Source organism: Lissotriton helveticus, chromosome 8, assembly GCF_964261635.1.
Source record: "Lissotriton helveticus chromosome 8, aLisHel1.1, whole genome shotgun sequence".
Taxonomy (NCBI): Eukaryota; Metazoa; Chordata; class Amphibia; order Caudata; family Salamandridae; genus Lissotriton; species Lissotriton helveticus.
In genome coordinates this window covers 1,600,023,026-1,600,144,921 of record NC_136069.1, presented here as the reverse complement: position 1 = coordinate 1,600,144,921, position 121,896 = coordinate 1,600,023,026, and the positions used below count along the sequence as shown (strand labels likewise).

Below are 121,896 nucleotides of genomic sequence, written 5' to 3'. Positions count from 1 at the left end.
AATATGAACTATGTTAGTTCTATTAGATTGCTGGTAGAAACCATTTGATTATGAGTCTTAGATTACTGCGAATATCCACATTCGATTAGGATTTGTTTGTTTAAATAATTGCTACGTTACTTTAAACCATTGCAATGCAAGTTATACATGATATAAATACACAAATACATGATGTGCATAAAATTAGTAACTCTAAAATTAGATCTTTACACTCAAATTTAAAATTATCGAGTGGTAAGAAAGAAGGTGGAAATCAGTGCTTTAGTAAACAGGAGCTGCTATTTTAACAGATCAGTTGTTATCAAGTAGGTCAGTGTCAATGTTTAGTTTCAAGCGTATTTATGGCTCTTGGATTTTCTTCGAGGAAATTTGGTTCAAGAATAAACAGCTCCGCTCCAGTTTTGCCTTGGTGGAGGGTCATATTGTTCCTCAGGAGTGATGTAACCATTTAGAAAGCAGTCTATGTCGGCAGCACTGAACAAATTATGATTTTTGTAATCTTTGCTCCGCCTTTAGCAAAAATTTGACAAAGCAGCAGTTTAGCTGGGGGTCCCCTGGAACGAAACCGGCTAGAATTGCCTGCCTTCTTGTTCGAATTCCCTTTTGGTTAAATGCCCAGATTATTAGTTGTTTACTTTCTGTCTGAATTCGATTAGCATGCTACTAGAAACTAAAAGGCAATTCTAATATTTAATTCCACTGTTTATTAGACTTTTACAAAAGTACATACTTAAAAACATATCACAGATTTTTCAATAAAAATTTGCATAGAAATCTCAAACTCCTGAAACACACAACTCCATGCATCTTTTTGTATATACACACTGTTTAAAGAACTCAGCTGGATTGAGATATAAAATCACACTTAATAAACCATTCATTCTATATGAAATCATCACTTCTTATCACAGAAAGCTACTGAAGAGAGACCCACATAAATGTATTTTTTCTAATGTGATATTAACTAGAGAATCAAGTAAGGGTTTGAAGCCCCATGGACGTGCACACCAGAAAATAATCACTTGGGGGACTCTATTAGATCTCTGCAAGTGAGCAATATACTAATTCTAGCAAAAAGGACATTATGTCTATTTGTGAAAGCATTCTAGCATTTCAGATTTGGATAAGAAAGGAATTGAAACTCATTTTATTAATTTTCAGTCTCCATGAGACCTTGATGTCTGTCTGAGATATGTCTTGGAAGAATTAAAAAACGAACAGGTTCATCTTGCGGGTTGCGGTTCATGGGACAGATTTGAGCACTTGGCGGATGACACTGAAAGTCTATAGTCTGTTTTTGTGTGGGTTTACAAACTGACACCACGTTTTATGGATGAAATACAAAAACACCCATTATTTCAAGAGTACAGCTTTCCTTGGACACATCAAAATATAGCAGAAAAAAAAAATAATTTAGAAAAATACATTTCATTGCAAACTATAAGACTAACAAAAGGGTTAGAGATTAACATGATTGCTTGTACATTGTGTATACAATGCAATATAATCTTATTGTCAAATCTTTAAAGTAAATCAAGTTCAAATGGCCACAAAGGTTACACTGACCGAGAGCAAACAAGCTTGTGAAGGAACACTTAAGGAAAAGTAGTAAACCTCTGCTGTAGTTTGTTTTTGGCTTTTAGCAGGGCCTGACATGGGAGAAAATGCTGCATCGAGGTGACCGAGGCGCTATATCACCAATCATTAAGGGCGTGCAGAAGAAGCGAGCGCCTGAGGATGTCTCTGGGATTTTCATGCAGAGCCTTTAGAAATTGAAATCTTGCTTGAGAGTATGAATGTTGATAAGTTCTCAAGTCCAAGGCAGATCATCCAAAAGTGTTTACAACCACAACAAACCACCACAAGAAGAGGACTGTCTGCAGAGCTGAAGAAAGGTTTCTTGAGCTTGGCGCTAGAAGGGAAGAAAAGAAAATTGCATTACATTGAGAGAGCACAGTCCTTATCTGAGTTTTGGGTATATTAAATGAATGAAAAAGTACAAAAAGAGATGTCTAGCATTTACACAAAATATGATAATCGTAAAAAGTCACCTGTTGGTATTGCTTTGATCATAAGCATGATTTTTGTCCTACAACTTCAGTGATATTGCCACTGTGGTTTCTGGGACAAATCTTCCAGGTCAAACCCAAGAAATACCAGTTCACTTGCAGAAATTGATACTACTGATTCCCATAAATAATTCTCCATAACATGAAGGAATGTGGGGAAATAATTTGGAATCCCATGGTAATACCACAACCTGGAATCACTGATGTACTGATGTACCTGGTATTGGTAATTACCACCCACAAATACAGAAGCACTTGAAATGCAGTGCTAAGTCTGAAACAGATTTAGCTGTGCTATAATGATCCCAGCTGTCATCTTGCTGAAATCACAGGAGTGCAAACATCTCAAGACTCAAGAAGCAAATTACCATTGTGAATGTGGATTCTCTACTACCCAGATGCACTTAATTAAAAGGTTAAGCACGGCTTTTTAAAGCACATTTCTCTCAAAATGCTGGCTTCACTTAAGAGTCTCAGTTAAGTTTTTGAAAAATAATTTCTAATATTCAATGCCTTTAACTATGGAAGTCATTCTACTTTTTAGGAAGTCTAAATACTTCTATGCCTGACATTTTGGGGCTAAATGACTTCCTCAATAGAAAAGTCAGCTTTTCTGCTGCCTATTTGTCATTTACTTTTGAATGAAACCATGCAATATGCAAGTGGCCAGATGCAATGTTGTCAGAGCTGCAATCCCTTCGTCTAAGTAAAATAAGCCTTGACAAAATAAATTTTCTAAATGTAATTGCTCACATTGCACAAGTAGCTTTTGCTGCTGAAGAGTACTTCTTATTCAATGCCAGGTAAAGCAATGGCTAAAGTTGGCTGACTCTGTGCCCCATGCTGAATAAAGTGGTGAACGTAAGCAAACTGTGATTGACACTACAGCAGACCAATGGATGAAGAGGACAGACTGAAAGCCCTGTATAGAAGTATGTCTGGAATGTATTTTAGTAAAAGCAAAAAGTCTTGGCTAATGTCAGACCCAAAAAAGCGAAAATCACTTTTTAAACATCAAATTAAATATCTAAATATCATGATTGTACTGTCCACCCCTAAAATCCTTATAATAAAATTAAAAGAGAATATATTAACTATTTTTTTAAACTAATTATCTTCAACACATTATTGTCACCATTTGAATTATGAAAGCTGTATTTTTAAAATGTACATTTTATTTTGTGTTTTCTACACTTTTATGATCTTGATAATTTTAAGTATTGAATAAAGTGATTTGACTGACTGACTGATTATTGTACTCATGGTTGATTGCGATTGATTAGAACTTCTGAATTTAAATTGAATTTGTTACCTAAGTTGTAATATATTTATATTTTACAATGTGTAAGCAAATGTATGTAAAAGAGTTCAATACCACTATATTGAGTAAAACTACAGTGTGTAGCTCACATCGCCGCCACTACATCATTGCACAATACTTCATCTTGGGAGGACCCTGCTGACTGCCATTCTTTATTCTTGTATTTACTTTAATAATTGAAGGTACCAGTATGCTATTTTTAACTAATCAAACCTTTACTCCTATTGATATTACTTACATTTAATGATTTATTGTTCCATGATGTAGTGCCCTAAAATGTCAGTGCTCAGCGTTGTCGAATGTCACTACATTAAATGAAACTGCATTGTGGGCCACTGCATTGTGGGGCATTATATCATTTTAGGTCGAGACACCTTCGACTCCAAGCTTTATTTTTTATTTAATTATTGAAGCTATCACCACCCTATCATCAATGATTTAATCCTCACCATAACTTATTGCTTTTAGGCTCCTGGACACCTAGGGGCCCATTACGATGTCGGGCGGATTGCCTCCGCCAGGCTGGCGGTAGCCACCGCCGGCCTGGCGGAGGCAATCCGCCCGACATCCACACTAGTTTCCCCCCCCCGCCATATTAGTATGGCGGGGGGACCTCGGCGGACGGAAAGACTGTCCGCCGCTTTTCCGCCCCGGTAACCTTGCGGCCGGGGCAGAAAAGGCATAATATGGTAGCGGTGTCTATCAGACAACGCCAGCCATATTATGATGTGCATTTTTCAATGCCTTTCCGTGGCATGCGGAGAATCCCTGCGGGGGCCCGTTGCGGGCCCCCAGGGACTCCGGGGGGTGGGGGGTGCACATGGGGGGTACCTAAGGTACCCCCCAGCAGTTCCATGCACAGCATGGCAAGCACCGTGCGGTGCCTGCCATGCTGTGCATGGAAGTGCACAGCATGCTTTCCTGCCATTGTGGCGGGCGATGCTGAGTGCACCGCCCGCCACAATGGTAGGACTGCGGGATGCGCCTGCCACTGTGACGGGCGCATCCTAATGCTGGTGATGGGACCCCCGCCCTTACGGCAGCCAGTCCCTATTACCACGAGGATGGTGGGCAGGCAAAGTCCGCCCGCCATCCTAATGACCCCCCCAAGCTTGCCACTTGCCTTTAGGCTCCAGTTCCTGTTTGTTCCAGACTGATGCAGTGACACCGCAGCTGCCCACATTTTCCTGCTGCAGTTTTCCCAACCACCCACCCTAGGACCTACCTTATCAGATGCACCACTGACGTGACAAAGGCACACCAAATGTCAGCCTGACTGTGCCCGTCCGTGAAGGGACTGCGCCAAGCACTATGACCCCTGACCTTCCCCCTCCCGAAGATACACGATCACTGAGCTCTTAACTCTCGACCACGGAAGCTGCAATAAACACTGCTGCAACACACAACCTACACTCCACCGTGGGAACTTTCACCTGCACCCTCTGCCACTTCACATGCCACTGTACACACACCAGCCCCACTCCAAACACACCACAAACACCACCTAAGCAAAAATACAAACTTGCGTGCACCCACTTTGCATGTTTCCACTGAACTATGCGTCCCCATCGCCACCATCGCACCCAACATCATCTACCTCACTGAGACCTATCTCAACCCCACATCCGCCTCAGACATTGCCACAGCGATTCCCGATGGATATAAAATTGCTCATTAGGACTGCACCAACAGCTGGAAGGAGGAACAGCCATCATCCACAAAGAGCACATACAGTGTACCACCACCGATAACACCACCACCCCAATGGAACATCTCAACTTCAAGATCCACACAGCCGACAAGACAACAATCAGAGGCACCCTCGCATACCATTCAGACACTCCAGCTTCTGCCATCACATACTTCATTGCGCCTCTAGCCTTAGACTCTGAGGACTACATTATCACAGCGACCGAAATTTCCACATCCACAACTCCAGCGATAAAAACACCAAACACCTACTGGACAGTGTGAGCAGCCTTGGACTGACCAAGATCATCCACGACTCTATACACACTGCAGGACACACGCTGGACCCAATCTTTACCTCCAGCAATCGAGTAGACGACAGCCATGTCACAGAACTCCCCTGGACCGATTAATCCATCTTCCACTTCAGTATCTCCAGCCTCCGCATCGCCACCCCCTAGATAATCAATGCCTCCCATCCGAGCTGGAACAAAATGTCAGAGGCCAGCTGGGGGAATGTCCTCAACACCTCCAACCCTGCTACCACCACAAACCTCGACCAGGGAGTAAAAAACTTCAATGCCTGAATCACCAATTGTGCAAACAGCATCATCCCCATCAAGAGCAACATCCAGAGAAAATCCTCCAAAAAGGCCAGCTGGTTCTCCCAAAAAACAGTGAAACAGAACAGCAAACAGTTGGAGAGGGGATGGCATGCCAGTAAGGACACCACCAACAGGGCAGGCTTTCCTCAACCTTCACCACTGCCTGCTGGGGGCAACAAAGAAGACAGCCCTCGTGCACGCTTAAAAACCAGCACCAACAACACCGAGGATCTTCTGAACATTGTTAAGGAATTCTCCAACCTGGCTGCCAGCAAAAACAACATCCTACCCTCACACGAGCTGTACAACAACCTCGCCCACTTTTTCCACAACATGATCACAACCATATACAGAACCTTCGAACATCAACCCACACCTACAGACTTCCTCGACAGGTACGCCACAACTGTAACCAACATATACTACACACTGACAGCCTGGAACCTCCTCTACATCCAAGACACCACCTCCACCATGAAATCCATCCACTTGGGAACTCCCACAGACCTATACCCGTACCACATCTTCAACTTTGGAAACCAAAGATTGGCCAGGAACTCACCACCCTACTCAACACCTCTATCACCACCGCTACATTTACCGACACCTGGAAACATGCTGAAGTCTGACACCTACTTTAAAAACCCTCTGCCGACCCCAGCAAACTCAAATACTAAGAGCAATCTCCCTGCTCACATTTCCAGTGAAGGTACTGGAAAAGATCATCCACAATCAACTCATGGTACACCTGGAGCAGAACCAGCTACTGGATGCCTCCCAATCTGTCTTCCGCAGCAATCACAGCTCCGAAACTGCTCTGATCACAGCCACCAAAGACATCTGAACTCTCCTTGACTGAAGAGAAATAGCAGCTTAGATCCTCCTCGTCCTCTCAGCAGCCTTCAACACTGTATCCCACTACACGCTGATTGAAAGACTCCACCACATCTGTATCTGAGGGGATGCGCTCTGATGGATCACCTCCTTCCACAACTGAAGAACTCAGAGGATCCACCACCCACTGTTTCACCTCTGAACCCAAGGAGATTGCCTTTGGTGTCCCCCAGGGCTCACCCCTCAGCCTCACGCTCTTTGATGCATTTACGAGCCCGCTGGCCAACATAATCAGACCCCACAACTCAACATAATTTTGGAGGGCAGATGACAATCAACGCATCCTCTTGCTCACCGACGACCCCACTACCACCAGAACCAACTTCCACAGATGCATGACAAGCGTCACCGAATGGATGAAGAACAACTACCTGCAGCTGACCACAGACAAGACAGAAATATTGATCTTTGTCATAGCAGCAGCACAAGAAACTACTCTTGGCGGCCATCAGACCTAGGACCCGCACCCACTCCCTCCGACCATGCCAGAAACCTCAGAATCATCGTCTACAACTAACCTCACCAGGAAATCCCAAGACAACGCCGTCTCCTTCGCCTGCTTCCTCACTGTGCGCATGCTACATGAGTTCTTCAATTGGCTACCCTACACACGAGATGCACTGTGACACAGACCATCACCACCAGTCGACTGGACTACAACAATGCCCTCTACAGAGACTTCAGACCATACAGAACCCTGCAGCCAGACTCAATATCAGCCTTCCCCGACAAACCCACATCACACACCACCTCAGGCAAATTCACTGTCTCCCTGTACAAAAGAGATGCCAATTCAAAGTGCTGATCCATGCACACTGCTCTACAAAAACAAGGACCCACATACAATAACTACCGCCCTAACTTCCACCAACCGTCGAGAAGACTACCCTCCACCTCCCTTTTGCTTGCCCGTACTCCTCGCATCTACTGAAGGAAAAGTGGAGGATGCTCCTTCTCCCACATCACAGCAAAGACCTTGAAAAGCCTGACCACCTCCTCTTGACCAACCTCTTGACCATCACTGCACTTCCAAAATTTCGAATGGCCCTCAAGACCTGGGTGTTTGATTAAGCCTCTGGGACCTGCAAATGCCAGGATACCCTATTGGGTGATTAGACACACTTAATAAATCCTGACTGTTTCATTGACAATTTTATTTTCCTCAATATAGTGGTGGCAATTTAGTGCCAGTGCTCTCTGCAGGAGGCGTTCCCTCATTTGCATGGAGGCGTGCCCCATGCAAATGAGGGAATCCCTTTGCCTCTGTGCCTGCACCGTATTACAGACACGACCATGGAGGTAAAGAAGCCCTCGGGAGGTGCTCTGAGAGTGCGCCATCTAAAAGGTGGCACACTATCAGTGCGCCCCCTGATGGGGGGAAAAAGGGGTCCTATGAACCTTCCAGACATCTCTTGCAGGCAGGTGCAGTCACTGACTGCGAATGTAGCACATTACAACGCGTGCTTTTACCACGAGGTAGGTAACAACGCGGTTGTTAAAATGACCGCGTTGTTACCACGCGTGGCACTACATCGCAAGTCGTTTCAACGACGCGCTAGGGTGGCACCTTGGACTTGGGAATATGATAAATTACTATTCCTACTCCAGTTAGCGCAACCAGGGAAGGTGTGGGATTTAAAATCTAACACATTCCCTGGTGTTGCACGTCGCCTAGCGCAAGTCGTTGAAACGTCTTGCGATGTAATGCCACGCGTGGTAACACACGGTCATTGTAACAACCGTGTTATTACCTACCTGCGTGGTACTGACAGCTTTGTAAATGCTATTTCCCCTGACTGCACCCGCCTGCAGGGGAATCTCTAATCCCCTTTAAAAGTGCAGGTGGCTTGCCGCCTGCACTGTGAAAACACGGAGCGGCTGTAAAGCAGCCGCTCTGTTTTTCACAGGAATGCGCTGGCCTCAGGGCAGCACGAGTTTACGCCTACCCTGGGGGCAGCACATTCATGGTAACAGGGCACATTTTCACTGTTTGCTCCTTTTTAAAGGTGCACATGGCACAAACAATGAAATTGTGCAGTTACCCTAATAGGGCCATAGTCAGAACAGAAGCTTCTGTATACAAGAAATAGTGGTAATGACATTCAGCTTAAAAGGCATTTCAAACATTGTGAATACCTCAATCATCCTTGAGGGTGATCTAGCATCTGCTGAACATGGCAGACTTCTGAAAGAAAGCCTCAAGTGCACCTGATACACAACACATTCTCCACTGAAATTTACAGGCATCACAAGTGGAGCCTAAGATCATGTGCTTTGCACGTAGGACCAGAAGAAGGGTACATCTTCCTTCATCAATTTTAGTTTTTCATGTTGACCAGCAAGGAGTTTATGATTCGCTTCAGGTTGTGCCCTGACCAGGATAAGGTTCACAAAGGACCTACAAGGCAGTTGTTATTTGGCAAATTGTGGCTCTAGTAGAAGTCAGATCAATTGATGACTACCTAATTTTATGGGTTATACTGCTACCACTCAGACAAGTCAATGAGGGATTACCAATCTAACACTCAGATAGTCTTTGTATTTCAAGGTCTCCAGATCTTTTCAGTACTCTTAAGACACTTCCATGTGCAGCAATCTAAGGGAACTTGCAAAAAAAAGCACCCCGAGATAAAAAGCACCCTAGATACCACTTGATGCCACATTGCACCCTGTGTATATGTCAATATGAAAGTTGTTCTGATAGAGTGCAGGGGTAGGGATACGGAAGGTCCTCCACACCTTAACTGACACTGCACTATAGTGTCTGCCTCTATCAGCACACAATGTTGTTAGCCCATGACTCGAACAGGGTTGGGGTACAGATCTGCCAGTACCACTTTTTAGGGTACTGTACGGGTGGTCACATATGTACTTCACTGAGGTCCTGACCATCACCAAAAAGTGTAGGTAGATTCATTTCTGGTCCTGAGTAATTGCCATCAATAGATAACAGGCAAGAAACATGTTGACCTAGTACACCAGCACATTTTCCCACATACCTTAGAGTGGGAGGGCGGGTTCTTCTAGTTTTAACCAGGGTAGTGACCACAATTCAAAAATGTAAGTGGATCACTAATCCCTGTTTTAATTCACACTCATACACAGTATCACCACCTACACCTTTATCATACACTAGGGCCATCACACGCACTGCACCCAACGGCTTTAAGGAATAAAGATCTCCGCCAGGTAGGCCCAGTCACGGGTGCCTGATTGGGTATTGCAGTGCCGACCCGAGTAGGAGCAGACCCAATGATGAAGCAAGACACCTGCTTGTTGGGTATGTGAGGGTCTCTTTCTGAAAGGAGGAATCCCTTCTCCTGTCCTTGTGAATATCCACACACGAGGGTTCACTGGCGAGATCACTTACCTCCACCTGCATTACTTATTAGGACCTGCATACCTCTTTTGTTTACACTTTGTAAAAGATTGTCAGAAAAGATGAAGTTGATCAATCGAGATTAGAGTAGGAGGTAACCAGAGTCGGGGTTAACCCAGGCAAGGTGTTTAGCAATCATCTATACATTCCAATGGAACTCATCACCAGTGTGGCCACTGAATGTATTTTTAAAGGGGCACTACCTTTTCCAATTTCACCACTGCCGCTCACGAAATTGCATAATTTCAGATAGGTGATTGGGATACAACCCATGAGCAGCCACTTTGACCTGTGGCAAGTTTGCAGCATTTCAATGCTTTTGTGAATCTAATTTACACAGCAGTGTAATATTTCACTCTTGAAAATCCCATGGTCTCAGGGGTGCTTCCGAATACATCGGTCTTAGCTCGTGCTGTATATAGAATGAGAGAGGCTAAGAGAGAGAGATTGAGAGAGAGAGAGAGAGAGAGAGAGAGAAGACATAGAGAGACAGAATGCAAGAGACAGAAATAGAAGCTGGAAGTACAAAAAGACCACAATGAAAAATGAGAGACTGAAAGCTAGTTAAAAGGGAAGACATGAAGAGAAATGGACAGAGAGAAAGAGGAATCGTGTGAATAGAAGGCCCTGAGTAGGAGGCAGAAACATGAGCGAAAGGAAGATGGAAATCAGATATCCTTGTGGGTGTTGGTGGTCAGAAATGCACACATACTATTGGGTGGTGCTTGTTAGATATGTTCTATTCATGTCTGAATACAATCATAAAAATTAGAAGAAAATAAACTTACCAGAGTCAAAAAGGCATTTGAGCGATTTACATTGTTTTTCTGTAACAAAAATAAAAGTATGAATTAATTACTTAATTTGAAGGCTAGGGAAAATAGAAAAGTCCTTAGAACAAGGTTTTCGGGTTTTTGAATTATGGTCCATTACTGTGGGCATGCTCCTTTTGAATGAAAACAATAAATTTATTCTGTACAAGAACTATGTCATTTCAATTCTACCAGCTTCTAATAGTGTCAGTAACAAAGATTATTTTGTTACTCCACCCTCTGTTAATCTAAGCCCCTGTGGGCATCCAGCACACACTTGAACATGCCCATATCTGTCAAGAAGATGCCTCAACTTTGTGGCAAATACCTTATTCAAGTCCGAATCACTATCAACAATGTACCCTAGTTTTTTTTTCAATATAAAATGGCACTGGTCCATTTTATGCAATAGCTAACCCCATGCCTCATTCGCATTTTATACAATTAAAAACAATGAATTATCTGCCCAAGGCATCTGAAGCTCACAAAACATGCTGAAATAGTGCATATATCTTGAAGATCCTTAAACCTGTTTCACACTTTTCTGCCCAATTGTGTGTTTTTCTTCATTTTTGTAGGTCTGCCTTGCTTGAAGAACTCAGTAACTTATTACACTAGTTCGGTAATTGGTTTGAAGACATTATATTATTCAGCTGCATACACTAATGCAAGAACAGTGCAGGACAAAGAAAGTCATGTGTTTCATCACTTCTGCCCAGTGAATAAGTTTCCAGTGTAGTTCTTAGAGGACCTCTTCTCTGCAATATATACCAATGAGATACCACTACCACTGCCTCCAACTGTGCCGCCACCCACACCAACACTACCAATATTGATATCACAGATACCATCAATTGTGACACCACCATCACTAGCACCATACCACCCCAATTGGTACTACCACTCCCAATACATTTACCAGTGACACCAACCATCTGGCCCATTTTACTTTAAATGAGGAGGGGACCCAGGATTTGCACATCCTTTGCATCAGAACTGCTTAAAATGACACAAGTGAAAGGATAAAATAGGAGGGTATACAAGCATTGCTCACAATGAAGGTCCTTAAATGAGAAGACAAAGAAGTCTAATAGAAATCCCAAGAATTTGTTTGACTCGGACACAGATGAGGTTAGTGGTGAAGGCTGCAAGGGATTCCAGCTTGGAGAAATCTACTGAGGTGGGGTGCCACCCTATGAGAACACCCTGTCATTAAACCCTTCTCTTGAATCTTTCAGTTTGGTATCAATATAGTAACTATCTGAAATGTGGCATATCTATTGACTGCACATCTCTGAGAGGATTGGACGGCTATCATACTCCTGGCTTTAGACAGGCCAATAGGGCTGCGGCTGCTGTCTCCAAGTTGGATGCTTATTTTTTCACCGCAGCCGGGACATCCTAAGAAGTGATGAGGGTTCCGCCCACTATACTTGAAAAGTGTTCACGTACTCCAACATCACAGTGGACCTGATCCATGGAGGCTGTAGAGCATCCATTTGCAGATGAGGTCATTAGATAGACTACAGTTATAAGAAAGTACTTAGCTTGATGGAGGGTCCAGGGAATACTACTACCTACTTCTTCCCCACCACATTTGCGACACCTGCTTTTGTGACCCTGCACCACTTCAGTAGAGGACCTACTAGATTGTTCTTCTTTGGCACAGGATATAACGTAAGGTGAAGGAGAAGCCTTTTTCCTCATTCGTCTACAGACAAGGACTGGCCATCCATTTTGGTGAGGTTCTTCAGAGACATTCAGATTCCGTGTTTGAGACTTTGCAAGTTGTTCTCCAGTCCCTAAGACTGCCTCCATGGCACTCAGTTATTATTACAGGGGGGGCATATTTAGAACACACCATTCTGTTTGGTATCTACACCCTCTATATCTCTATTGAACCTCAGAATGCCCACCGGAAGAGTCCCCTTGCTTCTTCCTCATTTCCCATCTTCTCGGCCTCTCATTAGCTGTGGATTTTGTCAGCTTGGGTGTTTGTCAGGTCTATCCTGGCCTGCAATCTGCAATATGTCTGGACCCCCAGCTCACCCTGACTGCACCGTCTATGTTGAGTTTGGAACCAGGCTGATCCTCACCCCAGACATGATACAGTGATTAAGGTCACTGAATAATAGCTCTCTTTTACTCATACTTTAGGACCCTGATTAATTCACCGTACTTCCCTTTGATTTGGAACCAACAATTATTTCTGTTTGCTTAGAAGATATTCTTTATTAAGCACTACATAAAAATTGGACAATTTTATTTACATTACTGTTCTAGTTGAAAGGCAGGGTCTTCCTACAGGTGAGCGTAAAGCCACTTAGGAGGTGAGTAATGTATCCCTATGGCTAAAAGTAGAAAGCCATTTTCCTATTGCAAGCCCTACACGTTCACAGGGTGAGCAACTACAAATTAGCTATTTCCTATGCACTAAACCCATTTTGTGATTCAGTAGGCATTTAAATCTCATATCGCTCAGCTAGGCAAACAACCAACAAATGTGTGCAAACAGGTCAAACATGTCATTGTGGCACAGAGCGAAAAGGTTATTTGGAATTACAGGAATGCCCCCTGCATGGCAAACAGGCTGATACCTGCCATAAGTGACCCACATGCATATGATATCTGATACTCTGACTTTCGATGGCCTAGCTCACATGTTAATCCTGCATGCATGCTGAGGCCTAGGCCTCTCGTTTGACTCTGAGTTCCAGATCCTGGTTCTGATACATGACGCAAGCCCTCAAGCCCACATAGGACCACTGCCCGTGTCCTAGGCATGTCCTAGACATTAAGCTTAGGTGGCAATGTACTCTTTCTATAATTCCTGCACAAACCTTTTTCTTTGTTTCAGTCGGAATGCATACTTGTGTAAAGGACCGCCAGTATAAGGATCCATATGTGTGTGTATGCGTGCATGTGTGCGTGTGTGTGTGTTTATCAGTGTATTGCCTGTAGTACTGAGCTAAAAGGTGGAACCTTAGACAATGAAGTGTGTGAGTGTGGAACCAGAGCAGCCTTTAGAAATTGGTGACCCTGTGGCAGGGATTGCTGATTGCTCCTTTCTAAGCATGGCCATTTAGGTAAAGGCGAAGGAATGGGTGTAACTCAGCAGATTCTGTTCTTAGAGAGGAGGATGCTAAAAGGCAGGGCCTGCACGTTTGTCTCACCCTGAGTGCTACTTCAGGAAGGCTGATAACAGCCGGGTGTAGGAGTTTCACAATCAATTGTGCTCATTTTTTAGGTAGTCTTGCCTGGAGTTAGCATCGTCACTAACTGCTCTGGGTGCCAGCATCTTTTATAACGACTGTATCTGAGCTGAAGAAAGAACATGAAATATGACAAGGAACCACCCCAAACCAACTCCTTGGCATGACAGTGGAATCAACATCCCAGGTCTGAGAAGAATGTATTAAAGTGGGACTCACACTACCCCACTTGGGTTCTCTTCCAAGGTATTCAGGATAAAGGAAGGGAGTGATCTGCAGAGAACTTGAAGGAGTGCTGAGATCAAGGGCTGGTGTCAGGTTGATGCCTAGTCTCCCTGGCGAGGGGACATCACCTGAGGGTCATCCATCTTGTTGGAAGAGCTGTGGGTTCGCGTGTGTCCAGGGAGTCTACCTGACCTGCAGAGAAGGTGGAGGCCTGTGTCTGAAAACGAAGGAGCTGACTGCTCAAGGAAGGAGAAACACAGCTGCTGAGGGAGTCATCTTGAAATCACAGAAAGGTGTGAAGGGAGGTTTATTTTAAATGTTCGCGATAAACCTGAGACCACTAATACTGAGGTTTTTTTGCATTTATTCTGCTTAGTTTAGAGATTTCAAAAAAATATTCATAAATCAATTGGACATGTTTTTTAAAAGGAAACACCACATTAGTAAATTACACAATTGCAACAAATGTGTATGTGGGATTTAGAACAATTTCTTTTGTGAGACAATATACACAACACATACATAATACCAAACGTTATTTGTGACAAAAAAATATACAACTAAGTTTCATTTCAGGCTGGCACACATAATTTATCGATTTTTGCCTTGTGAGCATTGGTTTGCTGTATATATTTTTGTCACAAATAACGTTTGGTATTATGTATGTGTTGTATATATTGTACAAGCCTTCCTTGTTTACATGAGGAAGTCATGTTAGCATTATGGGTAGCCAGTACGCTCCTCTAAAAACACAAAGTATCAACATACTAGGCTGGAGATAGCCACAGATCCTATCCTAACGTACTGTAAGGACACTTCACATGAAGGATTGCACGGTGGTTGAGAACCCTGGGGTGCAGTAATTGATTGTTTTTGAACCTTTTGGTTGCTCTAGTGTGGTGTCTCCTGCATCCTCAGTTGAGGTAAAGTTGTCCTCCTTGGAGCGTAGAGATTTTATAATAAGTTGCATCCTCTGGTTTCAGGAACTAATACTTTGGTAAAACCATTTGTTTACCACATTGTTGTCTATTCCACAGGTCAGCATCTTGAACTACCACACTGGACTGGGGATTATTTATATAAAAAAACAACACAGGACATGGGTACTGGTTCTAAATCCACGTGTTTCCCACTCTTTCTTGGGAGAAATATTGGGCCCGAGTCTGCATATATTTATCACCTTCAAGCAGATGATAAAGGTGCGTGTAGACTTTTAAGAGACCAAGGGGAGGGGTGAGGGAGAACAAATTAGGTGATGGGGGAGAGATTTCTGCCTCAAAACCATGACGTTTTAGAGACCATGCAGGACTGGACACAGCAGCTGCCCACAGCCCCTGAAGCTCTGCTCATAGGTCTGAATCATGTAGTTTGATGACCTGGTCATTTTAGCCGGGGTACACAGGAAATTTAAGTTGGTCCAGGGGAGATACACTTGTAATGAGGGACATAACCTAGATTTGAGTTCACAGGAAATTCCCATTTGATGTGATTTGAAGAGTTCAAGTTACTGCACCATGATATGGATAGGATATTGTAGACAAGCTTTTCTCATGTCCTCAGTTTTATCATTCGACTCCTTGCATTTGGATCAGGACAGAGGCGCAGCCATTATTAACTAGTCTGATTTAGTTGCACAATGACCCTAGCGCTGGGTTTCCAATGCACCCCAATTATGGGTGTCTTCTACTAGCACATCAGTTGGGGGTGGGGACTTTCTGCTGTGTATTAGATCCCATGGTTCCCTTGCTGCAACACTGGAACATACCCTAGTTGACGCTTGCATGCCCAGCACCAGCCTGGGCTATAGGCCAATCGGGCAGTGTCAGAAGGGCTGGTCAGACAGGGCAATGTATAGGGTGTTTTCTGGATGTTTGTGGGCCTGCTCTCTGGTCTGGTGGGTCAGTATTTATGTTTGGTTTCTCTGATATCACCAAAAACATTGCCTGCAGCAAGCACAAATGCATGCAGTCTCCCATACCATGCACAACACGTATAGAGCTTGTCTTCACAATTTCCAAACTGGAGTTATTTTAAAATGTGGATTACTGTTTTTAACTAATTATCTAATTTGAATTTTTTTTTTAATTTTAAATTATTTATAAAGCGCGCGTTCACCGAAACGGTTCCATGGCGCTATGCAGAATCAAGTCCTTGGAGACAGAGATGACAAAGATGACAGGGAGGGACTAATGATAAGTTATTGGGGGAAGGCTTTGGAAAATAAAAAGGTTTTTAAAGCCTTTCTAAACTGTGAATATTGGGTAGTACATCTGGGGTGGGCAGGCAAGGAGTTCCAGAGGGTAGGGGCAAGGGTGGAAAATTTGGAGCCTCCCCATTTTTTTCTGCGAAATCGGGGGACGGTCAGCAGATGTTGGGAGGAGGAGCGAAGATCCCTGGTGGGGGCATAGAGTTTGATCTCCGACGAGATAAACGCGGGGGCTAAGCCTAGCTGGGCCTGGAAGGCGAGGCAGCCTACCTTAAATTGGGAGCGTTCCTGGATGGGGAGCCAGTGTAGGGATTTCAAAAGGGGAGTAACGTGATGGAATTTAGAGAGGTTGTAAACCAGGCGGGCAGCTTGGTTCTGAACCAGCTGCAGTCGTCGTACGTTGTAAGCAGGCATGCCGTGGTAGAGGGCATTGATATAATCCAATCGAGAGTCGACCATAGCCAGGGTAATCAGTTTAAGGGCAGTGAAGGAAAAGAACCGGGAGACCCTACGGATGGTGCGGAGAGACAGGAAGGAGGAGGAAACCACCGAGCTCATCTGGGAGTGCAAAGTGAGTTGGTCATTGAGTTTGATACCAAGGGTTTTAACAGAGAGGGAGGGGGAGGGGGGGACCCAAGGGAAGGGGGCCAAAAGAGGGGGGACCAGGGACTGGAGGAACCACCTGTCAAGACCAGCTCGGTTTTATCTGGGTTTAGTTTCAGATGGTTGTGGTTCATCCAGTCCCGGATAAAAAGCATAGTAGATAGGAAATTAGATTTAGAGTCAGGGGAGTGAGAGAGGGAACAAATTAGCTGGAGGTCATCCGCATAGTTGTATACGGATACCTCCATTTGCTGAAGTGCGAAAATGAGGGGGGCTATATACAAGTTAAATAATAAAGGAGAGAGGGAGGACCCTTGAGGAACCCCGCATAGCAGCTTTCGGGGTTCGGCAGAGAAGTCTCCCAGGCGGACTGCTTGAGTGCGGCCATTTAGAAAGGAAGGCATCCAGACCAAGGCTGTGCCGCCGATCCCCGCTGCCCCGACACGGGAAAGTAGGATGGAGTGGTCCACCGTGTCAAAGGCGGCGGAAAGATCGAGAAGCACCAAGGCCTGGGAGATGTTCGTGTCTAATCCCTCTCTAAGATTGTCAAGTACCGAGAGTACAACTGACTCGGTGGAATGACCCGGGCGAAAGCCGGCCTGGCGAGGAGCTAAGATACGGTTTTCTTCCACGTAGGTGGTAAGTACTCTAGTAACATGTCGCTCCAAGACTTTCCCTAAGAAGGGAAGCAGGGATATAGGGCGGTAGTTAGCGGAGACAGAGGGGTCTGCACCAGGTTTCTTGAGAATGGGTTGGATTATCGCGGTTTTGAGGGCGGGAGTGACCCCGCCCTGGGACAAGGAACAGTTGAGGAAGGTGAGCGGAGGCAGGGGACAAAACGTGAAGATGTGACGAAGAACAAGGGCAGGACATGGGTCAAGCGGAGACCCAGATTTTACCAGAGGCAAGAGGGAGAGAAAAGATTCCTAATAAGAGCCACTTCTAATTTGGTGCCCAGGACTATTTTCTGTCCTAGTCTGAATCAGTGCATGCCTGCGTTCATGTTGCTACATTCAGGCTCTACCATTTATTTTTAAATACCACTGTTGCTATTTTAAGAAACTACCGTTGTGCTAGTCATGTGATGCTTGTGGGAAATCCTGAGCTCTAGAGCCTTGCATCCCTTGACACTAACAAGTATTATGCTGCAGCTGACACATTTCAGACTAGAAGCCAAGTGTTTACATCTGCAGGGCAGCAGTCTAGACTACAAGTAACACCTCTCCCTTCCTCAGTCAGTCAAGTTTACAGGTGGTAGGTGGAAGGGGGATATGTGGAGGGGCAGATGTGCCTAGCTAGCCCTTTAGTTTCAAACAGAACTCTCCAGCATGAGTCCAGGAGAGACAGATCCAGGACAGATGATAAGGATAGATAATATACATGTGCATACACTAAGGGCCTGATTACAAGCGGGCCAGATAATTCCAACCCCTGTGCAATCCCCTGGTTTGTGTGGGGATCAGAATTGTTAATTGTGTGGAGTTCACTGCACAGGATAATTACCAGGTACAATAAAGGCCGCACTCCTGCAATGTTCCCCGTGTATGGATTAGGAGGCCGAACCTGGTGAAATAAAGCAAGTAAAATGCCCAGCAAATAAGGGACATGCAGATTTTATTGCAAAAGAGGCTTAATCCACATATTATGCCCCATTGTGAAGGGCTAAACTCATAGGCCCTCATTATGAGCGTCCCAGTTAATTGCAATAAGTGCTGTAACTCCTGCTATTGCACATACCATAATTATGGGTTTTGTGATAAATATCGGCGAGCCAAACCTGTCTATATTTATTGGGGGGAAAACGCCTCGAATTTTCCAGAAAATGCAGATTTTGGAGCAGTTACCCAAAATTCAGCTTGTTAATCCCCAACTTCTTAATTGGCCTGTATTATCATTAAGTCTCCCTGTTTTCCATTTTTTACTGATTTTACAGATAAATACACGGAAAAACATTTATTTTCTTGTCTGTATTTTTTTTAATGTGGATAAAAACAGAAATTTGATTCTTTTTTGAGTGATTCTAAATGATGTCATTCATGACTGCTAGGCAGCTGTGCATGTTGACAGGTAAGAGGTTAAAAAAAAAAGAACGGAATTTTAGTACAGAGGCTTAAACAGCAGTAGATATGCACAACCTTAATGCTAAAATGTTTATATTTTCCAATTAGTGCATTGATTTATCATCTGTAGGTGTTCATATCATTGAATTGCTCAAGCATGAGTGCACATTTATTAGTTAGATAAATGAGGAAATATACTAGTTTAAACTTTTTTCACAAAACCCAAAATAAATATGAATAAATACAGATAACATTAGTAAAAAATAAATAAGGATAAATACAGACGGAAATGTAAAAAAATAAATACCATAAAACTGAGAGCCCTAATTATCACACCGTTTACAGGCCATTCATAATAAGAGTCATAATAGGCAATAATTATCGTACTGAATAGTTTGTGTGTGGTAATGAGCTCCTACTGATCAAGAGAACACTTTACCAGGAACTAATTTAAAACGGAACTGTCATGATTTATCATGAGAATCTGGCAATGATCCAGCCCCCTCGACCTACACTGTACACCCGTGATGAAGAACAGCGACTCTGTCTCAGCCACCCTTTTGTTTAAACACAGACAGGTACATATTAGTAAGAAGGTTGGATGCGTACCATTTCGTGCTGCAAGTAAAATGTGGTCCCCTGTATCCGACTTGTGCTTTATCGTGGTTGGCCTAAATTTGTGACTTTGAACCAGCCCAGCGCAACCATATAAAAGTGAGCTGCGCTTTGTGCTTTTGGGCTCTATTTTCACCTGAAACTTTAAAAATTCATAGCTCTAGTTCCACGTATTCGATTTTTGGTATTTTATGTCATCTTATTTATTAAAATGTACTCTATTTTTCTAAATTGTTTGGGGTTTTACTTGTTTAGAAGTTTCACTTTACCACTGTTTGAGTGCTGCAACAATACTTTACACAGTGCCTTTAAGTTAAACCTGACAGCATTTGTGCCAAAGCTACGTGAGTGTTAAGCACATGAATACATAGTGACTTTAGTGGTTTCCCCTGACAAGGATTGTGTTTATTAATTGAGTGGGGCCCCATCCCACTCAACTTAAAACCCAATTTCTTACAACGGTGTTCATATTGGATTACATATTTTGTATTTCATTTCTGTAGAGAAGTTCTTTCACTATGATTACAGTCTGCTTCATTTAAAAGCAATTTATAAGCAATTTCACTGGTTGAGCTCAGTGACTTAAAAGATTGCTGCTTAGATCTGTGTGTGACCTGCATGCCACATGTTCCAATCATAAAAGTTTGAGTCGGTTGAATGAAACATAGCAAACTTTGATAGCACTATGTGGAAAACAGCATAAAGGGAATAGATGGTAAGTTCGTCTTTGCAAAGATCAAGTAATGAATATTACCATATAAGGCAGAGCTCGCTATCCACTCAACAGAATTATTTCTGCAGTTTTATGTAGCAAATAACAGAACATAAGATGACAGAGCACTTTATGCACACAACGTAAACAGGTGTGATTTGAAAATACAGCAAAGTACACTTTCCGGTGTGGCTTGACAACACACAGCTGACTGCGAGAGCTATTGTCACACACTCTTTACAATACAAAGAGTGGGCGTTGACTCCGCCCAGTTCATGGTATTGGATGCTTGGTGTATCATTCCACTTCAAAGGGAGTGCGTGCATTGAAATGCATGAAGGACTGCTTTGCATTAGAAGAGTATAATTAGTCATTAAACATTAAATTAGTTAGCTCATAAAAAGTATAAGTTACAGAATGCAATCTTTTTTTTTCCAGTGCAGCAGGCTTTCTCAATGATTTAATGGACTTACAATGCAAGCCAAGCCTATTGGCTTTGCCAATGCTTGTTTCCCTTAGAGAGAAAGCTTGTAGGACAACATGGATGTAAAGGAGAAGCAAATGAGAGTAGAATAGTAAAATCCAGACACATTTATTTAGATTTCCGCAATTAATATATATGAGGTAAATCTATAATGATTTTCAGAGGAGTTTTTTACATTTTGGTTCATCATTCTATTTTGGGTTTTATGTGTTTACTTATTACACACTCTCAGTTAGACAAAAGGTTTGACTTACCTTTGGCAAACTCACAGTTGTAGTTGCTGGACTTTTCCATCGATTGTAGGCGGATGATATTCTTGTCGTTGTCTTTGGTGAAATTGGTCACTTTGAACTTTTCGAATGGTGGGATGAGTACCTCCTCTTCCTCAGGAAAGAAGGAGAAATTCCTTACGCTGACCCCATAACAGGTCTCGATAGTGAAGATGGTATCCTTCCCAAACTGCAGGGCATTTTCACTATTTAAGGACGAAGATGTAAACTGGCCAAAGCGTATGGGTCTCTGTCCCACAGATTTAAACCGAACACCTTTAATGCCTCTGTAGACTATATGGCACTTTGGGGTGTCATACTCATCGAGCACGCGGAGGGCGTTTGTCAGGAAATAGTGCAAGGCTTTAAATTTAAAGTTCCTTAGATAGTATTCTCTGGAACGGCCAGCTTCCCTCACAGCGGCATTGAAGACTTTATGCAGAGGCCCGTTGATGGTGTAGGCCAGGATAGCAATGGCGTATTCATCTTTGAAACCTGGGGGCTTCACAGTATATCGCTTCCTGTCCTCCCACTCTTCTTTTGCTGTGTCCCAAGCAGAGGCAAAGTCTTTGTTTGTCTTGTACTCAAGCTGGAACAGCTGGGGGATCTCCGCTTCCATGACCTTCCCACAACCCTTGTACTGGTCATCGTAGGCGATGAGAGCCATGTCGAGGGTAGACTCCTGAGAGGAGAAGACATCTCTTCTGATGACGTGAACACTTTGGACCTGGGGGGGCAAGGAAGTATCTTTTTGAGGTGACTATGAGGTGAACCAACACAACACAATACAATAGCAAACACATTTCTACGAGTATTCCTACTGATCATATTCCTGGTCACGCTAGTATCCAGTAACCAGGTATTAACTACCGTGTGATCACTTCTGTAAACTGTCGTAGTCGCACCACTGCTATCCAGGCTTGGGTTTGTCCTTCAGTCGTTTTGTGTGAGGTTTTCTGCTCTCCATTGTAACTGCGGATCATATTTAGGGCACTTATTAGTGTCTCCAATTATCCTGATAGAGCAGTAATATGAGATCAGTACCACATTGAGTTAAAGGTTTCCATGCTTCAACTGGTGGCAAGAAGGGGATATTATTTTTGCCTATAAGTGATTCCCAATCTCTATGTTTATCGTGGTAAGAATGGCTCCCGCCTGATTGGCCCCTGAGCATGGGCGGATTTAAGATTGACCGAAAATTAGCTGAAGCTGATTTTCTTAACGACCACGAGTGTTTAGTGAGCATCACTTATTTTAAATGTTCAGCATTCAGCCAGAGAACCCTGGAAGGTTCTACTGGAGATGACCCTGGTCCCTTGAGTTGTCAATATTTGCCCTTGTATCAGTAATTTCTATCAGCCCCTTCATTGTAAAAAAAACACTGAGTCTAATCTGGGATTTACAGATTGTTTTTCTTATACTTGGCAATTACTTTTCCTGGCAACTTTGATATCATCTTCAGGGGAGTCCAAGTGCCTCTAAGGCTAACCATCTCCATTTGCGTACTAACGGCCCCTTCCCAAGAACCCACTGTAATCTTGATGAAGTCGGTGATAGGAGTTAAGATGTTCAAACCAGGGATTACAACTACTGGAAGAAGTCAAAACCTATGGATGAAACTCTAGAGGAAAACATTCGAGAATCATTGAGAAAACACCAGTTCCTGTATATTGTTCACTAAAATATGTAAAGAGAAATGCTTTTGCCCTGTACTAAGTTACCAATGTAGCTGGTATTGGTATCTCCAGGCGGAAGGATATCAGGCTGAAACCTACCTCCACCGGATGTATGACATTACAACGCATGCTTTTACATCGCATGCCTTTACAACGTAAGTATTACAACGCAGTCCATTACAACACATAGTGCTTTGGAGTGCTGGATAGTGAATAGTTTAATTTACTATTCCAACTCCAGTCCCCGTGGACACTAGGGAAGGTTATTGGATAGTAAATTAACCTATTCTCTATCCTATAGCGCCCCCCAGAGCAATGCGTTGTAATAGTTTGCGTTGTAATGGTTGCGTTGTAAAGGCTCTGCGATGTAAAAGTTGCGTTGTAAAGGTTGTTTACCATCTCCACCCATAGTAGCTAAACACATAATCCTAATTAATGAAAGAGTACATACAAGTGTGAATAGACTTGCATAGACTAAGTATGTAAAGAAATAACCTGTAGGTATCTGGGGAAATTAAGAAGATCTTATCTTTGAGTTTTCTTTCTGAAGGCTAAGTGGCTGGTCTTGGTACATGGGTTGTCATGGAGAGTGTTTTGCATTTGAGGTCAAACTACTATGAAGCATCTGTACTTTCTCAGCCATATACTGTTTTGGACAACCAGAGTAGATGTGTGTGCTTTATATTGGTGTTGAGGTGAGTCCCATAGCTCCATGGATGCATCTGCTGCTGGGGTAGAACTCTATGAATGTGACTCGCAGTGAGGTTTCCTGAGACCATTTGTTTCCTGACGCTACAGGAGTAGCTCACCGTCTAATCTTTGCTCCAGCCACCGGGGAAGAGGATTCACACCACCTGCGTGGCCGCAGAGGAGGCGCGAGGCGCGGCTCCGGGACTGCGAGGCTCAGCGTTAGTCACATCAGCTGTTGCCTCTTCCCGTGGAGCCGTGCCCCCTCCCAGTGCCCCGCCCCCATCAGAACTGCTCTTAACCTCTCGCGGCCCCGCTACGCGGGTGCCGCTCGCAGTGAGGTTTCCTGAGACCATTTGTTTCCTGACGCTACAGGAGTAGCTCACCGTCTAATCTTTGCTCCAGCCACCGGGGAAGAGGATTCACACCACCTGCGTGGCCGCAGAGGAGGCGCGAGGCGCGAGGCGCGGCTCCGGGACTGCGAGGCTCAGCGTTAGTCACATCAGCTGTTGCCTCTTCCCGTGGAGCCGCGCCCCCTCCCAGTGCCCCGCCCCCTTTCAACGCACAGCCTTCAAAACCAGGACTACTAACGCGCATCGCGGGACGCGCGCGGGGCGAAGCCCGGGCCAAGGGCGGGCCCGTTGTTGCCCGTTAGTGCCCGGTAGAGACCGGACCGGGCCACCCCTCGTTCATCTTTGAACCCGCATTCAGGTATTTACCATGCCACCAAAAACAAGGAGTTCCACTAAGCCCAAATCCAAACACGCACAAGAAGTAGCTCAAGTAACAGGCCCCATCGATTTATTCATCTCACGGGTCAACGAGACAATAAATCAGAGTATAGCCCTGATGGAAAAGAGAGTATCACTTGATCTCATGAGTGCTAACGCGAAGCGCTCCTCTCTAGGCGCTATTGCAAATGCCACCACCCCGATTCATCTAAACACACAAAATTGCTCTCTCCCGATGTCTCTGTCAGTACCAGACACAAACTCAGTTCCGTCGGTAGTAAACCTTTCTGTTACACAGTCCGAATCAGATCTCTCCATCATGTTTGATGACTTGGAAACAACCCCTGACCTAGCTATCTGTCATACACAAGGGGATGCCCAACCACCCGATAACCAGTTTCAACAAGGGGAAAGGGAAGGAGAAATTCTTCACATTCATTCAGCAACCTTCGAAGAAGTTCCAACTAATGCTCCTCGTCTAGAACAGGCGTTAACTCTCGTTAACCCTACAGCGTCTCCCACCTTACCATTTTCCTTAGTAACTAATCAACCCCACAAGGCAATTTCCAATGACCACTTAGAAAACCAATGCAAAACCTGTAGAGCTACCTCACAAGTCCTCACTACAATAAAAGATCTGTTATTCCAACACCTAAAGCCCATTCAATTGAGTATTAGGAATCTCGAAGCTCAGCTAACTATCATATCGGCTACTATCCTAGACTCAAACACCCGCATAGAAACAAAGGGTCAGCATAATATGTCACACCCACCTAAAAAACAGTCACAAGCACACACACAGAAAACAGTCAATCACACAAACCCTCCGACATTAGCACAGAAAAAATATCAACAAAACACTCCATTACTTACATCCGTTACCAAAACGCATCAACCCCAGAAAGAGAAACCTCCGGCTATAGTAATTAAGCAAACAGTAAACACAGACTCAGATATGATAGATACCCCAGGTCCAGCGACAAATACTGATAGCAATAGAGCCAGCTCAGGAAAAAGGCCCGAAGTCCTCCCACTTAAATCACTGCCCCCTCAAACGACCCCGAAAAACATACCTAAAAAACCTACTGCAGCCAGACGCCCTGCCCACTTGCCTCCGGAAGCCACCCCTTACACAATAGTTCTCACAGGTGTACCAGAGCTAACTGATGACACACCCGAAACTGCATGGTCTCTTAAAAACAAAGCCATGCAGTGGTTAAGCATCAATAGGCCTCTCGAATCACATTTATCTGGAGGGATCACAACAGCCCGTAGGGTAGTCTGGATTGGTAAAACAACAAGGACAACCCGCGGAGACTGCATCATCGTAACATGCAGAGACCCCTCAACAGTGGATTACATCTGTGCCTGGCCTCAGCTTGATAAAAAAGGGGGGATTGACGTTCGTCATCTCTCCTTCTTTTATCCGCCAGCAAAACACCAACGTAACCCCACACCCTGGTTATGGCACGAGATGCCCAAAGAACCATGGAACCAGGAGCAATGGTACCAAGTGCCATGGAGACAGTCGGAACACTCATATGACTATGTAGGTAGGGGTGGACCGAGAGAAAGGCCCAGAGAACGTCAGAGGCCCCACTGGCAAGAAAGACCCTTCCAAACATATGAAGGATGGCAGGGCTTCCCAACACAAAACCGTTTCGATTGCCTGGAAATGGTCGATTGACCATTCAAGGACACAGCTAGACATCCTAAAACCGTTGTCACACTTCATTTACCGAACTTTAATCACCATTTAACATTCCCAGAGTCACCGCTAGGGAGTTATGAAATCACATCGCAGGAACATCACAATATTTCCCTTACCAAAACCGGAATACCCCCACATATCAGTCAGGGATTACCTAATGTCCCACACGAGGCTCTAACTACCATCTGCTTAACAGAACCTGTCATTTAAACGGGATTGTGCCCACAGCAACTGGTAGCATTTAATAAGAACCCGAAAAAATCTTCACACACCGATACGGAACCCTCAACCCTGACTTTGGCCATTGCTTATTGGAATGTCGCAGGCCTAATTACAAAAATAACTTCATCTACGTGGCTTGACACAGCAAAAAGCCACCAAATTCTGTGCCTACAAGAGACCTGGTGCACAACTCCCCTGCATATAGCGGGCTATAAAACCTTTTTCACTCAAGCAGTACCTAGTAGTATGGGCAGACCAAAAGGCGGGCTTACGACCTTTATTTCAAATACCCTACCACTTACAGTGAAATTGTTAAAGGAAACACCTTTCTTTCAAATTTTACAAATCATTCAGTTAACAACAACGAAAGGTGACCTATACATATACATAAACTACTACAACAATTCAGGTAATGTGGAATGCTGCTCACACCTAGATGAACTAGCTGCATACTTACTCTCATTTCAAAAAACACATAATAAATTAACAATTTATTTCATCTGGGGTGGAGACTTTAATCTCACGCTGTGTCCAAAGCATAAAAATGGGAACTGTGGGCTTCATAATGAACATGGAAACCCCATCCCTCACTTTGAGCACACGCCAGGGGGCAATAAATTAAATGAAATCCTCTATACCCTTGACCTTGACTTTGTCAATGAACTAGTCAACCCGGAGCAGGCCTTCGCACCCACCTTTCATGGGCGAGGCTCCATGTCAACCATCGACTATATCCTAGCTTCAAACTCTTATAAAGGGCAAATAAGTGATTATAAAATTGGGTCCAACCCAATCAGCGACCACTATCCACTTAGTATGGAAATCAACATGAAGCAAGCTGGGATACCCTCTTCAAAGGCTAGTTCCCTAGACCAACAATCGCTTGCCATGAAGAAGCTGAATGGGTATGCAATTAAATGGACAAAGATCGATCCGGAGGAGATGACACAGAGGCTCCTTGAAAAAACCCAACCCTGGCTAACCAACTGTCTGTCCCCCGAGGCATCCCCAGAATTAATAGTCACCTCTTTCCAAAACATCCAGGAAGTAATAAGAGATGAGCTATTCATTAACTCAAAAAACAAGCGAAAACTCCCTACCTCGAGATGGTTCGACACCACATGCCGGAAGGCACTTACATCTCTCAAAGAAACCTTACGACAGCAACCGAGAGACCCTCAAAAAATTTCCAAGTTAAGGAAAATTTACAACACTGCCCGGAAAAACCGTAAAAAGCAGATAAAGCACGATCTATGGCTTCGACTACATGATAGCGCACTAAGGAAAGACAGTATTGTTTTTTGGCAGACCATAAGATCACCTCTCCTGGCCAACATCAGTGACCCTGACCATCTTGATGTGGCAATAACCGAGGATCCCTGGGTCTCCCATTTTTCTAAAATCTTCGGTATATCATCGGATGTCACACCAACAATCCAAGCACAAGAACTTGAACGGGAAATGACCAACATCTATCCAATCAACCTACGCTTCACCTTAAATGAGGTAAGAAAGGCGATCAAGGCTTCGAAACCAGGAAAGGCCCCTGGCCCAGACGGGGTTCCTATGGATCTGTTCCTACATGATGTCGACTATTGGTCGAAAATAATCACATGTGTCATGGCTGCAGTCGTTTCAATCGGTCTCTTCCCTTCGTGGTCAACATCGACACTATTGCCCATTTTCAAAAAAGGGGACCGAAATGACCCAGCGTGCTACAGGCCGATCTCCCTTCTGGACTCCATGGGCAAGATTGCAGGCCGAATACTCCTGGACCGATTACAATCTTGGGCCCGGGAGAAAAATGTCATCACAGACCTGCAATATGGCTTCCAGAAGGGGCTCGGAACGGTCGAACAGGCCCTAAATCTTGTCCTTCTGGCAGGAAAGTACGCACGCGCTAAAGGAGGTAACATCTTCCTGGTCTATGTAGACCTAAGCGCGGCGTTCGACTGCGTACAGCACCCAAAGCTATGGCAGATTCTAGAACTTCTTGGAGTGGACCCACCCATATTAGCCTTTTTAAGAGAGTTATATACTAACGCAGAAGGCCGAGTCCGATTTGGCACTGGCGGTGAACTATCACGACCCTTTAAAATCTCAAGAGGTGTAAGACAGGGATGTGTACTGGCTCCCTTCCTGTTCAACCTTTACACAAATGGGCTTGAGCAGGCCATGCTGGAAGGGAGCCAGGACCTCCCACAGATAGAACATCGCCCGATACCCATTCTCTTGTATGCCGACGACTCGGTCATTCTGGCACGGACTCCAAACCAACTCCAACGGCAACTTAACAAATATGTGACTTTCATGGATTCTCTAGGCCTTAAAGTCAACATTAAGAAAACCTTTACAATGAACATCGGTCCAAGGCAAAGAGTCTCCAAGCCCATACTTATTAACAACAGTGTACTTGAAAAAACATCGGTGTATCCGTATCTGGGCATTCTAGTGGATGACACAATGACTTGGCGCAAGGCAGTGGAAGCCAGAAACCTTAATTTCCGCCGTGCTACATCAGCACTAATTACTTTCTCAAGGAAATTGGGCAAACCGGCTCCTGCGGAATTGTTAACCATATACCACGCGAAATGCCATAGCGTGGCTACATATGGAGCAGGTATCTGGGGCTATGGATGTATTGACCAACTCCAGGTCACTGAAAATGCTTTTATTAAATACATCCTAGCCCTTCCTCAAAGCTCCCCGACCTTAGCTTCACACCGGGAGCTTGGTATGGAGTACATTATTGACACCATACGATGCCAGCCTATCCTACTTTGGCAGCGCATATGGTGTAACCCTGAAAGTCATATTACCCGGTCCCTCATCACAGACTGTCTTGGCCTAGCGTACTGGCGGAAAATTCCGTGGCTCGTCTACATTCATAAATTCTTCGTAGACATGGACTGTGAGCACTATTTTCTTGAACCACCTTCTATCGAAGACATCTCGAAGAGACAGCTGAAGCAGATATGTATGAGCCATCTAAGGGAACTTCGCAATCAAGCAGAGATTACCAAAACACAAAACGAAAAAATTCGTATTCTCCAGTCAGGGAAACTCATTCAGCCCTATCTGACATACTTTTTATCGAACCATGAAAAATTCTTAATCACAAGATTCCGGTTTGACCTTTTTTATCGTTTGGTCTCATTTCCGGAAACGAACAACTGGTCCCGGAATTTAATGAGGTGTCCTTGTGAGGGAGTTTCTGAACAATCCACGATCCATGTCGTTCTTTTTTGCAAATACTACAGTTCAGCAAGAAAAACATGGATTCTTCCTATTTTACGATCCAGCGGAATAAGACATTCACACCTAGCACTTTCCCACTTACAATCTCCGAAATCCCCACACGAAGCGAAACTGATAGCTATTTTTCTTAAAACAGTAATATCAATCCGTCGAAAATCCTTTACTTAAACCTGTATATTTTCATTTTTCACTGAAACAGCATTACTATTATTCTGAAACTCCTTTTCTCACAGTGATTCAAGTTTTGAGATTCTATGTATGACGCTTATAATGATTTTAATTTCATGTTTAAAAATTTCCTTTTCTTTTTTTTAAAAAAAAATGTACTTTTCATGATTATATATATCTATAATCGAATAAAAGTTGATGAAATGAAAAATGACTCACATACAGATAAGTAGGAAGTGGTGCAATATACAAATGGAGAAGAATAATGCAAATATTTTGCACCTATCGTGGCCAGTTCCCTGTTCTGAAGAAGGCTTGTGCAATTGTAGATTGGGCGGTAGCGTGCCAACCAGAAATAAATATACTAGCAAATAAAGGTCTAGAAATTAGCCTCCCTTGATAAGAAATCATTTAAAGAGCCATTAAAAGTATTCATCTCAGAATAAAATATTATTGAGCCTAAATATTGGAACTTGCTGACTATTTATTTTATTTTATACCTGTTTTCATTAGACTGAGAAAACAAACATTACAGACATTACAATATCACTCTGGTGTATAGTTTCAATATTTGTATTGCAGTCTACATTCACACACTGGTAAACTCACTGTAACTCATTTAAAAAAATGACAGATTACTCCACAGCTATGTTAAATAGTCGGCATTAAAACTACATTTAAACATTTATGAGTATACCTTCAATTGCCTAATTTATCAGTGCAAAAAGAACAATTGTCGGACAGAATGCTGGACAATTTATTTTGTTTATTTTATTTTGAAAGTTTTATATAGCGCGAACAAGATCCTTGCAGATATCAGAGCGCTTTACACATACATGGGATCAGAAAAACAAGAGAGTGATTAGCAAATGTTTTATGCAAAGAGGAGCAGAAGATTATCAGTGGAGAGCAAAGTAAGCTAAGATAACAAGGTACATAGTAGATCAGTCCAGACATGTAGTAAAAGGATAGATGGAGAGTCTCGAGAGTACCAAAATCCATCGTTTTTTTATCCCCATGCCATTCCAGTGTAAACCTAGCCATATGCAAATCAGTCTTGACCTCATTTTGTGATTTTTAAAATTTGATACTAAGTCCGCATTGCCTCACAACCTCACCGCATCATTCATTGGTCTTAGGGCATTCTCCTTTTCGTCACTGAAGCGCTAGTAACCGCCTCCCACCTCCCGTTCCTGCAAGGGGGTGGCAGGCTTTGACACCACTTCCGGTCCCACTAGGAGCGGTTAGCGCTCTAGTGGTTGAACGCAGGGCTATTTAGGCGGAGCACTGAAGGAGTTCGCTGCGGGTGGAGACGGTGGCAGGGTCTCCATACCGCTTGCTGGCTAAGACTTGCTCGTAGCAGTTTAAATGCGAAGACATAGCGAGAAGCGACATTTTTAAATGTTTATAAAACTTGACTGTGATTTACATTTTGTGATTTTTAAAATTTGATACTAAGTCCGCATTGCCTCACAACCTCACCGCATCATTCATTGGTCTTAGGGCATTCTCCTTTTCGTCACTGAAGCGCTAGTAACCGCCTCCCACCTCCCGTTCCTGCAAGGGGGTGGCAGGCTTTGACACCACTTCCGGTCCCACTAGGAGCGGTTAGCGCTCTAGTGGTTGAACGCAGGGCTATTTAGCCCTCGCACTTCCCTGAGCGCGCAGCGATCGCATGCAGCCCCACCGAAGACCCGCCAAAGAGCTGCCCGTCTGCGCCCGTCCGCGACAGGACGGGGCCAGGGGCCCACCACTCTGCCTCTCACATCATGGACAGGCCTATGACTGCCCCCAACAGAAGGTATTCAGCACATGCCCTCCTCGCTCTACAACCCCAGGACACACACAGATGTACCAATAGACTGTTAGTCTGCCCTGAAGGGCCTTTTTCATGTTTAAAATGTGGTTTTCAAGCTACTCACTGTAACATTATAGTTGGGAGCCCTAACAATGATAAAGTCTCTCCAAAAGGCTGGAAAAGTTTTTTACTTAATGTAAGGTCTCTCCCAAAGCATCATATGCAACTTTGGGACACTATACATAGTACTATGCCTGAGATCTGTTTCATAACTGAAACATGGCTTAAACCCCACACTATTCCGACTATCACCCTGGGAATAGCTATGGGGCACAAAATTCTCCGCCAAGATCGACTGGAGAAAATAGGAGGCGGGATCGCTATTGTTTATAAAGATAGCCTGAATATTAGGGTCTTAGAACAGATAATGCTACCCACTATGGAAATAATTATTTTTCATCTAAAAGTTAGCCCTAAGGTACACTGGAAAGGAGCACTTGTGTATCGCCCGCCCGGACCGAATGCTGGGTTTTCCCTAGCTCTGACTGAACTTCTAGCTCCCCATATGAAAACGAATGAAAATTTCATCTTACTTGGAGATTTTAATTTTCATACTGATGTTGCAGACCACCCTGATACTATTGCACTCTTATCAGATCTTGCCCTGCTGGGCCTTCATCTTCGTAATAATGGCCCCACTCATACTGGTGGCCACACTCTGGACTTAATTTTTACCACCCTTCCTAATGTCTACTGCCATCCCCCTAAATACATCTACTGGTCAGACCATAAAATGTTAGATTTTTCTTTTCTTCACTTACCTGAACCTACCAATCACTCCATCATGCAAGCCATTAAACGCAGACCATGGCACAAAGTTACTCCTGATAGGTTCACTCAAGTCTGGAAACAGCCAGTCCTTACAAGCTCGGATGACATTGAGATAGCTCTTTTAAAATTTGACTCCTCACTGATGGAAGCCATTAACACTCTGGCTCCTCAGAAAATAGTCAAGCAATCTACCATAGCTAAAAGGGAAGCATGGTACACTGAGGCCCTAAAAACAGAAAAACAGGGGTGTAGGAAATTGGAGAAACTATGGAGACGGTCACATAAGGGGGAAGATAAAGATCGCTATTTAACAGCTATGGCCACCTACTATAAAAATATAAAAAGAGCAAGGAAAGTCAGTCTTACCTCCCAAATAACAGAGGCAGGTAATTCCACCCGAGAGCTATTTAAAATCATACAGACTTTTACCAACCCTGTAATATGTGAGAGCCCGGATGTTTTTACTCAAGATCTCTGTAACAACATCTCCCAGTTCTTTGAAGAAAAAAATTGAGGGAATATATAGAAAAATTACGAAAGTCACAGGTCCTTTAGAGACTATGGCCCCTGAGACTCTCCCCATAATGACCCCTGATAAAATGCTTCATGTAATCCCAGAAGTTACCTTAAAAGACCTGACCACCCTTATTGGTAATATGAAGACTGGCTCCCCCACTGATCTGATCCCTGCAAAAATGATTTCCCCTTTGGTGGAATCATTAGGCCCCACTATTCAGAAGCTTATGAATCTTTCCTTTGCCGAGGGACAACTTCCACAACCCTGGAAAGAAGCGGTAGTGAACCCCATACGGAAAAACACCACTCTTCCCTGGTCAGAACTCTCCAACCTCCGCCCTATTTCCCTTCTCCCTTTTATTAGCAAATTGGCTGAGAAACACGTTAATACCATCCTTTCCAAATTTATCGAGGCGACAGGGGGCCTGGACCAATCACAATCTGGGTTCAGGCCCAACCACAGCACTGAATCGGCCCTCCTCTCTGTGACTGATAAGATCAAAATGTCACAGGATAGAGGAGGTTCCATGATATTAGTGCTGCTGGACCTGTCTGCGGCCTTTGATACCGTGTCCCATAACATCCTTCTCAGCCGCTTGCAGGGAGTAGGGATCGGAGGCTCAGTACTATCTTGGCTGGAGAGTTTTCTTTCCGGGAGATCGCAATCTGTCAGCCTGGGCGCCTATCGTTCCACCTCGAAGGCGCTCACAAAGGGGGTGCCACAAGGCTCATGTCTCAGCCCTACATTGTTTAATGTATATGTGGCCCCCCTTGCTGAGATTGTGCGGAAGTATGGGTTCATACCGGTTTCCTACGCTGACGACACCCAGCTCCTCTACCCTTTCAGCTCCCTTGGCCCTACAGTCAAGGAAAATTTTGCTGAGGGTATGAGGGCAGTGTCACATTGGATGGCCGCAAATTGCCTCCAATGTAACGTTGCAAAAACAGAGGTTATGCTCTTCGGCAGGGCGAGCCTTCTCTGGTCTCCTGAATGGTGGCCGCTGGACTTGGGCCCAGTTCCTACATCTAAGCCTCATGTAAAAAATCTAGGGGTTAAGATTGACCAAAAACTGACCCTTAAGGAGCATATCAATCACATTGCAGGACTTTGCTTTTACACCATTGGCCTCCTAAGACGAGTATTTCCATATCTCCCTGATACTTACAGGAAGACACTCGTGCAGGCCTTGGTCACTAGCCGCCTGGACTACTGCAACGGCCTGCTGACGCTAGCAAACGCTGATGCTGTAGGTCGTTTGCAGGTAGTCCAGAACACGGCGGCCAGGTTGGTTATGGGTGCACCGGCCAGGACTCCCTCTAAGCCTTTGTTGGTAGAGCTCCACTGGCTCCCTATACGGCAGTGTATCAGCTTCAAAATATGCTGCACGGTCCACAAATGCTTATATGGGGACAGTCCTAAATATCTCTCTCAAACTCTTGAACTGTACCAACCCAGCCGGTCACTTCGTTCGAGTAACCAAGCACTCTTAAAACCCCCTGCAACAAAAAGAGCTAGGCAGGGAGACCGAGCATTCTCATCGGTTGGTCCTGGCCTATGGAACAAACTTCCCATAGAAATAAGGATGAATACCAACCATCTATCCTTTAGAAAAACCCTGAAAACTCTCCTCTTCCAGGAAGCATTTCAGGCCCTCTGATGCATTTAAAGACTACGATAACTTTTTGGCTGGCAAAGCGCGGAGATACCCTTATGGGATTGATTCCAGCGCGATACAAGAAATTAAAATAAAAAATAAATAAATTAAAATAAATACCCAGGGGAACAGCCCAGCCTGAACTGCCAGGCCAAGTCCTCCCTGGACTGGAAACAAGAATCTTGGGACCGGTTTCGGGGGTTCACCCCTCATCAGCTAGGATAGCTTGACTCCAGTGGCTTGGAGAGCACGGGACCCATATCAGGGCATACCCGTCCCACTCGGGGTGACAAATGCAAAAAAAACAATTGATAGACAGAATGTTGAACAATGTCAAACATTTAACCACAGTACAGCGATCGGTGTCAATCAGGGTGAAACCGGTCCTGGTTTGCTTGTACTCTGGTTCATGGAGGATCTGGCCGAGCAGTTCGGGCTGGACTGTTCCTAATGGAGCAGGGTCAAGGCTGTTTTGCAAATGGCTGGATCCAATCTGAGGTGGCATGGTGTGCAAAAGAACGATTAACTGGAGTGCTACTCTTTGTGATTGCCAGTGGTTAGACAAATTGCAAGCTTCCTCCCATTACCTTTTATGTTTGATATGACCCCACATTAGGCACCATTAACTCTTGATACATTATTACCAAAAGAAAGACAGCAGGTGCAGGCTTTATTCAAAACAAATGTCCCAAATATGAACTCTACAGGCCATCTTTAATAGCTGCCCTTATTGCAAATCAACACTGCTAGTCCTGGGTGCGTGTGGCGTTACAGGACAAACCCCCTCATGCATCAGATTGCAGCACGCTGCTATCTGCAGGCTCAGCCATACTTCCCAAACTGCATAACCATTTGCCTTAAGATACTATCTAATTGTAATAAACTGGATTGGCTCTTGAAAGCCAGGCATATTGCCATTGCCAATGCTTGCTTACGTAGTTACTAGTGATTGGATTTTTGTGAAAATGTAAACTGCTACATATTTCAAAAAGCCTTCAAAACAGTCCCTTAAGCAAGTCCTGAATATCAATAGCCTCAAGAAGAGAGGTCAAAAATGATCAATGCACCACAATACCAGGGATAGTGGAAGTGATATTGTGTGGCCTTTGAACCCTTATGACATCACACGGTTGAACCCTTTCCTCATTCTCTGCCTCTTCTTTGGTGCTGAGCCCGTGGTAAAGGGGCACAGTGATGCTACATAAACAGAACACGATTATCACAGCCTTGTTGTTTGTTTTCTGTTCCTGCCGCTGCCTCCAGGGTCACCATCACCAAATGCAGTGATAAGTGCAAAGCAAAGGTTAAACTAGGTGTAGCATGTGCTGTCCTTGGCTACACTTCATTTACAACCATGCACACTTTCCTACCTGAGAGGGATCCATGCAGACCACTGCACAAACCAAAGGAAGGATCACAGTCCAAGACCCCATGTTTGGCATCATTTCCTGCAACAGAGACAATATTAGAGTGAAGTTGGACATAACATATATGATTATTAGCATGAACATGAAAAGTCAAGTGAATGAAAAGAGATCTTCGAATACATTTTGCATTTGCAAACACGAGTTAGAAAAAAATATTTTGCAAAAGCAGCATCCCAATATGCGATTTACAAAATAGGCAATGGAATTTGCAACTGACAACACAAATATCTATACATTCATTACAAACCCATGCAAGTCACAAAGAAAAGTGAGCTGCAAGAACACCCCCCTTAGCTGCTTGCAAGGAAATGATGGGAATGTTTGCGACAGCTCATATGGTCACAAAGCAGTTAATGCCACTTTGGAGAGGGCAGGCGTTCTTAAAGTGTCAGTTATCGACAGCAGACAGGTTCCACTGTCTTCATTAATTGAAGTTGAAGATGGACGCCAGGTATTAGCAGACATCTGTCTTCCTAGGAAAAGTACTGAAGTACTGAGCACTTCTGGTCTATGGTCAGGAGGTTTGCAATAGGGTAATTTTTTACTCCCATGCAATTGGGCTGGTGTACTGCAGCTGATGTGGAGATGTTGCACTGATTGATTCCATCTTCACCTTTGTTACCTTTTCACATACATTTTAGACCTACTACACCAGAGGATGGCATGATTCAGTGAAGTATGAATTATGTTAGGTGCATTGCATGGGGTAAAGTTCTTTGATGGATAACTGGGTAGAATGGAGTACTGAGCAGAAATAATTGAGCACTTTAATCAGTAAGAGATGTTGGGGAAGAGTAAGGAGGCTTGCTGGTTCACTTACTGGTGACCTATCCACCATAACACCAACATGGTTTTGGCGCATGATAGTTATAGTTAGAGGCCAGAGACAATGGTCTCCTCACCACAGTTCACCAGAAGCCAACGGACAAAAATTAATTACTGCATTATGAATCATTCCATCCGCGGGCATTGAGGGACAATTTGCCTGTGGGGCAATTTATGAGATACCGCAGGAATTGCTCCACATTACAAACATTCTTACAGCAGACAGAGGATTTGTCAGAAAAACTGGTCGCCAGGGCCTACCCGCAGAAAATTGTAAAACAAGCTAAGAAGCGGGCCCTCAATACTCCCAGAGAAGCCCTCTTGGATCGTAGACCAAAAAAACAGAACAACTGTATTCCAGTTGTTACCACCTTTGGTCCCCATTCTACCCAAATTCGCCAAATAATTCGTAAACATTGGCATTTACTCAGCACTAGCTCGATGCGAATGCCTCAGCCACACTTTGCGTTTAAGCGTTCCTCAAGTTTGAGAGACCGGCTGGTCCACTCACGTGCGCAATCTACACCATCTGAATCCACAGTTCCATCTGGCCACTACCCGTGTGGGAATTGCAATGTATGTGCTCTCACAAAGAAAACGGGTATGATAATCAGGACCAATGGTAAAACTTGGTATTTAAATAAATTCAGTAATTGTAATACTGACAATGTCATTTACAGACTGACTTGCCCATGTGACCTCCACTATATTGGCTTGACCTCTAGAAAAGTAAAGACTAGAATACAAGAACATCTTAGCACTATCAAGACAGCCAAATTGACAACCAAGCTGGTGCAACACTTTTCTGACATGAAACATCAACCCAGAGATGTACGCTGGGTGGTAATAGAAAGCGTCAAGGGGGACCATCACAATATGGGGATCAGACTACATAGGAAAGAGGCGCGTTGGATCTATGAAGAGGGCACTGACCAGCGGGGCCTGAATGAAGTGATCGAATGGAACCGTATGGCACGATCATAGAGAGTCACTGCATTGGCCAGGGGAGTGACAATATAGACCACGATGAAATGAGGATTTGTTTTCACAGAGGGCCAGTAGGAAATGCTGTGTTTCACATTAATGAACAAATGTGAGTGCCTCCTGTCTTGAGTTAAGCCCTGTTATATATGACTGGATATAACTGCTCCAGGTGTAATAATAAAAATAAAAATAAAAAACGGAAAGGTATTGTAAATAGGCGTTCGACATATGCCTAAGAACGCCACTGGTAAAGGGCGTAATGTGTGCTGTTAACCTAGAACAAACAAGAAGCAGTGAGTAATTATTAGATATAACACATAGACAGCACTAGCCTAAAATGGCGGCCACAATTACAGAGAAATACGATACGTCTTGCACGCAGGTCACGCAGCGGAACTAACACGTGATCATACTTGGGTTTACAAATCCCCTCACCGGACGCGGCACAATGTACGGAGGGTGAGCGGAAGCCACACGACTCAAGAACACCGGTAAGGAGTGAATGTTGCCTGAATGAGATCTCGGGAACGGCCCGATTTTGAGACTAGAGACCGGGTGTATGATAGACGGTACATGCGATCCCCGCATTGTGAGTATGTAACTTTGGACGCAAAGCGCATCGGGGAGAGTCATTACGAAATCGAGTGAACACAGTGGGGTCCACTAGTTCCCAAGCACGGATTGACAGAACGGAGATAAGAATGTAGAACCATAGAGACACTTGACTAGTTATACTTTTTTTTTTTTAAACAAAGTGAATGTTAGAAAACGCGAGTTGTATATACATGACTGTCACGTTTTCCTCTCTGCAGATACTGACCGTGAGGCGGTATAAGGGACCCGCTAAACAAGCGAGGGGAACTCCCCATAATATAAATTCTTCGACGGGGGCCGGTAGGCCACACAACAGGGGCCACCTGGTAAAGTATTAAGTTAGCCTTCATGATACATGAGTGACACCATGGGCTCCTGAGTGGTGTACGGTTTAAATGTCCTGGCTAGACAGTGTGACACAGTCAAAAGATTCTATGTGTGTTTGTGTCCTGTTGTCTCTACCCCATGCAGGTACAATATATGGAGAATTTTAGAAGGTGCTAAATACCCGCTGACCCGAACAAGACCCTGAAGAAATCACCAGCTAAGTAAGAATGGTGATGAAACATGTTGGTTGTTTGTTTTATTAGAGTGAGCGAACAGCAAAGAATAAAGTTATAGATGCTAGTTCAGCGCAGCTCTTTTTAAGTTTTCAAGGGTCAACCAAAACGTTATTACACATTTTGGGTTTGTTTTTGTTGCACACTGTTTGTATTCCCATTTCTGTTTGGGTCGACAGGCGCTGATGATGAGAAGCGGGGACACAGGCGAGTACCAGTCTGTAATATTCCCCCCCCGGGTGTTGCTCCCGTGAGGCCCTGTCGACCCCCCCTTCCCCTTTTTTCACAGTTGGAGGGCGGAGTAGCTTGGTGTAGCCAGCTGGGGTATTGTTTTACAAACACACACATAATTTTTTATATATACGCATGATAGAACATTGAATGTAACTCTGAGTAGCGCAGCAGGCTCCAAGGGAATAAGTGACCCGGGCTGCCTAGCAAAAATAATGAAAATAGTCGTCTAGGGATATACATTCCTCAGAACTAGAGGAAAGGCCACTGGTGTTGACAGCATGATAGTTACATCCTTTAATCATTGCCTTCTGTTGGCTAGCTATGGTCTTGGGAAAAGCAATCCAGTCTTAAAAAGTCACAGGAGAACAAATGTGGAAGTGATATTTAAATTTTATGGCAATTTCATGAAAGTAGTAGAAATTTGGGGAGCCCAAAACTGGTGCATTGCCTTGTTGAGAGGGTGAAAGGAATGCAGTTGTAGCATGTATTTGTTTAATAACATGGACATATAAAGATGTATGGCCATGGGATCAAGGATGCATACTGTGAATTCTATCCTGCCTCCACTAAAAGGGACCATTACACAATCTCAAGAGTGTGTCTTCTTGTTTTTAGTTTGGTCACCAACAACTTTTTTGCTTGAACTATCATGACACTTTTCATAATGTCAAGGGAGCGCCTTCGATAGTTGGTAAAGAGGTGGCAAGCCAATTTATGTTTGCCTAGTCAACTAGGATGTCTGAAGGTTCTGAGGTCGGTAGATGTACTGTGGGGAGTTATTCATGCCATTGTCTTTGTTATATGTCAGTGGGGGAAAATGCTTCAGTGTAGTATGCATTATAGTAATAGGACAAGCCTTGCCACTCAAAAGAGCAGAGGAGAGGAACAGGGAGGTCCTTACTGTGGCCACCAGGAGTATTAAGTTGGCATTTTAATGCTGCAGGTTACTTTGACAAGTATGGTGCAAGCTGAGGGTACTTCTTGATAAAACCACCAGAGAATCAAATTAAGTAGTTGGGAGAAAAAGTTGCTCTGTGGATTGCTCATTTGAAGGTACTGATGCAGTGAATTGTTGTGTAACATGAAGAGTTTGGAGTGGTGGAGGCTGTGCCTCCAAGTACATGTAAAAACCTTAAATTGAAGAATTGAAGATGTGACGATGATGAGAATGTGGGACACTAGGGGCATGTCATGGCATTGTTGGATATGACCACCTAACACTGGGGTCCCAAGTCCACTTTGCGACGTGAGCTTTGCAGCCTCATATGAAACATTTTCCCCTTTGAAGGATGAGGCTGAGGAAGTTGCTGTAGGTGGGGGGAACAGAGCTGAGCACATTTCTGCTGAGAAACCGGGTACTTTTATCCTGAATTGGGTTTCAGTGCTCTGTCCTGAGGTACCTCCCAGTCATGGTGGTAATTTACAGTTTTTGAGTTACCCATGCTCTTCTCAACAGAAAAGTATTTTTATAATGCCACCACTGCTCCTGTGATCTAGGGGTCGAATAATTCCCCTTTAACTAATCAATCTCTGTCTGTTTTGATTTCTTGATCTGCCTTTTTGATGCCGCTGCTATTTTGATCTTGTCGTGCAATGCATCTCACTCATTACCGGCCTGATTTTTTTCAATGGTTGTTCTGCCCTGAAGAATGATTTCCTTTCAACTTGGAAAGAGATTTGCCTTATGATACTATTTAATTGTAATAAACTGGATTGGCTCTTGAAAGCCAGGCATATTGCCATTGCCAATGCTTGCTTACGTAGTTACTAGTGATTAGATTTTTGTGAAAATGTAAACTGCTAAACATTTCAATAAGCCTTCATAACAGTCCCTCCAGCAAGTCCTGAATATCAATAGCCTCAAGAAGAGAGTAAAAAACGATCAATCCACCAAAATGCCAGGGATAGTGGAAGTGATATTGTGTGGCCTTTGAAACCTTATGACATCACACGTTTAAACCCTTTCCTCATTCTCTGCCTCTTCTTAGGTGCTGAGCTGTGGTATGGGGCACAGGGATGCTGCATAACAATTGTTTTTCTTCTAATATTAAAGGTGTTTTTCCTCATCCTTGAGTGAGAATACCATTTGTAACAGAAGGAGCTCTATTTGATTTGATATCTCTTGTTTGTCCTTGTTGCTACTTATATACTTGTGATCCATTTAGTTCTGTCAATTCTTTTATTTCATTGTCTTCACCATAGCCTTTCTGGCATTCGTACTGCTCCGGTAGGGGAAAAGTAAAAAAACCCATAAATAAATCTTCCTTATCCTCTCATGGGCTTATTGATCCGGTGGCTTTTTCAGGTGATTCTGCAACAATTGAAGATAATCTTCATTTAAGCATGACAACTTGCCTTCTGCAACTCCCTAACTAGAGGAATCTTTGAATCCTAGTTCAGCAAACAAAAGACAGAAACAACATCTTCCATCTCCAGGTAAATCTACCTCTTCAATGGAATCGACGTAGGTACTCTTGGAGGAAATTAGGACATGTAGAAGAAACCAATAAAAGACTCCGGGCATTTGATGAGAAATGGTTGTTCATTGATAGAAGGGTCTCACAAGTATAACAGAGTAAGTCGTACACAAGATATGACTAATAAAATTCATTCTTTGCAGGAGGAAATAAACTCTCTTTAAAGGCAAACAGAAGACTTGGTAAATAGGAACAGATGTAACAAGTTAAGGATCTAGGGCTTGCCGGAAGGGGTTAAAGGAAGTGATCTAATCTAATTGTTTACTTCCTTTCTTCCTAAAGTATTAGACATTCCAGAGTCTACAATATTAGGTCAGAGAAGAGCTTAGGTCAGAGAAGCAGCTCAGCCTCATCTTCCTCCAAACCCAGGGGGGTAATTACCCCATTTCCTGTATATACTGACCTAGTGAATGTGATCTTTGCAGCAAATATGCAAGCCAATAGGTATGACTGTTTTTGTAACTGATAGCAGACATGTCTGCGTCACATATGCCAACATCACCCTTTCTACTTCACACCCACATGCTCACATAGCACTGCCAAACACAAAATGGTCTTAAATACAATAACACAAGAATGTAGTAGAGGTGATAGTGCTGGTAATGCCGATGTTATTTGTGATGATGGTAGTACTGATAAAGGAAGTAGTAGTGGCAATATGGTGGTTTTGCTAGCAATGGTGACAATATTAGTACTCTGTTGGTTTAACAGAGTTAGTAGTAGTAGAGGTGATGATGGTAGTAATGGTGATAATGGTGAAGATGGTAGCTGCGGTGATGATGGTGAGACTAGTGATAGTGTTGATGGTGGCCATAATTGTTGTGATAGTGGTATTGATATGAAGGTGATAGTGGGAGAGTTGTCTTATTAGTAGTGATGGTGATAGTGATGTTGGGTAAGGTCGTCGTAATGATATTGCTGTGTATGGTGGTAGTGATGATAGTGCTGGAGTTGGGGACAATGGTGGTAATGGTGGCTAGGTATTGATAATAATGGTGGTAATGGTTTCACTAGTGGTAAGGGTGGTGAGGTTGATGGTAGTAATATTGGTAGCAAAATTTGGAATGGTGGTGGTAATGGGATGTGTTCATTTTGGCAGTGGTGGTGAAAGTAATGGTAGTGTTGGTTATGGTGATAGTACTAATGATGATGGTAGTGATTCTGGTAATGGTGGTTATGGGGATAATGGCAGTGGTAGGTGTCGTAATGCTACCATGAGTACCAATGAGTTGGGTAACAATAATCTCTTAAATAGCAACAAGATGGCACATTTGCTCTTCAAATGCACAAGTTATGTTATATTTTGTTATAGTGGTGGTGATGTTTGTTTTGTTGGTGACTATGGTACTGATGATAGTGATCATACCGATACTGGTGAGGCTGGTGATGCAACATGTTGGTAGTAGTAATGGTGAAGTTGGAGATGGCAGTGGTAGAACTGATTGTGGTAACAGTGGTGCTAATGTGGTGGTGATGGTGATAGTTGTGGTGGTAGGGTAACATTATTGGTAATCACGCCTAGATCTATATGCCTCAAGTTATAAAAAGAGTAATAGCCTTAATTGCATTTTTCTTCACCAGTGGCAGGAAGAGTTTTTAAAAATCCCGTGCATTTTACTGCAAGCACCTTGAGGAAAGGGCAGTTTGATGTATGTCCCAACTTCAATTATTCCATCTCTGTCTTACATATTTACTGAAGAGCCCTTATTAGTTATTTAACTCTATCTCTTCAATAGCTATTCACATTGAGTGGTATAACCCCTGACTCAGATATATTCATTTTACTTCATAATTTCTATTGCATACCTTAGGGAAAACTGAGAGATAAGTATGGGTCCTGTGTAATTGCTCTGTAAATTAAGAGTTCACTGTAGTGACAAAGGCAGAATAGTTTTGATGGTTAAGACGACTTGTATAAATTGAATCTTTTTATTTTTTGGTTCCTATTTAAGGGACAATTTATAATGGCTTCAAATGTTATTTTGTACAACAGGCTGTGAGTAATACTTACATCGATTATATTATACTCCGGTGAAGAAATATAGGTTCAAGTTGGCTGAAACGGATAGATGTGACTGGTGCAGACAGCCAGAGGCAGGGTTCATTCATCTAGCTTGGGAATATCCGGTAATATGAGAATTTGGGAGCAAGCGCTTGTGGCGATCCGTTCCTTACACTGCTAGGTTACACAGCGCAGATACCTACTACATACTGGAACTTTCTGACCCTTTCGCTGCTGCTGGCTAAACGGAGGGTGTCTTGTAGGTGGGGAAGGGGTTGCGCCCCGAAATTCAAGAAATGGTTGGCAGATCTAATGTATTGCTAGGAGCAGAATACCACCTATGCTGAATTATTACCTCATGCCTCCAAACCCAAGGAAATATGGGGACCTATACAGGGATATTTACTTTCACAAAGCAATGAAGAGCCACGTACCACATCACTAGAAGGCACCTGAATCTTTATTCCTAGAGGCGCATTAGTTGCTTGCTGCGGTCTCTGAATGTATTGTAGCCCTTAGGACAGACCAAACATGCTACAGCAAACCTCACTGTGATTACCCTATGTTAGAGTTTTGTAAATAAATTGTATGATTCCATCTGATGTGTTGTAATTCCACATTTGCTGTAGGGGGGCTGCTGAAACTATGTATTGATTCACTGTGGAATTTATGGACATGTCTTGTTGTGACGTATCAAAAATCAGAAAAATAAAGTTTTTTAAAAACCCCACAAAAAAAAAAAAAAAAAAACATTTTATTTAGTACAAGATTGCAACAAATTCCTTGTCTATGCAAGATTTGACACGCACGACTGGTAGGCAGCCTAAGAGCTTGTTTTTCCTTTTGCTACATGTGACTGTGAAAATCCTTTCAGCTAGTGAAAGTCTGAATTTAATGAAGCATATTGAGTCAGTGCTGAGCATGTAGATAATATCAAGAAAAACGACATGGTCTAATGTTTGAGACACTTTATGTCCTCCACCTTCGTATGATGAAGCTCACTTTGTAGTGCATTTTATTTTGCAAAACATTTATGAATGCGTCACAAAAGGTAACCCTAAGTTTCCAAATCAATAAATAGATTGCCCGATTTGTGTTAAACAAATAGGGCCTCATTTATGAGAACTATTGCATTGCTGCATGAAAGCAGCAATGCAACACTTCCCAGTGAGCCCTCCTTGCAACAAGAACGATGCGTCATATTTACTGTATGACGCATCATGTCGCAAGGAATGACAGATATGTCCCAACTCCAGCAATGTTACTTTCACATGGGGCAAGCCCGATGTTAAAGGGCCTGCGTCATGCTTACGCCTGCCATGAGGTAGGTGTAAGGTTTTGACGCATTGGTGTCCTAGAAGTGGTACAGTGAAATATCATAGATTTCACTGCGCCACTCCTATGGCCCTTACTTGCAGGGGAACGCCCACCTTCCATACATGATACCTGATGCTGGTATAATGTAGCGCGGGTGTTTACATAGCGATGCATTTGCCTAGATGCGTCACTTCGTAAACATGGTGCAACATGGCGCATTATTTACGCAACCTCAACGGCGATGCAAAAGTGACGCAGGCCTTCATAAATATGTCCTATCGTCTGTACAAGCGTAAAGAGAAACTTTTTTTGATACAAAAGAAGCAAACAAATTTGAGGCTCATCAGTGCTTTTCTTCGGCTGCACACATCAGAGAATGGGTAAATACCAGCAGGGATGTCAGGGACAACACATTTAGAATTTGAGGTAAGTTCTCCTCAAGTTGTAAAGTGACTATTAAAGAATTGTGAAACCGCCCTCCTCCCACCCAACCCGTTGAGTGAGGGGGGTCAGGCTGCTACCATGCCTTCAAAGTAGTGAGGAAAGCAACTGGGAGGAGCTTGTCAGTGTGACAGACAGCCCCAGCCCTCTTGTTCTGCTGTCTCATCTTTATGGGGTTTGTAGTACATTGGACTCTTAAGTGCGGTCTGCCAGGTTCGAACTACACGCCCAGTGGACCCCAAAAGGTTACTTCATCTCCTGCGAGCGTCAGTGACATGGAGTTCCGCGCAGTCAGACCCATTCCCAACACCCATCACCAGTATAACACCTGCATCCTCTTCCGACAGAAGCGGCTTCTAACAGGAGAGCGAGCATACAGCTGCCGTTCTCTCCAAACCGCCCTTTCATGAGACATTTTCTTTGTCCAAACTATTGTTAACTAAAACCAGTTTATTCTTGTTATGGCAACTGTACAGGAGCAAGAAAGGAAGCAACAGAGATGGAAAGACACAGAGGGAGGAAACAAATGAAACAAGTGAAAGGGAATGAGAGACATTAGAAGAAGTAAGTGGGAGAGAAAAGATTCATGGGCAGGAAAGTCAGAAGGGCAAAAGTGAGGGAGAGACAAATGGAATAGAGAGAGAGATGAGACATGCCATGATAGAAACAAAGGGCCTGATTCACAGAACTAACGTAAGACAAAATCCTAAACTTACCACCATTTTGGTATTCACAGAATGCACTTACTCACTTTGGTATTCACAGAAGGCACTTACTCATTGATGAGTAAGTGCCTTCTGTGAATACCAAAATGAGTAACTTACTCATTTTGAGTAACTTACTCATTTTGGTTTTCACATAAGGCACTTACTCATTGATGAGTAAGTGCCTTCTGTGAATACCAAAATGAGTAAATCACTCATTTTAAGTAAGTTACTCATTTTTGTATTCACAGAAGGCACTTACTCATTAATGAGTAAGTGCCTTCTGTGAATTCCAAAATGAGTAAGTGCCTTCCGTGAATACCAAAATGAGTAAGTGACTTCTGTGAATACCAAAATGGTAGTAAGTTTAGGATTTTGTCTTAAGTTAGTTCTGTGAATTGGGCCCAAAGAGAATGTGTGTAACTGGAGGAGAAAGAAAAGACAAGGATCTAGGAGAAGAGAGAGGGTAAGTAGGAAAATAGACAAACAAAGTAAGAAGACAAGAGAGGTGAGGACAGAAGAAGAGAATGGCACGAAGAGGGGGCTACTGGAGAAGAGACATACAAAAGGAAAAGCGAGACACAGGAAAGAGGAAAGGGGAGAAAAAGGGTCAGAATATAGCAAGTAAAGGATGGAAGATGGAAGAGAATAGAGGAAAGCTAGAGATTGGAGAAAAGGATAGATCTTATAGAGAAACAAAGGCTTGCTCGTTCAGAGCCACTCGGGATATAGGTCCAAGTGAAGGGTATTTATTTTTTCTGGCTACTCCTCTGAAAGTTGCAACATCTGATCAAATTAAAACAGAGTTTAATGCAAATAGAAACAGGTCCATTTTGCACTGAAATGTAATTTTCCTACCATGGTGACCACTGCAAAAGCTGAAAGTAATTAAGAGTGAAAGCTTACTTCCCTACCGCTGTTCAATTGCCAAAATTCCTGCAGCAGCTTTCAGTTTGCTCCATTGTAAAATTCTAAATCTGCTTTTCAGGAAAGCTGGTGGACCAGAGAAGGGCATTGAAATTGGTAGACAAAGCAGTGTGAGGGAGGGGAGCAGAGGAAGTGCCTGGATGGTGACAGGCTCTCGCATCGGTGAAAAAAGTAGAAAAAATATATAAAAGCGGAAAATATTCTTATCAAAAGGAAGGGACCTGTTGGCTTACTAGCCCAGGCCCTGAAGGGAGTTATTTTTAAGTTAAGTTGTTATTTTTAAGTATCTGCACACAAACTACAGTCACTCAGAGTCAAGAGGGCCAATGGCTGTAGTGGGCTGAGCCACAGCCCCATGCTGTATGCTGTGGTGGGAGGAAACAAAATGTGAATGACAATTTAACAGGGTGATGGATGAACACTACTGAAAAAAGCCCTTCTATGCATGTATATCATGTTTGATATTTTTTTTTAAACACAATATCCACAATATTCTAGTAAGTAAAGCGGTCTCAAAGGCCACACCTGAAAAGTGACTGTCATGTTTGGAAAATAAACTGTTCTTCACTTGTTTCTAAAGAAACAGCGAATCAAATGAAGGGATTTTTAGAACTCCGAATGACACTCCGGGCTTTGAATGCACAATTTGGATTAATCCATCCTTCTTAATTCAAAGTGACTCACAAAGATAAAATAATTACATATGATGATCCTGCAAAACATAATAAAATATATATATATGACAATAGAGGAGTGGTCATGTAAACCTATTGATCTGCCTCTTCCTATACTTCATATGTGTTATTTGCTTAATTTTGTTTGTAGTTTGAGACATTACTGCTTTTTTCTGTTTCAGGTTCCATCATTTTGTCTTGTCTGCTGTGTCACTATATAATGATGTTTTTCATCATTTCACCATCCGACCCATTTGCCCCTCGGATGTGTCATATTCATCATATACGTTCTCTCACTTCCAATCCTTACGTTCCCATAAAGGTGAATTCTGCAGTGGCCATTGGCATGTACGGTCTGCTTTTCTTCTTTAAGCTTCTCTTTCTGTAGTTCACTTTATCTGCCCTCTTCTTCTTCCTTATTTCCAACTGTTCCTCATTCCTTTCCTTTCTTTTTCATTATAATTGATTCCCTTGCCTCCTACCATATCTTTTCTATTTGGTAATTGGAGACCTGCTTTATAAATTTTTCAATGAGTATAATTACGAATTGTCTCTTGATAAGTTAAGGATTTGAGTAATCCAGTTAAAAGACAAAGGGGCATATTCACAAGGAGCTATCACCGAATTAACAGCACTTTATCGCAGCCAAAGTTGTGATACATTTACCTCCCCATCCAGAAGCTGGTGCTAACAGCCCACAGCACCAGTATTCCCGCGATAGCAGCCGCAAAAAATATCACCACAGAGGACCCCCGCAACTATCGCTAATGAGATGCAGAGTAGGCGTTCCCGTGCCAAAAGCAGCAAAAACACCACACCTCAACATTCACAACCACCAGACAGAACCGCAAAAAAAATCACAAAACACGCGATAAGCCGCGCTAGCAGCAGGAAATGTACACCTGCTCTGAGCTGGTGGAAAGTCAGACCACAGTCTGCACCACAAAAGGGAGCCGAGACCACAGCCACACCTCAAGACAAACAGATGCCATGGAGCAACTGAACATGCAGCACGGTCACCCAAGAGGGCCACAACACCCACCGACACGACACCCAGGCCCACAACACCCACCCCTCTGGGCCCACCCCCAAACACGTACCAAGAAACTGCACGCCAACACCACGAATCACAGTACAAATGTGTTGCCTGAGGTCGCACATGTAGGAAAATCAACATACATGAGTGCCCAGAAAATGGAGAACCAGTGCTACAGCAATGCAATCACCAACACAAAACAGCATACAAACAAAAGACAAAAGCACCATTTGGATGAGTCCTTGCGCGTCCACACTGGACAATCCGTAGGACACTGCCTGGAAGACGAAATCCAACAGAAGAAGGTGTGTCATGCGCCCAACAAAGGGAAGAGAGGGAGAGAGCGAGGGAGAGGGATGGAGTGAGATTACACAAGCAGCGCAAGGCCTTGCAGGGCACCTGGCACCACATGCCAACTTGTGTGCATGTATCGCCATCCGTACACCATGAGCCCGAGGCCGTGTCCCAATCTCAGCCCGAAGCCACATCACATTCCGAAATCACATGTAGTAGTCAGACAAACATCAGGGACGAAAGCTACATTGTTCCAGTGCAGAAGGCGGGAGGACACCTGCACCTCTGACCTTGAGAGAGATGCCATGGCAGATGCGGATGACTCCCACACCACGCATTGCACAAAATAACTATCCGACTGATCCACACCCCACACACAGAAACCCCTGCCTGAGGTACCCCCGCATGGGATGGCCTTGACTTTCATGGAAACAGCAACCCATTCAGCCCAACATTGCACACACATTCGAATCAGTGCTTAGAGCTGTGGCATATCTCCACACAACTGCCGGAGTCCAGAAGAGTGCTGGTTCCACGAGACGCACCAAGGTAATGGCAGGCCATACCGGGCACATGCACAACCCCCGTTAAGTATACCTTTTTAAGTATAGGGGGGCGATATTTTTGTTATCGATATTTCTACATCTATATTTTTTTCATCAATATTTTTGATATCGATATTTTAACATGGATCCGTGTGTGCACACACCTGTCAAGGTGAGGCAGGTCCATGGTCGGAGCAACACAGCTTTGTTTGGCAACGTTGCCAATTTGGACACACAGCTGGGGGATAGCACACGCACAGCACTGTGGCACGACATGTGAACCTGTCGGACGCTTTCACCTGAGCACTGTCAGCAGAGCAGACAATCGGCGCACTCCAGTGGCAGGGCACTATGCAGATCCCATTGGCAGTGTATTGTAATGATGAATGATGCGTAAGTCGTGCCCTCTCACACGGGGCAATGGGCCAATGGGACGCCAAACAATACCTGACTCATCCAGCAAGGCAAAGTGGTCTGGGAGTGTATCCATCCATGATGATTTGCGTCCATTTTTGCTACAACAATGTCTGAACCTCGACATGTACCCATGCTGTGTGCAAGTGTCTTAAGCATGCCCCTGCCTGTTGTGCCCGTTGCCTTGTCCGTACTGACACGCACATGCCAATAAAGTCTATGTCACCCCACTCGTGTCTAACTGTGGGGTGTGTTGATTTGATTGTCCACTCGTGTGCCACAATGAGCATCGTCCCTACACAGGGAGGGACTGACTGACGCATGTGCAATGGTGGTGTGTCCCTTTTGCAAGTTACAACCTCTGTGAGCTAGACATTGTTTTGGGATAGGTGCTGGCTGACATGTGCACTTACATGACTTTAGCAATGTGAGTATTGTGTGCAACCTCTGACCATGTGGAGCAATGTCATACATCATAACAGAATGTGTCCACACAGATGTGTGTAAGTGGGTATGCGACGTGCAGTTCTGTTGCTACATGTGATGTAGGCCACCACTCCTGGCCTGTTACCGATTTGGTCAGTCCTAACCACAGCCCTATTCAACACATGGACCTGTGCTTAGTTTGGGGGGTTGTGAGATTATTTTTGATGTACAATGGGGACACAGCTAGTACTCACCTTCACAGTCATCCAATTGGCAATGTGCCTCAGGGATGCACATGTGCATCGATGTCAGTTACCATGGTGTCCCTTCATGTGCAATCATTGTCCTTACATCCACCCATACTTCCATACGTGATTGAACATAGTAATGACACATCTGACTGAGTTAGAATGTTTTATTCACATTCAGGTGAGTGATGGAGCTGGTGCTGTACATGGCCATCCAAGCCAACATCACATGGAAGGCCAGTGGTGGGCCAAACACAGTCTTTTTGGGGACTGTGAAGTGAGTAGGAAGTGGGAGAGTGAAGTCCGCAGCAGGATTGCTGTGTAATTGGACAGCAGTGATGAAATGGCAGTCCGTGTCGGGGTCCGGGTGTATGTCGCAGAGTGTTCCGGGGGTCAGTTTGAGGTGTTTCCCAGGGCATGATGCATAGGTCATAACCAGGCAGGGACCGTGGATATGAGGGTGATAGATGCTACTGCCTCCTTCCTCACAAAGGAATTCCCATCCCCTTCTTACTCCCCTCATATGGGTTCTGTCTCTGATGTGTACGGTGTGTGTGGCGGGGTGATGGCTGCATCACTGTGTGCCACCGACACAAAACACTGTAAAGGTGATGGTGTAGCATCACTGTGCGCCACGGACACATCAGGGGTCAGAGCTGTGTGTGTCGAGGTTCCCGCTGCAGTCATCTGGGACCGGCTCAGTGGCAGCAATGGCAAGATGAAGTACTGCAGGGCATTGAGGTTCCCGGTTACTACTTACTGGTGTCCAGCAGTGGCAGACAGACTTCCAGCCTGCATCTGCTACATGATCTCCATTGACCTCTGCATCTGTGCCAACTCTGTGCTCTGATCGCTGGTGCCTTTCTGACCACAAAGTTCCTGTATTAGATTCATTGCCCCAGTGAGTTCAGCCAAGGTCTGTGGTGGAGCATGGTGCGTACAGGGGGTGTCCGATAGGGACCTGATGTGGTCCCTGATGGGACTCAGACACCCGCCTATGGCATTGAGTTTGGCAATCACGTGTTTGAAGCCGACCCGCAGCTGGTCAGCCAACTCAACCTGGCAACCCCACATACGTTGTTAGAACTCCATGAATTGATTGGAGGTGCCGGGAAACAGCCATGGTGATGTGTGTTTCCTGCTGTGTGGTCTGTGCATGTGGTGGGCTCACCTCGGGGCAGCTGGCCTGCCCTGCTTCTGGGGATGGGGTGTGGAGGCTATCTACGATCCTTTGCAGGGTGTCGGTGCAGATGACCAGGGGGTCCTCTTCATTGTCACTGAAGATATGTCTGGTCTACTCTGCAAGAGGTGTTGTTTGTCCCTCTGCAATGAGAAAGGGGAGATGCAGGGTAACAGAGTTGTACATGAATGTTGCAGATTTGCAGATGTGTACGTTCAGACTGCATGCTAATGTACATTGTGACTGTTTTGGTGTAGCTGGCTATTTGATGGCAGTCAGTGTGTTTTTTTTCCGACTACATGACGGATGTGTGCATTATCATCACACAGTGTCAGGCACTGGCAGATATGACTGGACAGTTACTACGCTCGTACGGGACCTGTTATGAGTCGTGTCCTGTGGTGCTTATGTTGTACTTTGTACCTCATTGCGGTCATTGCTGATGTTCTGTGATTGCTATGTGTGTGCTGCATTGTGATATTGGTGATCTGGAGGGGGCCCCTTTGTGCACATTGTGGACGGGGGCCTACTTGGCATTTCTATGTTTGCTGCTTCTGTGCCAAGGCTCTCAGTGACATGTTCCACAATCACTGTGGGTGTGCAGTGTGCTACACATAATTGTGCATGTGTGCCATTGTGCCCATCTCCCGCCTCCCCCCGTCCCTGGTCGTTACTCACCCTGTTGGGTTAGGTCATATTGTGCTTTGTCCCGGCCCCCAATTCCTGCCCCCGTCTCCACACTGCTGACAATGGCCACCATTTGCTCCAGCTCATCAATCACCTTCTATGTCGCAGGACTCCCACCTCTAGTCGCCCTTACTGCCTTCCTGTTGGCGGAGCGCTTCTCCTTGGTTTGGCTGTGCACTTCATGCCAGCGCCTCGTGACCTCCTCCAGCGACCTCCTCGCCACTCTGACTGCATTGAAGTTGTTGACAATGGCCTACCATATTTCCGTTTGGATTTCCAGTGCCGCAGTGGAGGTGACGGACAGTTGTTGGTAGTGTCCTATGACCTCCGTGACGATTATCCGGTCTTCCTGGGGACTGAACCCCTTCTTCCTCTTCCTCTTGTCCTTGCCCTTCCCCAAACACGGGGTTCCATGCTGTCCTCCATGGGGCTTGTGGGTTTTGGCTTGTCCTCTGCACTCGGTCCAGGTGCATCCATGGTGCTACGCAGTTTGAATTGTTTTTTTTCTTCTTTCTTTTATAGTGCATTATCCCACCAGATGCTTGGAATTTTCTGATTTTTTTTACCGCGATTGGCCTTATCGCATTTTTTTGCGTTCACGTTTCACATTTTTGCGGCGTGGTGTTGATTTTCACGCTGATTTTTGACGAGTTATTTGATGACTATCGCATGCTTCCGCATTGTTGTGAATTCCATGTTGACAATCTGTTATTTTTAAGTATGGGCCGAAAATTCGTTCCGCTCGCGGAATTTGTGGGTTTTCCGCAATTTTGCGATCCGCGAATCTCGCGAAATTGCAGCAAAATCCACAAATCCGCGAGCGGGACGAATTGTGTTCAGGAAGCACTTACAGGGTTACAGCAGGTGCCCAAGTTTAAGCTAATTTCTTTGTAACCATTTACAAAAGGGTTACAAAGAAATTAACTTCAACTTGGGGACCTGCTGTAACCCTGTAAGTGCTTCCTGAGCGGTGCCTCGTTGCCTACTTGCAACTATTCTCTAACCCTCGAAGCAGGGTCAGAGAATAGTTACAATTGGGCAACGAGGCTCCAGTCACAAAAAATTAAACCTCAGCAGGAAGCACTTACAGATATAAATAAAGCAGGTGCCCAAGTTGAAGCCCAAATTCAGTAACGCATTTATAATCAGCCCAAGAATCTAGTGAGCACGGTCGATGCTAGGCAGATGTGTTTTCTCCCCAAATCTACCGACTACAAATAGCTGTAATCCGTGATGGAGGTCTAGGCATCCACGAGTTTCTCGAGCGCAATCCCCCTGTACATCCAGTGACCAGGAGGCTGCTTTCTCCTCATCTGCTGCGCTGATCGGTCTCTGACCTTTATAAACAAGAGGCATGAGAACTCGTACAGAAGCCGGGCCCCACACACACTAGGCTATGCAACCTCTTCCCGCCCTTTCCCCCACTGTGATGGACAGCTCACTTGAGGGACCTCGGCACCTATGGGCGGGGTGGCAAAGTTACAGACACACGGGGTCACTGGAGACAACACTTCTGAGCCTTTACGCAACTGTAGTGTAGGAAAAGCACGATACATTTACCCAATGAGGTAGCACTTACTGATAAGCCAGTAAAAAGTACTCCAGTTGAGTATAGTGCAATTGCCAAAAAATCCACGATTTCGCTGGGAAATCCGCGAATTCGCGGATTTTTTTGCGAATTCGCGAACAGCGAATTCACAAAATTCGCCCATAACTTAGTTATTTTCCCGCGATGGGCTGTGATGTTAAAAGCCGCATTACGCTACTCTGGCGGTAGTTATCACACATTCTTGTGAATATACTCCAAAGAGTACTTTCTCGCCTTGTGAAAGTTAAACCTCATTATGCTTTGTTACAAGAAACTCATTCATCAGAGAAAGAAGCACTTAATCTTCAAAGATGTTGGGTAGGTAAAGGTTTTGTTTTCCCTACTTCAAATAAGAAACATTTTACAGTCATGTTATGCAATATGAGTGTAGATACTAAAGTAAGTCACACAAAGCATACATTGAAGTTATACAGATTATCACTAAATTAATTATTAAAAAAATATAGATTAGTGTCTATATTGTATATAATTTTGCACAAATTGATTATAACTTTTGGTATGTTGCTGCTAAGAAATCACTAGAATTTGATTATCAATATTTTCCTTTGGAACATGACTACAATCAACTATGGATCCTTACACCTACAGGAACTTAAACATTAAATTTGTTCTAACAAGTTGTAAAACCTATTTGGCCCTGCAATTATCAAAAAGCTTTCGTAGACTTTTAAAGACTTTGTAACTCGTCTTCACAACAATATACCATTTTCCTCATGTTCCCATCATTCACAATCTAGGTTGGATAATATAATCCTTAGCAAGCAACTAACCGAACATTTGCTAAATCCCTGAAATTGGATCCATTTTGATTTCTGGTTATTCTGCAGTTTTTACTGATATTAATGTGATCTCTGCTCATAAACAGTCTAAAAAATGTGGTTTATGAACCCACCGTTACATTATTCACAATTTTTCTCATTATAAATATTTGCTTTTTGGGATGTCTTCAAGGCAACTGCCCCTGCTATTATATTTCATTTTGTAACCAAAACGTAAAATACATTGGATGAAGAATTTAAAGCATTTATCAATTCTGTGATAGAAACAGTAATTTGCCTTATACCTAAAGACAGTGAAGGCCCTAAATTATGTTAAAATTACAGAATAATTTTTTCACTACTAAACATTGATTACAATGCTTTTGCACTAATCCTGGCTTTACATCTGGATCCTTTATTTATTTAAAGGCTTATATAGCGCAGGACTCAATCCCCGAAGGGGTACCTCCTCGCTTGGTTCACCCTATGTGCTAAGGACCGCGCTCTCATGGGTACGCAAAGAATCATGCTGTCTGAAACAAAAACGTCTTTAGAGCATTCCTGAAGGCAAGATAGCTAGTGTTTTGTCTCAGATTAAGAGGAAGTTTGTTCCAGAGACTGGGGCCCAAGAACGAAAGTGCTCGGCCTCCCAGTTGTGCCTTTCTGATTGGCGGAACCTGTAGCAGAGATTGATTACTGGAACGGAGGATACGTCCAGGTATATAAGGGGTGAACTTTTCAGCCAGGTACTGAGGGCCTGAGCCAAAAATGCTTTTATGGATGACACAGCAGGTTTTAAACTTCACCCGTTGCCGAACGGGCAACCAATGAAGTTTTTCCAAGAGGGGGGCGGGAATAAGGATGGAGTTCTGGGCGGGGCATTAAGAACCAACCTTGCCGCGGTGTTTTGAGCCACTTGTAGCCTACTCAGTAGATTGTCATTAGCAGATAAAAGAAGACTGTTACAATAATCCAAACGGCTAACTACAAGGGCTTGGACAAGGGTCTTTCTGAAGATGGACCCAGTCACCTGATTCACGTGTTCCTTAAACGATAGCCCTTGGTCCAGCCGCATGCCTAGGTTTTTCACTGTCTGTTTGGGACTGGGGACAGGCCCCATGTCCAGTGGCCACCAATCTGGCGACCACAGAAGAGGAGCCTCCCCAAATGGCATGACCTCGGTTTTCCCTACATTACATTGCAGGAAGTTGGAGGCCATCCAGCAGGACACCGCTCTCATACCTTCAGCGAAAGAGTGTTTAATTGCAGAAGTGAGGGTCTGGAAGGGAAATAAAAGCTGAGTGTCGTCAGCATACGACACCGGAGTAAATCCCTGCGCTCTCACAAGGTCAGCTAGGGGGGCCACATACACATTGAACAGTGTAGGGCTTAGGCACGAGCCTTGTGAGACCCCCTTAGTGAGCTCCATAGATGTAGAACGAAAGGAGCCCAGGCTGACACTTTGTGAGTGGCCTGAAAGAAAGCTCTCTAGCCAGGACAGAGCCAAACCTCCTACCCCCACCTCCTGCAGATGACTGAGAAGTATATCATGTGATATCGTGTCGAAGGCTGCGGACAAATCCAACAGCACCAGAATCATAGAGCCCCCTTTAACCTGTGACATCCTGATGGTATCAGTCACAGAAAGGAGCGCTGATTCTGTGCTGTAGTTGGATCTGAATCGCGATTGGGAATGATCTAAACCTCCCGACGCCTCGATAAAATTAGACAAATGGGTGTTAACATGCTTCTCAGTCATCTTGCTCAAATACGGCAGAAGGGAAATGGGGCGGAGGTTGGACAGGTCTGGCAGAGCAGAGTTCTTACGAATAGGATTTACTAAAGCTTTCTTCCATTCTTGTGGAACCCAGCCCTCCCCAAGAGAAAGGTTCATCAGCGTCTTAATCATAGGGCAAAGTAAGTTGCCTAAAGAGGCACCCATTTTAGCAGGCAAAATATCCAGAGGGGACCCTGTTTTAATTTGACCCATCAATGAATAGATGTCACTCTGACTGACCGCCGGAAAGGCGGTAAATGTGCCAGTAACATGTATGGGAGAGGAAGGAGGGGTGATGAAAGAACTACCCTTAGGGTTTGTAACCTTTACAATTTTGTCATAAATCAACTCTATTTTGTTTTTAAAGAAAATAGAAATGTCATCGCACAAGGATTGAGAGGAATCATCGGGACTTTCACAGGCCATAGGTTTAATAAAAGTCTGCAAGATCCGATATAGTGCCTTGGAGGAGTTGCCGGCTTCCGCCAATTGAGAAGTAAGGTAGTTCTTCCTGGCCAGCCTAATATTTTTGTGATATAGAGACAGGGCGTCAGAGTGATTTTTCCTACTTTCCTTGGAGTGTATTTTCCTCCAGGTTTTTTCCAGTTTCCTGCAGCCCTGCTTCTCCAATCTAAGTTGTTCAGTATACCATGCCTCCTGACGAGATACAGGACGCTGTTTGAACAGTTTCATGGGGGCTAATAAGTCAACCCCAGCTAAAAAAGCAGAATTGAACTTAGCTAGAGCGGACTCCACATTGTCAGATGCTAAGATGAGGGGTTCTACCAATACTTTCTGGAGTTCATCCAATGTCACTTTGTGCCACTGTCTGCGCCAAAAAGAAGGAAGGGAAAGCCGTTTGTTAGGTTTATCCAAACCAAGAAGTAAAAATTCAATTGTGAAGTGGTCTGACCGGTTTACTCGAGTCGAGGGTCGGCATAGTACCTTAGAGCAGTTAGAGAAGATCATATCCAAAGTATGGCCTGCCACATGTGTAGGGCCATTGCTTTGTTTTACAAGCCCTAATAAGGAAAGGTCTGAAAACAAAGATAAGGTCTCGAGATGATTAGGAAGATCCCATGTATATTGAAATCCCCCAAAAGGAGGAAATCCTCTTTGGCTTTAAAGTGAGGGGCCAGTAGTTCAGTAAGTAAAGCCGGCACTTGGCACTGGCGGACGATAGACCAGTGCCCCCTTCCAGTGGGTTTTGGATGCAGAACTGATCCTGAAGATCATACCTTCCAATAAGGGGCTACTCCTTTGTTCCACTATAGAAACCTTCAGTCCTTCATTATAAACAATGGCAATACCGCCCCCAGTTTTAACCGGTCGGTCAAGCCTTAATATTTTATATCCTGCAGGGATGCCCAAAGTAATAGCGGGGACCGTATGCGGTTTTAACCAAGTTTCGCTCAAAAAGCAAATTTCGGGTTTAGCAGTTGAGATAAGGTCCCATAGTTCAATGTGGTGTTTGGGTAAAGAGCGAATGTTAAGAAGAAGACTCTCCAAACCAGTCGACGCCGGTAGTTCCCCACTATTGCACCCAATAGAAAAAGTAGTATGAGATGCCTGAAATTGACAATAAATACACGCAAAAGGGCCTTCCAGGCATGGCCAGGAGTCTCGAGCACAGCCCACTAAAGGCACTGATTGAAGAGCTAATAAAGCCTGAGTTGTATACCTAATACGGAGTTCCACAGTAGGATCTATACCGACTTGAGCGGAGTCCATAGCCCCTGGCCCCGTCCAGTCGCGGACGGGCGCAGACAGGCTACTCTTTGGCTACTCTTCGGCGTGTCTTCGGCTCCCCTGCGCGCGATCGCTGCGCGCTCGAGGTCAGGCGAGGGCTAAATAGTCCTGGGAATGCTACTACTAGAGCGCTAACCGCTCCAGTGATAGACCGGAAGTGCCTGGCTCTCCCTGACCCGCCCTCCGCGCAACGGTACTAGCTACCGCGTTGGACCAGGGCGGGTAGGAGTGGTGATCGAGCCCAGGCTTCCGAAATTACACTGTAAGTGCCAAGCCCCCCTTGCAATTCAGATTAAAGTTTAAGTGGCACAAATAGTGCATCCTGACTGCAGGCTAGCACAGATAAATTTCAATATTTCAATATTCAAGTTTTAAAATAAGCGAGTGGTTTTTAAAATAGCAGCATAAGCATAAAATCACAATTCTTTCACCTGAGGCGAACAAGCGGGTCGGGGAAAACACTGCCACCGTCTTCCCTACCGCAGCTCGCCGACGGTCAGACTCCGCCTAAATAGTCCTGGGAATGCTACTACTAGAGCGCTAACCGCTCCAGTGATAGACCGGAAGTGCCTGGCTCTCCCTGACCCACCCTCCGCGCAACGGTACTAGCTACCGCGTCGGACCAGGGTGGGCAGGAGTGGTGATCGAGCCCAGGCTTCCGAAATTACACTGTAAGTACCAAGCCCCCCTTGCAATTCAGATTAAAGTTTAAGTGGCACAAATAGCGTATCCTGACTGCAGGCTAGCACAGATAAATTTCAATATTTCAATATTCCAGTTTTAAAATAAGCGAGTGGTTTTTAAAATAGCAGCATAAGCATAAATGCACAATTCTTTCACCTGAGGCGAACAAGCGGGTCGGGGAAGACACTGCCACCGTCTTCCCTACCCAAATTTGAACAGTAAGGATATATAAAAGGATGCTGGACTTAGGACAATACAAGATTGATTTTTAATGTAGCAAGCAAATCCTTTAGCCACAAATATCTTTAGGCTGCTATCTCTATTGAAGCAGAGAATGCCTTTGGAAGACTAGCATAGAATCCTACATTTTAACTCTCTACATTGGAATGACTATGCTCCTATAATTATTAACTTTATTTAATTACTTTATATAGGTCTTCTAAAGCGTCTGTTCTTATTAATGGCTTACCAAGAGCAAAGGAACTATTGTTTATATCCTAATAGAGGTGTGCAACTAGGATGCCCTTTATTTTCACTCTTATCCATTTTGCCTTTTGTGCATTTGCTACCTAAATTTAGATGAAACCTGGCAATTTCTCTTTTTGATATGGAAATAATCTATTAAAGAGATCGGTGTATGTAGATGGCATTCTTTTTTGTCTCTAATCCAAATACATCCCTACCAGCTATCTTTAGTAGGATTATAGATTGTTCTGAAGTATCATGATATGGGGTTACCTCTGATAAAACCAAAGTTCTTTGTTTAAACAAATAGTGCAGTAAACAAATATTTAACTCCTGTGGTTTTTCATACAGGACCTCAAAAATAAAATATTTAGGTGTTTGCTCCACTAATACAATCAGAGAAACAGTTAACATTGTTCGATTTGTAGATGAAATCTTTATAACTCTCTTGTGGAAATATTTGACTCCATTAAGGTGATGTTGTCTCCTATTGTTCTTTATTCTACTCCGTTGATACCAGTAAGCAGTGCATATTTTTTTTTTTATAATGAGTCTATTTTTATTAAACTCTTGGAGAACACAATAAATCAAGATTATCTCTATTTAAACTTAAAGTCAAATGAGTTACATGATTTCTAATTATATCACAAAGCCTTTTATTTGAAGAAAACAATATGTCTATAAAAAAAGTTAATTAATTTTAAGTTGACATAGAAAAATCTTTCATACACCATTTTTCCTTTGATAAATGTATTATTTTTTCATGGAGCTTCCTAAACTCTCACTTCTAATTCTCAAATATACTTGTAAACGTTTGGAATCTTGTTTACTAATTGAACATTTTTAATGGGAGATTGTTCTCCACCCACCAGTCTGATATAAAAAACATATTAAAATCAACTGAAGAGCTAGCTTCTAAGAAACATGGATACATAAAGGAATAATCTGGGTCTAGCATTTTTTAATGATTTAACCCCTTTGTATTTCTCTGATTTTCAAACGAAATTTGTTTTTCCAAATTCTTTTAAGAATAAATGTAGCTTCATTGTAAAAGGAATCTCAGATTTCTATTTGAAATGACCTAGTGAACACTCAATCACTTCTAACAAGAATGTTCTTCTTTGTATTTTAATATCCAGTCCTTGGGCATCCATTTTATATAAGTGCTTAATTATTAGACCAAAATCTAAAATAGAACTTCTTTATGAATAAGACTAAATATTTGTTGATATATCCCATAGAGAATACATTATAGTTAATAATACACAAGACTCAAGTGCTGCGAACACCATTCAAATACTTTTCATATATAACAGGTCACTTGTAATGCCAGCCTAAATTTAAAACATTCCTAAACTAATGATAGTAAATGTTGATCTTGTAAACATGAGATCAGTAATGATTTAATGCATACGTTGTTTTTGTGCCCAAATGCCTTTGTTTTCTGGCAACAAATGTGGAAATAAATGTATGGAATTTTTTGGGTTAAAATTCCTTTCAAATTCATATATCTGTTTATTGGCAACTGAGCTGCAAATTAGAAAAAATCTTTAACCATTTCTTTTAAGGAATCATGGTATGCAGTCTGTTATAATCATAAATTAGAGAACCATTAATGTTGCAGAGTACCCTATTTCTTAATAATACCAGTCTAAATTCTACAAACAAGAAAAGATTACTGGAGGCAAACGTTAAGCCCTCCAAGTAAATTATTCCTCTCAACTGCCATCTTATAATTGTGTAAGGTATTTATTCTACATTTTTTTCAAGATCATATTTGTCAATACGTTATATTCCTATGTTGTAAAGAAGTCAATATTCCACCTTTTCCTCCTTCTTCCTTTTCTTTTCTTCCCATCCCATTCTTGTATTACTAAGGATGTATTGCTCTACATAATACTTCAGTGTATTATCAATACTTACATACTTAAATATTTTAGATTTTTTCATTGTTGTGTGTATTTTATTATATTTTACTCTTCTGTGATTATAACTAACGTATCTTTTATTAGCATGTTTATTAAGTGTTTCAATGATTTCAAATAATTCAATAAGGCTTTGATTTTTTTTATGTGGGATTCTGTAGCATGGAGGGGTGGACACTCAGCACAAAAGCCTTCCCTTGTGATGGGCATATTGGGGAGAGGGACTAGGCTGACAGTAGCTGTGCCAAGGCTGACATGAGTGGCTAGGTTTGGATTAGACACAATAGAGCCACGGAAAATTATTGCTACCCCACCACCTGCTTGGTGTTGCTGATCATGCTGTGTACGTGTTGGCAACGGGCATGGCTATAACCATTCTGTCTAGCTTATGCTGATGCCTTGACTTTTTTATTTTGATGTATGAGGTTTTATTAGGCACGGAGCTGAACTCAGGGGCATCAGATGATGTATGTACAGTGAATCAAAACATGGCAAATGTCACTAACTTCAACACAGTTACTGCAGTAGCCATGGTACATCAAAAGATTCAAGGTATATTTACAGAGTTTAAAATATTAGGGGTATCATGTCAGAGATAGTGCAAGGAAGAGCTATATGATGAGTCATTGCTTCCTCAAGGCTCATCTTTGTCCTCCATCCTATTCAATATCTGTTTCACCCTTTGATCAAAATGATTCACTCTTCTGGAGTAAAGAGTATTTCTTATGATGATGACACGCAGTTGCTTATTTGATTTGGCCACCCTCTAAAGGACATTCTGCATACTCTGAACCAATCTTTGACCCTGCTTCATTTTGGATGGGTAAAAAGATGCTGAAATCAAATTCACAGAGAATTGAGATTCCAAATGTGACATTACTCCTCATGTGGCCAGTATGCTGAGGCCGCCACCTGTCCCGCCTGAGGTGGTTAGAAACATGAGTTTTAAGTTTAACAAGGGACTTGCCCTAGAAGCCCAGTTCAACTCAGTAGTGTCTTCCTGCTCCTTTCAACTAAAATTACTCAGATTTTTTTATTTAATAATCCATTTAAAGCATCATCCAAAGGTGGCAGCATTGGCTGTTCTGTCACGGACCGACGGCGCCAAAATCTGGTACTTGTAATGGTCAGCTGCTTTGCTGTCACATTTGCAAATGATTCAGAATTTGGCCATAAGGGTTGCCATTGGCAAATGTAAATTTGACTTTATTAATTAAACCAAATATAAGCTTCACTGGCTTCAAGTAACCAAACGAATATTCTTCAAAACGCTCTGTCTGACCCACAAAACCATTTAGGTCAGGAATAAATCTATTCTAAACTACTTGATGGGAAGATACTAACCTAACCATATCTTAACGCCCCACCTCCAGAATTTGGTCTTCAAATGCAGATCCTTTCCAGTCCTGGGGGCAAATGCCTCGGGCAATCTAAAAGACTTCTTGCAACGGACTGCTGACGTTAGCATCGCCTAATAAAAATGTAAAACTCGCCTGTATGTTTAGGCCCTCTGTCTTTTTATTTACTTTCTTATTGCTTTTCTGGCTTACATTTTTTTAAGCCAAAGGGCCGATTCACAGAACTAACTTAAGACAAAATCCTAAACTTACTACCATTTTGGAATTCACAGAAGGCACTTACTAATTTTGGTATTCCCAGAAGGCACTTACTCATTTCAGTATTCACAGAAGTTAGGACTCCTAACTTTAGGACTCCTAAATACCTCCTGTGAATACCGAAAGTCTCAAAGTTAGGATTTTTCTCAATTTAGGAGTAGTAAAGTTAGGACTCCTAACTTTAAGACTCCTAAACTGAGAAAAATCGTAACTTTAATACTTTCGGTATTCACAGAAGGCATTTAGGAGTCCTAAAGTTAGGAGTCCTAACTTTACTACTCCTAAACTGAGGAAAATCCTAACTTTAGGACTTTTGGTATTCACAGAAGGAATTTAGAGTACCAAAGTTAGGAGTCTTAACTTTACTACTCCTAAACTGAGAAAAATCCTAACTTTAAAACTTTTGGTATTCACAAAAGGTATTTAGGTGTCCTAAAGTTAGGATTCCTAACTTTACTACTCCTAAACTGAGAAAAAATGCTAACTTTAAGACTTTCGGTATTCACAGAAGGCATTTAGAAGTCCTAAAGTTAGGACTCCTAACTTCTGTGAATACCGAAATGAGTAAGTGCCTTCTGTGAATACCAAAATGAGTAAGCGCCTTCTGTGAATACCAAAATGGTAGTAAGTTTAGGATTTTGTCTTAAGTTAGTTCTGTGAATCGGGCCCAAAGTACCTTTTTTTCCGGCGTGCATTCCACTTTGAAAATACTATTTTCTGCAATTTCAAGTTCTCCTTGATGGTAAGGCAGAAGGTGTTTTGGAGGAGAATATGGGTAGCTAAGTTTCTTATTCTGGAGGAATAACCCTAACAGAACTGTACAGCGGTTACTTGAAGACTGTAAAATCGACATGTTGAACATCTGCTGCTGATTCTGGGAGTTGGACAATGCAGCCACATCACCCCTCTCCTTTTCTCAGAAAACTGTTTATCTCTGGAAGCAAGAATAATATTCAAAATTGTTTGTATCCCTTTCTTGCAAGATGCTCAACATTGCCTCAAACCCCCCATTGAGGGGGCCATGTGTGCTTCCATATACACATCCCAGCCTAGGTAATTTTGGACTCTGCACTCTCAAGAAAATTACAGTCCAAAATCCAGGCATTTTCTAGTTCCAGTTTTGCTCCCAGGTTTTGTAACTTAATTCTAGACTTTATACATCTTTTTAAATCCCTCCTCACCTTCCGGTTAACCGTGAAGAGGCAAGCTTCAAAACCCACATGGCGCTGTACTATTGATATATTTCTATATCTGCCTCGTGAAATGACTCACTTTTGTAATATGTTCTACGGTTCTGATTACCGCTGTAATACCCCAGGGCTAACGTTCACGCTTTAGCAGGGCACGAGTCCTAAAAAGAGAAGTGGGGGGGCGCTGTCACCAGAAGTGACATCACAACAGGAAGTGACGTCACAAAAGGTGCGCTCCGATCTCGTCCCAGAGAGGCCAAAGAGTGAAGTCCAGCTGTTTGGCAGGGGGGACGGTGTCCACCCGGTAAAATAAGTGGGTGGACGCCGTCCACCCGCGTTGTACCCCGACACGAGCCCTGCGCTTTAGAAAGAACCAGATGTAAACATGAGGCAAACACCACAGCAGCATTGTTGATTGACAATCGGATAGAGCCACTTTTGGAAAGTCACCACAAGAACATGCATTGCACAAAATATTGCCTTGGAGTACAACTGAGTCTTCTGGGTGGAAGAAATGAAGCATGGTCTACAACAATTCTGAGGAAAAAGTTGTGCAAAACTGCACTTTCACCTCATATTTCAGTCAATATACACTTGTTGCTCAAGTGCAGGAAGCACACATTCACAATAGGTTGTAACCAGAATGCACAACGACGTGCACAAGTTCCCTTGAAGGTTGATTCAACCCCTCAAAAGGCTCGGTTTTTGCAAGCCTGTTAGTCCTTATTTCACCCTGTTGCATCATGCCCTGCACCGATGAAGCGTCATTCCAAGCACTTCCCTGTCAATCAAGAGCTCCAAGGAACACTTCATACTTATCACATTTTAACAAGCTCAAGGACACAACAGTGCATGGTTGCTTTCTGATGCCATCTAATCACACTGATTTTCACTCTTTCTGCCTAGACTGCACCATTTAATGACCACTGAGTGGCTCACTGAAGCTATGAAAATCATCGTACACTATTTAAAGCCCCCAATTCACCGAGATAAATTAAACTAGCCTTGCTTCGTGTTCCATCACTGTACCATCGGTGTTGCATTTAGAAAAAAAAGAAAAGTTTTTTTAATAATAACCATGTTGTCTATGCTGTCACTTAGAACTTCCTCATTGAAGAAGATCCCTTTTGTTGACAAGGATTTAAAAATGCAATCCAGTGAGCAGCTGCAGCGCAGGAGTCAAGTTTGTAAGGAGCGTGCTTTATTGATTAACCATTTAAATGTATCTACATTTCTTTGTGAATTATTATAAGGCACCTACTTTTGTGTTTTTTTTAATATTGCAATTAGGAAATGCTCAACATAATTAGTTCTTTCTTTGTTTTTAGTTCTCTATGTGAGTCCCTGAGTAAGGCATTCTCTCCCTTTTATAAATTGTAATTTGAGTGCATGATGTAACTAAATAGCAGAGAACGTAGTACGTGCTGTTTGGGACAACAATTATTCCTCAAAAGATAATAAGTACAATTTGCAGAAAAAAACCCATAAACCAACAGATAAAAGCGAAATGAAAGGAAATAACTGGGGCTAACTCCTTGACATTTCATATTTCTTGAGAACATATTTTTTGTCTGTCAGAGAGCCCCCTCAACCAGGAAAGTGTAAGTGAAGACAGCAGAAATAATAATATTCCGGAATACAGGGGGGGCGGGTGATTACTCTCTCCCCTCCTGCTAGAAAGGCGCGAGTGTCAGTCTCTCAGGTGACCCCTCGATGTCGCTTGGTTTCTGAGTGCGCAGCGCCTGTTGTAAACAGTAAACACTGCACGTAGAGTGACGTAAAACTTACCTTTCTTTTCCCAGTTGACGCCTCGCTTCAGGTCAGTCCTCCCAGGCTCCTTTCCTTGTCCCGCGCCCCGTCCCCGGCCCAGCAGCTGAGCATTAATGAGCCAGCGCCTTTAAATAGCTCCTCCGACGTCCAGCCAGCGCTGGCATGTGTCCACTCTCCCCGGCTGTGTATGAGCGCGCCCTGCACACACACCGTAGGAACACCGCTCACGTTATGAACTTAGGGGCATATTATCAAGGGGGTTTATCTCCGCTTTTTTGGCTTTAAAAGCCAAGAAAGCGGAGATAAAATTATCTCCCTATTACCTAGCTGTCGCTAACACCAGTTAGCGACAGCTAGTAGGAGATAGCGACCATCTTGGGCCCCACTTTGCATGTCAGTGATATTTATCACTAATGACATGCAAAGTGGGCGTGCCAAGATGTTAGCGACTGGAAACAGTCGCTAACATCGCTATCTCCTATTACCAACTTTTGGAGATATTCGCGCTAAGCGCGAATATCTCCAAAAACAAACACCTGCCCTGAGCAGTTCTTAGCCATGTTATCCAATGGGAGGTGGATAACATGGCTAAGAGCATTAGCTCGGTAATGCATGAATATCGCTGACTTTTCAGCGATATTCATGCATTGCGGCCGTTTTTTATCGCATTTGCGATAAACCTTGATAATAGCAAGGTTTATCTGCGATAATTTCTGACGATGCTTAGCGTTAAAAAATTCGTTGCTAAGCATCGTTAGCGATAAATATCGCTTAACGTTGGTAATATGCCCCTTAATTTGTGGTTTTAGAGTTTGTTGCCTTTTCGGTAGATAAGGGCAAAGGGAAAGTACCGTTCAGTAACAGAGTCAGTCGTGAGGGCATCTACGTCGCCATCGGATGTACATTCACTAGAACTCTGGAACAGCAATGCTGTGTTTGATGGCGTTTGGTGCTGTAAACATTTGACAATGTGATGTTTGTGTTGTGATGGTTGGTGAAGACAGTTTTCGTGATGTGATTTTTGCGAAGCATGGTGATGTTTCGTGATGTGACGTTTAGGGATCTTTGATCATGTTTGCTGAGGTGATGGTTAGAGGTGTGATGTTTGGTGACGTCATTTTGGCAATGTTATGTTATTATGAAGGTCTGATGTGTTATGGCATGACAGGGTATGGTAAGGTACCTTATGGTGAGTTATGGTATGTCGTCGTATGGGATGGTATGTCATGGCGTGATACATTGGGACATGTTATATTTTGTTACTGTAGTAAATGTGTCTGACACACCACGGTTTGCAGAGGCCACATTCCATATCTCAGCTGTAGCTGAACTCCCACACGGTCAGAAGTGAAGGATTCATAAAGGTAACCAGGTGCAGTATGGGTAACCTTGGCTCACCTTTGGCAGGAGGCAATAGAAGCTGGCAGGGAAGTGATAGTCAGCAACGTCCTCCAATCAGGAGCAAGAGCTGACCAATAGCCCACTCAATGTATATGGGGCCGATTCACACAACTAACTTAAGACAAAATCCTAAACTTACTACTTTTGGTATTCACAGAAAGCATTTAGTAGTAGTAAAGTTAGGATTTTGTCTTAAGTCTGTCCTAAGTTTCTCTTGAGTTTGTCTCAAGTCTGTCTTAAGTCAAACTTAAGACAAAATTCTAACTTTACTACTACTAAATGCCTTCTGTGAATACCAAAAGTAGTACATTTAGGATTTTGTCTTAAGTTAGTTCTGTGAATCAGGCCCCTTGTGTCTGCAGGTCCGGCTTCTGGCCTGGGTCAGCTGGGCCCAGCCCTGGGCCGCCAGTCTTCAGAGGGGGGTAAGCAACTTCTGCCGATTCCCTGCTCCAATGCTGCAAGCGCTGTTTTTACCACCCCATAAGCCCCCGTTCTTGCCCTTCCATCTCCCTCTCACCCCCTGCTGCCACACACTATTAACCCCCACTCCTCCAACAAACAACTAGTCACCAGCATGAGGAGCTACTTTGTGAGTGAGGCAGGTGAATGAGGGAAGTGCTGAAATGTTGGCATTCAGAGGCCTGTCACAACTCTGATGTAGACAGCCAGGGACTCACCGCTGAAAACAAAAGGGCTCATTTTATTCACAAGCAGCAAAGGTGCCAACTTTCTTTCTCCCCGAGGGTACCATCCTGACAAAGGCTGACTGTGTATGTATTCAAAATAATAGTTCTGGCCAATAAACAGCAATAGTTGTCTGTAGCCAGGACCTAAAAACTTCAGGTTATAAGGTAAGTAGCTGAAACGCTTCTCCACAGCGAGGTTGCGGGCTGCATTTGCTGCCAAACACGCAACTGCGCATGCCTAAATAACGCATGCCTTAACCACGAGGTCTTTACAATGACTGCGTCTTTACTGCGCATGTCGTTACCACGCATGCCTATACAAAAAATGTCATTGTAAAGGCATGTTTGGTAACGGTATATGCGTGGTAAATATGCCACCCCTGCCCTGAGCCCTAAAAACCGGCCCTCCTGCATTCTAATCTACCCACCCCAGCCCTAATAACTACCTCTAATAAGGAGAACAAGGGTACCCCAATATGTGAACCTGTGGTGGTAAGCTGTTTTGGGAAACAATGGTTCTGGTGTGGCCTAAAGGTCCAAGTTGAAGTGACCCTGTGGGGGGCATAATGAATGAGAGTAGGAAGGTAATTCCTAAAAGGGAGCGGTAAGTATTATAAGGAGGGACATGTAGGTCAGTATATGACAGATGTTTATCCCAAAACAATAGTATTCAGGTGCTCACACAATAAGCGTGACGTGAAAAGTGAGGGTGATATTAAAATAAAGACATTGCATTGACAACAGTAATAGAAGCCCCTTTAGAAGATTTCTACAGAGTAAAAGGAGTTCATGTTGTAGGGGGTCGACGGCGTTTCGACCTCAATTATTTGAGTTCATCTTCAGGACATACATAGGTGAGCAAGCTGAATTGGGCTGGAATGCTGTTAATTAACATCCGGGGTTGCAAACGCCTGTGCAAGGCTGTGCTCCTCTGTAGTTGAGCGTGGGAGACTATAGTGCAGAATCAATACTGGAAGAGCAGCTGGCCGTGGAATGGCATCGTTCAGTGGCGAATATTTATTTTGGCCACTTAATGACAACCTGGAGAGGAAAAACGGAACTTGTCCTGCTTCTGCTGTAGTCTGCCCTGAGTGCAGACTACAGCAGAAGCAGGACATACTATTTACTACCAGGACCTCCTTCCCTGAGCCCTAAAATCCGGCCCTCAGGCCAAAAAAACTACCCTGACCACAGCCCTCCCGGCCTGAGCCCAAAAACCGGCCCCCATCCCTAAAACCTACCCCACCGGCCCCAGCCTACCTTACCACACTGCATCCAGTTCCTTCCTGCAGCGATCCTTCTGGTTCCTCTCCCCGCCCACTCAGACAGCTAGAACACGACTGTCTTAACCACGCATATGCGTGGTTAAGGGAAGCGCTGTTCAGCTTGCGGGGAAACAGCACGCGTACTAAAGTCCTCGTTGTTAAGGCCATTTCCTGCTAAACACTCACCTCAGTCAGACTGCTTCCTGGCTGGGATCACAGTGGTTTAAAAGTCTCCTCCTCATGCCTCTATAACATGTTTACAAACTCTTTTGATTGGCAGCTTGGTGGCACCTCCCTCTGGGTGCCTGAGGCAACTCTGTTTCTGGTTTGACTTCACTGGAGGGGAAAAGTGTGTGTTGCAGGGGGAATTGTATAAGGCAGTGAACATGTCTTTCTCACATCAGTGGTTCACATTGGCCTTAGCACTTGTGAACAGTAAATGTTTATGTCATGCTCCTCTCTCACAGATAATGCTAAAATAATCTTAACATTTTAACTTGATTGTTCCAAGTAATATAGAGACTGTACACATGATGCACTGGTTGGTTTACTGGTTTCAGGACTGTTTTACTTTATCATCATTGCTTGGGCTTGGCCATCCCACAGGACAGAGAAACAGAACCGGGCTGTATGGCGAACATTGAAATGTACATGCCGTAGACAAAATGGCTGGAACCTCCATACAAGATTAAAGGTACCCTCATCACTCCATGAGATAATGTGCACAGTGCATCAGTCAAGAGAGTATCATATATGCCAACCCGTGACAACTCCTATAAAAAGCAGCCCTACTTAATTTACCCAGATTGTTACTGATGACCAACCCCATTCCATCAACCATAAAAAGAAATTAACCACATCCTATCTTTTTTTCTCCTTGTCACCTCCCGCAAACCCTTCGCACCCACAGTACATTTCCCCCATGACTGTAAATCAGTCTTGTAAATGGGGAGAAAAAAATCCTAAATCAACTGCAACACTTTTACTCTCCTACATCTTAAATATCTTTCAGCATCTCCAACTTCACATTAAATGCTCCCAGTGCCATGCATACAATCTCTACCAGTGCAAACAAGACAATGTATCTGCAACATTGTTATACATTTCCAGTATGTGTCTTGCCTTCAATATGATGTTTTGTCTTAAATACCACAGGACAAAAATATGTAAGAGGTTAAATACCTTTTCATCTTTTGTTCATTGTCTGTTCACCAATCACACAACTGCCTCATTGTCTACATTGAAGGTACCACTCCTATTTGTGAGTCCTTTGCACCATAGCCACTATAAGGGTCTAAGTCCAAAAAGACAATTTTCTTGCCTTCTACCGAGCACCAACAGTCTTTTTGCTCACTGTTCTCCATAACCTCTGCCCTGCCAAAAGAGATTAAGACTTGTACCAACATCAGAATAAGCTCCATCTCCTCACCCAATGAGATTTTAGTCATCCTGTTAAACCTCCTCCAATATGCTGACCAGACTAATAAATTGGCCCTCATGCCCACCTTAAGCCTAATGCGATGGTGTGGCAAAACAGCTCCATACATTGCAAAGCCAATGCTCTTCCAAAAGCTCTTCCTGACTGTAACAAATACCTCCTGGGAGATACTAAGAGCCTCACAGTGTGTCTGGTAGAGGCCAGACAGCAAGGTCCAGTCTATGTTCAATGGAAAAAAATCAAGGTTCAACCCTCCTATTCTGTTGAAGAATACCCAGATGTGGGGGTTAGTCAAGAGTTTGGACCTTCTATACCTTTCTCCAGCCAAGTAAGTGAAAGAAGATTGAGCATGTTGTAGTGTAGTTCCTATATTCCCAATAGGCTCTGCGCATTGGAATAATATAAACAGCAGTGTAGACGTAGGACTGAGGTCGACTAGGTCTCTACTGACTATATTAGACTTAATTAGTTTTTCCAGCTAGCTCAGAGGTCACTAGAAACTTTCTCGAATGTTCAGGAAAGAGTTAACTCTCCGGATTTAGACAAGAAGGGATTAGCTTCTGACAACCGCATAAACATGACATCTTTGCTCCCTCAGAATAAAGAGTGTATCTCTAGAGTCGTGTGAAAACAATAGACGGTTATTTCACTCAGTCAATCATGCATACTTAGTTTCACCAGAGTGCAGAGAAATAGAGAGACGGGCGTTTTCAATAAAAGGTATTATTTATTGAGCAGTCTTCTTTCTCATGCAAGAGAAATGAATTGCCACAATTGCAATACTTATCATGAAATAAAGTGCATACAGTAAAAGTAGTATTATGAAATAATACTGTAAAAGCATTGATATGGTTTCTTAGCCATATGATACTTTAAAATTGATAAAATATATACATACATAAAAACATTGACTAACGTACTCAACTGGTGCTTCTAATATACGCCTACCCTGGTGTACCTGACCTAAGCCTAATACGTGGGAAGAAGTAAGTAAGTTGCAGTTTAAGTTAAGTTGGTTTTTGCCAAGGAATCTGAATCAAGAATTCTCTCAAGGGTTTAGTCAGCTCCGTACCTTGGTTCTAGAATGTAGGAGGTCTTGTATCTCTCTCTCGGGACTCGATCTCCCAGCAACCCGCAAGGGTGACTGGAAACACCAGAGCTGGATTTTCTCGGCTGGAGAAAAAGACAGCGTCTTTCTCAGTGCGTCAAAAGGGAGGGGCGGCTTCCTTCGGCTCTCGCATCATCTGGCTTCGGGCAAGTATATAGCCGCTCTGCTCCAAACCACTGTGTGTTTGCTTAAAGCAACGTTGGTATATTTATACCTGAAAGGTGCCGATTTTGACGTAAGGTTGAACATAAGACATCACTAAGAACTAACAGTTCTTTCTGAACTCTAGGAGTTCTTGTGCAAATCAAAACAAGAGCAGGGGGATTTCCCGGGCTGCTGGAGGCTTGGTTTGTTTAAAGAACGCGTTGTACTTTCTAGGAGTCTAGGGGAGTAGCCTTGCCGTATTTGGACTGCATGGGCTATTACTAAATATGGATATGATTCTTATGCCTTTATAAGGATACTATTTATTATAACCATATAAGGACATACATCGGGAATATCGAATTAGGGTCCTAGATAGAAACACAGCACCCACTCCACATATTAATGTCCATCATTAATAAAAACTAAGCCATATTAAACATATAACGATGCATGTGTGTTTTCCAACCCACCCCAAAATACATAATTCGCATTTGAAATGGTATATGGTAAATACACGAAAATTAGTATTGGTACTGTACGCTTTTTAAGCAGTGTTATCATTCAGTAAAAATGCATATATATATCAGCTGAATGAATTGCGAAAATTACACATGAAATGGCTCTGAATACAGAAAAGAAGGTCGAGACCATTTCATCACATATTTATACAAATGCTGTACATGTGCTAGAGGCTGAGGTAAAATATTGTCTCTAGAGTTCCTAAAATAGAAGCTCTGTTCTCTAAGAATAGTTCTACTTTAAGCAGAGTACCATGTGCCAGAAAAAGGTAAATATTTTGGAAATCGAAAAAATAATTTCGCTTTCAGGGGAAAAATAGTTCCAAATGCTTTCAGTAGCTGTGTTTATCAAAAAACTGATGGCCGAATTCAGAGTTCAGGGAACGCTGTGTGCTCATTGTTTTTAAAAAGTTATTCTCGTTGTTCAGGGGAGAACAACAAATCAGACAGACTTGCAAAGAATTGGTCTACAACATCAGGTGAAAGTTCGACCAAGTTCGAAAATGCTGAAATTGTGCATATGTGAGATTGATTGCTATCATTGATGTCAGGATCAGTAATGCTCACAGAAGGTTGTACCTGTTTGGTGCTGCTTTCCTCTTGTACTTCACCGCCACCTACTCGTAGTGGTGAAGTCTCAACGAATGCTGTCATCAGAATAGGTAGCCGCTGGGGACAACACGATGCATGAGTCGTTACCGGACCTAGCAAGGTATATATATACATTGGTATTGCTGATGGTAGTGTAAGATTCTTCTCCGCATAGCAGACATCGAAGCACAGGTAAAATGCAATCTTGCCAGATTGGTCTGAATGAAAGAAACCAGGTTGCACTAAGATCTCTTAGCCGGGCTAACCCGAGGACTTTAGTGATGCGGTCCCAGTAGCGTATAGCTAGGATCGTTTCTCCCAGCGTTGCTGGAGTTTTGTCTGTGGCTACGCTTGCCATATCGGAGCAGAAGGATCAAACATAAAATTCCTGCTACGAGCCCCAATAGTAGAGGCAGGACGCCGAATACAGAATGGACAAAATTCAGAAAAATGCCCAGAACTGTTTCAAAGGGTGTTAACAGTCCCGAAAAAAGTGTCTTAAATACATGTGCGATGCCACTGGTATCTTAAGATTTTACCTAACATTTCTACGAAATGCACGGGGCAATTTGTTGATAATAGGGAATGTGTCTCTGCCGCTGTCCTTGCAACTTGCAGATCATACGTCTCTTTGGACGAGGTTAAAGGCACAGTTGTCTGTAAAAGAATAGACTTCATTCTGCTTAAAGTATCAATTCGAATAGAAGAGATATTCAAAGAAGGCCATAACGCAGCCTCCATGTCTGGATTGCTGTGTTGATAAAAAACTTGCATACAGCAAATAACCCTGGAACTGACGGTTACGAGATAGGGTTTTCCTGGCACCATGCCACAACAGCTGTGGTCACTTATTAGAACATTACAAGCCAATGGTAACAGTTGAAAGCGAGCACACAGCAAGTTCAGGTCAAAAAGTTCTGTGATTGTTCGTATGGTGGTGCCAGGAAGAGCGGGGATGGTTACCACACCTCCAAAAGTAAACCACTTAGCGGTTTAATAAACATTACATTTGTCTTCCAAGCACTCAAAAATGGTAATCAGTCTTGGATATGTATTTCTTCCAATTTTATTTTCCAAAGTAACACGTGTTTCGTCCAGTCAAATCAGACACATGACTTCTTCAGGGATGCAACCCAAATAACATAATAAATAACATTTCTCACTTTATCAAATGAATACAAAATTATCCCAAAATCATTCCATTACATATTGGAAACTCAAAAAGTAAAAAACACGAAGGGGACACCACCATATTCGTGCCCGAGTCACCACATAAGACCTATAGTAATCCACATGTGTGTAAGTACCAAACGTCCCAATTATGAAGAAAATAAGATAACTTATATGTTGATGAGTCAGTCAACATTTCTCAAAGTATCAGGATGTGGTTATAGGCAACATTACTACAACAACTTCATTACAGCAATCCATTTCCCAAAACGTGTTTAAAGGTTAATGATAGTCACTCACCAAACAATCTTCCTAATAGTATCACAACTTGCATAGTTCTCGTCAACCCTAATATACAGAGTAAACACCATCCCATCGTTACTTTAAGCCATAATAATAGCGTCAGAACCACTCTATTAAACTGCTCATATTAAATACGAGCCCTCACCTTAGACAGGCTCCGTGAATAGAATCAAGTTATCTCTTCTTATGTCAGTCAGTCTCAAGTAGAAATAGAGACGGGTAGCGACCTACAGTGAAATAAATATATAATTTTTTGACAGTACCTTACTACAAGTACTCTCATGTTTTCACTGTTCCATACATGTTATCAAAGTACCTTACGACTAGTATTCTCCTGTTTTCATTATTCCATACATATTTTCACAGGTAAAAATAAAGTTTATTTATTTAATTCTAATTGCTCATAAATTCATAATTCGTAATGTCAATACAACCATGTAATGTCGATACCCAAGTTAAGGAAATAAGTTTCCATTACTCCACTAGTAAACCTTCAATATAACATAGGTCTAAATTATCCCTCACCTCACGTGTTCATCTGTAATAGATCGTCCCGTCTTTTCCAAAAGTTTCCAAATATATTCTCCCGAGTACGAGATCTAAAATCCATATTTGCATTGCCGCATAAGTAAAACGGTACATTTGTACAACAACGATCTACCTACGAGGTCCCATTCTGCCTCATGCTTACCTTAAACATGTATCAGTTCCGTGTAAGTGGATGGCGTTCATCATCGTCGCATCTTGAAATGGCAATTTATACCGATATTTGTCGGCGCCATGTTATAGTGGATAATAAATACACCCAACATATAATCATAAAGTACATGTAATGTAATTCGTAATAATGTTCATAATCCTAATAGTAAGTGTCTGTATATTCCGAATATTCGAAAACAGTCAAGATTACAAGTACGATTAACGGGCGCCATTTTGGGTCGGTAACACCACATATACGAACTCATGAAGAGTCTGTCCCTCTACTAGTTTATAGTACGAATTCAATATCAAAATTACCTATAATTGACGCCTCAGTATCGTAAATTATAATCTAAAGAGATTATAATTAGTGTAAGCAGTTAGCTAATGTCAACAAGTAAATTCTAAACGAATTAACAACAATCTGTTGGTGTCTCAATGTTACCCACATTACCACACCTGAAAAAAAATAATAGATTGAAAAAAAGAACAAGGAAAAGGGAGGTTGCGGTCAGGAAATTCAGGAATATTATAACATCCGACATCACAATAAAAAGTCACATAAATAAAATCATCTTAGAATATAGCCACACATCATAATCATGGGTATTGTTTACACCACCAATACAGTTACAGTTCACAAGAAATTCATATGGTTCTCATATCTTCATTGAAATTAGATGAATAATACCATTTCAATAAGACAAAAACAACTCTAATATCTAGGCTGAAGTATATATACAATCATAACCATAATAATCGTCACTCTTCACCTAGAAAAAATTCATATTCATTGTCAATATTTAGTCCACATTCCACAGCTCTCAATTTAATCAACCATAATACTTCTCTCCTCCTCAGGGTCAACAGTCTGTTCCCCCCTCTGGGGTCCAATCTGATATGATCTATCCCATGATAAGAGAATTGATGTTGTTCTCTCTTATCAAAGTTCTGTACTATATGGGACGCAATGTGATATCGGGTATCTCCAGTTTTAAGAGCTCTAAAGTGCTCGACCATCCTGTCCCTAAGTCTCCTCACTGTGCTCCCAACATATATTTTGCCACATAAGCAGACAGTCACATATACCACATGCGTGGTATCACAGTTTATGAACATGTTAATGGTGTTTTCACCTGAATTGTTGTAGTTAAATTGTTGTACTTTAGGTATAGCCCACCGGCACGAGCTACACCTCCCACATTTATAAAATCCCTTGAATTTAGACAGCCAATCTGTCTTGTCTGGTTTCTTCGGGTAGCTCGGGCTTACCATGTTGCCCAAGGTCAAACCCTTCCTGAAAGTTAAACTAGGTTGGTCCATAAGATAGGGTCTCAGGTCTTGATCCATAAGGAGAAGATGCCAATGTTTCTTTAAGATGTTAAAAAGTTTGGAACTACCCATACCATAGTTTGTGATCAGTCTAATCTTATCCTCTTCAACTCTCTTTGTCTCATTCTTGTTATGTCTCATCAGAGTATTCTTTTGTTGAATTTTCTTAGCTCTAGATGCTGCTGACTTTATTATATCTGGACGATATCCACGATTCTGGAACCTACTTGACATATCTTTAAGGTTCTCCTCGAAATCAGAATCCTTCGCACAATTACGTCGCGCCCTCGGCATCTCTCCATACGGTATTGAATTAATCTGACTGCTGGGGTGGCAACTCCCAGCATGCAAAATTGCATTGCAGCTTGTAGGTTTCCTATACATTCTGCTCAACACTTTATCTCCCTCAACAAACAGTTCAATATCCAAGAATGTGATGCATTTGCTATCATAGTGTGTAGTGAACTGGAGATTCAGATTATTATCGTTAAGATAATCAAAAAAAACTTTCAGTTCCTCTACTGTTCCAGTCCATATAAGTAGGCAATCGTCACTGTTCCTGCCCCAATAGTGTATATGTTGCACCCAGTCCCTTCCTTCTGGTCCCCAGATTCGCTCCGCCTCGAACCACCCCATAAAGAGGTTCGCAAACGACGGAGCGAACCTGGAACCCATCGCAGACCCAAGACACTGCCTAAACCATTGCCCGTCAAATAAAAACACATTATTTTTCAAGACCAACTCGGTCATCTGGAGAATCATCTGAGTATGATCGTACAGTTCTGCTGCTCTCCGGCTGAGAAAGTAATCAAGTGCTTGTATACCAAGATCATGATCTATAACTGTATACAGCGATACAACATCTAATGTGACAAGTATCATTCCATCTTCCCAAACTATGTCATTTAAAAGATTAGGTACATGTTTCGTATCTTCTATAAAAGATGGTAACTTATACACATACTGTCTGAGAAAAAAGTCTATAAATTGAGATAAGTGTTCCGTAGGTCCACCTATGCCGGAGACAATAGGCCTGCCTGGCGGTTTGTCCCGGCATTTGTGGACTTTGGGTAATGTATACATGCAAGGAGCCCTGGGTGACACAAGTAAAAGAAATAAATACTCATCATGATCTATTAACGATTGATCGTACCATTCTTTGACTTTACAGTTGATATGGGAGGTTAGTTCATCCATTGGGTTAGTGGAAAGTCTCTCATAATAAAGTGTATTATAAAGTTGTGAAAAAACTTCGTCCTTATAGTCACATGTATTTAATACCACTATATTGCCCCCCTTATCGGCTTTACGGATAGTAATAGTATTATTGTCAGTCAGTTCTTTAAGGGCTTTCCTCTCACCAATGGTTAAGTTGTCCTCTCTCATATTCAAAAACCTTCCTTGATAACTGTCAATTTCCTTATCAATTTCAAGATTAACCGCTTTAAAAAATATGTCAATAGTATTACCAGTCACAAGCTGTGGCGTCCACTTGGATTTAACTCTAATCCACTCGCTTCACTGTGAAATCGTTCAACCTCTAATTCTTCAAGTAATTGGGAAATTTTCACAGGGTCATCCTCCTTCTCAGTCAGTGACATAAGTAACTGTGTATCTTTCAATCCTTGAATAGTAAGGTTGCTCAATGTTTTATTTGCAGATTGTTTCGCTTTTACAGTCAGCAGGGTGCTCCAAATCCCTTTGACTGTTTAAGATGGCTCCCGTGGGCCGTGAGCTGACGAGCTCTGTGAGCACCTGCGCGCTGAGAGTGGCACAAACCCTGAGGAAACTGCGGCAGCACGTCCAGCGACCTATGAACGTTTTCCCCACTGATGAAAGAGGAATCTAGAAACATGTGTCTGGGGACACACTTGAAAAGAATACTGGTACTGGCACTGGCCAACAAACTGTGAGACTGTGTGTGAAGCGAGCAACATTGAACCACATCGACCATGATGCATGAGGTAATTCACCTGTGACGTGTCAGCAGGGTGCTCCAAATCCCTTTGACTGTTTAAGATGGCTCCTGTGGGCCGTGAGCTGACGAGCTCTGTGAGCACCTGCGCGCTGAGAGTGGCACAAACCCTGACGAAACTGCGGCAGCACGTCCAGCGGCCTATGAACATTTTCCCCACTGATGAAAGAGGAATCTAGAAACACGTGTCTGGGGATACACTTGAAAAGAATACTGGTACTGGCACTGGCCAACAAACTGTGAGAACTGTGTGTGAAGCGAGCAACATTGAACCACATCGACCATGATGCATGAGGTAATTCAGCTGTGACGTGTCAGCAGGGTGCTCCAAATCCCTTTGATTGTTTTCATTCCTGTCTTATTTAACAATTTAAAATAAAACGTTTCTGGATCACTGTTGTTAAACCCTGAGAAGTATTGGAATTTCTCATAAAATGTTTTCGAGCTGCCTTTTGGCGGAGTTGGACAATGTTCCCATTGGTTATAAGTTAAAACATTTCTAGGTTGAGCAGATTTATGCAAATAGTGATCGCCAAAATGATTATAACAATATAACTCTTCATAATTTGATGAACCCTGCAAATAATCATGTTCTGTAAATTTTGCTGACATTACTAAATCTGACATCATATTATTAATATTTTCATGGTCCCAATCATCAGAGAAAGTACTTGGTGTCACAAAATCACTTAAGGAAACCTTAAACTGGTGCAGATATTTCAAGAGCTCAATCGGGCCATAGATGTCATAATCCGTTTTGTCCCATGCTACCCCACCGGGTATTGGATTGGCTATGATGTTCACTGATGACAGTTCTCTCTTCTCGATGTGAGAGGATGTGTGAGGCTTTAGGACCAAGTTGATGTTCTGACTTGCTGTGTCCATTGTACTATATTTTCCATCAATGATTCTACCCAAACATAAAATCATGATGAGCCAAAGCAGGAGGAAAAGTACACCTAACACAATCCAAAATTCAATCCATGGTGAAATCAGATATGTTTCTTTTAGTTGGTGAAAAAGTTCAGTCACTTTGTCTTTGAAAGTTTTTGTTGCTGGCGTTTCTTCATGCTCACTTGGATCTTCAGAAAAGTCATCGAAATTGATGAAGTAGCCAGATGCAGTTCTGTCAATTGTTGGAATTGCTTCCGGATTTTCATTTGCCTTTGGATTTTTCTGTGTTTCATTAGCGTAGTCTGAGGCTACATCGTTGTAGACTGGTGTTTCTTGACGAACTGTTGCGATTTGGGTTTCAAGAGGCACAAGTTCCATGGCTTTGTTGCATAGTCCTTTTTTATTCACTGCAGGTTTATCAAATGTGATTAGTCTTTCAGTTTGAACCTCTTGGATTGTAGCAAGATTTGGTCTTCTGCTATTTCTTGGGAGTCCACTGGGCCTACTACTTATTATTGGCCACATGATTGTGGTTTTACCAGGTCGATGGATGCAACTCGGTTCTCCTTTTTACCAGCAAGGGGCGGTTGTACTACTGACCTTGTTACGCTGACAGGTAGGACAGGTACTGCTTTTCTGTAAGAAGGTCCAAATTCCTTCTTCACCGCGATCTTTTCTCTGACCAGATCCCCAATCTTTGGAATCCAGACAGGTCTCGCTGGGGCAGGTGGTTTCTCTTCAGTGGCTGTTGGCTTTAACTTTATATTACTCAGACTTCTTCTTGTTTCATTTAAGTCCTGTAAAACGGCCAAACGGTCTTTGATATCAAAGGCTTTTTCTTCTACCACTGAAGTGTGACAATCTAGATCCTGAATGTGCATTCTAGTGCCGAACAATAGTTCGTAGGGAGTGAGACCTTTTAGAGAATTTCTAGGCAGATTGTTAAGACTACGTTGGACACTTGTTAAATGTTTGACCCACCCATCACCCGAACCTAATACCCTCGCCGTTATAGATTGCTTTATGTCCCGGTTTTTTCTTTCCACTACCGCATTTCCTTCAGGACGGAAGGGAGAAGAGTACCGCAATGCAATGCCAATGCTGGTCATGGCCTCCTTGTAAGCTCGAGAGCTAAACGCAGGACCCTAGTCAGAATGTAGCATGCTAATTGCATATGTGCCGATAAAGACTCGCAAATCTTTTATAACAGATCTGGCGTCAGCCAAGCGCTGGGGCCTGGATTTTAAGTGAATCTTGTCTTAATAATTATGGGAACGCATTTCTCCGGCTGGATTTTTGCGTATAGATAGCCTTATGCTTTCTAATAGAGGTGTCCTGGCAGTAGTCTGGTCCGGTTCACTACTGCGACCTCGGTTGCAGTCTGGACAATCCTTTGAAAATTTGTAATGTTGCAGGCTCATCCCCGGCCACCAGTATTCTGATTGTAATTCTTTTAGAGAATTCACGATCTCTTGGTGCCTCAGACCCTCTCCCATGTGTGCGTCTGCTATCAATAAGACTCTACGGTTCGTGTTTGGAATTACTCTATCCCCCACTCCAGGGACTTGAGCAAAAGGAACGGAGTTTACATCAATTATGTATGTATAACTGAGTGGATAGCCGAGAGGTAATGCTACATAGTCGCCTTTTAACGGGGCTTTTACCGCTAGCATTGTTTCTCCGTCTATGTGTTTTTTTTAACACTTTTTTGTGGCTACGGAAGCCGGTAGAACCGCTTCCACTGTGGCTCTGAGAGCAAATGAATTCCCTGCAACGTGAACGCCATCACGTTGATGACTCAGTGTATGTATCACGGGAGTCTTTCGTAGTTCTTTCTGCAAAACAACTACCTGTTCCCAAAGCTTTTTATGCTTTATTGTGGCACCTGTGTCATCTTTGTAATCATTTTGAACCCAGTTCTGCAAGTCATTATTGTAAGACCTGACGCAGAAATGCGAATCGCACACTATTAGAGTCGGGAATTCACGATCGGCATTTTCAAGCGCCATTTTTAAAGATCTTATTTCAGCTTGCTGAGCTGAACAGTTTCTGAGTGATTCAGTTTTGGTGATTATTGGTCTGAATTTACCAAAGCGCCAGCGACCTTTAACAATCGCGCACGCTGCGTTGTAGGATTTTTTCTCTACATCGTAGTGTTGTGCAAATCTGTCCATGTAGATTACACATGTGTACTGTTCGAGAGGCAGAATTTAGATTGGCAGAGGATATTCTTCTTCATATTCTAGATCCTCTAGTTTTTTCATTTTTGGGTCAAAATAGTGCTGCACGTCTTCTGCAGCAAGAGAACTTTCCCATTGTATCCATTTTGGATCTAATGCCACTGCATTCAGATTGCGTGGGCTTGTTAATGCCTCAAGGGCTGATTCTGCTGTTAAAACAGCTATCTTCCTGCCTTGGGCTTGGGCTCTTTCTTTTGCTACAGCAGTTTGAACCGCTATTAGGATCTTTTCAGTAGAACTGAATTTCATTTCAGCTTGTGTGTACAAATGTGATTTGTAAGCTATTGGTACCGTTTCTCCCTCATTAGAGGTCAGGTACGTGAATCCGCATCTTCCTGGGATGACTCGGATTACAAGGTTGCGTACGTTTTTGCGAGTTTGCAATTTTGTTTTAGCTAACATGTCTGTTTGAAATGATCTTAACATTTCTGTGTGTTTCTGAGTCCAATTGATTGGTTTGAAATCAGGTTTTATTAATTCATAGAGAGGTTTAACCCTCTCTGCATAATTTAGAATGTATGTTCTTCCGAAATTCAGGAAACCTAGTATTGATTGTAAATTCTTCAGCGTTTTTGGAGCTTGGAGTATAGCACATTTCTCTAAGAAATTGTCTGCTAGGCTTTTGCCTTCACTTGATAATTCATATCCTAAAAACAGGACAGTTAGATGGGCAATTCGTGACTTTTTAAAGTTGAATTTGTAACCCTCAGCTGCGAACCCAAGTATTATGGTGTTCACTCTTTTTAAGTGAGTCTCCAGGTCATCGTCTGTGAGATAGATGTCATCGACATAAGATAATGTCTCATCATCATATATTTGTAGTAACTCTGTTACTCTTGCTGAGAATAATCCTGGGCTATTCTTGAATCCCTGTGGGAGTCGACAGAATTGTTTTTTGTGACCCCATTGTTGAGAAAGTGGTCAAATACCTGCTTTCAGGTGCAATGTTTTGACAAAAGAATCCATTAGAGATATCTAATGTCGTTTTATATTTTTTGAGCACGATGTTATTCATTAGTGCTGCACTGTGTGAGTTTTGCACTGCAAATGTTTTGCAACAGGAGTTTATTTGTCTGTAGTCCAAAACTAGACGATATGAATCGTCTGGCTTGGAGACAGGAAACAAAGGATTGTTCATTTGTGAGGTGCATGTTTCAATCACCCCCTGGTATTCAAGTTGATCTAAGATCTCCTTGACTTGCTTTTTAGCTTCTTGTTTAACTGGGTACTGCCTTTGTGCAGTAGGTTGATTTTTTTAACTGGATTTTGTGAGGAGGAGAATCCTCATCCCATCCCACATGATTTTTATATAATGCAGGAGCTTGGGCCACTGCCCATTTTCTTGCAAATGTGTATTTTTTATGAATTGGAATATGATTTCAGAAGGCAGACATAATCATTTCTTCGCCATGAGGGCACTCCCTGACAAACTCTGGTGGCCAGTCTTTCTCAGCTAACAGGATGTCATAGCCTTTTGAAAGGTTATCCCAAAAGAGACCCCTTACTTTCCTAGTCTTGTCCCCCTCTATACGTAATGTTATTTCGTATAATTTATGGGGTTTGCTAACTCTGGTGTCTGCAGTTTCCACTTGAATGTATTAATTCGTGTCCACTGTCTCCAGAAGATTCATCAAGATCTTGCGAACTATTGTCACTTCTGCTGTGCTGTCTAGCATTGTCTGGGAAAAATTGTGACAGTGTCCCAAGAAGACAGAATGACAGTGGAGAAGAAATCCCTTTGGGTTTGGGTTCTTCCTATACGAGTTCGATTACTGGACGCAACCACTAAGTATCACAACCAATGCTGTAGTCAGGTAGATATTAAGAACACCATGCAATAATGCTAGTATCTATGGCAAAGATAAATTACAAAGTTTTTGTGACAGGAAAAGGAATACAAAAGTTGTTTTTAAAAAGGTAAACACAAATTTATTACACATATTCAAGATGCTGAAAACACAAACTTTAAACAAATTAAAAGTACATTGTAATACACCAAAGTTTCATAAAATGTTAAAAATGTTCTTGAGAACACAGGTCGACGCGGCGTTTCGGTTTAAAAAACCTTCCTCAGGACAGTGTCTACAAGGAAACATAATATTACTACAACATAATAAAAATTGTGTACATCCAAAAAACGTGTCTAGCTGTCACATAATTAACAAAACTAATTTATTTTCTCTTCAAGGTTAGGACAGTGTTCTAGCATTGGACAATTACAAAGATTTGACATTTAATTAACAAACTAAACATATTATACTTGTGGTTGTGCCATTGAACTCGTGGAATTGGGTGTGCCATTGAACTCGTGGAATTGGGTGTGTGGTCATATCACTAAAAGTCCCTGATGTAAGGGGACCAGGTCACTTATTTAAGGTGAGTTTTTATATTACCCAACCAGTGATGTGGAGGTGTCTTACCTCAGGATATTCGTTGCGATATACCTCTTAGTTTATGATTCTGAGGTCTGATGTCTGATAGACAGTAGTATGTGTGTCCTGTTTTTGGTCCACATCCACAAGTGCTGTGGTCCCAGTTATTCGGGAGATGATTTAATGTGCCTTAATCTATAAAAGCAAGATTGAGAATAGTGTATAGTTTGAATCCCACTATAGGTTGTTCTGTAAGTGAACAAGAAGGCATTGATTGGGTTCCTACCGTAAATGTAAGGCCAGAAAATTTTTCACTGTATCGGAGGGGCCACCAGTAAGGATAAGTGCATCAATAAATTCGCGTGCACTGAAAAGGAAATAACGGGTTGTTCCGGTGAATATTTCAAGGTATTATTCTAGCTACCAGAGATTTACCCACTGAAGGATAAAACTTACCAATAGTGTTGCTTTTCTAATTTCTGCAACCGCGTGCTGAATATGCTCCAACGGCCAGCTTTTGGTCATTTCAATTGCAAAAGCATCTGAAAGTCAATGGAAACCAGGTCTATGTTCGGTTACGTTGATAAAGATCTACATGGAATATTTACAAGGTATTCACCTATTGCGTCTTATTTAATATACTCCGCTGTCTATGTTTAATTCATAAACTTCACTGTCTAAGTTTCATGTAGAGGCTTCACACAAGATTGCCTGTTTGTACCATAACGTATATCGTTATCTACAACTGCCTATATACATTACATTCACTGACCTAGTGTCTTTGCAATTATAAACATCATATGGCATCGCAATCACGAGTGGCTTATGCTTTTATCTTTAATTATAAATGTTTAGTATCTATAGGCCAAAGATATCCTCTCTGTCTTTTGTTGAACGGGCACTAGCTGGGTGCATGCCATACAGTAATTATGGGGCCGGAGTCGGGCTTTGACTATTTTCGTCAGACCCGTTTTTAGATTGACCGACCGGGATTGTGGATATGACAAAGTATATATCCCTTTGTTTAAAAGTACAGCGTGTACAACAAAAGACAGAGAGGATATCTTTGGCCTATAGATACTAAACATTTATAATTAAAGATATATAGGCAGTTGTAGATAATGATAATGTTGAAATGACCAAAAGCTGGCCGTTGGAGCATATTCAGCACGCGGTTGCAGAAATTAGAAAAGCAACACTATTGGTAAGTTTTATCCTTCAGTGGGTAAATCTCTGGTAGCTAGAATAATACCTTGAAATATTCACCGGAACAACCCGTTATTTCCTTTTCAGTGCACGCGAATTTATTGATGCACTTATCCTTACTGGTGGCCCCTCCGATACAGTGAAAAATTTTCTGGCCTTACATTTACGGTAGGAACCCAATCAATGCCTTCTTGTTCACTTACAGAACAACCTATAGTGGGATTCAAACTATACACTATTCTCAATCTTGCTTTTATAGATTAAGGCACATTAAATCATCTCCCGAATAACTGGGACCACAGCACTTGTGGATGTGGACCAAAAACAGGACACACATACTACTGTCTATCAGACATCAGACCTCAGAATCATAAACTAAGAGGTATATCGCAACGAATATCCTGAGGTAAGACACCTCCACATCACTGGTTGGGTAATATAAAAACTCACCTTAAATAAGTGACCTGGTCCCCTTACATCAGGGACTTTTAGTGATATGACCACACACCCAATTCCACGAGTTCAATGGCACACCCAATTCCACGAGTTCAATGGCACAACCACAAGTATAATATGTTTAGTTTGTTAATTAAATGTCAAATCTTTGTAATTGTCCAATGCTAGAACACTGTCCTAACCTTGAAGAGAAAATAAATTAGTTTTGTTAATTATGTGACAGCTAGACACGTTTTTTGGATGTACACAATTTTTATTATGTTGTAGTAATATTATGTTTCCTTGTAGACACTGTCCTGAGGAAGGTTTTTTAAACCGAAACGCCGCGTCGACCTGTGTTCTCAAGAACATTTTTAACATTTTATGAAACTTTGGTGTATTACAATGTACTTTTAATTTGTTTAAAGTTTGTGTTTTCAGCATCTTGAATATGTGTAATAAATTTGTGTTTACCTTTTTAAAAACAACTTTTGTATTCCTTTTCCTGTCACAAAAACTTTGTAATTTATCTTTGCCATAGATACTAGCATTATTGCATGGTGTTCTTAATATCTACCTGACTACAGCATTGGTTGTGATACTTAGTGGTTGCGTCCAGTAATCGAACTCGTATAGGAAGAACCCAAACCCAAAGGGATTTCTTCTCCACTGTCATTCTGTCTTCTTGGGACACTGTCACAATTTTTTCCTTTTACTCCCCTTGGTCCCAGATCACACCTTAGGGGGCCCCCTATACCTTTTTTGATAGCATTGTCTGGGCCCACTCTCCGTTTTTCAGTTGCATCCTCAGAATCCTCGGCATGTTTTATTTTAATACTGGCTAGCTTCTTTCTTGGAAATTGTAATTTTTTACTTTGATGAGCAGGTTCCTTGTCTTTGGAATTGATGTGCTCTTCTTTGTGTTCTGACCGTCCTCTTCTTTCTGATTTCTGGAGTCAGTAAGTTGCAGTTTAAGTTAAGTTGGTTTTTGCCAAGGAATCTGAATCAAAAATTCTCTCAAGGGTTTAGTCAGCTCCGTACCTTGGTTCTAGAATGTAGGAGGTCTTGTATCTCTCTCTCTCAGGACTCGATCTCCCAGCAACCCGCAAGGGTGACTGTAAACACCGGAGCTGGATTTTCTTGGCTGGAGAAAAAGACCGCGTCTTTCTCAGTGCATCAAAAGGGAGGGGCGGCTTCCTTCGGCTCTCGCATCAGCTGGGCTTCAGGCAAGTAGATAGCCGCTATTCTCCAAACCACTGTGTGTTTGCTTAAGGCAACAATGGTGTATTTATACCTGAAAGGTGCCGGGTTTGACGTAAGGTTGGACATGAGACATCACTAAAAACTAACAGTTCTTTCTGGACTCGAGGAGTTCTTGTGCAAATCAAAACAAGAGCAGGGGGATTTCCCAGGCCGCTGGAGGCTTGGTTTGTTTAAAGAACGCGTTGTACTTTCTAGGAGTCTAGGGGAGTAGCCTTGCAGTATTTGGACTGCATGGGCTATTACTAAATATGGATATGATTCTTATGCCTTTATAAGGATACTATTTATTATAAAGAAAAACCAAAGGTGATGATGGACGGAGCGTTGACAATACAAACACTCACCCCCAGTCAACTTATCTGGGTTTAATCCATCACCGTTCTTTAGCTCACGCCGCCACCCCAGTTCAGACATGGCTATATGCAAATCAGTCTGACCCTGTGCCTCATGGGAACAGTCCAGCCCGAACTGCCAAGCCATGTCTCCCTGGACCGGAATCAAGCTTCCCAGGACCGGTTTCTGGCATTACAGCCATCTTCAGCCGGGTTTGCTTGACTCCAGTGGCAAAGTGAGCAAGGGACTCACGTCTGAGCATACCCTGCCAACTTAGGGCGAACAAAGAAAAACCAAAGGTGATGATGGACGGAGCGTTGACAATACAAACACTCACCCCCAGTCCACTGATCTGGGTTTAATCCATCACCGTTCTTTAACTCACTCCGCCACCCCAGTTCAGACATGGCTATATGCAAATCAGTCTGACCCTGTGCCTAATGGGAACAGTCCAGCCCGAACTGCCAAGCCATGTCTTCCCTGGACCGGAATCAAGCTTCCCAGGACCGGTTTCTGGAATTACAGCCATCTTCAGCCGGCTTGCTTGACTCCAGTGGCAAAGTGAGCAAGGGACTCACGTCTCAGCATACCCTGCCAACTTAGGGCGAACAAAGAAAATCCAAAGGTGATGATGGACGGAGCGTTGACAATACAAACACTCACCCCCAGTCAACTGATCTGGGTTTAATCCATCACCGTTCTTTAGCTCACTCCGCCACCCCAGTTCAGACATGGCTATATGCAAATCAGTCTGACCCTGTGCCTCATGGGAACAGTCCAGCCCGAACTGCCAAGCCATGTCTTCCCTGGACCGGAATCAAGCTTCCCAGGACCGGTTTCTCGCATTACAGCCATCTTCAGCCGGGCTTGCTTGACTCCAGTGGCAAAGTGAGCAAGGGACTCACGTCTGAGCATACCCTGCCAACTTAGGGCGAACAAAGAAAAACCAAAGGTGATGATGGATGGAGCGTTGACAATACAAACACTCACCCCCAATCAACTTATCTGGGTTTAATCCATCACCGTTCTTTAGCTACCGCCGCCACCCCAGTTCAGACATGGCTATATGCAAATCAGTCTGACCCTGTGCCTCATGGGAACAGTCCAGCCCGAACTGCCAAGCCATGTCTCCCTGGACCGGAATCAAGCTTCCCAGGACCGGTTTCTGTCATTACAGCCATCTTCAGCCGGGTTTGCTTGACTCCAGTGGCAAAGTGAGCAAGGGACTCACGTCTGAGCATACCCTACCAACTTAGGGCGAACAAAGAAAAACCAAAGGTGATGATGGACGGAGCGTTGACAATACAAACACTCACCCCCAGTCAACTGATCTGGGTTTAATCCATCACCGTTCTTTAGCTCACTCCGCCACCCCAGTTCAGACATGGCTATATGCAAATCAGTCTGACCCTGTGCCTCATGGGAACAGTCCAGCCCGAACTGCCAAGCCATGTCTTCCCTGGACCGGAATCAAGCTTCCCAGGACCAGTTTCTGGCATTACAGCCATCTTCAGCCGGGCTTGCTTGACTCCAGTGGCAAAGTGAGCAAGGGACTCACGTCTGAGCATACCCTGCCAACTTGGGCAAACAAAGAAAAACCAAAGGTGATGATGGACGGAGCGTTGACAATGCAAACACTCACCCCTAGTCAACTGATCTGGGTTTAATCCATCACCGTTCTTTAGCTCACTCCGCCACCCCAGTTCAGACATGGCTATATGCAAATCAGTCTGACCATGTGCCTCATGGGAACAGTCCAGCCCGAACTGCCAAGCCATGTCTTCCCTGGACCGGAATCAAGCTTCCCAGGACCGGTTTCTGGCATTACAGCCATCTTCAGCCGGGCCTGCTTGAGTCCAGTGGCAAAGTGAGCAAGGGACTCACGTCTGAGCATACCCTGCCAACTTAGGGCGAACACAGAAAAACCAAAGGTGATGATGGACGGAGCGTTGACAATACAAACACTCACCCCCAGTCAACTGATCTGGGTTTAATCCATCACCGTTCTTTAGCTCACTCCGCCACCCCAGTTCAGACAAGGCTATATTCAAATCAGTCTGACCCTGTGCCTCATGGTAACAGTCCAGCCCGAACTGCCAAGCCATGTCTTCCCTGGACCGGAATCAAGCTTCCCAGGACCGGTTTCTGGCACTACAGCCATCTTCAGCCGGGCTTGCTTGACTCCAGTGGCAAAGTGAGCAAGGGACTCACGTATCAGCATACCCTGCCAACTTAGGGCGAACAAAGAAAAACCAAAGGTGATTATGGACGGAGCATTGACAATACAAACACTCACCCCCAGTCAACTGATCTGGGTTTAATCCATCACCGGTCTTTAGCTCACGCCGCCACCCCAGTTCAGACATGGCTATATGCAAATCAGTCTGACCCTGTGCCTCATGGGAACAGTCCAGCCCGAACTGCCAAGCCATGTCTCCCTGGACCGGAATCAAGCTTCCTAGGACCGGCTTCTGGCATTACAGCCATCTTCAGCCGGGCTTGCTTGACTCCAGTGGCAAAGTGAGCAAAGGACTCACGTCTGAGCATACCCTGCCAACTTAGGGCGAACAAAGAAAAACCAAAGGTGATGATGGACGGAGCGTTGACAATACAAACACTCACCCCCAGTCAACTGATCTGGGTTTAATCCATCACCGTTCTTTAGCTCACTTTGCCACTCCAGTTCAGACGTGGCTATATGCAAATCAGTCTGACCCTGTGCCTCATGGGAACAGTCCAGCCCGAACTGCCAAGCCATGTCTTCCCTGGACCGGAATCAAGCTTCCCAGGACCGGTTTCTGGCATTACAGCCATCTTCAGCCGGGCTTGCTTGACTCCAGTGGCAAAGTGAGCAAGGGACTCACGTCTGAGCATAACCTACCAACTTAGGGCGAACAAAGAAAAACCAAAGGTGATGATGGACGGAGCGTTGACAATACAAACACTCACCCCCAGTAAACTGATCTGGGTTTAATCCATCACCGTTCTTTAGCTCACTCCGCCACCCCAGTTCAGACATGCATGGCTATATGCAAATCAGTCTGACCCTGTGCCTCATGGGAACAGTCCAGCCCGAACTGCCAAGCCATGTCTTCCCTGGACCGGAATCAAGCTTCCCAGGACCGGTTTCTGGCATTACAGCCATCTTCAGCCGGGCTTGCTTGACTCCAGTGGCAAAGTGAGCAAGGGACTCACGTCTGAGCATACCCTGCCAACTTAGGGCGAACAAAGGAAAACCAAAGGTGTTGATGGACGGAGCGTTGACAATACAAACACTCACCCTCAGTCAACTGATCTGGGTTTAATCCATTACCGTTCTTTAGCTCACTCCGCCACCCCAGTTCAGACATGGCTATATGCAAATCAGTCTGACCCTGTGCCTCATGGGAACAGTCCAGCCCGAACTGCCAAGCCATGTCTTCCCTGGACCGGAATCAAGCTTCCCAGGACCGGTTTCTGGCATTACAGCCATCTTCAGCCGGGCTTGCTTGACTCCAGTGGCAAAGTGAGCAAGGGACTCACGTCTGAGCATACCCTACCAACTTAGGGCGAACAAAGAAAAACCGAAGGTGATGATGGACGGAGCGTTGACAATACAAACACTCACCCCCAGTAAACTGATCTGGGTTTAATCCATCACCGTTCTTTAGATCACTCCGCCACCCCAGTTCAGATATGGCTATATGCAAATCAGTCTGGCCCTGTGCCTCATGGGAACAGTCAAGCCGGAACTGCCAAGCCATGTCTTCCCTGGACCGGAAGCAAGCTTCCCAGGACCGATTTATGGCATTACAGCCATCTTCAGCCGGGCTTGCTTGACTCCAGTGGCAAGGTGAGCAAGGGACTCACGTCTGAGCATACCCTGCCAATTTAGGGCGTACAAAGAAAAACCAAAGGTGATGATGGACGGAGCGTTGACAATACAAACACTCATCCCCAGTCAACTGATCTGGGTTTAATCCATCACCGTTCTTTAGCTCACTCCGACACCCAAGTTCAGACATGGCTATATGCAAATCAGTCTGACCCTGTGCCTCATGGGAACAGTCCAGCCCAAACTGCAAAGCCATGTCTTCCCTGGACCGGAATCAAGCTTCCCAGGACCGGTTTCTGGCATTAAAACCATCTTCAGCCGGGCTTGCTTGACTCCAGTGGCAAAGTGAGCAAGGGACTCACGTCTGAGCATACCCTGCCAACTTAGGGCGAACAAAGAAAAACCAAAGGTGATGATGGACGGAGCGTTGACAATACAAACACTCACCCCCAGTAAACTGATCTGGGTTTAATCCATCACCTTTCTTTAGCTCTCTCCGCCACCCTAGTTCAGACATGGCTATATGCAAATCAGTCTGACCCTGTGCCTCATGGGAACAGTCCAGCCCGAACTGCCAAGCCATGTCTTCCCTGGACCGGAATCAAGCTTCCCAGAACCGGTTTCTGGCCTTACAGCCATCTTCAGCCGGGCTTGCTTGACTCCAGTGGCAAAGTGAGCAAGGGACTCACGTCTGAGCATAACCTACCAACTTAGGGCGAACAAAGAAAAACCAAAGGTGATGATGGACGGAGCATTGACAATACAAACACTCACCCCCAGTAAACTGATCTGGGTTTAATCCATCACCGTTCTTTAGCTCACTCCGCCACCCCAGTTCAGACATGCATGGCTATATGCAAATCAGTCTGACCCTGTGCCTCATGGGAACAGTCCAGCCCGAACTGCCAAGCCATGTCTTCCCTGGACCGGAATCAAGCTTCCCAGGACCGGTTTCTGGCATTACAGCCATCTTCAGCCGGGCTTGCTTGACTCCAGTGGCAAAGTGAGCAAGGGACTCACGTCTGAGCATACCCTGCCAACTTAGGGCGAACAAAGAAAAACCAAAGGTGATGATGGACGGAGCGTTGACAATACAAACACTCACCCCCAGTCAACTGATCTGGGTTTAATCCATCACCGTTCTTTAGCTCACTCCGCCACCCCAGTTCAGACATGGCTATATGCAAATCAGTCTGACCCTGTGCCTCATGGGAACAGTCCAGCCGGAACTGCCAAGCCATGTCTTCCCTGGACCGGAAGCAAGCTTCCCAGGACCGATTTATGGCATTACAGCCATCTTCAGCCGGGCTTGCTTGACTCCAGTGGCAAGGTGAGCAAGGGACTCACGTCTGAGCATACCCTGCCAATTTAGGGCGTACAAAGAAAAACCAAAGGTGATGATGGACGGAGCGTTGACAATACAAACACTCATCCCCAGTCAACTGATCTGGGTTTAATCCATCACCGTTCTTTAGCTCACTCCGACACCCAAGTTCAGACATGGCTATATGCAAATCAGTCTGACCCTGTGCCTCATGGGAACAGTCCAGCCCAAACTGCAAAGCCATGTCTTCCCTGGACCGGAATCAAGCTTCCCAGGACCGGTTTCTGGCATTAAAACCATCTTCAGCCGGGCTTGCTTGACTCCAGTGGCAAAGTGAGCAAGGGACTCACGTCTGAGCATACCCTGCCAACTTAGGGCGAACAAAGAAAAACCAAAGGTGATGATGGACGGAGCGTTGACAATACAAACACTCACCCCCAGTAAACTGATCTGGGTTTAATCCATCACCTTTCTTTAGCTCTCTCCGCCACCCTAGTTCAGACATGGCTATATGCAAATCAGTCTGACCCTGTGCCTCATGGGAACAGTCCAGCCCGAACTGCCAAGCCATGTCTTCCCTGGACCGGAATCAAGCTTCCCAGAACCGGTTTCTGGCCTTACAGCCATCTTCAGCCGGGCTTGCTTGACTCCAGTGGCAAAGTGAGCAAGGGACTCACGTCTGAGCATAACCTACCAACTTAGGGCGAACAAAGAAAAACCAAAGGTGATGATGGACGGAGCATTGACAATACAAACACTCACCCCCAGTAAACTGATCTGGGTTTAATCCATCACCGTTCTTTAGCTCACTCCGCCACCCCAGTTCAGACATGCATGGCTATATGCAAATCAGTCTGACCCTGTGCCTCATGGGAACAGTCCAGCCCGAACTGCCAAGCCATGTCTTCCCTGGACCGGAATCAAGCTTCCCAGGACCGGTTTCTGGCATTACAGCCATCTTCAGCCGGGCTTGCTTGACTCCAGTGGCAAAGTGAGCAAGGGACTCACGTCTGAGCATACCCTGCCAACTTAGGGCGAACAAAGAAAAACCAAAGGTGATGATGGACGGAGCGTTGACAATACAAACACTCACCCCCAGTCAACTGATCTGGGTTTAATCCATCACCGTTCTTTAGCTCACTCCGCCACCCCAGTTCAGACATGGCTATATGCAAATCAGTCTGACCCTGTGCCTCATGGGAACAGTCCAGCCCGAACTGCCAAGCCATGTCTTCCCTGGACCGGAATCAAGCTTCCCAGGACCGGTTTCTGGCATTACAGCCATCTTCAGCCGGGCTTGCTTGACTCCAGTGGCAAAGTGAGCAAGGGACTCACGTCTGAGCATACCCTACCAACTTAGGGCGAACAAAGAAAAACCAAAGGTGATGATGGACGGAGCGTTGACAATACAAACACTCACCCCCAGTAAACTGATCTGGGTTTAATCCATCACCTTTCTTTAGCTCACTCCGCCACCCCAGTTCAGACATGGCTATATGCAAATCAGTCTGGCCCTGTGCCTCATGGGAACAGTCCAGCCCGAACTGCCAAGCCATGTCTTCCCTGGACCGGAATCAAGCTTCCCAGGACAGATTTATGGCATTACAGCCATCTTCTGCCGGGCTTGCTTGACTCCAGTGGCAAGGTGAGCAAGGGACTCACGTCTGAGCATACCCTGCCAATTTAGGGCGTACAAAGAAAAACCAAAGGTGATGATGGACGGAGCGTTGACAATACAAACACTCACCCCCAGTCAACTGATCTGGGTTTAATCCATCACTGTTCTTTAGCTCACTCCGCCACCCCAGTTTAGACATGGCTATATGCAAATCAGTCTGACCCTGTGCCTCATGGGAACAGTCCAGCCCGAACTCTCAAGCCATGTCTTCCCTGGACCGGAATCAAGCTTCCCAGTAGCGGTTTCTGGCATTACAGCCATCTTCAACCGGGCTTGCTTGACTCCAGTGGCAAAGTGAGCATGGGACTCACGTCTGAGCATACCCTGCCAACTTAGGGCGAACAAAGAAAAACCAAAGGTGATGATGGACGGAGCGTTGACAATACAAACACTCATCCCCAGTCAACTGATCTGGGTTTAATCCATCACCGTTCTTTAGCTCACTCCGCCACCCAAGTTCAGACATGGCTATATGCAAATCAGTCTGACCCTGTGCCTCATGGGAACAGTCCAGCCCGAACTGCAAAGCCATGTCTTCCCTGGACCGGAATCAAGCTTCCCAGGACAGGTTTCTGGCATTAAAACCATCTTCAGCCGGGCTTGCTTGACTCCAGTGGCAAAGTCAGCAAGGGACTCACGTCTGAGCATACCCTGCCAACTTAGGGCGAACAAAGAAAAACCAAAGGTGATGATGGACGGAGCGTTGACAATACAAACACTCACCCCCAGTAAACTGATCTGGGTTTAATCCATCACCGTTCTTTAGCTCACTCCGCCACCCCAGTTCAGTCATGCATGGCTATATGCAAATCAGTCTGACCCTGTGCCTCATGGGAACAGTCCAGCCCGAACTGCCAAGCCATGTCTTCCCTGGACCGGAATCAAGCTTCCCAGGACCGGTTTCTGGCATTACAGCCATCTTCAGCCGGGCTTGCTTGACTCCAGTGGCAAAGTGAGCAAGGGACTCACGTCTGAGCATACCCTGCCAACTTAGGGCGAACAAAGAAAAACAAAAGGTGATGATGGACGGAGCGTTGACAATACAAACACTCACCCCCAGTGAACTGATCTGGGTTTAATCCATCACCGTTCTTTAGCTCACTCCGCCACCCCAGTTCAGACATGGCTATATGCAAATCAGTCTGACCCTGTGCCTCATGGGAACAGTCCAGCCCGAACTGCCAAGCCATGTCTTCCCTGGACCGGAATCAAGCTTCCCAGGACCGGTTTCTGGCATTACAGCCATCTTCAGCCGGGCTTGCTTGACTCCAGTGGCAAAGTCAGCAAGGGACTCACGTCTGAGCATACCCTACCAACTTAGGGCGAACAAAGAAAAACCAAAGGTGATGATGGACGGAGCGTTGACAATACAAACACTCACCCCCAGTAAACTGATCTGGGTTTAATCCATCACCGTTCTTTAGCTCACTCCGCCACCCCAGTTCAGACATGGCTATATGCAAATCAGTGTGGCCCTGTGCCTCATGGGAACAGTCCAGCCCGAACTGCCAAGCCATGTCTTCCCTGTGTGGAAAAGTAAATTTTGCCATGTTCTGTGTCCCTACGCCTCATCCATCATATGTTATGTGTGCATGACCAATATGCATATGTTATTCCCCATGTCCGATTAATGACGCAATTACAGTTGTGTCCACCTCTGATATGTCAGTTTCCAGTCCTCGTGAATACTACGAATATCAGGACTAGGTAAAGTAATGTTGCCACGTTTCCCAGTGTGCACGTTATTCCATTATAAAGTCCCCGTTTCTAGGCCTCAAAAGGGCCCGGACATCAGATTCAGCTCCTGTCTCCTGAAAGCCTCGCTGAGGAGCGATACAGCCCCCACCTGTATCCTCGACCCTTCACTTACTTCCTGCCTCGCAGTGCCCGGTGCAGCTTGGCTCTGCCTCTGAGTCTGCCAAGAGTATGTTATGATTCCAGCTATCAGTTCAGTCCTTCTTCTCTGCATTCCTAAGCTACTGAACTGCATCAATAGTTTCCGTCATTGTCTAGCCTTCTCGTCTCCATGTTAGAGAAATACTGTATTAATGGTCATTTAATATTCTTCATCACGCACTACATGTAGAATAATGCATGGTCCAGTCTTGGTTTCAAGTTAGCTTTTCCCCTCATGACTTCTAGTTTATATCAACATGTTCCCTAAACATCAGATACCAGATAGGGTTTAGGTACATGTCGCTCCGACCCTCCAGACTCTAGTCTCTGCTCCTAGCACAGAGTTCGTAGCCCCCAGCTTCTCCTAGTAACACGTCATTGCCAGTTTACGCGCACCATTAGGTTAGAGGTCCCGGCTCCTTAGGTAGCCCCCTCCTATGTTTCCGCCCATTCATGACATATTCTGTTACGTTTTCATCACATGCCTAAGTATACTCCCAGTTACACCTCTTTTTACTGTTATCTTTCGCGACTGCTACGCGTCACGCCTTCTGCTCCACCCACTGCTACGCCTACTGCAATGTAATGCTATGTGTTTGCGCTATGTATATAAGTCAATGTATTGTTATTAAAAGTTAGCGCGCTCATTCCTGACCAAGCCCCGGCAGCTGCTGGGCCCCAGTTGTCCTGCTGGGCCCTGTCACCTCTGTTCCTATGCAGGTTGTCCTGATCCTGTCCTTATGCTGTAATAAACCTGCAGAAACTCCTACTACCTCGAATCTTGACTCTTATTTTATTGAGCTATCTGTTATTCATTCATACATTCAAAAATAGATCCGGTATTATTTATTTATATACCACATAATGGCGCCCGAACAGGGACTTGCCCTTTCCCCACGCGTCGGTGAAGCCACGCCGACCCCCTGACCCTCTGCAGTCGTGACGGAACCATACCGTGCACTGGCAGATATTTCTGCTCCAAGTATCCCTCAGGCCCACGGAGGAGACGGAGGAGGCGGTCCAGCATCCGAACGAGACGGTGGAGGAACGCGGCGAGTCCCGACCAGAGCCCAAGCCGAGAGTCCAAGGTCCGAGGTATCCGGAGGCCCACCTGTAACTGAAGTCCGAAGTTCGTCGTCCGTCGTCCAGTCCAGTCCGAGGCCTTCCGTTCCGTGCTGCCCGGTGAGTACCATTGCTGGGGTAGTATCTAGACAGGACCAATCTAAATTGACTCCTGGTCCGTGGGTTGGTGGTACCCAGACTCACAAACGAAGTGTTCACCTAGGTGGATACGGGTCTTGATGCGTCCCTTTATGGGACCGGTATGTTCCGTACTGTTACAGCAGTGCATCCAGTAACTCTAGTCTGTTCCGTTCTCAAGAAATCCTGTTCTGTTTCTGTTCTCAGTATTTCAGGTAATATTCTGTTCGAACTGTTATTTATAATGTTCTTTATGTATTTTAATGTTGTGGTATGAGTGTGACGTGATTTCGTGTTTTCATTGTGTATTGTATTGTGTCCAGATTACAGTTCAGTCATGCCGCTCTTTTCCAAGTTACGTCAGATAAAAACTAGAAAGGGTCTGTTAGAAGAAGCAGTTCCTGTCCCGCCTAGGGACAGTCCAGGTCATTTTATGTATCAGAAACATGGCATAAGCGCCATATTGTATCTAGATTTATGGGTAGAGTATACCAAACAGTTAGAAGGAAAGTATAGATGGCCCGTATCGGGTACATGGGATGCCGAATGTATCATGCGAGTAGAAGAAGCATTATGGAAAAAGAAAGCCAGACAGTCACAGAAAGATGCCATCGAGTTATGGCGTAAAGAAGCGCATAGAAGAACGGAAAAGGAAGTCAGAAAGTCAGAGTTAAGTAGAGAATCCCACGAACGAGCCCAAGAAAGAGAATTAATCGAGATAGGTGAACAAGTCAAAGCCGAACAGTCAGACAGACAGAGGCATGCCCTTATTAAGGGTATGTATCCTCTTCTTGCCGAAGGTTTGCCAAAAGCGACCCCAGAGGCATCCAGTAATTTCCCGCCACCATTAGTTCCGACCAAGCTACGTCATAAACCGACCGCAGCTGATATTTTTATTTCGTCCTATTTGGACGACACAGTCCCAGAATATGCAAATCCTGTTCGCGCTCCGCCAGTCCCTGTAAATCAGGCACTTCCCGCTCTTCCAGACACCGGAGTACCTGCTACGGTACCCCCGGTCCAGCCAGCATTTCAACTTCCCGCTCCGCCACGAAGAATGTCAGTCGACGATTCTAGTCTAGGGGCCGCAGGAGGAGGTCTTCCTCAAACCCCGCCGCCACACAAGCGTTCAACATTACTCGAATTACATGCTCAAGCGTTACAGCGCACGCCCAAACATCAGTCTGTTACAGAAATCAGGCAAACCCTTAACGAATGTGTCTATGATCCAGTTCCAGGCGAATATAATATGGTTTTATATTCCTTACGTGTAAGGAGAGTGACCGAGTATCTAGTCACCTTGCCGAATATGAAAGAATATCTAGACAGAATATATCGTTTCATCCGTACAGGAGATGATCCAGAGAGTATTGGCGAGATTATGTCTCAAAGGAAAGCCGAGATTCAGCTCATGATATTAAAGTTCCTGATCAATTGTCTAATAAGAGAACAAGATTATCCGTCTAAAGATTCCGCCGAAATGAGAATCCTGACAAGGTGGAGTGATAATATAGCCGAGGGTAAGCACAAGACCGTTAGTGCTATGGAGAGTATGTACAAGAAAATCCGTAAAGAAATAATAAGGTTACACGAACAGCGTAAAGCAGCACAAGTAAGCGAGAAAGAAAGTATCTCTGATCCTGAAGAGGAAGACGAGAATCCCGCTAGAATAGCGTATGTAGGAAAATCTAGATTTCCAGATCGCCATTTACGTCTAGAACACAAGTCTATTTTTCATCATCCAGCACCAGAACAAGGTTCTCTAGAACAAGTATTTCAAGCTACCGATCACATTTTGAAATCACGAGTCGGTTATAGTGAGTTAAGTACCATGCATGAACAAGAACTAGCCCGATCAGCAGTCCGATGGATTACTGATTCTACCACTTTTCCAGACGAAATAGTGGCACAAATGTTTCTGAAACTGCCCCCAGCCGAGCAACGACTGGTGGGTATGTATATGATCCAGCACCTCATCACTCTGTATGAGGGTCAACATTCTGATCCAGGTCCGTTGCATGATGTCCTGAACGAGTTACTCCAGTATAGATGGAGAGGTCTAGGTACCGATTTAATTAGTGTCATTCTAGAACAGCGCCACAAATATAGAACGTTTCTGAACCCGCATTTTGTTCATGTCTCACCCCCAGAAAGTAAATCATTCTACATAGACAGACAGAATCCGTTACGAGAAGTCCACCCAGTCCAAGGGGCGGGTGGCGTAATGCAACGAGTGTTTGTATACACTCCGATTTCAAAGATGGAACTTCTTGAAATGAAGAAATTAATTCCCTGTCATGACAAAGATCCAGCAGGGTTCCATAGAGAATTAAAAGACATGCTCCGTATGGGAGAATACACTTACCCAGACATCATTAAAATGTTAAAGGTCCTGTTACCCGCAGGGGTATATGAAAAGTTAAAAGAAAAAGAATGGGAGGTGGGAGAGAAAAAGATCGATTGGGCAGCTCTAGAAGCTGAAGACAAGGCACGAGTACCAGGTACCGGTCTTGGAGATAAATGTAAAGATTTACCAGAATTATTGATTCAAGTTTTACCTAGATTATTGACAACGAGAAAAGAAGACTGGGATGCAATCTCAGCCTTTAAACAGAAACAAGATGAAGATATTAGTGATTTTTATTCTAGATTTGAGAAATGTTTCAGTATCAATAGTGGTCTCAAGACAAGTAGTGAGTCATACCCTCATCTTTTCGTTACCAAATTAGTCGAGAATTCGAGTCCACAAATTAAAAATCGAGTTTTGAAAGTCGAAAGCACCTGGCAAGCAAATACTCCGTCCCAGATGCTCCAGATGCTCCAGTACCACCAGAATAGAATTAGGGAAGAGCAAGAACACGAGAGAAAACGTATGAAAGATACGAAAATGAAAGTGCTAGTTGCACAATCTGTTCCTCAAGACAGTCAGAAGAGGGGTCCGAATCAAGCCAGTCATCCTGCAGCTCCCGTTAAAGGGAACTGCAATTATTGTAAACAACCAGGTCATTTTATAAATGAGTGTGCAGTTCTGAAACATAACATAGCTACTGGTAAGACTAAAGAAAGACCACGTCCGCCTAGACAAGAACAAGTTTCACAGATTCCTCAGTCACAGAATGCACAACAGACAGTTACAGCACCGCAGCCTATAGCTGCAACACAGTATGTCACATCGCAGATGTACCAGTATGCACAGTCCGAGTATCCAGAGTATCAGCCATATTCATGAAACAGCCTAGAGAGGGAGGTAGGCTTGCCTCTCATCGAGATACCTGTAGATCAAGAAGGTCCCTATGTTCACAGTCAAGTATTAGGGAAAGACAGAAAGTTTTTGATCGATACAGGGGCAAGTAGGACCACAATTAGTCACGTCGAAGTTCCAGGGGCTCCGCTCTCAGGCTCAAGAAATGTTTCCCTTGGATTTTCAGGAAAGCCAATAGTTAATGAGATATCTAAGCCAGTTACTCTAGAAGTAGGTCCATTGTCCCGTACTACTGATCTGTTACTTACTAAGTCATGTCCAGAAAACCTATTAGGCATTAAAACACTGAAAGAGTTAGGTGCAGTCATATGCTGTTCCCCAGAGGGAATACGTCTGTTCGTACGTGACTTTAAGGGTCACTATGTATTACGAGATTTTGATTCAAGATTGTCTAAAGTTCCACAGCATTTATGGGCGCAAGGTCCAACTGATGTAGGTTACATGCAAATCACACCCCATCGTGTGACTCTCAAACCAGGTGTAGTGTTACCCCGAATCAGACAGTACAGATTGCCACCTGAGGCTGTAGCAGCCTTATCCAAAATTATTGACGAGCTCATGGCTCAAGGAGTAGTTGTAGAAACTGACTCCAATGTATGCAATTCTCCGATCATTCCAGTCATGAAACGTACTGATCCGAATGCACCCCCAGTATATCGATTAGTGATTGATTTACGAGAGCTTAATAAATGTATTATTCCGCAGTACCCAGTTGTCCCAGACATCTCTTCCCTGTTAACAGCCATTGATTCCGAAGCCACGTTCTTCACTGTCATAGACCTCAAGAATGCATTTTTCAGTGTTCCGATTCATCCAGACAGCCAGTTTCTTTTCGGATTTTGTTTAAATGGAAGGAGCTATATGTTTACACGCGCTCCTCAAGGTTTCACAGAAAGTCCTAGTATTTACAGTCAAGCACTCAAGAGACAACTAGACAACATTCACATGCCAACTGACACTGCCCTGCTCCAGTATGTCGATGATCTACTGATCACAGCCCGTTCTGAACGTGACTGCGAGCGAGCATCCCTTACAGTCTTGTATTTTCTAGCCGAGATGGGGCACAAGGTGTCACCTTCGAAGCTTCAATTCTGTGTCCAGCAAGTGGTATACTTAGGACACTTACTGTCCAAGAGGGGTAGGCAGTTGACACCCGACCGTATCCAGTTAATAGCGAGTCTTCCCCAGCCCAGAACCCAGAAGGAGGTACGTGCCTTTATCGGCCTTACTTCTTATTGTAGGCAATGGATTCCCCAGTATGCATTTCTAGCCAAGCCACTGATACAGTTAACGACACAGGAGGCAGCCGTATCGACTGTCCTCCCTTGGACATCTGACCATACACTTAGTTTCAACGAGTTAAAGAAAGCTTTATGTCAAGCTCCAGTTCTAGCTACACCGAACTACAGTAAGCCTTTTACACTTTTCGTTACTGAACGTGAAGGTACAGCATTATCTGTTCTCACACAAGATCAAGCAGGACAATACAAGCCCTGTGCTTATTTTTCGAGCACACTAGATCCAGTCGCCCAGGCGTTGCCTGCGTGCCTCAAATCAGTTGCAGCCACAGCACTAGCTATCAGACAAAGTGATTCCATAGTTTTAGGACACTCCCTGACAGTACAAGTCCCACATTCCGTGGAAGTTCTTTTAAACCGAACACAAACACAGCACTTGACAATTGCACGTTTAACAGGTTATGAATTGACACTGTTCCAGCCACACATAGAAATTAGACGCTGCAACGTCCTGAATCCTGCTACACTGTTACCATCAGTTAATTCAAATCCAGACCCACATGATTGTGTGGAAGTAGTTAATATTACGACAAAACCAAGACAAGACCTGACAGACATTCCGTTACCAGACCCTGACCTGACACTTTATGTGGATGGTTCATGTATGAGAACTAGTACAGGAGAACTAGTCGCCGCGTATGCAGTGACTACTGACACCGAAGTTATTGAAACACACCGTATTGATACCCTGTCCGCTCAAGCAGCAGAGCTAGTCGCTCTGACACAAGCCTGTATACACGCCAAGAACCTGAAAGTTAATGTTTACACAGACTCACGTTACGCATTCGGAGTTGTACACGACTTCGGAGTGCTCTGGCAGGAGAGAGGTTTCATGACTTCTCATGGAACCAAGATTCAGCATGGTCTCCTTATTCAAGCCCTGTTAGATGCCATACATTTACCGACATCCATTGCTATCATGAAATGCAAAGCACATACGAAAGTTACTGACATTATTTCCCAAGGAAATGATCTAGCAGACCGCACAGCCAAGCTTACAGCACAGACTCCAGACAGTCCAGTTAACCAGACACATACTCCAGATCCGATTACATGCATGACAGTTAAGGACCCTACACAAGATGTCATAGATATCCAGTTACATGCTACTCCTGAAGAAATCAAGAAATGGTCCGAACAAGGAGGGGTCCAGACAGATCAAGGATGGTTAACGAAGGGTAGAGCCACATGGTTTCTCCCCGACTCTATGGTTCAAGTCATTATCAATACCGCACATAGTCCAGCACATTTAGGAGAAAAAGCTATGTTAGACAGTATCCAGAACATTTGGTTCAATAAGCATTTACGAGCTGCAGCCAAGCAGAAAGTCCGTACCTGTATGATATGTTGTCAGTTTAATCCAGGTAAAAGTGTCCCGGTGGAACAAGGTGGTTTCCAGCCCCCTGACCACCCTTTTGAGGTCCTCCAGATGGATTATATTCAGATGGAGCGATGTCGAGGTTTCAAGTATGTCCTTGTAGTAGTATGCGCTTTGTCCAGGTGGACAGAAGCATATCCAGTCCCAGATTACACAGCCGCGACCACTGCCAAGCAGTTGGTTCGTGAGTTTTTCCCTAGATACGGACTCCCTAGAGTCGTATATTCTGATAACGGTCAGCCATTCTCCTCAGAGTTAATGAAGCATGTTTCCCTGTTGTTAGGGTACCAGTGGAAGTTTCATTGTGTACGCCATCCTGAAGCAGCCGGTCTCGTAGAGAGACATAATCAGACCCTGAAAATCCGTATTGCCAAAGTTTGTAAAGAAAAAGGTGTGGACTGGCTAGTAGCTCTGCCAGTCGCTTTATTTTATATGCGTATGGTCGCACATTCCAGATCAGGTCTGTCCCCGTATGAGGTCGTATTCGGCCGCCCCCCTAACATGTGGGGTACTCCTAGACCCCGAAGTATTACCGATGTTTCATGTAATATGCTGACAGATTACCTAGCTTCCTTGATGTCTGCCCTCAACTCATGTCGTTCACAGGTTGCTGCCGCCTTTCCAGACAATACCGAGGTGGCACCGCACGAGATCGTTCCAGGCTCCTTGGTGATGATCAGAAATTTTGACAGATCAAGTCCGCTGGAACCACGTTGGAAGGAGCCACGTCAGGTCCTCTTGACCACCCGTACTGCCGTCAAGTTGGAAGGCAGAAAAGGATGGATCCACCTTTCTCATATTAAACTTTTTAAAGGATTGAAATCCGTTTCTAAAAACATTTCCCAGGATTCGAAAGATTGCCAGAACATTGTTTTAAAGGACTGTCCCGCAAAAGACATTATTACAACCCCTCCCTTGTTAGAGAAAACTCCGCAGCAGGAGTATAAGTTAAAGCTCAGGTCTAGTAAAATAAGTCAGTCAGTTTGATTGTATAAGTCCTCCCCTAGGTGAAACGGTTAGACTGTTTCTGACATGTATAAAATAGACCCCCATAGTGAGAGAGTCAGTCGAAGTTCAATTCAATGTATCGTTTTTCTGAGTTTCGTATTATTCATCAGCATAATGATTTCCTGCACCAGCTATGCATTCTATCTGTATTTTCCAGTTCCTCATGTAAATATGTCTGCTAATGCTACAGTAGAGCACACGTTTAGTGATCTACCTCCTCACGAATATTCTTACCGCCTCGCTATGCGCAACAACACATTTATCCGTATGTTACATTACTCACACCAGACCAGCAATGCCACTAATTGTTGGGTGTGTGGTCGACTCCCCCCTTTCCAGACACCGAAGGGAGTTCTGCCACTCTTTCCTTATCCATTCTCACACAATGGTTCGTGTGGAGCATGGTCCACGTTAACGTCATCCGCAACAGATATGTCTTTTCTTAACAGTACATGTTTTTCAGACAAGCAAAGTTTCCCCCACAGAACAGGTTTAGATCTAGAAAATGAAGTATATAATTTAGGTAATTATTCGTCGAATTTCATGGTCCTGAATGTTCAGTCTGATACTACTCCAGACTTACCTGCTATTTCAGTACTACCTGTCAAAGGCGAATTATGTGTCCGTAGTTATGGTTCCATACATGTAGGTCATAGTGAATGTACTACTGTTATCCAGTATAGTGACAGTGGGAAATCTGTTTTCAAAGCTTCACGTCACTCTTATTTTATTTGTGGTCAGACCGCATATGTCCGTCTGCCCCTCGATTGGGAGGGAACCTGTTACATTGCCTTCCTACTGCCACCTGTTTTCCTAGCCCCATCTGATTATCACAGAAACACACATCTAGTACACATTAGACATAGAAGGGAGTCCCCAATTGTCGAATATACTGAAACTACTCTAGAACAATATACAGATTTCAATAAAGGTTTCTTCTTCTTCGTAGGACCTGTCCAGAATAGTAAACTGATCCGTAGGTTAACAAGAACCCTTGAAGCTGTAGTAAATGAGACTGCCTCTGCTCTAGGTAACCTAACCGAAGAACAATCTGCTATGAGATTTGTCGTTTTGCAAAATCGTCTCGTCCTTGACGTCATACTGGCCGATAGGGGCGGGGCCTGTAGAGTCATCGGATCTAGTTGCTGCATTTTTATTCCAAATAACGCACCGTCTGTTTATTCAGCTATAACCAGACTCCATAAAATTGCCCATCTGTTACACCAAGATCCAGGCACCTGGACATGGTCCGGTTGGTTCTGGAATATAATTTCCGCCTGGGGATGGAAAGTCCTGTCCTTTCTAGGTATTGCAGTAGCGATCATATTCAGCTGCTGCCTCTGTATACAATGTGGCCCTGCGATTTGCAGCATGTGTGCTACCTCTTGTATTCCTAGTCCCAAGCCCCGTTCTAAATCCCGTTCCAAGACAATTCGAGACGAGCAAATGGTACTGTATGAAATGATAGATGGTATCATGAAAATTGATGTTTCCTGATGGAAACGTAGTGACAAGGAGGGAATGTGGAAAAGTAAATTTTGCCATGTTCTGTGTCCCTACGCCTCATCCATCATATGTTATGTGTGCATGACCAATATGCATATGTTATTCCCCATGTCCGATTAATGACGCAATTACAGTTGTGTCCACCTCTGATATGTCAGTTTCCAGTCCTCGTGAATACTACGAATATCAGGACTAGGTAAAGTAATGTTGCCACGTTTCCCAGTGTGCACGTTATTCCATTATAAAGTCCCCGTTTCTAGGCCTCAAAAGGGCCCGGACATCAGATTCAGCTCCTGTCTCCTGAAAGCCTCGCTGAGGAGCGATACAGCCCCCACCTGTATCCTCGACCCTTCACTTACTTCCTGCCTCGCAGTGCCCGGTGCAGCTTGGCTCTGCCTCTGAGTCTGCCAAGAGTATGTTATGATTCCAGCTATCAGTTCAGTCCTTCTTCTCTGCATTCCTAAGCTACTGAACTGCATCAATAGTTTCCGTCATTGTCTAGCCTTCTCGTCTCCATGTTAGAGAAATACTGTATTAATGGTCATTTAATATTCTTCATCACGCACTACATGTAGAATAATGCATGGTCCAGTCTTGGAATCAAGTTAGCTTTTCCCCTCATGACTTCTAGTTTATATCAACATGTTCCCTAAACATCAGATACCAGATAGGGTTTAGGTACATGTCGCTCCGACCCTCCAGACTCTAGTCTCTGCTCCTAGCACAGAGTTCGTAGCCCCCAGCTTCTCCTAGTAACACGTCATTGCCAGTTTACGCGCACCATTAGGTTAGAGGTCCCGGCTCCTTAGGTAGCCCCCTCCTATGTTTCCGCCCATTCATGACATATTCTGTTACGTTTTCATCACATGCCTAAGTATACTCCCAGTTACACCTCTTTTTACTGTTATCTTTCGCGACTGCTACGCGTCACGCCTTCTGCTCCACCCACTGCTACGCCTACTGCAATGTAATGCTATGTGTTTGCGCTATGTATATAAGTCAATGTATTGTTATTAAAAGTTAGCGCGCTCATTCCTGACCAAGCCCCGGCAACTGCTGGGCCCCAGTTGTCCTGCTGGGCCCTGTCACCTCTGTTCCTATGCAGGTTGTCCTGATCCTGTCCTTATGCTGTAATAAACCTGCAGAAACTCCTACTACCTCGAATCTTGACTCTTATTTTATTGAGCTATCTGTTATTCATTCATACATTCAAAAATAGATCCGGTATTATTTATTTATATACCACACCTGGACCGGAATCAAGCTTCCCAGGACCGATTTATGGCATTACAGCCATTTTCAGCCGGGCTTGCTTGACTCCAGTGGCAAGGTGAGAAAGGGACTCACGTCTGAGCATACCCTGCCAATTTAGGGCGTACAAAGAAAAACCAAAGGTGATGATGGACGGAGCGTTGACAATACAAACACTCACCCCCAGTCAACTGATCTGGGTTTAATCCATCACTGTTCTTTAGCTCACTCCGCCACCCCAGTTCAGACATGGCTATATGCAAATCAGTCTGACCCTGTGCCTCATGGGAACAGTCCAGCCCGAACTGCCAAGCCATGTCTTCCCTGGACCGGAATCAAGCTTCCCAGGACCGGTTTCTGGCATTACAGCCATCTTCAGCCGTGCTTGCTTGACTCCAGTGGCAAAGTGAGCAAGGGACTCACGTCTGAGCATACCCTGCCAACTTAGGGCGAACAAAGAAAAACCAAAGGTGATGATGGACGGAGCGTTGACAATACAAACACTCACCCCCAGTCAACTGATCTGGGTTTAATCCATCACCGTTCTTTAGCTCACTCCGCCACCCCAGTTCAGACATGGCTATATGCAAATCAGTCTGACCCTGTGCCTCATGGGAACAGTCCAGCCCGAACTCTCAAGCCATGTCTTCCCTGGACCGGAATCAAGCTTCCCAGGAGCGGTTTCTGGCATTACAGCCATCTTCAACCGGGCTTGCTTGACTCCAGTGGCAAAGTGAGCATGGGACTCACGTCTGAGCATACCCTGCCAACTTAGGGCGAACAAAGAAAAACCAAAGGTGATGATGGACGGAGCGTTGACAATACAAACACTCATCCCCAGTCAACTGATCTGGGTTTAATCCATCACCGTTCTTTAGCTCACTCCGCCACCCAAGTTCAGACATGGCTATATGCAAATCAGTCTGACCCTGTGCCTCATGGGAACAGTCCAGCCCGAACTGCAAAGCCATGTCTTCCCTGGACCGGAATCAAGCTTCCCAGGACTGGTTTCTGGCATTAAAACCATCTTCAGCCGGGCTTGCTTGACTCCAGTGGCAAAGTGAGCAAGGGACTCACGTCTGAGCATACCCTGCCAACTTAGGGCGAACAAAGAAAAACCAAAGGTGATGATGGACGGAGCGTTGACAATACAAACACTCACCCCCAGTCAACTGATCTGGGTTTAATCCATCACCTTTCTTTAGCTCTCTCCGCCACCCCAGTTCAGACATGGCTATATGCAAATCAGTCTGACCCTGTGCCTCATGGGAACAGTCCAGCCCGAACTGCCAAGCCATGTCTTCCCTGGACCGGAATCAAGCTTCCCAGGACCGGTTTCTGGCATTACAGCCATCTTCAGCCGGGCTTGCTTGACTCCAGTGGCAAAGTGAGCAAGGGACTCATGTCTGAGCATACCCTGCCAACTTAGGGCGAACAAAGAAAAACCAAAGGTGATGATGGACGGAGCGTTGACAATACAAACACTCACCCCCAGTCAACTGATCTGGGTTTAATCCATCACCGTTCTGTAGCTCACTCAGCCACCCCAGTTCAGACATGGCTATTGAACCCAGATCAGTTGACTGGGGTGAGTGCTTGTATTGTCAACGCTCCGTCCATCATTTCCTTTGGTTTTACTATTTATTATAACCATATAAGGGCATAAATCGGGAATATCGAATTAGGGTCCCAGATAGAAACACAACAGTGTCTTTCCATTGAACTGAAGAAAAACACAAATTAGTTGATGTCTGGCTTTTATTCTTTCGCCTTTCCTTAAAAATTATATTCTTCATTGTGGGCTTTGCATCATATAGCTTTAGAGAAAAGTCCCATTCCATTAGGCATTTTATAGAAACATCACAGCGACTGATTGTTAGACCTGGCACCATTGGCATGGGTCTCCCTTCCATTTTTGCTGTTGCCTCATGTATTTTTGCTGGTGTTAGATTCTTTGGGCACTGTGCCACTGTTGTCCGGTTCCACAGTGCGAGTGCTCCCTGTTGTAAATTGATGTATGGATTAGTGATGCCATGATTGGATGTTTGGTTTACTTGTCAGACCCTAGTACAGTGCACTGAGTGTGCCCAGGGCGTGTAATCCAAATGCTGCTGGTGGGTCTGCAGCACTGGTTGTGCCACCCACAGAAGCAGCCTTGTAAAATGTGTCTAAGGTCTGCCATTGCAGAGCCTGCGTGCAGTCTGGTACTGTCATGCTGACTGGGCAAGTGCACTCACTCGCCAGTCCCTAAATCTTCCATTTTCTTCATATCAGTCACTCCTATGGTAGGCCCAAGGGCAGGGTGCATTGTAACTATAAGGTAAGACAAGCCCTGATGTGTGTGGCATGTCCTAATAGTGAATTATAGCCATTTTCGTTTTCCACTATTGCAAGGCTACCTGTTCTCCATAGGCCAGAATGTGCTGTTAGATTATTACATGTTTATAATCCTAACTGACTCAGAGAACATGGTAGAAATTCGAGTTTAGTATGCCTGAACTCAGAATGATAAAATACATCTTTTAGTGAAGTTGGTTTTAACATTCTGTGTTTGAAAATACCAATTTTAGAAAGTAGGTATTTTCTTGCCTAACCTTTCAAGCCTTCCTCTGCTAGGTTGTGTATTCCTTTGTCTGGGATTTGTGAGTGACAGGGCTGGGGCTTCCAAGAAACAGGATGAGTCAGCTCAGTGGAGAATAGAGAGATCTGCATCTAGATGGGAGGGAGGAGTTGCACCTGAACCTTGAATAGGGCTGTGCCTGCCTTGCACAATGCTGGCTCCACCTCCTGGGGCGCAGTGGATGTCTCTGCCCTGCACACTGAGAGAAGAGAAGGAATCCTGTCAACAAAGTGCTCGAGGGCTTTGCTTGCCTTCCATAATGCTGGCTCCACCTCCTGTGGGGCTTCCGATGTTTCTGCCCTGCACTGTGAAAGGAAAGAAGGAGTCTTGTAAACAGAGTGCTCCAGAACTGGTTTGGACTAGGCAAAGGCCCCTCTCCCCTCAGAGAACAAAGGATGTTGGAGTATAAATATTGGGACCCTGATCCCAAGAAAGTAGATCACTTTTGGACTACAAGATGAAACCTTTACTGAGGAAAGGAACCTGAAGAAACTGAGGAGAGACTATTCCCAAGCTGAAGTGCTGCTTGGGGGATTGGCCTGCAGTGGTTGCCTTACTACCAAAGGAAGGAGAAAGGAACTTGGTGTACTTTGCTTTCAACTTGTGAAGGATCTCCAAGGGCTTGGAAAAGAGCTTGCCTCCTGCTGAAGTCTAAGGGACAACAGACTTTAACCTCAGCTCCCCAGAGTCCTTTTGGAAGTGCCTGCTGTTAGGGCCTTCTGAGGGACTGCTTGTTGCAAGAAACTGGAAGTGTGACTCATCGAAGAAGAAGCGTGCCACCGTTGCTGTGCCTGCCGTCGCATCTCCGAAGGAGGGTGTCGCCGCTGGAACTGTTGCACTGCACCGCATCGAGAGAAGCGTGCCGCAATGAAGAGGAAGCGTGTCACCGTCGCTGCTGCTGCCGTCACAACTCCGAAGGAGGGTGTCGCCGCTGTAGCTGTTGCATTGCACCTCATCAAGAGAAGAATCTCGCAACGAGGTCGGAGCGTGTGGCCGTCGCTGTGCCTGCCGTCGCATACCCAAAGGAGGGTGTCGCCACTGGAACTGTCGCACTGCACCGCATCGAAGAAGAGCACCTCGCATCCCTGAGAAGCACTCCGCCATCGGAGCTGCTGCTGTCGCATCGTGGATGTCGCCGCTGTAGTTGTCACATCGTGCGGAAGCTTCATGCATCATGGGAGAAGAGTGTCACCACTGGAGCTGCTGCTGTTGCATCACAGAACAAGGGTGTCGCCGCTGCAGTCCACGCATCGAACCGAGAACTTCTCGCATCCCCGGAGAAGCCTGCCCCATCTGGAAGATCTTCACGTCTTTATTTCTTTGCACCTGAACTTTGCCGCATTTCCCTCGCTGCGACATTGCTTGTCGTGGAAGCGCAACGCAACCTAAGGTACATTGACGCAAAGTGTCACATCTAAGAACTGAACTGAACTAAGCTTAAATCTACCATCTTAAAGTAACAGTATTGTTTATTTTTATCGAATATGGTTGTAATACGGAGTCCCCACTAATCGGGAACTCCAACATGGATCCCAGCGTTTCTTCCCAGGAGCCGGCGGTTAGCAGTCCAGTGGAGAAGAGGCGCCCGCCTATGACGTCAGACGCCATAGTGAAAGGCGGGGAGGGTCCGGGACAGAGAAGAACGACGGAGGAAGAACCAGCAGACGGGGAATCCACTACGGAGCCAGGAGAAGAGAAGGAGGACGTGGAACTGGTTGAGGAGAAACGCGGGAGAGACGAGGACGCCCGAGTGACCGGAGGAGACCCTGGAGAAGCCGCCCATCAGGCCCGGAGAGACGCTAAAGTATCCGGTCATCCTTAGGAGGGAGAGGACGCCCGATACCACTCCGCAGTCCCAGGCAAGTGCACTGGCTAGCAGTATTAAAGAAGCTGACAGGGCGGGGAGGAGGGAGAACCCAAATCAAAGAAAAGGAGGGGGGGGGAAGGAACACTAAGGTCTGAATGTGCCCTCACTTCCCTTTCCCTCTCTGTGGTGACATTCTATAAATTGGTGATGGTGGCAATATCATAAAGAAACAACAAGGTTTCAAACCAACTCAGTATTTTTTTTGTTTGTTTTGTTTTATTTGCTGCTGTCTTTCCTCTCCATGGTGGAATGACAGAGTTTTTCACCATGTCCAAAGAATCCTAAAGAAAGAAGAGGAACTAAAACCAGGACTGTTTCTCCGGAACAAGAGACACTAGAGACTTTTCTCCTTTTATTTTTTTATATGTTTATGGGCTCCTATGAAGATAGATTCTTCTTATTTTTTTTTTGGTTACATGGTCCTTAGAGTCTGCTAAAAACAAATATAAAATAAACAGAACACTGAGTTTAAGATACCTGGCACACGAGCAAATTGGCTCTCCTTTGTTTTCTATGACCCTCTGGGTAACAGTTACAGGAAAAAACCCACCCTGTTTTGACCCCAAATACAACAAAGTGGTGTCAGAAGTGGGATTCTGTCCATCTAAAATCAAACATGACCCAACCCATAACCCTACAGGATATGATGAGCCAACTGGCTGAAGGACAGAGACATTTACAGCTAGTCATCGAACAGCATAATCAAAACGTCCTAAAAGAGCAGGCAATACTCCTGACAACTAACCAAAAAGTGCAGGACACAGCGATACTACGCCTTACTGATGCTATCTCCAGTGCCAGGGTTCATCCCACTGTTCCAGGGAGTGTATTGAAGAAATTTCAGGAGGGTGATGACCCTGATTATTTTTTTACAAATTTTGAACGGGTAGCTACTACTGCCACCTGGCCCCAAGAGAGATGAAGTCAATATATCGCTCCTTTACTTTCAGGTGAATTACAAGCAGCACATCAAGCCGCTAACCCGGCTGGGGTTACAGCATATCCAGAAATTAAAAAAGGCTATCCTAGAGAGACTAGGCTATGACCGAGACTATTATAGGGCTTGTTTTCGCAAAGAAAAGTGGACCACAGGAGATAACCCCAGAGCTCTCTTTTATAGAATCCGAGATCTAGGAACACGGTGGTTACAGCCACTAACCTCTTCCCTGGAAGAGGTTACAGAAATAGTTTTTTAGAGCAATATTTAGAAACCCTACCTCCAAATACAAGAGCCTGGCTGAGGCAATATCCGAATCTAACAACACAGACTGCGGTAGAATTAGCCTGTGCCTACCATCGTGCTCCTAAGTTTAAAGCTCAAACAGGAAAAGGACCTGTTAATCTTCCTAAACCTCCTTCTCGTATGTCTAATGACAGGGGCGACAGATGCACCCCTTTACTGAGTCGACCTGTGAACAAGCCCCTCTCTAAGAACCCCCAAGTACCCATAGGACCACAATGCTTTAAATGTGCAGAATGGGGCCATATAGCCCGCAATTGTCCCTTACAATCAGACACCACAGAGCCCATGGAGGTAGGTCTATCCCAGGGAAGAGTTTGTAGCACAGGGGAAGGGAGAAACCGGTACAAGAAATGCATACGGGTGAACGGACGGCCCCTAGAAGACTTACTTGGGACAGGTTGTCACCACACTGTAATCTCACAAGACCTGGTTCCCCTTTCAAAAGCAGAAGGAGATGAAAAAGTAATAGTTTCCTGCGTCCACGGAGATATCAAGGCTTACCCTTTAGTGGAGGTTCTATTAGACATAGACGGTTATCCTCAAGTTCGGAAAGTAGGAGTAGTTCCCCAACTTCCTGAAAGAGCGCTTTTAGGTACTGATTTGCCAGGTTTCAATGATTATTTAGCAATAGCCACTAAATCGTCCATCGAGAAAGAGTGGTTGCAAGAAGCCCCATTCTTTAAAGAGTCATTACAAGAAGCCCAACCCCGAGAAAGAAAAACTAAAACCCAGAAAAGAAGAGAGAAAGAAAAATATAACCAGGCAAAGCTGCTTTACTCCTCCTGTATGCTTTCTTCCCCAGATAATGTGAACATTCCATCCTGGAGTTTTTGAGAAGCCCAGAAGGAAGACAGCACACTGGAGAATGCCTGGAATCAAGTGCAAGAAGTGTATCCCCATAAGGTAGGCCCATATTTTTGTTGTCAAAAAGGGCCTAGTATATAGAACGGCGGGAGGTGGTAGGATACCTACTGAACAACTACTGATCCCTCTAGCATTTTAGAGAACAAGCTCTACAGTTAGCACACCAACACGCAGGAGGAGGCCATTATGGACAGGAACTCACTTTGAAATATTTAATAGAACGGTTTTATTGGCCAGGGATTTACAAGGATACAGCTAGATTTTGTGCTACCTGCCCTAAATGTCAGTTGATCAATCCTCCAAAAGATAAGAAAGCACCTCTACAACCCTTGCCACTAATAGACACACCCTTTTGTAGAGTAGGTATGGACTTGGTTGGTCCTTTGATTCCCTCTGCCAGAGGACATCGCTACATATTAGTTCTTGTGGATTATGCTACCCGCTATCCCGAAGCCATACCACTTACAAGTATGACTACTCTCACAGTGGCTCAGTCTATGATATCCTTCTTCTCCCGAGTGGGCTTCCCACAAGAAATATTGACAGACCAGGGAACACCTTTCATGGCAAAATTTATGAAGGATATCTGTAAACTATTAGGGGTACATCATATCCGAACGACTGTATATCACCCTCAAACAGATGGACTAGTAGAGAGGTACAATCAAACTATAAAAACCATACTCCGAAAACTAATTAGTGAGACAGGGAGAGATTGGGACCGGAAACTTCCTCTTGTTCTCTTTGCCATCCGGTCACATGAGCAAAAGTCAACTGGGTTTAGCCCTTTTGAACTTCTGTTTGGTAGAAAACCCAGGACATTACTCGAGATGGCAGCAGAACAATGGACCGATGAGGAAGATAATAGTCAACCTCTTTTAGGATACATAAAAACTCTGAAAGAAACTTTAGCCTCTTTATGGGACACTGTTCATCAGAACATGGACAAAGCGCAAACAACACAAAAAGGGCAATACGACAGACACAGTAAGATGAGGACCTTAGCCGTAGGGGATAAAGTGTTAATCTTACTGCCCTCCTCTGATAAGAAGTTATTGGCAACATGGCAAAGGCCTTATGTAGTTACAGGAAAAGTAACTCCTGTTTCTTACAGGGTTGCGGTGCCCCATACAGGAAGAGAGGGACAAACATACCATATAAATCTGCTAAAGAAATGGGAAGACTCTGATGACTCTTCCCTAAGAGATTCTGTTGCCTCTATACAACAAATAACTCTCTCTAAACCACTTGACATATATACAGGGAATAAAACAGAAATAACAAGTGAAATCCCTAATATGGGACTTGATTCCTCCCCCAAACAGGAGGAGCAACTGCACCAGTTACTCAACAGGTTCCCCGGGCTCAGCTCGAGTAAACCAGGACAAACCCCTTTAGTGGAACATGATATCATAACACCAGAAGGAAAGGTAGTCAATTTAAAACCCTACCGTATTCCGGAAGCAAGACAAAAAGCGGTAGAACAAGAAGTGGAAGCAATGCTTAAGGCAGACATCATTGAGCCGCCCCAAAGTGCCAGGCGCTCTTCTATTGTTCTAGTACCTAAACCGGATGGTAGTATCCATTTTTGTATAGATTTTCGCCAACTAAACGCCCACTCAAAATTCGACAACTATCCTATGCCCAGAGTGGACGAATTAATAGAAAAGTTAGGGGAAGCTAGAGTCATGTCCACGATTGACCTAACTAAAGGATATTGGCAAATTCTCCTAACCAAAGGAGCAAAAGAAAAGACCGCCTTCTCTACCCCATCTGGGCTATATCACTTCAAAGTAATGCCCTTCGGGTTGCATGGAGCTCCTGTGACCTTTCAGAGGTTAATGGATGTGATACTCAAAGCGCATCAGTCATATGCTATGGCATACTTGGATGATATTGTTGTCTATAGCCCAGATTGGGAGACCCACTTACAACATCTCCAAAATGTGTTTAATACCCTCACACAGGCAGGACCGACACTAAACCCAAAGAAAACCACACTTGGTACATCCCAGACAGAATATTTAGGATACAGTATCAGCAAAGGAGAAATCAAACCCCAACATAACAAACTAGAAGCTATACAAAAGATACCAACCCCCACTAATCGAAAGGAAGTCAGGGCCTTCCTTGGATTGGTTGGATATTATCAAAGATTTATACCCCAATTTTCAGAAGTATCCAGTCCTCTCACTGATCTACTTAGACACCCCAATGCCTGACATAAGATGGAGTGGGGAGTGGCTAAGGAAGATAGCTTTAATACCCTAAAACACTTGATATGCAATGCTCCTATCCTTACGTGCCCTGATTTCCAAAAACCCTTCGTTCTACAAACAGATGCCTCAGACCCCGGTCTCGGAGCAGTTTTATCACAACCTGATTCCCAAGGCTACCTACGTCCAGTACTATATCTTAGTAGGACACTATTTCCAAGAGAGAGACGTTATGCTACCATGGAAAAAGAGTGCCTTGCTGTCAAATGGGCCAAGGAATCGCTACAATATTATATCTTAGGTCGTTCCTTTTTTCTTTTGACTGATCATGCACCCCTGACTTGGCTTGCCAACAACAAAGATACTAATGCAAAGGTATTACGTTGGTTCTTAGCACTACAGCCCTTTTCGTTTCAGACTTTACATCACCCTGGAAAACTACAAGGGAATGTGGACTATCTCTCTCTCGTTTTCCTGCGGCCACATGGCCCGAACGTCCATGGCGGGAGGAGAGGTAGTCGGGAACTCCAGCATGGATCCCAGTGTTTCTTCCCAGGAGCCGGCGGTTAGCGGTACAGTGGAGGAGAGGCGCCAGTCTATGACGTCAGATGCCATAGTGAAAGGCGTGGATGGTCCGGGACAGAGGAGAACGACGGAGGAAGAAACAGCAGACGGGGAATCCACTACGGAGCCAGGAGAAGAGAAGGAGGACGCGGAACACAGTGAGGAGAAGCGCGGGGGAGAGGAGAACGCCCGAGTGACCGGAGGAGACCCTGGAGAAGCCGTCCATCAGAACTGGAGAGACACTAAAGTCCCAGGCAAGTGCACTGGCTAGCAGCATTAAAAAAGCTGACAGGGCGGGGAGGACGGAGAACCCAAATCAAAGAAAAGGAGGGGGGGAAGGAGCACTAAGATCTGAATGTGCCCTCACTTCCCTTTCCCTCATGGTGGTGACATCCTATAGATCGGTGATGGTGGCACTATCATAAAGAGACAACAAGGTTTCAAACCAACTCAGTATTTTTTTGTTTGATTTGTTTTATTTGCTGCTGTCTTTCCTCTCCATGGTGGAACGACAGAGTTTTTCGCCATGTCCAAAGAATACTAAAGAAAGAAGAGGAACTAAAAACCAGGACTGTTTCTCCGGGACAAGAGACACTAGAGACTTTTCTCCTTTTATTTTTTTATATGTTTATGGGCTCCTATGAAGATAGTTTATTTTTTTTATTTTTTTTGGTTACATGGTCCTTGGTGTCTGCTAAAAACAAATATAAAATAAACAGAACACCGAGTTTAAGATACCTGGCACACAAGCAAATTGGATCTCCTTTGTTTTCTTTGACCCTCTGGGTAACAGTTACAGGAAAAAACCCACCATGTTTTGACCCCAAATACAACAAATGTCTTGTTATAACTCTATATAAAGTATACTTATTTTTTATATAAAAACCTTGTGTGGTGTCAATCTGTAGTGCTGTCACTGAGTTACTGTATGTGGTCACAAATGCTTAACACGCTGCCTCTGAGATAAGCCTGTCTGCTCGTGTCAAGCTACCAAGGGGGTGAGCAGGGGTTATTTTAGGAGTGTAATCCCCTTATTCTGACTAGAGGCAAGGGTCCCTATTTGTCACAAGTACCTACCCGTGCCAACAAGAGACCCCGAATCTAACATTGGTGGTCAGCGGTGAGGATTCTGGACTTGCATTTGTGACTCATGTACAGTGATTGGTGAACACTATTTAGTGCAGACCATAACGCAAGCGCATACTTATTGGTAGATTCCTTTTATTTTTGAATTGCCTATGTTTGAAAAATGCCTAATTCAGTGAAGAGAGCAGAATCCACAGCCTCTATTGATTGTGAATGGGAAGAAGAGAGGCTGGAAAGCTACAAAGTAACATAGCTGAAGTACTTCTGCAAAAAGTTCAATGTTTCCACTTCTGGATTTAAAGTGAAGGAAGAGTTCTACAAGGCGCTGAGGGCCTGGGTAGAAGCAAGGAAAACCCCTGAAATTGAGGAAGGGGGTGACAATGCAGATGTGCAACAGGAAAAGCCATTGGGCTCAAGAGGAGGGAAGGCACCTTCCCCCGCATGTAGCATTGGCTATAACAAAAGTCTGTCTCCAGAGGAGTTGGAGGACAGAGAGAGAAATAGAAGGCATGAAATGGAGATGACCATGTTCAAGCGAATTGGCAACTGGAGAAAGAAAATAGGAGATTAATATAGAGGAAAATAAATTACAGTTTGAGCATGAAAAGGTTTTGAGGGAGTTGGAGTTTAAAACCAAAAGTTTGGAGGTTACTCCCTCTGGTGGCAGCTTACCGTCAGTCCATGCAGAAAGTAGAGTGTATATTCCCAAGGGTGTGGTGAAGGAGTTTTATAAAAATTATGATATTGGTCAGTGGTTCAGAGCCTATGAGGTAGCCATGTCTTCCCACCGGTTCCCTGAGAGAGTATGGGGAGCGGGGTTGTGCGGAAGGTTCCTTAGTGAGGGACGGGACACACTGTTAGACTTGCCTTCTGAAGTCCACAATTCATACAGCCACATGAAAGATACCTTGATGTCTAGATATGGTCTGACCCCTGAACACTATAGACAGAGGTTCAGGAAATGCAAAAACTTAGAAAACAGTACTTGGGTTGAATATGTCACTTTCTTTTGCAGAGCATTGGATGGTTGGGTAAAGGGCAGCAAGGTTAATGATTTTAAAGGTCTCTGTGATTTGATTGCATGGGAGCACTTGTCTGATAATTGTTTTCCAGAGCTGCGCCAGCATCTGATAGATAGCAAGCTGACTAACCCCAGGAAGCTTGCTGAGGAGGCGGAACGCTGGGTGAGCACACGGGTTCACAGGGGTCACATGGGAGACTCAGCCAAAGGTGGGCAGGGTCCCCAGCAGAAGAGTGGGTGGACAAGGGTAAACAGAAGAAGCAAAGGGCCCCAAAGTAGTCCCCAAGGGATTCAAGGGAAAGGTTCCCAGCCTCCCCTTGAGAGAAAGCAAGGGGTCCCGACAGGTAGTCCTGTTCTACAGGGACCCCTGAAATGTTACAAGTGTGGCAACCTGGGTTATAAGGCGAATGATACCAAGTGCCGCCTGTTTGGTAAATCAGCACCCACTGATGCTCCACCCCGGCAGATGGCTAGTGTAGCCTTGGGGGAGGAGATTGATGTCCAAGGTGGGTGCGGTCCCGCACAGATGACCCTTGTCGCTTTAGGAGACTGTGAGATGGTCTCAGAAACTCAGCTTCCCAGGAACACTAAGAAATATGGGCAGTGGGTGACCGTCAATGCCCAAAACGTGGAGGCTCTTAGAGACACCGGAGCCAGTGTGACAGTCGCCAGGTGTCACCTGATATCGCAAGAGCAAATTATCCCGCATGCATTCTGCCGAGTTATTGCCGCCGACAACACAGAGAGTCATTGTCCAATGGCTCAGGTTCCCTTTGAGTGGGAGGGGGTCTCTGGTACTCGTCAGGTAGCTGTGAGGCCAGCCATGCCTGTTGACTTTGTTGGGAAATGATTTGGAGAGCTCACCTTGGGAGAAGGTGGAGAAGAGTACTCACCTGTAAGGCCACGTCCCCCGACGCTACCCTTCCTTGCCCTATAAACAATGTGCATTTTTCGGAGGCGCAGCGGACGAGCGCAGCGGGCACGCCGACAGCGCGCCGAAGGCGCACCAAAGGCAAGCCCGTCTGCGCCCGTCCGCGCCAGGTCGGGCCCCAGGGCACGCCACGCCGACCATCATATTTCCTACTCCTCTCAATCCCTCAGAGACCTGCTACATCTCGCCACCCCCCTACCCCCAACGGCTCTCCACCGTATACGCACGGCCGGCCTTATGCACCCTGACCGACATCACCCAGGCGGTAACATCCCTTCAGTTATGCCGACCAGGAATGTCACGACCATCAGGGTGTTATATTTAAACACTCGCTCCTTAGTTAAACACTGAGGACATTTTTATCCTGTTATCTAACACCAATCCTGACATGCTCCTGCTCACAGTAACCTGGCTAACATCAGAGTCCCTCCCAGATATCCTGGCTGCCCTCCCCCCTGACTATTACATTCTTCACGCCGACCGCCACGGTGACCGGCCAGGGGGTGGGGTGGCAGTCATCATATCCAAACGCCTGAATGCCGTCTCCTCCTACTCCCTCCCCCTCCCTAAGGTGGACAGCTTACTTATCAATGTGCAAACAGATACCGGCACCCTCGCCTTTCTTCTCTTATACCGGCCTCCTTATCCTATGCCATGTTTTCCCATCATTTTGAGTGAACAGCTGTCTAATCTTCTTACGCTGCACTCCAGCTTCGCCCTCTTTGGCGACCTAAACTACTGGTTTAACGATACCAATGCCGGCCCCCATGCCACAGAGCTCTTCGAGACTCTCAATAGTCTGAATCTCACTCAACAGGTTAGCCATCCTACCCACAATAAGGGCCATATCCTGGACCAGATTTGGACCTGTAATCTGGCCTCATCTCCACCAGTCGTTTCCCCTTGTGTCTGGTCTGACCACAATCTAGTGGACACTACCATCACGGTCGCCGGTCAGATTCCTGCTCCCCTGATGGCTGGCAGCTTATCACGTAAATGGAGTACTTACGACTCTCAGGGCTTTCTTACGGCCCTGGCCGACACCCGTCCTGCTCTCCTCCCTTTAAATGACATCGACGGCATAGAACACGTTCTCGGTTCCTGGCTAGAATCAGCCAGCGACCTCTTTGCTCCCCTGGTCAAATTCCCTAGCACCAGGCACCGCAACTCCCATAGGTGGTTCTCTGGTGATCTTAAGCTTCTGAAACTAAAAACACGTCAGTCAGAACGCACCTGGAGACGCGACTATTCCGACCTAGCCCGACAGTCCTACCTGGCTGTGCGTAAAGAATACAAAGCTGCCATCAGCCTAGCGAAAATGGAACACTTCTCCAGCAGGATTTCGTCTGCAGCCGACAAATCCAAGGAGGTGTTCAGAGTCATGGATGAACTCACTACAGACGACAGAACTCTCCCAGCCCAGACCCCTACTCAAGAGGCCTGTGATACCCTCAACTCCTTCTTCTTAGATAAAATCACAAAAATTAAAAATTCTATTCCCCCCTCTCCCCAGTCACTCCCATCGGCTTCCTCCACTAACAATCCCTTGACTCTCTCCTCCTTCCCGTTCCTAGACCCCACCTCCCTAGCGGAACTGGCAATCCGGGTAAAATCTGGTTCCCCGAACGATTGCTGCCCGCCATCTGTCCTGCGGAGTATATGTCTGAACCTGCCAGATTGTATTCTACCTTTACTTAACGGGGCACTTAGCAGCGGCATCGTTCTGACCTCTTTCAAAGAGGCTATTTTAGTGCCCCTTCTCAAAAAACCTGGCGCCGACCCCGCAGAGCCTTCGAACTACCGCCCCATCTTTCTCCTGCCGTACTTTTCAAAATTGATGGAGGCCCACATCACCCGGTGCCTGTCAAATTTTATTGAATCATCCGACCATCTTGAGCCTAATCAAGCCGGTTTCAGACCTGCCCACTCTACTGAGCATGTCATCTTGGCAGTTCTGGACACACTCAGGAACAATGTGGATGCTGGGTCCCCCCAAGCCCTCGTCCTCCTGGATCTGTCAGCCGCGTTCGACACGGTGGACCATAACATTCTGCTCCACCGTGTCGGGCAGGCTGGCATCCAGGGCACCGCTTTGGACTGGGTCAAGTCCTTCTTTACTGGAAGAACACAGGCGGTCTGCCTGGGGTCCTACACTGCCACTAAAACCCCCACGTATTGCGGAGTCCCCCAGGGCTCCTCCCTATCACCACTTCTATTCAATCTATACCTCCGGCCTCTGATCCAATCTCTTCAAAAATGGGACATCGTCGTCTACAATTATGCCGACGACTTACAGATCATCCTTCCGCTCAATTCACCTCATGCCATCAATACGTTTCACGCAGTCATGATCCACATCCAATGTTGGATGAACCAGAACCAATTGAAACTTAACCCCGGGAAAACTAAGCTCCTCCTCCCGGGACTCAGTCATGCTCACTGGGGGCCGGAGTTCTGGGTTCCTGAGCTAGGCTCCCCCCCAATCCCGGTGAAAGCAGTAAAGAGTCTGGGAGTGATCATCGACGCTGAACTTTCTCTCAGAGCTC

General features: G+C 44.3%; 1 protein-coding gene across 1 annotated transcript; it reads right to left on the bottom strand.

The window, feature by feature from the left end:
* Window positions 1–1,124: 1,124 nt before the first annotated feature.
* Window positions 1,125–66,043, bottom strand: LOC144773556 (GPI-linked NAD(P)(+)--arginine ADP-ribosyltransferase 1-like). The gene is made up of 5 exons (XM_078658654.1): window positions 65,966–66,043; window positions 35,779–35,856; window positions 21,141–21,882; window positions 10,746–10,784; window positions 1,125–1,912 (listed from the first exon to the last, which is right to left on the bottom strand). The coding sequence occupies exons 2-5, from the start codon at window positions 35,851–35,853 to the stop codon at window positions 1,827–1,829; spliced, it is 942 nt and encodes a 313-aa protein (XP_078514780.1). The 5' UTR covers window positions 35,854–35,856; window positions 65,966–66,043; the 3' UTR covers window positions 1,125–1,826.
* Between the last annotated feature and the right edge of the window lie 55,853 nt (window positions 66,044–121,896).

What these genes read in the sequence shown, in the direction of transcription:
- LOC144773556 (XM_078658654.1), bottom strand. Translation starts at nt 35,853, where the DNA reads ATGATGCCAAACATGGGGTCTTGGACTGTGATCCTTCCTTTGGTTTGT. An exon ending in TCTGCATGGATCCCTCTCAG is followed by an intron (nt 21,883 to 35,778) that starts GTAGGAAAGTGT and finishes TTGCCCCCCCAG; the next exon opens with GTCCAAAGTGTTCACGTCAT. An exon ending in CAAATGCCTTTTTGACTCTG is followed by an intron (nt 1,913 to 10,745) that starts GTAAGTTTATTT and finishes CTTCCCTTCTAG; the next exon opens with CGCCAAGCTCAAGAAACCTT.